This window comes from Cetorhinus maximus, chromosome 6, assembly GCF_964194155.1.
Source record: "Cetorhinus maximus chromosome 6, sCetMax3.hap1.1, whole genome shotgun sequence".
NCBI lineage: Eukaryota > Metazoa > Chordata > Chondrichthyes > Lamniformes > Cetorhinidae > Cetorhinus > Cetorhinus maximus.
The window spans coordinates 50,840,247-50,963,201 of record NC_135884.1 but is presented as its reverse complement, the minus strand read 5'-3'; the positions used below and the strand labels follow the sequence as shown (position 1 = coordinate 50,963,201).

The window sequence follows — 122,955 nt, the reverse complement described above, 5'->3', positions numbered from 1 at the left end:
CCCCCCCCCCCCCCCCCCACCCCCCCCCCCCCCCCCCCACCCCACCCCCCCCCCACCCCCCCCCCCCACCCCCCCCCCACCCCCCCCCCCCCACCCTCCCTCCTCCTCCTCCCCCCCTCCCTCCCTCCTCCTCCTCCCCCCCTCCCTCCCTCCCTCCTCCTCCTTCCTCCTCCCTCCTCCTCCTCCTCCTCCCCCTCCCCTCCTCCCCCCTCCCTCCCTCCTCCTCCTCCTCCCCTCCCCTCCCCCCTCCCTCCTCCCCTCCCCCCTCCCTCCTCCCCGCCCTCCCTCCCTCCTCCCCTCCCTCCCTCCTCCTCCCCCCCTCCCTCCCTCCCTCCTCCTCCCCCCCTCCCTTCCTCCTCCCCCCCCTCCCTCCCTCCTCCTCTCCTCCTCCCTCCCTCCTCCTCTCTCTCTCCCTCCCTCCTCCTCTCTCTCTCCCTCCCTCCTCCTCTCTCTCTCCCTCCCTCCTCCCTCTCTCTCCCTCCCTCCTCCTCTCTCTCCCTCCCTCCTCCTCTCTCTCTCCCTCCCTCCTCCTCTCTCTCTCCCTCCTCCTCCTCTCTCTCTCCCTCCCTCCTCCTCCTCTCTCTCCCCCTCCTCCTCTCTCTCCCCCCTCCTCCTCTCTCTCCCCCCTCCCTCCTCCTCCTCTCTCTCCCTCCCCTCCCTCCTCCTCCTCTCTCCCTCCCTCCTCCTCCCTCTCTCTCCCTCCCTCCTCCCTCTCCCTCCCTCCTCCCTCTCCCTCCCTCCTCCCTCTCCCTCCCTCCTCCTCCTCCTCTCTCTCCCTCCCTCCTCCTCTCTCTCCCTCCCTCCCTCCTCCTCTCTCTCCCTCCCTCCCTCCTCCTCTCTCTCCCTCCCTCCTCCTCTCTCTCCCTCCCTCCTCCTCTCTCTCTCTCTCTCCCTCCCTCCTCCTCCTCCTCTCTCTCTCTCCCTCCCTCCTCCTCCTCCTCTCTCTCTCTCCCTCCCTCCTCCTCCTCTCTCTCTCTCCCTCCCTCCTCCTCTCTCTCTCTCTACCTCCCTCCCTCCTCCTCTCTCTCTCTCTACCTCCCTCCCTCCTCTCTCTCTACCTCCCTCCCTCCTCCTCTCTCTCTACCTCCCTCCCTCCTCCTCTCTCTCTACCTCCCTCCCTCCTCCTCTCTCTACCTCCTTCCTCCCTCTCTACCTCCCTCCTCCTCTCCCCTCTCTCTCCCTCCTCCCTCTCTCTCCCGCACTCACTCTTTCTGTCCCTCACAGTCTGTCCGTCTCTCTGTATCTCTGGTAATTTAAATTCCTGCTCGGCTGATTGGCGGTTGCTGGGTCACGTGCTCTCGCTCTCGCGTCTGGTGCTCGAGCCACAGAGGACGCGGCTTAAGCTTCGCCGGGCTCCGGAATCCGGATCGGCTCCGGCTTCACCACCACCACCACCCCCTCCCCCCCCCCCCCAGCCCGAATCGAGAGTCGCTGCATCGGGGCTCCGTCTCTCGCTCCCCTCCCTCGTCTATCGACTCCCAGGCGGCATGGGGGACAAAAAGAGCCCGAACAGGTGAGAGCTCGGCGGCTGAGGAAGGAGAGGGAAGACCTTTAAAATGGTGGCGGTGGCGGCAGCAGCGGCGGCGCCGGGATTGTCTGCTCCGGCCGAGTGTCGGTGGCCTGTGCCGGCCGGGCTGACTGTGCGCCCGGGGCGATGGCGGCTGGAGCTGTGTGTGTGTGTGTACACACAGGGAGGGGGGGAAGGCAGCAGCGGCGCCGGCTGGCTGGCTGGCTGGCTGGAAGAAAAGACGACGAAAGAAAACAGCCGATTTTTTTTTTAATGCCGCGGCGATGGGAGGCGAGCGGCGCTCGTGTGTCTGGGGCTGTAATGTCGGAGTCTGTCTGTGTGTATATACACACACACACACACACACGCACAGATCTAATGCTGTTCCTCCTTCCTTTTGTTTTTATTGCAGCTTTTCAAGGCCAAAGAGGCAAGCCAAACCTGGCTCGGAGGACGGCTTCTGGGACTGTAGTGTCTGCACCTTCAGGAACAGTGCGGAAGCTTTCAAATGCAGCATTTGTGATGTACGGAAAGGGACGTCCACACGGTGAGCGACCAGTTTTTTTGTTGCCCTTTTTGATTTGTGTGTCTTGTTTTTTTTGAGGAGGAGGGGGGCAGTGGAGATGTGTGTGTGTGTGTGTGTGTGTAAATCATTAAATACTGGTTGAATCCAGACTTGTTGATTTTGATGTCACCCTGGCTGTGCTGGATCCGTTTCCATTTTCTTGCTTTGTAACAGAATTGTTATATAATGCAACCCCTCCTGTTGTGTATGTTTGGACGATCGTTTAAAATAAATGCTCGGATTGAGGGCTGCCGTGGCATTCTGTTGTAAATGGCAGGCACACTGGAGATGGACATGATCATGGCTGAGGGGGAAGGTAACTGAGAATGGAGATGAGGGGCGGCGGGGGGGGTGGTGCGGATAGGGTAGCTTCTGGGGAATGTGTTGTTAACAGGATTTTTGCCAGGGGCTGAAGAGTTATCGCCCTCCTGGTTTCTCAAAAAATTTTACGTCGAGGTGAGTACGCGCTTGCTCTTGGACAGGTTTAAAACTGAATATGCCATTGCAGGTGGTGTGCAGAGGTTGGTGCTTTTGTTGGTGTATTCTTTTTGTGTAGGAACACACCGTGCATGGTGAAGTAGTGTGAGGATTTATTTCTCTTTGTGTATCTTTCCAGTTTTATCAGACGTGACAGAGCTTAAAGTAAATCATTCACCAATGGTTTGGGTAAATCCACTTTCTTCAGTTCAGTGGTTGACACTGCACCTCTGAACTTAGTGATGAGAACATGGAAGGGTTTCAGGAACTGCTTTTATAAACTTCGATGATTGTCGTCATTTATGAAAATATTTTTCTCTTCTTTTTAAAATGACGGCATTTCTGTACTTGCATCCAGCTGTGAGTAATAATTGACTTTCTGCAGAAATCCCTGTGTGGGCTGTTTATTGTGATGTGGCCGAGTTCTGACTTTATCTGACGCAGTGATTGAAACTCATTGTGGGGAAACACTTTCAGAAAGTTTTGTGCCTGTTTTCTGCGGAAACTACTGATGCATGAAAAAATAGCCACAATACTGTGAGAACCGTGCATCTAATCCTGGTCGCAAACAAGTGCGCTTTCCTGTCTCTTTAAATTGCACTGACGTGTTGGATGACTTGCTTTCACAACTTCGGACAGTTTAGCCAATCTACTTAATTTTTGTTTGATAGAATTTTATTGCTACATTTTTCTAAGTGATGAATATCGGGGCAAAAGACTTTCTGATGGAGGGCCACGCTTCCAGATTCAGTCAATGAACTGGCGTAGTTTCTATCCCGTGGGGCTACGAGGATAGAGTATGTTATGTGTAGGAGCGTCACGGTGGAATACATCTTTCCGCGTGTTCATTCAGCACAGCGATGCTACTACACTGGTCACAAAAATTAACTGTCTATCTCCCGGAATTAAATGAACATGCAGAATGTGAGCGAAAGCAGAATTGACACTGCTATGTCCACAGTTCTATTGATTAGTGGGGTTAAGCCCTGCATTACCAACCGTTTTTAACAGTTGCATTCCAAATTATTTTGAGACCAAAGCAGCATTTAGGAAAATGTGCTGACACACTTTAAATAGGAAAACCATTGCTGTTAATTTGCATTTGCCCTGTTAACATTTAACAAAATGAAACGCCCCAAGGGGCTTCACAGGAGCATTGTAAAAAGAAATGTGACAAAAAGATGTTGGGTCAGATGAGCAAATGTTTGGTCAGAGGTGGGTTTTGAGGGCTGTCATAAAGGAGGAAAGTGAGGCAAATTGGTGTAGGGAGGATATCCCAGAGCTTGGGGTTGTGGTAACTGAAGGCATGGTTGCCAAATTGGGGATGCACTAGAGGCCAGAATTAGGAGTGCAGATATCTTGGAGAGTTGTGGGGTTGGAGGAGGTTACTGAGGTAGGAAAGGGTGAGAGCATGGAGGGATTCGAAAACTAGGATTAGAATTTTACAATCAAGATGTTGCTAGACCAGGAGCCACTGTATGTCAGCGAGCATGGACGTAGGGGAATGGGCCTTGATGTGAGTTAAGACACGGACAGCAGAGTTTTGGATGACCTCCAGTTTAAACAAAATATGAATTTGTGATGGGAATAAAGAAGCATTTGTGTTTTGGAATTGTTGGATCAGTTAGGCTTTTCTGGTCCACCTTAACTTCATGGCTAGGGGGTGGACAATCCAAATGTTAACTTTCAAAATGACTGACCATAACAAAATTACTATCATGTTAGTGGGGCATGTAATGTAAATTTGCTGTTCTCTGTTTTGCAATTATGGAATTTTTATTATATACTATATTCAGTTATAAGACATTTTCCACCATCTTGATGCTTTAAAGCAAATTAACTGTTGTAACGTGGGAAACATGGTAGCCAATTTGTGCCCAGCAAGCTCCCACAAACAGAAATGTGGTAATGACCATATAATCTGTTTCTGTATCGTTGATTTGGGTATAAATATTGACCAGGAATCTGGGACTGACTTCCCTGCTCTTCTTTGATATGGTGTCATGGGATCTTTTGCATTCACCTGAGACAGTATTAGGGGCCTTGTATCTCATCCAGAAGATTGCACCTCTGTCAGTGCCACACTCCTTTAGTACTGCACTGTAGTATCAGTCTAGGTTTCGGAGCTCCAGTTTTCTGGAGTGGGACTTGAACCCACAACCAGGTGATTCAGAGGCAGGAGTGCTATCAACTAAGCCATGGCTGATGAGTACATATCTAGATTGGAAATGCCAGGATTGAACCCAGGACCTCATGCTTACAAATCAAGTGCTCTATGGCTGAGCTATGTTTCCAGTCACAAAGGACAATAAGGAATGACTGACTTGTTAAATGAGCACTTTATCAGTTCACAGCAGAGGAAGGTGATAAAATACCAGCATCAGAAAGGAAATTAAAACAGCTGAGTGAATTTAATGTTTTCAGCAAAAAATAATGGGACCAAAGATAGACAGATGCCCAGAACCTAATGGTTTCTATCAGAGTCTTAAAAGAAGCAGTTGAATTTTCCAAAATACTTGAGAACAAGGTATTGTACATTTTGGGTTGGAAAATTGCTTATGATAGACCCATTATTTGAGGAGGGAGACATTTGTTAAAGGGAAGTTACTGGAATCTAACTTTGGAGATGGTGCCTAGGGTACTTGAACGTGTAGGAGCTGTTCAATATTCAGTATTGATTGCCAAGAGGATTGAAGTTGTTTTCAGCCCCAACCATAAACTCTGCTCCCTTATGGGTGACTTCTTTCCTTCCCTCCTTGGCCACTTGCTCAGGTTGAACCAGACCATTGCTAAACTTCGATGTCCTGTTCAGAGCACAGCAGAACTTCAAAGCCCATTGTTGCTTTACAGTTCTCTAAAGCTCAATTTCCTTGGTATGTGCGATTGTGGCCATGAAACGCTTCAACCTGCCCATTAAGATCTGATGTGGGAGGCACCTCATTTCTCCACTCAGCATCAGAGGAAGCGATCAAATGGAGGCTAAACTGGGCATTCTATTATATGGCTTTTCTGTCATATGAAAGTAGTAATGGCTTGAGATGTTTCCTAGGTTAAATGTGCTATATGGCTGTTAAGTTCAATCTCCTGCTGAGCTAGATGATCTTGGCTGAAGCTGCTGCATTTGGCCTTGGTGCCCTTCAGTTATAGAGGAGGAAATTGGTCAGAAATTACTGTTCTTCTTCTTCCCTCTTCAATGACCCCATCTTAAAATGCATAAGAGTATTGACTAAGAGTAAGATTGAGTTGAGCTGCCATTTCCCCCTTGTCTTGGTTGAGTATCCTGTCAGCATTCATTTGGCTCACATGGATACGTATACCACTTGGTGACTTATCAGAAGGTGCAGCCCTTACGCATCGATGCCCCAATATGAATCGGTGCTTTCGGGGGAGGAGTGGAGAAATTTGATTTGCTGTTTTTGTAGAATAAGGACAACGGCAAGCACTTTCGTAGGCAGGGCTTTGAGGGACAGTGTAGCTAAATGTCTGTTTTCATTCCTCTGGTTTGATATCCATATGTTCAAATTAATACTGAGAACGATGAAGAGACTTGACTCCTTGAATCCTAATAGTTCAGGATAGCGTTTTAATGTGCTTGGTATTTTCTTTATGGAAATTAGTTCTCAAGCTTTATTATTTTGGATAATGGCTGGAAATTGGAGAGTGGTTGAGATGTGTTTTATTCCCATTTTTGTATTTCTAACTTGGATCTAAAAATTGACTAGATCAACACAATTTCCCAAATTCTTGAGTTGCTGGAACAAGTGCTTAGTAAGCTGTTGGACATGGTTGACACCTAACGTTTAAGTTGGTAGCACTTTTGCCTCTTGAGTCTAAAGTTTGTGGGCTCAAGACGCACTGCAGGACCTGAGCGCAAAAGTCTAGGCTGGCATTCTAGTACAGTCCTAGCCGGTGCCATCTTTCAGATGAGACAAAGGTCCTGTCTAACCCCTCAGATGAACGTACAAGATCTCATGACACTATTTTGAAGAAGACCAGGAGAGATACCCAGGTGCCCTGACCAATACTTATCCCTAGATCAGCAACACAGAAACAGATTATCTGGTCATTATCACATTGCTGTTTGTGGGAGGTTGCTGTGTGCAAATTGACTACCCTGTTTCCTGCTTTACAATGGTGACTACACTTCAAAAAGTATTTTGGCAGTAAAGCATTTTGGGACATCCTGAGGTCATGAAAGATGCTATATAAATGCAAATCTTTAAATGTACTTTCTTAGATGCTGTGGAATGTGCTCAATTTGTTTCCAAAGTGGTGTTGAATTTAGTGCAAATGCTGGTTTATCTTGGAGCCATTCTAAAAATTAACTTCACTTAATATTATTAAATAAGTGAAATACTTTGCCATTAATGGAGAGCAAAGCAATACACCTCCTTTTATTGGTTTACTTCTATTTTCTTTTGTTCTCTCTCTTCTAGCCTGGGAAATTCTGTTTGCATTGTTAAGAGCTTGTGTTCTGCTTTTCTGAAAATATTTAAGTGAATCACTGAAATTCTTTTTTGACTGTCAATGTGGAAAACGTGATCGGGTAACAGAGAAAGTTGAGGCTGCAAACTTTACTGCAAAACTAGAATAGTGTGGTTGATGTGTCAAAGTGAGATTTCGGATATCTGCATTGAGTGCACACACCTTTTCAATGCATTCACCCTCCAAGGATGCTTTATCTTTTGATAAGTTTTTTATTTGTACTTCGTGACTTCAAATTTTTATTACTTTGCTTGATTGTTCCAGCAAACAGCTCTGTGCACTTAGAAAACTTGTATCGTGGCTAACATGTCATCACATTGGTTTATAACTTCAAAATGAGCATTTGAGGAAAACAAAATGATTGGGGAGATTATTCATCTGTCTGCTATAAAAAAATCAATTAAGGGCATAAGAGGTGTAAGAGGTGTCCTTTTTGTCCTTTTTGTGACATCTTTTGGTTATCTCCACCTATCACTGGCCCTCTATCCAGCTCTACTTGTCCCACCCCCCCCCCTTAAATCAGCTTATATTTCACCTCTCCTCTATTTTTACTTAGTTCTGTTGAAGGATCATTCGGACTCGAAGCGTTAACTGTGCTCCTCTCCGCAGATACTGCCAGACCTGCTGAGTTTTTCCAGGTATTTTTGTTTTTGTTTTGGATTTCCAGCATCCGCAGTTTTTTGCTTTTATCAAGGAAAATTATTCCCTGCTGAGTCAAGTGTGCTCACTATCTCCTGTATGTTTTAATGTTATGCTCCTTCTACCCAAAGCCCTTTACATCTTTGAGATATTCTTGTACCTTGCTCTGTAATTTCATTACTATTCTAAAACTTTTTCTGATTAAAATTGAAATGATTTTTGCACGTTGCATTGCGTTTCTCTTCCTCTCCATACAGCACAAATGACCTTTCAGTTGATAATTAAAATTTGTTTTGGAGTTAATTATGTATCTTGTGCATCAAATAAGACTCATTTGAATCAAAGTTAGTCAACTAATAATCAGCTAACTTTACTATGCAAGATAATGTTACTTCAGATTTTCATTTTTATCTCTTGTTAGAAATGAACGCGTTTTTTTGTCAGCAAGCCTGGAAACCAGAAAGTGAGAATTTTTTTAAACATGTACTCCCTTTACTTATAAGAAAATATAACTGGATTGACCTTTTTAATTATGTTAAAGTTCTGATTGTGTCAATCACGAGTGATGCTTAGCTAGTTAACATGGCCATTGAATGCTGTTATCATTAGAACTTGCACTGCTAACTTACTTTCATTAATTGTTTAATTTTTGTGGTTCAGCGCCATTTGAGTATATTCTGTTCTTTTGTGTGTGTTTTCATTGTGGGAGACTAGGATAGCTTTGTACAGTATTTGTAAATATTTCCTTCTAGCTACACCTTAAAAGTTTGACATGATCTGTACAACTGGATGCTAAAATTACTGCGCTGTCACAATATTGCCACAGCTACCAAACCTGTAACCTATTGTCAGCACTGCACAATAATCACCTTTTTTCATAGGAATGTCCTTTGAAATAAACAAATTGGTCAGTGGGCATAACTGGCAACTGTTAGAATTTAATTTCTTCTCCCAATGGAGAAGATTGAAGCATAAATGTATGAGGTGAGCTTATGGTTTCTGAGAGTTGCAGTTACAGGTGGTTTTATTTACTGCTAGTCTCTGAAGAGGTTGTGCGCATGAAGAAAGCAACTAATCTAGCTTTTCACTCTTGCTTGCATGCTTGAGGTTCCTTTGTTCATGTGGTGTAACTGTTCTAAGTGTACTAATAAGGAGGGACATCAGTAATCAATATTATGAATATAATTGCCTCCCTCAGACTGGAGGCAGCCAGGTGCAAATGATTGCACAAGATTCAGGCTCCCATGTTTGTTCTTGGGAGCCGTATTTTCTTTTCTGACTTTTTAATTGCATTATGTAATTCTTTATTTCCAGCAGAAGGAACTAGATGTTTGCTTGACATTTTTCAGTGCATTATTTCAATGGGAAGATTTTACAGCCATTTATTTTAACTTATGAAGTTGTTGAAGTCTATATAATTTTTTCTATTTTTGTACTTCAGTTATTTCTAACCTTTCCAGGGGAGAACCTACTTATGACCTCAAAGGCAGAATTATACTCTGATAGAAAATGCACAAAATCAGTTGTAAGAAATCAAAACCTTCTGAAGAAGACATGTTCACAGAAAATAAAACTGACTTTCAGCACTTATTCTTCTGTAATAAGTTCAAGCAGTTTTTCTGGGACTTGTTCACCATTGTTATTTTTCTAAGCATATGTGCTTTTTTTTGCCATAAAAGGAACATAAAAGGCTTATTGTATTGTCTGTGTAGACTTTGAGTGCAGTTACACTACACCTGTAGCTTTTGTGCAAAGCAACTTTGCACTGATTCCACAATTCCAGTGTAAATGCAGTCTGACACTTGAGCCAAGCAAATTGAGATTCCCTGGATTTCAGAAAGTTAATTCCAAATGCTTGATACTCTCATATACTTGAATGAAAGTGCATCTGAATATTGAAGAGTTTAGACTTGGATATAATTCTACCAATTTACTCTATTATCAATGCATTAAAGGACCTAATGACAAACTTCTAAGATGTTCATTGTTAGGATAAGTGTTTTCTTGTGCGGGGAGGGGAAATGAGGTAGCAGTAGTATTGAAATGATGCGTTTTCAAGAATAGGCTTCAAATAAAACAAGCTGTACAAATTTCAAGTTCTAGTTTGGTGGGAACTACAAAGTTGTGAAAGGATGAAATCTACAGATTTGTTCTTTGGTCAACCTCCCCCACTGCCCTGAGTTTAGTGGTACCAACAGAGGAAAGAGCCCAATAGTGGCACCATGATGCATGATATGCTGTACAAAAAGGGGTGATGTGATGTGCTAGTTTAGATATAATAATTTTGTTCAATTTTCTAATGTGAAGAAAATATCTTGCATGCTAAATTTAGAAATGGTATAAAATGTTTTGGTCTTGTCAGCAGTCTTGTAAACAGATATTGTAAGAGCATTATTATGGCACTGGCCCACTTCCACAGGATAATTTTGAAGAAGCTGAGACAATTTGTACTATATTTTCAAATGTTAATTCTTGAAAATAATGAGCTCTTTTTCTAGTTAATTTTATTGTATATAAGCTGTGATATATTCCTGTCTCAGCTAAAATTCCAGTATTTCATGCAGCACAGAAGTGGAAGCTTACTTTATCATATATCTGCTAGTAAACTGAGTGAATAAAGTAATTCACAGATAATGCATAATATGCACAAACAAAATAGTGTTGATGCTGGAAGTATGAAATGAGACCAGAAGATATTGGGAATGCTCACCAGGACAGGCAGCATCAGGAGAGAGAAACAAAGTTAACGTTTCAGATTGATGGACCATGTGGTGAGAACTGAACAAAAAAGAGATGCAACAGGTTTGAAGCAAGTACAGATGCAGGGAAAAGGGAGAGGAAGAAAGACCAACAGGGAAGGTCTGTCATAGGGTGGAAGGCCGGAGAAATTAAATGACAAAAGGCATGATAGTGCAAGGCACAAGGGATGGCCGTGAGACAGTGATGTAAATGACAATAGCAAAATCATTATCAACAGCTGCTTTGTGAAAAAATGGGGGCAGTGGTTATAACTGGAAGCTCAGGGTCGATTGTGGATTGAATGGAGGCGTTGCACAAAGTGATCGCCCGCTCTGCATTTGGTGTGCCCTAATTAGTGGAAACTGCATCATGAGCAGTGAATTTAGCATAGTAAATTTAAAATACAAGTAGATTGTTTAATCAGGGAAGAGTGTACAGTTGGACTTTAGGATACTGTTATACATGTCACTTTATTGGCAACATGATAGGCTGTTCAAAGTTTATTGCAGCTGTTTGCCATTAACTCAACCCCTCTGCTAGGCTTGTTTTAAAATTCTGAATCTGAAACATGGGACAAGATAATTTACAATGGATTCATGTTTGGATTAATACAGAATGTACAAATATATTCACTAACAGCCCTTGTGCCCATCTAAGCAGATTGAGTAGCCACTTTTGAATTAAGAAAGAGAACTAGCTTGGATTTAAGTTGCATCTTTCATGACCTCAGGATGTCACAAAGTGCTTTGTGGCAATTAAGTAGTTTTTGAAGTATAGTCACTGTTGCAATGTAGGGAAACAAGGATGCCCATTTGTACATTGATCACACTGATGTTTGTGGAGCTTATGACTGGGTCATGTGTTTTCTGCCGAAGTTCTGCCGAAGGGTCATGAGGACTCGAAACGTTAACTGATTTCTCCTCCACCGATGCTGCCAGACCTGCTGAGTTTTTCCAGGTAATTCTGTTTTTGTCATGTGTTTTCATGTTGTTTGTGGAATAAGTATTGGACAGGGCACTAGAATAACTACCCAACTGTTATTCTAAGAGTCAGTGGGAAGGGAGATGACCTATCTGTCAGTGTGGGTCATCTTTTCTGTCCATACTTGGTTCACTTTGGTGCCTGTAAGGCTGAAGTGGCTGGCTGGCTTAGTGAACTGACATAATCATTTCTTGGTCAAGCAACATCTTTCAGAAAAATTATCTCCTAGCATTATCTCATGCATTTCATAAGGCTTTATATTTTCTCTCTCTCTCAATTTCTATACATATTGCATTTTTTTTGAATTTTAATAAATTTATTGCTCATTTCCAAAAACTTAGAAGTGATAATGAACGAAGTAAATAGAATGCTCAGTTTATTGACGGGTTGGGTGAATTCAAAACTCCAAAAGTCATGCTGATGCTATCCAGTCCTCTGATCAGCCCTCACTTGGAGCGCTGCATATAAAATTGAACATGGGGCAGATGGGCATCATGCAAGCCCTACGGGCAGTCCACATGAGAGCTACAAGGATGGTCCCCAGCATTATAGGAATTAGCTATGTTGCATGACTTGATAAGGCGAGGTTCCTCAGTTTCAGAAAGAGATATCTCAGAAAAAGTTAATTGTCTATACTGTTAAGTAAAGCTTTCAAAGTTGATGAACAGTCCTCTAATTAAAACTCTTTTTTAACATTCTTGAATTGATGCTCCGCTTTTCACCTCGCATCAGAAATACAATGTGAATTGCTCGTTGGACTGCATTATGATCCATGTAACCCATCAAATGTACCTTTCTTGTTACACTTTTTTTTCTTCTCCCCAGCCCCCCACCTTCATTTAGCCTTAATAGCCTTATTAGATCTGTAAGAAATTGTTTATCGTCCCCTTCCTTCAAATCTAATGTTATTCTAAATTTTAGTTACTTTAACTAATTTGAGCTGAATTAGTTAGACATTTGCATCTTGGTTACTAAGTGTCTCTTAGCTAGTTCAACTGTGTGATAGTGCTGCTCTGCTCCTTTTCCTCTGCCTCATGTTTGCACCGCTCAGTCTGAAGCTTATGGTATGCTTTCTTGTTCTGGTACTGTTGTTCCTTTTCTTTAGACTTCTCCGTGCCATTCTTTTCTGCCCTCCAGGAACTTTTAATTGGCATGCATGAAACTCCCTTTTTGTGCTCCAGTGCCAAACTGTTCATGTTTTGTTTTTTGCTGCTAAGCAAGGTGATTTCTATCTTGACATATTGTGCTCACAAGTAAGTTCTGTTTGCTTCTCTCTAAGTCTTGCAGATTGTGTGTATCCCATTTTAGTTATCACCAGTTACAAGGGTTTGCTTTTGCCCTTGTACAAGTGTATGTGTTAGTTGGGCCAGGTTTTATAATTAATCCTGAATTCTGGTTTATAGTTCCTGTAAATAATATTGGGTCTTGTCGCATTCTGCTGCCTCTCTTGAAAGGTGGAAAATACTACATTGGCAGAAGAAATATTTATAGACTAAGACTAATGTGATTTATTTGTAGATAAATTATACATAAAAACCTATTGCATAAGATATTGAACCAGCACAATAATTTGCTACCTTTCGGGGAGTTGTTGCAGACCTGCAGGAGATGATCGGGAGCTGAGGAGCACTGCTGTGAGCCAGTGACTGTGACATCACAGGAACCGAGTAAGTTGATTGGCCGGTAAGTGGTGGGTGTATGGGACTGTCTAAATAACCAACGTGGGATGCGGGAGGTAAGATAGATCTACAAATGAAAAGAATTAAACTTTAAAATTCGGAGGAGGAGGAGAGAGAGGGCGCCCATCAAGCCGTGGGAGTTCAGAGAGAGAGAGTGCCCGTAAGGCCGTGGGAGTTCAGAGAGAAGGTGCCCATAAAGCTGCGAGAGTTCAGAGAGGGAGGGTGCCCATCAAGCCGCAGAAGTTGAGAGAGAGCGCGCGCGCCCACAAAGCCGTGGGAGTTCAGAGAGAGAGAGAGAGAGAGAGGGCGCCTGTAAGGCCGCGGGAGTTCAGAGAGAGGGTGCCCATCAAGCCGCAGAAGTTCAGAGAGAGTGATAGCGCCCATAAAGCCGTGGGAAGTCAGAGACAGGGCGTCTGTTAAGCCACGGGAGGTTAGAGAGAAGGTGCCCATAAAGCTGCGAGAGTTCAGAGAGGGAGAGAGCCCGTGAAGCTGTGGGAGGTCAGAGACAGAGGGCGCCTATAAAGCTGCGGGAATACAGAGTGAGAGGTGGGGGGAGCCCATAAAGCTGCGGGAGTTTAGAGAGTGAGAGGGTGCCGGTAACGCTGTGGGAGATTAGAGAGGGTGCCCATCACTCCACGGCAGTTCAGATAGGGAAGGCACCCGTCAGGCTGCCTGAGTTCAGAGCGAGAGAGCGCCCGTCAAGCTGTGGGAGGCTAGAGAGAGAGGGTGCCAGTAAAACCACGGGAGTTCAGAGACCGGGCGTGGTACCCATAAAGCTGCGGGAGTTACGAGAGACAAAAGGCGCCTGTAATGCCGCGGGAGTTGAGAGAGGATGCCCATCACTCCACGGGAGTTCAGAGAGGAGGGTGCCTATAAAGCCGTGGGAGGTCCGAGCGACAGAGGGCGCCCATCAAACTGCAGGAGTACAGAGTAAAGGCAGCAGTCAGGCCGCTGGAGTTGAGAGAGGGAGGGTGCCCATCACACTGCGAGAGTTCAGAAAGGTGGGGGCGCCAGTGAAGCTGCAGGAGGTCAGAGAGAGACGGTGCCCGTAAAGCCGCGGCAGTTCAGAGAGAGAGGGCACCTATAAGGCTGCAAGAGGGGGGAGGGAGAGGGGGCACCAGCAAAGCGGCGGGAGTTGAGAGAGAGGGTGCCCGTATCGCCATGGGAGTTCAGAGAGAGAGAGAGCTCATTAAGCAGCAGAGATAGAGAGCCGGGAGTTTACCAATAAAATCTAAATGTGACGTCATGGGAGCCTCGTAAGTTAATTGATTGGTTAGTATAGGCCTTTCCGGACTCGGCACAGAGGAGACGATTGGTGAGTGACAGCCAGATGAACTAGTGATGATCTTCCAGTTTTCCTTAGACACGAATGGTGCCAGAGGATAAGAGAATTGCGAATGTTACACCCTTCTTCAAAAAGGGGTGCAAGGATAAAGCTGGCAACTACAGATCAGTCAGTTTACCTTCAGTGGTAGGGAAACTTCTGGAAACTATAGTTCCAGACAAAATCAGTAGACACTTAGACAAATGCAGGATAATTAAGGAAAGCCAGCATGGATTCGCTTAATGGAAAATCATATTTGACTAACTTGATGGAGTTTTTTGAGGAGGTAACAGAGAAGGATGATGGGGTAATGCTGTTGATGTGTGTATGGATTTTCAAAAGGCATTTGATACAGTGCCACACACGACAGACTTGTGAGCAAAATTTTAGGCCATGGAATAAAAGGGAAAGTAGGCACTTGGATAAGAAATTGACTGAATGATAGGGAACAGTAGTGATAAATGGTTGTTTTTCAGTTTGGAGGAAGGTCTATAGTGGAGTTCCCCAGAGGTCAGTTTGGGACCCTTGCTCTTCCGGATATATATTTGTGACCTTGACTGTGGTGTTCAGGGCATGATTTCAAAATTTGCAGATGAAACAAAGATTGGAAACATTGTCAGCTGTGATGAGGATAGTCTTGAACTTCAAAAGGGCATAAGACGTGTTGGTGGATTGGACAGACAAGTGGCAGATGAAGTTCAGTGCAGAGAAGTGTGAGGTGATTCATCTTGGCAGGAAGAATATGGAGAGACAGTATAAAATAAAGGAAGAAACTCTAAAGGAGGTGCAAGAACGGGATCCTCTCTGTACATGTGCATAAGTCATTGAAGATGGCAGGGCATGTTGAGAGGGCAGTTAATAAAGCGCATAGTATTTTAGACTTTATTAATAGGGAGAGTACAAGAGTAAGGAGGTCATGTTGAACTTGTATAAGACACTAGTTAGGCCTCATCTGGAGTACTGCGTTCAGTTCTGGGTACCATACTTGAGGAAGAATGTGAAGGCATTGGAGAGAGTACAGAGGAAATTCACAAGATTCCCGGGATGAAGAACTGTAGCTATGAGGATAGATTGGAGAGGTTGGGACTGTTTTCCTTGGAGGAAAGAAGGCTGAGAGAAGACTTGATTCAAGATCCTGAGGGATATGGGCAGGTTAAATAGTGAAAAACTGTTCCCAATCAAGAGACCATCAGGAATTAGAGGGCATAGATTTAAAATAATTGGCAGAAGGAGTAAAAATGATGAGGAAAATTTTTTTTACTCCAGATTGGAGTCTGGAACGAACTTCCTGAGAAGATGGTGGGGGCAGGTTTGATCGAGGTATTCAAAAGGGAATTGGATTGCTATCTGAAAAGAGAGAATGTGCAAGGTTATGGGGATAAGGCAGAGGAGTGGGGCTCAGTCGAATGCTCTTTCAGAGAGCCAGTGCAGACGCGATGGGCCAAATGGCGGCCTCCTGTACTGTAAAGATTCTGTGATTTGGATAAATACAGAAGTTAGAACTCAGTTTTAGAGTATGCTTCTTGGGTTCAGTTCTTGGTAAACTTTCAGCCATGGCATCGTATGTAGGCAATAGAATTTCAGTTGCTCTGCAGAGTTCATGTAGATTTGGTGCCTTAACTGTTGTTTTTCTTTGTCTTTAGTCTGTAAATAAAAGTAATAGTCATGACATGCATTCTGAAGTTCGAGTTTTTTATTTAGTATTTCTTGGTATTGCCACCTATTTAGCTTATATTCCAGATAAAATTCTGTTGAGTCAACATTTTGCTTGACATTCTGCCATCTGAATGGAAGGTTTGCTGCTTGACTTTCCCATGGCTCTAAAGTTACTGTGTTCTAAATTGATATTTCCACATTTATATAGGAAATTTCCTATATAACTTATCATGCTGTAATTGTACCCTTCCTGCCAATAATGGGATTGTATTGTAACAAGTTATGGTAGGCAGTTTTGGTTATAAATGTGGATATTGGAACTTATGAAAATATTGGCTAAGTGTATGACTTTGAAATGGGACTGAATTACATGTGTGAGCCCTGGTCAAAAATCTTTTGGTCTTGACTCTCCATGTGCTAAACTGTGCGTGATCATCTGTGTATTTGTAATGCTGTTGGTAAACAAAAGTTTACAAATTGACAAACACTGGTTATTATATGATGCTACTCTTCACAGCTGATTATATTCCGGGCTATTTATATTTGCTGTATAATTTTCAATTTTAATAACTTCTAGGTTATGTGTGTAACAATGCAATGATATGACATTGGCTGCATTGTTTTCTGAATTGCACAGTGCCAGATATTATCATATTAATTTAATTTGAATAACCCGTTTCAGACCCAACTTGAAGGTGGCTGGACACGTAGATAAGGTGGGCAAAAAGGTATACAGGATACTTGCCTTTATTAGTCGAGGTATAGAATGAATGCTGGGGTGGGGGGGGGGTTACACTGAGATTGTATAAAACACTGGTTAAGCCACAGCTTGAGTACTGCATGCAGTTCTGGTCACCACAGGATAGAAAAGGTGTAATTGCACTGGAGAAGTTACAGAGGAGATTTATGAGGATATTGCCTGGAGTGAAGAATTTTACTTGAGGAAAGATTGGATAGGTTATGGTTATTTCCTTTAGAACGGAGGCGACTGAGGGGAGACCTATTTGGCGTGTATGAAATTGAGTGCTCTGGGTAAAGTGGATAGGAAAGCCCTATTCTCCTTGGTTGAAGAATATATAACCAAGAGGCATGGATAGGAGGTTTAGAGACGGTTCAAGGGGAAATCTTTTCACCTCGAGGCTGGTGGGAACCTGGAACTCACTGCCTGAAAGGATGGTAGAGGCAGAAACCTTCGTACTTGGACATTCACGAAGTGCCTGCCATTTAAAAAGCTACAGACCAAGAGCTGGAAAGTAGGATTAGACTGGATGGCTGCTTGTCAGCCGATGTGGACATGATGGGCTGAATGGCTGTCTCCTGTGCTGTAACTTCCTGTGATTCAGTGATGGGGATTTTTCCACCTGATTTCCTGTTACCCTTGGACATTTTGTTTTTTGATTGAAATTGCCTTTAGGGTTTGAATGAATCAGTAACTGCATCCAAGAATTCAGCATTGTTCCCACACGTGCTAGCCAAATCTCCGAACTAATATGCATTAATTTTTTGCTTGAGTGAAGATAAGAAAAATTAATGTACTGGTTTCCCAAAGTTTAATAGGTATAAGATGAAGTGCTGTTGAATTGTAATAAATGTATGCCAAGTTTACTCTTAGTTCAGTCCCTTAAAAAAGCAACATTGTGATCCTTGTACCTTTTTTCCAGTTTTAATCACTACCTGTATGAGTCTAAATTAGAATGCTTCATTCTACATGCTAATCTTTTACAATAAACTGTTAATGAAAGAAGACTTAGATATTGGATTGACAGGATTCCATAGCCAAAAAAACTTGAATAATTCCGATTTTTTGGTAAACTTCAACTTTTCTAGAGCAAATTAAATGATTTTGTTTAGTAAGTGTGTGCGGCAGTTTTGTACCCTCAAAAATACAGGCCATGCTTTTGGAGATAGGCGGTATGCAATGTTGTTTCATAATGACAAACCGCCCCCTTTTTGATTCTTCCTAAATGGGTGTATAAGCCACGCTCGCCAGCCCACCCCCAACCCCAGCAGCACCCCTGGGCAATCTTTTCCTGAAGACGGACCGGCAAAATCTAATGTTGGTGAGAGCTGTAGCCTAGATCTTCCCCAATTGCATCCTGTCAAGACTACATATTTGATTTCCCACCACAAATATTGCTCGACCCTGACCTTCCCTCAACTCATTTGCTGCTGAAACCCTCATCTGTGCCTTTGATCACCCCAGGCTTGACAATTCAATGCTGTCCTGACCAGCCTCCCATCTCCCACCGAACATCAACTTGTGCTCATCCAAAACTCTGCTGCTCATATCTTAATTCACTCCAAATCCCATTCATCCATCACTCCTGTGCTTGCTGACTGTAACTGGCTCACCTCCTGACAGCATTTATTCATTCATGGGATGAGTGTGTTGCTGGCTAGACCAGCATTTATTGCCCATCCCTAATTGCCCTTGAGAAGGTAGTGGTGGTAAGCTGCCTTCTTGAATTGCTGCGGTCCATGTGATGTAGGTACACCCACAGTGCTGTTAGTGGGGGATGCTCCAAGATTTTGACCCAGTGACAGTGAAGGAACATCAATATATTTCCAAGTCAGGATGATGTGTGGCTTGGAGGGGGAACTTCCAGGTGGTGGTGCTCCCATGCATCTGCTGTCCTTGTCCTTCTAGATGGTCGTGGGTTTGAAAGGTGCTGTCTAAGGAACCTTGGTGAATTCTTGTTGTGCACCTTGTAGATGGTACATGCTGTTGCCACTGTGTGTCATTGGTGGAGGGAGTGAATGTTTGTGGATGGGGTGCCAATCAAGCAGGTCACTTTGTCCTGGATGGTTTCAAGCTTCTTGAGTATTGTTGGAGCTGCACTCATCCAGGCAAATGGAACGTATTCCATCACACTCCTGACTTGTGCATTTTAGATGGTGGACAGGCTTTGAAGAGTCAAGAGGTGAGTTACTTGCTGCAGGATTCCTAGCTCCTGACCTGTTCGTGTAGCCACAGTATTTATATGGCTAGCCCAGTTCAGTTGCTGGTCAGCGATAACCCCCAGGATGTTGATGGGAAATTCAGTGATAGTAATGCCATTGAATGTCAAGGGGCGATGATTTAGTTTCTCTCTTGTTGGAGATGGTCATTGTCCGGCACATGTGTGGGGAGAATGTTATTTGCCATTTGTCTGCCCAAAGATGGATATTGTCCAGGTATTGCTGCATTTGAACATGGACTGCTTCAGTATCTGAGAAGTCACTAATGGTGCTGAACATTGTGTAAACATCCCCACTTCTGACCTTGTGGTGGAAGGATGGTCATTGATGAAGCAGCTCAAGATGGTTAAACCTAGGGCACTACCCTGAGGAACTCCTGCAGTGATGTCCTGGAGCTGAGTTGATTGACCTTCAACAATCACAACTATCTTTCTTTGTGCTAGGTATGACTCTAACCAGCAGAGACTTTTCCCCCTGATTCCCATTGACTCTAGTTTTGCTAGGGCTTCTTGATCCTACACTCAGTCAAATGCTGCCTTGATGTCAAGGGCAGTCACTCTCGCCTTGTCTGTTCCTATCTGCTTAGCCTCCTCCAGTTCTATAAGCCTTCAAGATTTCGGCACTCCTCCAATTCTGGGCTACTGCGTGCTCTGATTTTGGTCACTCAATCGTTGGTGGCTGTACCTTTCAGTTGCCTTGGTCGTAAGCCCTGGCATCCCCTTTTTAAAACTTTGCATGCCGTTACCCCTCAATTTTTTAAGATGTTCTTAAAAACCGAAGTCTTTGATCAAGCTTTGGGTTATCACCTAATTTTCAAATGTTTTCTTTGATTAATATTGCTCGAGTGCCTTAAATGCACTGCGTAAATAAGTTCCTGTTTTAAATAACTCTGATAAAGGAACCTAATTTCATATAGTGTCAGTGTCCTAATTTGAACTTTGGAGAACATTCGTTCCATTTTTTCTTCATTTCCTCCCTTCAAAACACACATGGTACTGTATTGACAATTACACTCACCAACTGTCCTGTTGGAAATTGCACATTTTCGGTTACTACAATGCATTAGTTAGACTCATGGAGAACAGGTATAAATTTTAATTAGAAAGGGCTGGTAAAGCATGGGTTCATTTGATATTTCAAAACTGGTTCCTTTGGACTTTTGAGGGGTTAATAAGGCCATTAGATTTCTATACTTTGCTGTAATTGAGTTATTTACACATTTTTGTTGCTGTACACTTACATTGCAGTGACATCCTGTTTTTATTTGAGGGAAAACTCTCAACCTCCTAGAGTACTGGTCTTTGAGATTGTGAATACTTGCAAGGGTACCTATACAGAACTGTTCAAAAAGCATTGATCTAGTTGGCTTTTGTCATTCATGTTTTGTCACTCAAAATACAGGGCGTTGATGAGTTACGTGCAGTATGATGATGTAACATTATAGCTTAGAATCTGGAGCACAGATTCATGTGTTTAGATTTGGCAAGGAAAAGGTGGTATAAATGAGATGCAGTATTGAGAAGAACCTTGCCATTATTCATGTGACATTAAAATGAAGAACTGCTTTTGAAAATGGCTTTGTAAATGTTGTGTTGCTCTCCTGTTGGCAAAAGGGTTGGACTGTTTAACTAGCAGGACAGATAGTGGCCAAAAATGGCATATCTCAGCTCGCCTCCTGCCCCCTGCAGCCCTGGCTTTTTGATCTGTACCACAATGAAAGTGCCCATTAGAGCATTAAATGGTGTCATTCTTCCTCAATTAGAAGGAAACTGATACAGTATTACTAAACATGCATGGAACATAAGATACAGTTCACTTTAAAAACGTTGTGCTCTTAAAGGAAAACATTTTCAGTATCAGTACAAATAGGAGTGAACAGCTTGAGTTGTGCATTTTGTTTTTTGGTTCCTACATATCCTGGCAAACTTCATGGGAAAGCAGAGACTAAGTTATATCATGCCACTGCTAGTTGCAAACACGCCAAAATGTTGGGATCTGTAAGGGTTTGTTTGAATCGTTAATAATGGCGTAACATTGTTTCTTCAACTTTTTGCTGCTCCTAAACGTTCAACTGAGCTGAACATGTTGCATTGCAAGCAAAGCACTGATAGTTTTAAGGTACATTTGGAGGCATTCTAATGTGAATCATAAAATCATAGAAGTTTACAACACAGGTGGTTATTTGCCATTCAGCTTGTGCCAGAAGTGATCGACTTTGAGAGAATGGCATGATACACCTAATTTTCCTGGGTTTTGGTGGTTATGTGTCTTCCACTTAATAATCTCAGGTAGCCAGATCGTTGCCCTCTTGTACAAGAACTGCAGATTTCTGACTTTTAAAGATCCTTCATTTTGAGCTGCAGGAGTAGCTGAAATATGGAGATTATGTAGATTGCAGGTTTCCCTGAGAGTGTCATTGCCTCCATGATGTCTTATGAAAATTTCCAGTGTATTTATTACACACCTTCCTTTAACTGGGTGATTTGATCAATTCCAAATAAGATTTTCCTGTTTCACTCCATATCCCATTTTGTGTTCTAACTTTAGTTAATACCATTTCCTTCTCGAGACAAGAGAGCATGATTTTTTTCACTCATACTGTAGAATCTGAGTTTTGGAACTTGTAGACAGCATTTCTTGGGAATGCTAACCATACACAATTTGAGATGGCACCCTCTTTGCAAGCAAGGGACCAATATTTATCTGAGCTTAGATGGCGAACATTGACAAATTATTTGACTACTGGCATATAGGGTCCTAATTTGAGCCTGACCTAGCCTTTGTGCAGTGTTAGATTGTTCTTTTAACGTAGCAGGGATATGTATTAATAGGATTCACTTGGCATGATGTAACCTTCTGTTGGTTTTAAACCCTTAATTATTTTCAATGATAAATTGACGGACTTAACGTGGTAAACTGGGTTCTGACCTTCATTCGACCCTAAAGCCGAACTTATCTGTCTGAGCAAACAGTATGCCTATTATGGGAACACATTAGCCCTCCTAATAACTATTTTCAAGGTTTCCCCTATATGCTTAGACAAGTTTAAACATTGGTCTGAAAATCTTCAACTGCGTTAAAAGTAAGTCTTTTACCATTTGTATTACAAAGCTGAGGGCAATCCTTCTTGTTTGTATGATTTAGTCACTTAATTGAAAGCAATTTTACATTTTCATGGATGTACAGTTTTGAAGTTCAGATGAGGGAGCTGACTCTAGTAACATTAATGTGTGGAGCAGCACACAGGTACTTGGTTCTAAGTTGAGTGCCAAATGGTTTCCTAAATGCACGTTTGGAAAGTAAAATAGCAGTCAGGTGCCATGAAATGTCACCTTTCACACCCAGATATCTCTAGGTGCTTTTTACAATTGTGAAATGGCCATCGTACAGGTCATCATACAGTAAAGCTAACTGGAAATGTTGAAAGGCTAAGCTGCTTTAACATTGTGCTTGGTATTGTACTCGGGGGGTGCAGTTAGCTTAGATGGCTAGCATGTGGTCCAGAATTAAGCCTGCAGCGAGGGGTTCGATCCCTGTTCTGGCTGAGGTAAACTTGGGGTCTGACTCCTCGCCGTGACCCATAGTAAAATCACAGCATAAGCTATGGTTCAAATAATCACAAATACTTCCTGGAGAAGTATTGCAATTGCAATATTTAATCTCAACCAATGGTAGCACCAAATAAAACTTCAAAATGAAAAAGTAAAACTGCAAATGTTGAAAATCTATCGCACAGTTGAAACATCATGACTGTCTTCCTTACAGATAGTGACTGACCTGCTATGTGTACACAGCATTCTTTTTTTCTCTCTCTCAACAAGGTAAAGTTGCCAGATTTAAGGCTAGCTGATTGGAAAACTCTTCTCCACTCTGGAATATCAGCACGTTTTTTCCCCCTCAGCACTTCAGTTGTAAGCTCATTGTACAGTATTAGTTAGGATGTTGTAGCTATTTGTTTGCGAACAACGTTTGTGTTTGCTCGGGAAACAACTTTGCAAGGATTTAGACTATAATAAAAACATTGTATAAAAATTAAATATTTGTGGGATAAGAGAGCACACTAGACTATTGCTGAGTGTTCAGTGTAACAAGTCACGTTCTGTAGCATAGAATACTGCTTTCAATGAATCCCCGCCTACAGTGTACATATTTGCTCTAGATTGTAGCAAGGCAAATAAGGCACATGTAGGACAAATAAATTGCCTGGTTACAATTAAGTTCGTACCTTTTTGGGATGTTGGTCTCCTTTTCCAACTGCTCACTGAGCACAAATGTTGATTTGGGGTCAAAATGACGACGTCCATGATTTTCACCTTTTTATTAAGGAATATTTCAACAGTAGTGATGGTGCTTTGATCCGCTTTTTTGAATTTACAGGCATTCAGTGTTGGGGGGGGAGATGGAAGTAGTAGCTACTTGGTTTGGCTACTCATCTTGACGAAAAGCTAGAACTGTATTCTGTCAAGAAGGTTATAGAATTGCTGGCCCATTTGGGGAGAAGGTATTGTTAGAAAATTATATTTGTGGTTAACTTAGAAAACCGCTGCAGAGACAGGCCTGTAATGGGTGTGTAGCATTTAGCAGGATAGTTGTTTGGTAGCACAGAGCTTGAGTATTGCAGAAAAAAGAAATGTCGAAGCTTTTTGTCTTGCACTCATCAGGACACTCAAGAATACCAATATAAGGGGAAAACAACAACTTATACTGTATGTGAAGAGAGTGCAGATTGGTTGGCAAGTGGACTCTAGCAGTGGCATTGCCACGGAGAGTGCATTAGTGATGGTGACTGACAGTTAACTGCCAAGCATTGTTTGAATTTAAGCTGAGCAGCTTGACCTTGATTGGTCAAGGCAATGCCCTGAGGAATGAGTCACCCAATGATGTCACTTATTTTGTTTAGCTGAAATAGGTGCAATGTGTGTACATGTTCTTTCTGCCTGCAAAGAACAGGAGCCTGTATATTAACATATGTAGCTTTCAGTACACACAGATGCGCCACACTGAGCCCAACTGACTATCTTAAATTGGTTGTCAGCGTAATTCCTAGCACACTTAGCAAATGTTTTCCAATCACGTAATCATATCTAATGTTGGACACTGTTTTGAGTTTTGCAAGCATGGGCTGATTGGGTTTGGTCTGTACCTTGCCCGTTGCGAACAGTGGCTGGGAAATGCCGTTTGATGCGATCCCCCGGTCTTTGGGACGTACAGCCTATATACCTAGCATCACACTGGCACTGATTCATATATCACATTATTCCTTTGTGTGATGGAATGTCTTTTTGGCTTGACAGCAGCATGCTGTTAGTGGCAAATACCACTCATTGCTACTACATAGTAGCAGCATGAAACATCCAGCTTCATTTGTGTCTCAGATTTTTGTGATACCTTGCCCTTCCAGGATAATCTGAGTTAGACTGGGCACTTTTCAGGGTCGAAAGTGACAGCCTTAGGGCCGTTCATGAGCTTGCGTGATGTGCAGTGCGAAATGATCTGATTAGCCATTATCCTGCAGGATGTCTTTGATGCGCCCTATTTCAGCATCAAGCTTGCGTGGTGAGCATATCGCTCAGGCCCTAATTACAAGGTTGCCAATAAGATCAACTTTAGAGCATGTGGTGCTGTAGGAATTCCAATGTGTATATTGACCAGTGAAGGTAGTAGAGAACCCCCTGGCAGATTTCTCACCTGGTATGCCAAGGAAGGGGAGTTCATTTGACTGCTCCATTTCAAAGGTAAATTTGAGCGCAGGATGGAGATCGTTAAAACATGTAAGGAAACTATTACATGCGGATTTAATTAAATATAGCAAAGATATCATCCACTTTGGAAATTTGAGGGGGCTAGGTGTCATTCGATGGAAATATGATGGGGGTAGGAGTGTAGGTGTCATTCGATCGAAGACATGTTTCTCATGGAACCTAACAAAGATGTTTGGGATAGCTGGGCCTAGAGGGGATTCTGTGAGGATCCCATGGCAACACCATCTGTTTGGGCATACATGGTGTCATCAAAACTGAAGTCAACTGCACATGTTGCCAAGTTTATAATGGTGGCAGGTCTAGACCGCCATGATATGGTGCTGCAGCACAACTATCTATGGCCTCCTTAAGTGGAACATTGGTGGATAGGCTAGCAATGTCAAATATGCACATGGACATAGCATTGCTATCGATATGCAAGTCCTGTATGGCCTTCACAAGTGTGAAGGAGTCCTTCACTGTGTATGTGGAAAACTTGGTCAAACCTCGTCATAACAATTTGCCCAACTATTTGGCCAATTCATGTTGTGCAGCACAGGTCATAGATAAGAGGGGACGTAAAGGCACATGACTTTTGTGTGTCTTGGGCAGTCCATACATATGTGGACATAGCGAACCGTGAGGACGGACCCTGTCATATATATCACACAGCAGCTCATCACTCCTACACAAGTCCAGCAAGCATTTTTTTTTAGCTCACTTTTGAACAAGGCTCTCCAGTCATGTTGAGTGGCAATGAACACTAGTTTGGACCTGTCATTGAGAATGGTGTGGATTTTGTTGATATAGTCACGCTTGTTAACGATGGCTACTTCTGTCCCTTTGTCAGATTTACTGATCTGTATGTCGAGGTTGGTCTTAAGGGCTCACAATGCTGTAAGACATTCTTGTTGCATGTGAAAGTCAGACAGGTCATTCGGAATCCCGCAATATGCGTGTGCGAGATCAGCTGGGTGTGCTTTCAAGGATCCTGCGTTTTCAGTGAAATGCTGGTTTGTGGTGCGATAGTTGGGATTAGAGGAGTTTGGACTCGGCAAATACCTCTTCCTGTTTGTTTTGGGATGAAGGCACACCTAAATTAAAACCATGCACAAGAACAAACTTCTTGCTTTCTGAGAGTACATGGTCAGAGAGATGTGTTATGTATTTAGTGGCATTATTATTTGTGTTGCCAAACTACTTACGCTTAAGTTTGTGGTGCGGTTGTGTTTCAAACGGGTACTGTTTATGGTGTGGTCATCTATTGGAGCAATATAGCGGCATCAATGGATCAAATTGAAAATGGAAGAAATTTGCGCATCTCAGACCAAGTGCAGTGTAGGGCACAGCTTAAGTTAGTAACCCTATTACCAATCTGTTCAATCTCATCTCACATAAACGCTCACTCGATCAAGGGACTGCCTCACTTTAACGTTTTCAATACATTTGGAAATGAAAACTGGCACACCTTGGGTTTAGTACACACTTGGAGAAATTCAATAGATAGCTTACCTGTTCTTAACTTACCTGTAAGTCAAACAATGTTGTTGATATCCCGAATTTGGTCTTTGTTGTACCCCTGTCTCGGGTATACAAATAGTTGTTTGGTAGCACAGAACTTGAGTATCGCTGGAAAAAGCGACATGTCAAAGCTTTTCATCCTGCACTATTCCAGACAGTTTAGGAATAACAATATAAGGGGAAAACAACAATTTACCCCTCGCATATTTTCCGAGCTTAGGATGATACTTTTTGCTATATTTAAATCTGCAGCTGCATGTAATAATTTCCTTACATGTGTTAATGGACTCCATCCTGCACTCAAATTCACCTTTGAAATGGAGCAGTCAAAAGGAACTCTTCTTTGACATTTTAGTTGAGAAATCTGCCAGGGTGTTCTCTACCACGGTCTACTGCAAGCCTACCTTCACTGGTTAATATATGCGTTGGGATTCTTATAGCTCCACATGCTCTAAGATTGGTCCTACTGGCAACCTTGTAAATAGGGCCCGAATCATTTGCTCACCATGCAAGCTTGATGCTGAAATAGTACACATCAAAGGCATCCTACAGGATAATGGCTACCCTGATCAGGTTATTTCTTGCTACATATCATGCAAACTCATGAACCTGCCTAGGGCCGTCATTTTTGGCCCTGAAAAGTGCCCAGTCTACCTCCAATTACCCTGGAAGGGCAAAGCATCTCAAAAATTTGAACAGCAGGTAAAGCTAGATGTTTCACACTGCTACTATGCAGTAGCAACACATAGTATTTTCCACTAACAGGATGCTGCTGTCAAGCCAAAAAGACGTGCTATCACACAAAAGAGTAATGTGGTATATGAATTTCAGTGCCAGTCTGATGCTAGGTATGTAGGCCGTATGTCCCAAAGACTGGCGGATCATATCAAACAATACGTCCCAGCCACTGTTCGCAATGGACAAGGTACAGACCGTACCCAACCAGCCATGCTTGCAAAACTCAAGTGTCCAACATTAGATATGATGCCGAGATTGGGCAATGTTTGCTAACTAATCTTCAGTGTGCAAAGAATTACGCTGACAACCAATTTAAGATTGCCAGTTGGGCTAGCAGTGTTGTGCATTTGTATGTACTGGAAGCTACATATATTAATATTAATAACAGGGCCCTGTTCTTTGCAGACAGAAAGAACATGTACATACAATGCACCAGTTTCAGTTAAACAAAATAAGTGACAGCTGTTTGCTGATTCATTCCTCAGGGCAATGCCTTGACCAATCAGAGTCAAGCTGCCTGGTTTAAATTTCAAACAGTGCTTGGCAGTTAACTATCAGTCACCAACACTGGTGCATTCTCTGGCAGCGCCTCTACAAATCAGAGTCCATTTGCCAACCCATCTACACTCTTTTCACATAGCGTATAAATTGTTGTTTTCCCCTCATATTGGAATTCTTGCAAAGTGTCCTGATGAGTGCAAGATGAAAATCTTCGACATCTCTTTTTTTCCACAATATTTAGCAGGATGCACTTGTGTTCATATGAAAGTTATGTGATATCCTGTAGTAGTAATCTTTCTACTATTGGTCACCTCAGATCTCCTAATCCATGTTTTTCTTCAATATGGAAACTAATTTCCCAAAGTTGATAGCTCTACCTCCTGGTACTTTATAAGTGCCAGTGTCTCAGATTCATAACCTCAATAACTAGATTAATTAATCCATCAGGAGGACATAAATGGCTCCCTTCATTTACACACCAAAATAATGAGCTGCTTTATTAATAATTGCTCCAGTGGAATTTTTGTGTCCAGATAGCAGCATCCTGATCCTCTGACATAGGGTTGCTAAGAGGCCAATGGCTCTGGAAGCTGTACAGAGGAAGAAACTATTTTCTTGGTTTTGGAGAGGAATCTCAAAATATTTTCTCCATTTTTGGATTGCTGGTCCTAGTGGCTTCATTAGTGCCCATTCAGCAATGGAATCGCTTTCAATCTGAGCTTCACAGCGGTCCTTCTCTAGACTGTCAATTTTTCTAGACTCTTTGTTAGAGCCCTGATTGAGCTCCTTGGGCTTTTGCATCAGCATGGAGAAGCGAATATTTTCCATTATCGCCTGTTAGGTGCTTGCAGTCTGCAGTGCTTCCCTTCAATGTTCTCTCTGGATGATTATCTTTTAGGACACATGAACTTGAGTTTCCCCTGCTTTGCTGCCCTTTGTGCAGGAAACCCTGGATCATGTTTTGCTGTTGCTGAATGGGTCTATGGATAGACTGCTTCTAAGGGCCTGCATATACTGCTGTTTTCCTGCTCAGGAGGAGGTAGGAGGTACCCAACAACAGGCCGGGAAAGAAAAGAAACAGAACTAAAACCTCTGGAGCTAACAATCACTTGGGGGACTGGTGCCAGGAATTGAATGACTACTTAAGGGACAGTGTAAAGTATACTTGTGCAGTGGTTTTTTTCAGCCGTTAAAAGTAAAAGGGGAAAATCCTGTTCTGCAGTTTAAGATAGAAGTTGCTTACACAAATTATGTGGTCAAGTTTGACTTTAAGTTACTGATCTCTATAGGGATCGTAACATTTGTGAAGTGAGGAGAATTTTGTACCCATAAACGTAAAGTTTGCTTTAGTTAATTTTTTCATTGTTAAGGATATGTTACACTAAGCATTCATGGAATTTCACAGAATAGACAGTGCAGAAACAGGCCATTTGGCTGAACCAGTTTATGCTGGAGTTTATGCTCCACTTGCTCCTCCTCCCAGACTGCCTTATCTAACTCTGCCAGCACACCCCTCTCTTTCTTCTCATATACTTAACTAGCTTCCCTTTAAATGCATCTATACTATCACCTCTCTCACTCCCTGTGCTAGCAAGTCCCATATTCTCACCACTCTTTAGGTAAAAAAATTTTTGTCTGAATTCTGCAATCGATTTACACAAGAACATAAGAAATAGGTGCAGGAGTAGGTCATTCAGTCCTTCAAGCGCACTGCACCATTCAATGAGATCATAGCTGACCATCTACTTCAACACCATTTTCCTGCATTATCCCTGTACCTTTGTTTTTGATATGTAGAAATTTATCGAGCTCAGTCTTGAACACACTTAACGACTGAGCCTCCACAGCCCTCTGAGGCAGAGAGTTCCAAAGATTCACCACCCTCTGAGTGAAGAAATTCCTCCATCAATTCCTCCTACACCAAAGCTCCATATAATTGCAGTAAGACATCTTTCCTCCTATACTCAAATCCTCATGTAATAAAGACCAACATATCATTTGCCTTCTTAATTGCTTGCTATACTTGTAAGTTAACTTTCGGTGACTCTTGAACAGGGACACCCAAGTCATTTTGAAGTTCAACACTTCCCCACCCCTGTCCATTTAACAAATACTTTTTCAGTTTTTCTGATCTCATATTTCTCCACCCTGTATTCCATCTGCAAAATTTCTGTCCACTCACAGCCTCTCCAAATCCCCTTGAAGCATCTTTGCAACTTCCTCACAACTTGTCACATCCACCTAGTTTTGTGTAATCTGCAAATTTGGAAATATTACTTTTGGTCCCCACATCCAAATCATTGATATAGATTGTGAATAGCTGGAGACCAAGCACTGATTCTTGTGGTACAGTCACAGCCTGCCAATCTGAAAATGATACATTCATTCCTACTGCCTGTTAACCAGTTCTCAGTCCATGCCAGTATATCGCCCCCAATCCCATGCATCCTAATGTTGTTTAATAACACCTTGTGTTTGATCTTATCAAAAGTTTTCTGAAAATCTAAATATACTACATCCACCAGTTTCCCCTTATCTATTCTGCTAGTTACATCCTCAAAATAAACTCCAACAGGTTTGTTAAACATGATTTTCCTTTCATAAATCCATGTTGACTCTGCCATTATTTTCAAAGTGTCGTGTAATCATATCCTCCATAATAGATTCTCACATTTTCCCTACGACTGATGTTAGGATAACAGGTCTGTGGTTCCCCGTTTTCTCTCTTCCCTCCTTTCTTAAACAGTGAGGTTACATTTGCTACCTTGCAATCTGCAGGAACCATGCCAGAGTTCATAGGATTTTGAAAGATGACCACCGATGCATCTCCTATCTCCACAGCCACTTCTTTCAACACTCTGAGATGTCAATCATCGAATTCAGGGGATTTATCTACTTTAAGCCCCATTAATTTCTCTAGTACTTTTTTTGTTTGAACTAATATTCATATCTTGTAGTTCTTTGTTTACACTGGTCCCTTGACCCCCCATTATTTTGGGAAAGCTGTAGTATTTTCCTCCATGAAGACAGACACACAGTATTTGTTTAGTTTCTCTGCAATTTTCTTATTCCCCGTTATAAATTCTCCCAACTCCCCTTGTAATGGACCCACATTTGTTTTTGCTAATCTTTTCATCTTTACATACCTATAGATGCTTTTAAGTCCCTTCCTTAATCTTTTCCTTGGACCTCCTTTGCAGAATTGTAAAATGCTCCCAATCCTCAGGCTTACTTTTCTTTGGCAACTTTATACGCCTCTTCCCACAATCTAATACAATCCTTGATTTGTTTTGTTAGCCGCAGCTGGAACTTTTTTTTTCCTTGCTGGATTTTTGTGCATCAAAGGAATGTATTTTGTTGTAAACTATGTATTAGTTCTTTAAATGTTAGCCATTACCTGTCTACCATCATATCTTTTAACATAGATTCCTAATCACCATAATTTTCCACTCATACCTTCATAGTTTCCTTTGTTTAGATTTAAGACCCTAGTCTCTGAACTACATCACTTTCAAACTTAATGTAAAATTCTATCATATTATGGTCACTCTTTCCTAAAGGCTGCTTTATGACAAGATTATTAATTAGCTATTTTTTATTGCGCAGTACTAAATCCAAATTAGCCCGTTCCCTAGTTGGCTCCTCAACCAATAGCTCTAGAAAACTATCTTGCATGTATTCCAAGAATTCGTCCTCCACAATATTAGTACTAATTAGGTTTACCCAGTCTATATGTAGATTAAAATCCCCCATGATTACTGTAGTACCCTTGTTACACACACCTTTAATTTCTTGATTTATACTGAGATTTACATTTCAATTGCTTTTGCTAACCTATAGATAACTCCCACCAATGGTTTCTGCCCCTTGCTGTTTCTTAGTTCCACCTGAGCTGATCTTTAGAACTAAGGTCATCTCTCACTACAGTACTCTTCAATTAACAGAGGTACCCTGCCACCTTTTGCCAACTGCAAAAGGACTACCCTGTCCTTCCTGAATGTCATGCACCCTTGGATTTTCAGGTCCCAGTTTTGGTTTCATTGTAGCCACGCCTCTTTTAATGGCTATCAAGTCATTCATATGAATTTCTATTTGAGCTGACAATTCATCTGTCTGATTATGAATGCTCCGGGCATTCAGATACAGCTTTTTAATTCAGTTTTTTACTGTTTTTGTAAACTCCACTATTTGCTGGCACACTCATAAGTTTGCAATCACTGTCCCTTCCTGTCAAACTCTGATTATCATTACCTTTATTGCTACCTTGATCTATTGTCTTGCCATTTTCCTTTAATTTACTCTCTCTTCATCATGAACCTCCCCCCCCAACCTTTATTTTAAGCCCTCTCTAAATCCTTAGTTGTGACTCGCTAGAACACTGGTCCCAGCACGGTTCAGGTGAAGTCCATCTCAGTGGTACAACCCTCACTTTCCCCACTGATGCCAGTGCCCCACGAACTGGAACCCACTTCTCCCACACCCAGCATTTGAGCTAAGTATTCATCTCTCTGATCCTATTTACCCTATGCCAATTTGCACATGGATCAGGTAATAATCCGAGATTATTGCCTTTGAGGTTCTGCTTTTTAATTTAGTTACTAACTCCTCATACTCCCTATGCAGAACCTCTTTTCTAGTATTACCTGTGTTGCTGGTACCTACATGGGCCATGACTACTATACCCTCTTCCCTCCTGCCCCACTGCAAGTTCCTTTCCAGCCCTCAACAGGTATTGCAAACCCTAGGCACTGGGCAGGCAGACAACGCAGCCTTCTCACTCTCGACTGCAGAGAACAGTGTCTATCCCCCTGACTAATTGCCCCACACTACTACTACATTCCTTTTAACTCCACACCCCCTGCCCCAGTTGAATGGATTCCTGTACTATGGTGCAATGTGCTCAGCCACACTACATTCCTTGCTCTTATCCATCTAAGCTGCAAGAACCTTGAACTTGTTGCTAAATTGCAAGGGTTGACGCTCCTCCACTCCCATCTTCTCACCTTCTTGGTGATTTGTCTTATATTGATGGCACCTTCTTCTGGTAGCACCCTCGATTATTTGAGGGTCGTCGAACCATAACTTGTCATAATTTTACAAAGGGGCAGGGGCGAGGAGGCAAGCCCTAAGTCCCAGTTGGAACCAGGATCAAACTCCGTGCTGTTGGGTGTTTTCCTGAAACACATGCTAGCTGCCTAGACAACTAAGCTAAGCAGCTCTCCCAATGGCCTTTAGTTTTGCTTTTTCCCCACAAGTCTAAACACCTGTGCCGACTCCATCAAAACTACGAAGACCTTTGAAGTCATCCCTCAGCCTTTTTCTCAGAGAGGAAAGCCCAAGCCTGTTTACCCTTTCCTGATGGGTATAACCTTGCAGTTCTGATATCATACTTGTAAATCTTTTTTTGTACCCTCTCCAGTGCCTGTATATCCTTTTCATAATATGGTGAACAGAACTGTACAGAGTACTCCAAGTGTGGTTTAACAAAGTTTAGCATAGCTTTCTCACTTTTCACTTCTATCTCACTAGAAATAAGCCCTAGTACTGAGCTTTCTAATGGCCTTATTACCCGTCTCTCTACTTTTCATGATTTGTGTATTAGTACTCCAAGATCCTTTTGCTTGTAGCCTATTTAGATTTTTATTTTCCAAGTATTGTGACCACCTCATTTTTTTCTTAACTAAACTGTAACACTTCACACTTATAACCTTTCACAACAAGCATATTATTAGTGTCTAGTAATTTGTTGTAACCCTTGGTATTGACTATTACCCCCCCTCCCTTCCAATTTAGTATCACTTGCAAATTTAGAAATTGTGTTTTTGATTCCAAAGTAGTTGATAATATAAATTATGAACAGCAGTGGCTCCAGCACTGATCCTTGTGGGACCCCACTCTCCATCTGCCACTTTGAATGACTGCCCTTTACCCTCGACTCTCTAATTTCTGTCTTTCAGCCAGCATGCTACCCATTCTAATGCTTGCCTCTGACTCCTCATGTTCTAACCTTCGTTAGTCTCTAATGTGGCATCTGATCAAAGATGGCTGGAAATCTAGATAAACTATATCTACTGCATTATCTTCGTCCACTCTATTACCAATTTTCCCTGTTACTACTTCAAAGATTTCAATGAGCTTGGTCGAGCAGGAATTTCCCTTTTGAAATCTTTGCTGACTTCATTTATATTTTTCACTCCTCTATTTTTGTACTTCCTAATTTTAGTAGGGATTATTCCTACCATCAATGTTAATGTGACTGGTCGATAATTCCCTGGACATATTCTATCACCTTTTTTAAATACAGATATCATGTTAGCTCCCCATCATTCCTCTGGTACAGCACCTTTTTCTAACAAATTATTAAATGTGTGACAGGTGCCTGTGTTATCTCTAGATTATTTTAAAATGTGCTGAAGGTTCAAGTCAGAGGAATCTTTCGTTCCATTAGTCTGGACTGGATGCAGCCTCTGTAACCATTTTCTAAGATGTCTAACTGTCATTGGGCGACCCCTAGACGTGTAGAGCTTTTGTTCACTTATTCTGCAGACTACCATAGTGAAGCGAACCATGCGAAAGTCTGTGATCAACAGTCGAAACTATGTTCTTGTTATGATGATCATTTTGGGACCTAAATACCTTTTTGATTGGTGTTATGTTTCTTTGCAAACAAGTTAATACTGATTTTCTACCCTTTGTAAACAGTACAATTTTTTTAGTGGGGTTCAAGTTTTTGTAAAATGATCATTTGTTTTTGAACTATAGACCACATGGAAGCTGAAATGATTAGAGTTAATCATTTCTATCGACATTATGTTGAATTTTGCCCTTAAGGCTGCGGCTTTTGAGGTAATTTTGTTTCTCTTAGATTTATTTTTTCTTTTTCCTCAGTTTATCTGATGTCCTCCCCCACCAAATGATGGACAGGCTATCTGTTTCATGCTTATTATTTATTTATTCAGTCACAGGAGGTTGGTGTTGCTGACTAAGCCAGCATTTATTATCCATCCCTAATTGCCCTTGAGAAGTTAGTGCTGTGCTGCCTTCTTGAACCACTGCAGTCCATGTGCTGTTGGTACACCCACAGTGCTGTTACGGAGGGAGCTGTAGGATTTTGACCCAGAGTCGGTGAAGGAGCGGTGATATATTTCCAAGTCAGGATGGTGAGTGGCTTGGAGGAGAGCTTCCAGGTGGTGGTGTTGCCATGCATCTGCTGCCCTTGGTGGTCGAGGTCACAGGTTTAGAATGTGCTTTTGCAGGAGCTTTGATGAGTTCCTGCAGTGCATCTTGTACAATGGTATACACTGCTCCAACTGTGCATTGGAGGTGTGGGGAGTGAATATTTAAGTTGGTGGATGGAGTGCCAATCAAATGGGCTGCTTTGTTGTGGATGGTGTCAAGCTCCTTGAGAGTTGTTGGAGCTGCACTCAACCAGGCAAGTGCAGATTATTCCATCACACTCCTGACTTGTACCTTGTAGATGGTGGACAGGCTTTGGGGAGGTCAGTTACTCACTGCTGAATTCCCAGCCTCTGAGCTGGCCTTGTAGCCTTGTAGTATTTATATGGCTAGTCCAGTTCAGTTTCTGGTTAATTGTAACCTCCAGGATGTTGATAGTGGAGATTCAGTGATGGTAATGCCATTGTTTATCAAAGGAATTATTAATACTGTGTTTAAGTCCACTTAATAGCACTTTTATAGAATGAGCATAGGTTACAGCAGTTGCACTGACGAGCATGAATAAATACCCGAGGTATACATTTGTTTCTTCATCTGCAGTGAGATAATTATATACTATGCCAGTGTTGATAATGAATCGCTGCAATATTGACTGTTTCTAATCGGCCTTGCAACGGCAGTGCTTCACTTTTTAAATTCATACAACTGGCACATACGTGGACTTGTTAATTCACAGAACTTTTCCTTATTCCCATTTCAATTGTCAATAACTAGCCAATTAAAAAAAAATGTACAAAGCTGATTATAGGATTCTCCATAGTTTGGTGTGGCACATGGATATTGTGTGTATGCTTCCTGTAGTCTAGTGAACTGTTACGTTTCTGTATATGGTTCTTCAGGGTACCTTTTTCAGATGTGACAGTTCAGTTTGATATAGCCAACTCCTTGTGCACTTCTAGTGAGCTGTCAGTTCACGTTGGTGCCATTTGCCTTAAATGTTCAGTCATTAATTCTTGAATTCTAAATGCCCAATAAGACAAGTGTGCATATGCAGAAAACAGTATTTTGAGTAAAGCTGAGATGTCGTCTTGGGGAGCATAATTTGTACAAACTTGGGAATAACGCTCACCTCTTCCATTTCAACACTTCTATCTGCCTGATAATGTTACAATCAAAAGTTATTCACATGCAGATCAATTTTAAAATATATTGCTTTAAATATGGCAAAGACAAAGATCTCACATTGCCTAAAATCTAATATTTACATTCAGCTTTTTAAAAATAAATTACTTTAAATATCGGCATGCATTTAACTTGTAGCCTATTACATGAAATGTGACCCTCAAGAATGTGTTTCCTTTTCTAACAGATTTTTTTTTAGCCAAAAGCTGCTTTTCTTTGTGTTCTCTGCCTGAAGCAGGTTCTTGGTGGTTATTCACCGAACCACTGCAAAATGCTGTAGTTTTTTTCACTAAGCTAGGGTGTGGAGGCAGGCCTGAGTCTGCCTCAGTTGGAAAGTGGATCGAACCCTGTGCTGTTGGCATTAACCTGATCCACACGCTAGCTTGTCTAACCAACTGGCCTCCAGGCAAAAACTAGCATGTGAGAAATAAAAGCAAGCCAGCTGATAAGCTATAAGCAAAATCAATCCTTCCTCCTTTGTATCTGGAGTTAGCAGCTCCTTCAACTGTTGTCCTGACTCCTTCTATAAATGCCATTAAAAACAGTTGAACAATTTCACCTCTGTTTCTGTATGTGTTATGTTTCTGGACATTTGACTTTCATTAGGTGACCAAAGAGGGATTCTGCAGGAAGAAATGGGGATGGGTTCACTGGGATATAAAGAGCATGCAGCTATGTGTTAGAAGGACAATGAAAGGTGGGAAATGTACCCAGAAGTATCTTAAATCAAAAATTGCCTTGTGGGGAGAAAAAGGATGCAACCAACTTTCCTCTCCCACCCCCTCACCCCACTACCCTCGACCACACCAAAACCAGGAAATGCATCAGAAATCATTTTGCCCATCAAAAATTTCTAAATCTACCATTGCAAAGATTACACTTCTGTGTACTTCAGTTCTTTCCCCATGCTTTGTTATACAGCTAATGGAATATTGGGCGTGGCTGCCCCCAAGTCCCCACAAAATAATGTTCAGCTACAATCTAATTGTAACAGTTTTCTGTGTATAGTGAAGCCATGCATTCCAGTTTTCACAGAAAAGTGAACTGAAACGCATGGTGTGATCCTGAAACACAGTCTGAAATACAATATAATAAAAAGACTTTGAAGCAGTGGTTTTGAGCATACCTTTTTTAAAGTTGTTAGTATTTCCATGTTTATTGGTAAGTATTAGCCTGATCAGTGAAACTGCCTAGCAGGAGACTTCAGTGGTGCGAATGCAGCAGAAAACACTGTGACGTTTTTATTTCATCTGGGAAATCTTTGCCGTTCCAAAGAAGTCACCGCATGGACTGCAGCGGTTCAAGAAGGCAACCTACCACCACCTTCTCAAGGGCAACTAGGGATGGGCAGTAAATGCTGACCCAGCCAGCAAAGCCCACATCTGTGAATGAATTTGAAAAAAATTAGACTCTAACGTTGACTCTTTCTCCCTCCATAGATACTGCCAGACCTGTTGAGTTTTTCCAGCACTTTTTGTTTTTATTGCACATCTTCAAAGACTGTATTGAACATGTCAGTGAAACAGCAGTTAGTCAGTAAGAATGCTTTATACTACTGGCTCATAGTTTGTTCAGAAATGATATAATTTTTTTCAATGTATGCACCGTTACAGTGCACATGAGTCATGTAGATCAAGTAGCAGCTGGGTAGGAAAGAAGTAAATGATGTGGGGTCCCTGTAACGTTACTGGGAGGGCATGGGGCTAATTAGATGACTGTACAGAGTAAAATTGAAGCTTTTGGGCAGGGGCTGGTGGCCATGGGAGAAAGACCATTTACAAGGCGACACTGGCTGAAATGAAAGAAAAGACCAGCAAAGTGAGTAAAGTAAACAGGAAAATTAATGTGCTGGCAGGGTTGGTTTCTGAAGCAGCAGCTGAAAAAAGGAAAGTGACAAAATTGAGTTGGGTGCAATGCAATTGGAGTCCAGTGGTGTGAGCAAATGGGCTAGAACTGAGAGTTATCAAAACGGGCTCATGCCAGAGCCAACAAAAATAAAAAGAAAAGTTTCACAGATGCTGGAAACCTGAAATAAAACCAGAAAACGTTGGATAATTTTTGTTTTTTAAAAAAACCTGTGAACACTAGGGCACTTTAAATAGTATATTAGTGGGAAGGTGAATGGGATATATGTCTCATCTGTGTTTAGATACGGTGCCACTAGTCTGGGATGCTAGATGTGGATTGTAATGTTGAGGGCTTTTATGGAAGTGATTCTAATGTTTGAAATCAAAACATATTTGATTTTTTTGACTAAAATATACTAATCAAACATAAGTATGTAAAATAAACTACAAAGTATGTAATGTAAAATTCAGCAATTTACAGAAGTGCATATGTTATGATCCCAGCTGATAATACTGGACAAGTCAGATTCCAGAGTGAAACCTGGCTTGGTAACTTTATTTTTTAGGTCAGGTACTCAACACATTCACAAGAGTCTGCCAATATACTGTTAACACACAACGTTTATTAAACAAGAAAAAAATTTAACTATATTACACTAGACAAAAAGGTTGGAAAGATTTCAATACAGATACCAGAAAATGATTCAGGTTCACACTATTCCTTTTATCTCAGCAACCCCTAAAAACACACAACCCCAGTGAAGATTTACCACTGTCTCAACACCAAGGTTTCTTGCTTGGGTTAGCTCAGTTTCAAGCAGTTTTCTTCTGGCGGACTTCTGAGCATTCACTAAATGCTTTTCTTCAGCTGGTATCTCTCCCTAAAACACCCCAAAAACCGCAGCCTAAACTCTATTACTTCAACTTCAACTTCAGAGCAAATTCAAGTTCCCTAAACATAGTTCCCAGCAGACTTGCAGGATTTCTTATTAGAGAGATGAGACCTTCTGCCTGCACTCTCTGGCGTGCACACGCTAACTGATTGCCCTTCTGTGTTTCCCTGTCTGTGTGTTTCTGGACCTCTGTCGCTAGGTAACAGCGCAGTTTTTTCTGCTTTGCTTTATAACTTCTCTAAACTGCTAAACCCTTGGTAACCCATCTTTTCACTTCGAGTTGTAAAACCTATTAAAAATCCATGTATACAAACAGCGCCCCAGACTACCCAGCTCACAAAAACCTCTAAATGAAACTGAAACTAGGTTTCATAGGAACAGGAGAAGGCCATTCAGCCTGTCAAGCCTGCTCTGCCATTTAAATTGATCATGGTTGATCCAACACCAATGCCTTTTACCCACACTATCCCCGTAACCCTTTACGTTATTGTTAATCAGAAATCTATCAGTCTCTACCTTAAACATACTCAATAACAACTTCCACGGCTCTCTGGGGTAGAAAATTCCAAAGTTTCACAACCCTCTGAGTAAAGAAATTTCTCCTAAGTGGCTTCCCCCTTATTTCCCCCTTATTTTGAAATTATGTCCCCTGGTTCTAGACTCTCCAACCAGCATCTTTTACCTGCATCTACCTTGCCTATCCCTTTAAGTATTTTGTAGGTTTCAGTGAGATCACCTCTCATTCTTCGAATCTTGAGAGAATACGGGCCCATTTTCCCCAATCTCTCTTCATGAGTCAGCTCTGCCATCCCCAGAACAAGTCTGGTGAACGCTTGTTGCACTCCCTCTATGGCAATAATATCCTTTGAGGCAAGGGGACCAAAACTGCACATAGTACTCCAGGTGCGGTCTAACCAAGCTTCGATACAATTGAACCAAGACCTCACTTTTCCTGTACTCAAATCCTCTTGCAATAAAGGCTAACATCCCATTAGCCTTCCTAATTGCCTGTTGCACCTTCATGTTCGCTTTCAGTGACTTCTGGACAAGGACATCTAGGTCCCTTTTGTGCACCTACACTTTCTAATCTCTTGCCATTTAGGAAATACTCTGCACATCTGTTCCTCCTACCAAAGTGATTAACGTCACATTTTTCCCACATTATATTCCATCTGCCATGTTCTTGCCCACTCACTAAGCCTAACCAAATCCTCCATTAGTCGCTTTACGTCTTCCTCACAACACACATTCCCGCCTAGCTTTGTATCATCCGCAAACTTGGAAATATTACTTTTGGTCCACACATCCAAATCATTGGTATATGTTGTGACCAGCTGGAGCCCAAGTACTGTTCCCTGCAGTATCCCACTAGTCACAGCCTGCCAACGTGAGAATGACCCGTTTATTCCTACTCTTTGTTTTCTGCCTGTTAGCCAATCCTTAATCCATGCCGGTATATTGCCTTCTATCCCAGGTGCTTTTATTTTGCTAATCAACCTCCTGTGGGGGACTTTATCAAAAGCCTTCAGAAAATCCAAGTATACTACGTTCCTCGACTCTCCATTATCAATTTTGATAGTAATATCCTCAAGAAGAACTCCCAAGTTCGTCAAACACGATTTCCCATTCACAAATCCATGCTGACTATGCCCAATCAGATCATGACTATCCAAGTATTTTTTGCATAGAGGAATTTGGGAGTCCTTGTGCTTGAAAACCAAAAAGCTACCATGCAAGTTCAGTGGGTAATAAGCAAGGCAAATGGAATGTTGGCCTTTATTTCAAAGGGAATAGTGTATCAAAATAGGGAAGTCTTGCTAAAACTATACAAGGTACTAGTTAGACCACACCTAGAATACTGTGAACAGCTTTGTTCTTATCTAGGGAAAGATATAGCATTGGAGGCAGTCCAGAGAAGGTTGACCAGGTTGATCCTGGGGATGGAGGGATTTTCTTGGGAGGCTGAGTAGGTTGAGCCTGTACTCCAATATTGGAGTTTAGAAGAATGAAGGATGACCTTATTGAAACATAAAATTCTTGGGAGCTTGACAGGATAGATGCTGTGAGGTTGTTTCTCCATGTTGGAGATCTAGGACCGGAGGGCATAACCTCAGAGTAAGGGGTCACCCAAATAAAACACGCCACTTTTACAGCTTGCCCAGAGATGTTCAGGCCTGCTCAACTTGGCCTATGCCTAGGTCGGATGGGATGTGTGGTGAGGACCAGTGAGGGGGAGCTTTTAGTTATGGTGTTAAACATTGCATCACCTGCAAAAATACATATTCTTGCCATCTACAATCATGTTTCCGACCAGTTGCTTGTACGGTGAGCTGCATTAGCAATAGGTAAAAAAAAATAAGAAAAACTTATGTTTACTGGCATATTTATGGACAAGAGGATCAATAGTCCGGATAAGATGGCCGTAATCATCCCATGATACCTGGTAAATTTATTTCTGCAGCTGACTGTAATTGTACTTTTGCAAACTTTAGTGAGATGCATGTGTTGAATTTCTGGTTTATTTATCCATCACTGTTTGATTGATTCTGTGGCCTTTTTTTCATGGTAGGATCCGGATATAATGGACTAATTCTCTTTCTGTTGGCAGGTTTGTGATGAGGTGGTCCTAACGCTTCCCACCATGAAAATGCTATTTACCTGATATGATTTTCTCCCACAGTACTCATTAACCAAGCAGGGCAGTTGGGAATCTAGAAAACCACCCTGCATTGGCTTACTCCTGCTCAGATGAACGGAGATAGTGTTTTGGAGCAGTTTTGTTAGTAAGACTGGTGTTAGTTAAGTGGAAAGTTCACTTTTCAACAAAGTGGAAGAGGAAACAGCAGTCAGGGATGTCAGCAGTTGGAAGGGCCCCTGATTTTTTGATTCTTCTGTGGAGGTGCTGCAACTAAAGCACAAATACCGATAGAAGGGAGAGAGAGAGAAAGTTCCTTGTTGGAAAATGAAGAAACATCTGCCCTCAGCTGAAGAGCTAAAGGACCCAGACCTCAGAGGCCTATTCTTCAAAAGAATGTTTTAGGAGAATTGATCTCGTGTGTAGCCATTGAAGGTGATTTTGAAATAAATGATTGTGATAGTGAACGAGTGGGAAGAATCCACTACCTGCATCACCAGCACACTCTAGGAAGTTAAAAGCTGTAGAACACCCAAGACCTAACAATACCTCGCCTAATGACTTGATCCATCTTCAGGCATGTGAAAGAAGTGCACAATAACCTTGTGAAACAGAGATCTGGTCAAGATTACAAGAGAGTTTCATTGGTACACTCCCAAGTCCCAGTATCATGCTATGAGATACAAGGCAGTGGGGAGTCAACTTCTGTAAAAATGGAGATAACTACTGTTTAAGGGAGCCATTGAAGCCATCAGTCTCAAATAATATACTAAGAGGGGTAGATGAAGTGAGAGATCTTGGCGTACAAGTACACAGGTCCCTGAAGGCAGCAGTTCAAGTAGACAAGGTTGTAAAGAAGGCATATGGAATGCTCTCCTTCATTGGCAGAGGTATGGAATATAAAAGTAAGGATATAATGTTGGAATTGTATCAAACACTGGTGAGGCCACAACTGGAGTATTGTGTGCAGTTCTGGCCACCACATTACAGGAAGGACATAATAGCTCTGGAGAGAGTGCAGAGGAGGATTACAAGAATGTTGCCAGGGTTAGAAAAGTGTAGCTACGAGGAGAGATTGGATAGGTTGGGATTATTTTCCTTAGAACAAAGAAGGCTGAGAAGTGACTTGATTGAGGTGTACAAAATTATGAGGGAAATAGACAGAGTGGACAGGATAAAATTGTTTCCCTCGATGGAGAATTCTAGAACCGGGGACATAGATTCAAGATAAGTGGCAGAAGGTGTAGGGGGGACATGAGGAAGAACTTTTTTACGCAGAGGGTAGTGGGTGTCTGGAATTCGCTGCCCAAGTTGGTGGTAGAGGCAAAAACTGTAAACTCTTTTAAAAAAAATACCTGGATCTGCACCTAAAGTGCTGTAAGCTGCAGGGCTATGGGCTGGGTGTAAGAAGGTGGGATTAGAAAAGGCACCTGGGTGTCCTCGGGCTGGCATGGACAAGATGGGCCGAATGGCCGCCTCCTGTGCTGTATGGTTCTTAGGTGAGGAATTTTTCTCCAAGGGTAGTGAATCTGCGGAATTCTTTACCGTAGTGGCTGGGTCCTTAAGTATATTCAAGGCTGAGATAGACAGATTTTTAATTAGTAAGAGAATCAAGGGTTATGCAGAAAAGGCAGGAAAGTGGAGTTGAGGATTATCAGATGAGCCATGATCTCATTGGCGGAGCAGACTTGATGGGCCGAATGGCCTACTTCTGCCCCTATGTCTTATGGTCTTATCACATCTTTTATAATAGATTCTAGCATTTTCCCTACTACAGATAAGGCCAACAGGCCTGTAGTTCCCTGTTTTCTCTCTCTCTCCCTCCCTTAAATTTCGGGGCGACATTTGCTACCTTCCAATCATCAGGAACCATTCCAGAATCTATAGAATTTAGGAAAATGATCACCAATGCACCCTATAGCAACCTCTTTCAACACTCTGGGATGCAGAATATCAGGTCCCAGGGACTTACCAAGGTTCTAATACAGCCTCCTTACTTATACTAATTTCCTTCAACTCCCTCATTCTCCCTATTCCCTTAGATCGCTAAATCTGGGAGATTTCCTGTATCTTCCTCAGTGAAAACAGACACAAAGTAATAATTTAGCTTCTCTGCCATTTCTCTATTCCCCATTATAAATTCTCCTAACTCTGCCTGTAATGGACCCACATTTGTCTTAGCCAAACATTTCCTTTTTACATACCAATAGAAACCTTTACAGCCCGTTTTTGTTTTTTGCTAGATTGCATTCATATTCTATTCTCCCTTTACCAGTTTCTTGGTCTTCCTTTGCTGTATTCCTAAAAACCTCCCAATCCTCAGGTTTACTACTACTTCTGGCAACTTTATAAGCCCTTTCCTTTAATCTTATACAATCCGTAACTTCATTTGTCAGCCACGGTTGACTGACTTTTTTTTGGGGGGTTTTTGCACTTGAAGGAATGTATAGGTGCTGTAAGCTATGTAATAGTTCTTTAAAGACTACCCATTGCCTATGTACAAGCATACCTTTTAATATATTTTCCCTATCCACCTCAGCCAATTTGTCCCTCATGCCTTCATAATTTCCTTTATTCGACTTTAACGGCCTTTGTTCAGAGTGAACTACCTCACTTTCAAGCATAATGTAAAATTCTAACATTGTTTGACTATGAATCACCTTTGTTAACACCCAAATATAAAATATAAATTAAGTTTAAAGGTGTAAATTGTTTCTAACATGTGCAGCTCATGATTTAATCATCTGTCCCAAGGTCTGTTTTATATACATCAAGCTCTACTAGGCTTCACTCGCCTTGATCATCCTGAGGACAAAGATAGCCTCAGGCTCTTTTTTTTCCTCTCCTTCCCCTATCACTTACCTCCTTAAACCCCTCTCCCCTTTCCTTTCCTCAAACTCAAGAGTGACTAGGTGACTTTTTTTTTTGCAACCAAGATCGGTTCAGCTACCTTTTATTGCTTCCCCTTGCTCGTGAAGCCACCGCATCTCCCAGTCCAACGCTCATTCGAGCCCTGAATTGCTTTCTCTCTTTAGTGGCATACATCTCTCCAACATGGCTTCGCCAAGTTCTTCTCGTCTGAGACCCCTTGACTCCATTCCCAGCTAACTTTTTCGCTTGCCGCTCCTATATTGATATTGTAAATACCTCTTTCATTTCGCACACTGTTCTTCTCCCTTTCAGTATAAACTATCAACCCACCCCTCCCATAAAACACCCTTCCTCAACAAAAAAGACCCTTACTGTTCTGTTTTCACCATTTCATGCCGCAATATCTCTTCCTCCTTATTAACCTGTAATATGAACTCTGCTTCTCTCTCAATGCTCCCTGGCTGGAGTGTTTTCAGCATTTGCTGCTTTTATTTTTTACCTTTGTTTTTTGAATAGAAGGCATTACTCCCCTAATAGGAAATGCTCCATCGCCTGTCTCCCACTTGAAAATTAATCCTAAGATGCCAGTTTGGCCAACCTCTTTATGGACAATACTTCCTGCAGTTGTAGCATTTTAACACCAGGTCTGATCTGCTATAATGTGCTCAGTATACACTACAATGTTTGAGGTCAGGTTTCTACAAGTGACAGTACTGTTAGGAAAGGAATTCCTGGATTTAGACCCAGTGTCAGGAATGGTGATTATAGTTCCAAGTCAGGATGGTGTGTGGCTTGGAGGGGAACTTGCAGGTCTGGCGTTCCCATGCATCCTCTGTCCTTGCTCTTCTAGGTGGCAGAGCTTGTGGGTTTGGAAGGTGCTATGGAAGGAGCCTTGGTGGGTTGGTTTGGTGCACCTTACACAGTGGCAACAGTGTGCACCAATTACATCAGTGGTGGATGGAGTGAATGTGTAAGGTAGTGGATGGGCGCTGATTGTGTCCCAGATGGTGTTGAGGTTCTTGTGTTGTTGGAGCTGCACTCATCCAGGCAAGTGGAGAGTATTCCATTGCACTCCTAACTTGTGTCTTGTAGATGGTGGACATGCTTTGGGGAGTTGAGAGGTGAGCTGCTTGCTGCAGAATTCCCAGCTTCTGAGCCACAGTCTTTATATGGATAATCCAGTTCATTTTCTGCTCAATGGTGAACCCCAGCATGTTGATAAGGAGAGTCAGCGATGGCAATGCTATTCAATGTCAAGGGAGGTGGTTATAGTGGATGGTCATTGCCTGGCATTGTGTTGTGTGAATGTTACCTGCCACTTATAAGCACAAGCCTGGATGTTGTTCAGGTCTTGCTGCATACGGACGCGGACTGCTTCAGTACCTGAGGAGTTACGAATAGTACTGAACACAGTAAAATGATCAGCGAACATTCCCACATCTGACCTTATGAAAGAGGGAAGGCCATTGAAGCAGCTGAATATAATTGGGCCCAGGGCATTACCCTGAGGAACTCAGTTGTATTGATTAATGAATCTTCATAGTTATGTAAATGACTATGGGTAATGTTATAATAGCATGTTTATATAGCAAGGCACATAACTCTGTGGAAACAAAAGCTGTTATCCAGTTCTGCATTAATCCTCTAAATTTGGGTCCTTTCCCAGGGATGCACATGTATGCAAGATGAAATTTAATTCTTTTGTTCTATTATTGAATCAAATAATTTTTTGTTTTATGCCAATTCTCTTGATTTTCCAGAAATAACTTATTTATATGGACTAGTCATTTTTTTCCCCTTTTATATAAACTACGTCTCAAGCTTAATTTCTTTGAACTGCCATGAGTGCATTTTAAGTTTTTTCTGTTAGTGGCAGTTTTTTTCGCCAGTTAGTTCCCAAAGTCAATGTGGGAGGAAGAGACTGGTTCTGTACAAATGACAGATTTTTTTTTTTCTTCTTTCATTTGCATTTAGGGAGGGCCAAAACACCCCTAGTACAAATTGGGAACCTTTATGTTGGGAGAAACGGGAAGGTTCAATTCATCTATAATTTTTTCCGACTTACTTTACATTTTAAAAGCACAAAGTGTTATATTCCATTGTGCTGCTATGCCAGTTTTATTGATTTTAAATAACTGATTAAAGTATGATTATTGTCTTTGCAAAAGGAATAAACTACAGCAAATGCTGTACTGTGATTTCAATGGTCGCCACTAGATTGCAACCATTAAATTGCAGCTTATTGCAATTAATAAATGATTAACTACTGACCTTTCTGGCAATAATTTGCACTTATTGATTAAAATTGCTATCCATATTTGTTGTGTATTGCAACTTTAAAAAAATCATTCAGGGGATGTGAGCTTTGCTGGCTGGGCCAGCATTTATTGCCCATCCCTAGTTGCCCTTGCAAAGGCAGCCATGAGCTGCCTTCTTGAGCTACTGCAGTCCATGTGGTGTAGGTACACCCACAATGCTGTTAGGGAGGGAGTTCTAGGATTTTGACCCAGCGAAAGTGAAGGAATGGCGATGAATTTCCAAGTCGGGATAGTGAGAGTTTGGGTATGCAGGGCTCCATTGACTATACTGTGTATTTTTTCAGATTTACAAAGGACACTAAAGTCAGTTACTACTTCTACTTAGGGTGCACTGCTGCTTATGGCAATAATATTATCTACAGGGGTGTCGATAAACACCTTTTAACCTCTTAAGACAGCAGTGCCCATAACTGCAAATGTCAATGCTGCCAGTGCACTTGCCTAAATCTTTGCCATTTCTGATTTACTGGCCTCCAAGTACCACATTCAATGACCAGATCAGCAGCCATAAATTAGTTCAAAATAACTTGCATTTGGCTCTAGTGCTGTGGAATTCATCTCAAAATATAAAACAAGCAAATTACATAGCATGGACAACCTTTGATATGTTGCAAAATTGGCCAGTGATATTGAACTAATTGGAAGTGTTTCTTCTAAGGAGGTTTCTTGTCATATGATTGTATTTTGGACAACTACAGATTTTGAGTAGCGGTGAGTCAGGCTAGGCTTTTTTTAAATCTGGGAAATACTGCTCAGCAGTGCCAGATGTATTCTATTAATTGCAGGAAATGGGAGTTGGCAAAGTGACAGAATGGTGCCCCAGACACGCATTTTCCATGTCTTTGGCAGCAGGGTGTACCTTTTTTATTTGACTTTCTATATTTCCTGCTGTAGATGCATTATAGATAAAAAGTTAAACGTATGCAACTAAGTGTTTGTTTATATTCTGTGCTCTGTTGGACATGAAGTCCAGTCCTTGCTGAATTTCTAGCATTCGGACATGTCCAATTACTCCACATTCAAGCCTGCTTTGTCGCTTTTTCTCAAAAAAATACAAATGTCGAATGGATTGTTGTGTAGGATTTTTTTTCATCATATATTTGGACACGTTAGCAGCTAGTTTGGTGGTGCATATATCTAAAAAATGCAATAAAAGATGTATATTCTAAATCAAATCAGCAAACCTCAAATATTTTATAAAAATAGGCCTGAAAATATAATTACCCGTTTTCCTTCTCATGGACTGCAATGTTTAAAGATTTATTATAACAGTGGTTCTGAAACAGGGTCAGAAGAGACTTTCCAGGGGTCTGTGAAATAATGTGTAATGCGAGCTGAGGGGTGGGAATGGAATGTCGTCACCACATGTACAGCACAGAGTGGGCTAGCCGTCTCCCCTAGGAAGGGAGTTAGCAAGGATAGAAATGCTGCAGGGAGAAGTAGGCATACTGCTCAGTGATAACCAACTAAATACTTATTTATTAATACACTCGTACATGCAACACTTGCATATCATGAGTGTGATATAGTATTGTAATTTGTATGGGTTTGTGATTACTAATCCATTTGAAAAGGGGTCCTTCAACCCAAAATGTTTGAGAGCAACTGTATTACAATACTAAAATGAAGGGACAAAAGGATCTGGAGTATGACCTCAACGGAGTGCTGGGAGTTTGGTGAGATTAAGGAACCTTGGATCGCTTTCTAAACACCTAGTTTTGTTTGTATTTAGCATTTAACTGCAAGTACTGTTAAAATTCTAAATCTCATCCAGGAGCCCAAGCAGGCAGATAGTAGCTATATACTGGGGAGCATAGTAGATAGTTAATTAAGGAAACTAGCTTGAGCTGGTTTTTCTGAACCCGGGCACAGCTAGTGCCTTTATTTTCAGAGCATATAAATTCAGACATTTCTATGTGACCTTAACGGAGTGCTGGGAGTTTGAGTTGAGGGAATTCAGTGAGGAGGGGAGGGAGGTGCTTCTTTGCTTTTTCTAACTTTTTCACCCTGTAGGAACTAATTCTTGCTCTAAAACAAGGGAGAAGGCTAGCTGGTGAGTATATAGTGAATGGTCAAGGTCTATTTTATTCCTATGGTTTAAAATAGTACAGGAATTTCTGGTAAAATTAATAGAATGCATAAGTAATTGAATAAAATAATTAATTAGTTAATTAAAACATAGGAACGGCAGAACAGGTGATGTCACAGCTGCGCCATGTCGGAGCTCCTGGATACCAGTGTTATCCAGGACAAACACATTTGCATTAAGTGTCTGCAGCTGGAGGAGCTTTGGCTCAGGGTCATTGAGCTGGAGACCAAGCTGCAGATACTGTGGACACATCAGGGAGGGGGAAAGTTACCTGGATGTTTGTACTAACAGGCGGTCACACCCCTTTAGGATAGGGTCTACTGATTTGGAAGGTGGTCAGGAGCAGGAGGGTGTGACTATATGGCAGGTAAGGGGACCCAGAGGACAGGCAAGTCAGCCTCTGCAATTGTCCAACAGGTTTGGCAACTGGAGCCAATGGGAATCAGGCTGGAAAACTCTCCCTGCTGGTTGGAGTCATACCTAGCACAAAAAGATGGTTGTGGTTGTTGGATGTCAGTCATCTCAGCTCCAGGACATCACTGCAGGAGTTCCTCAGGGTAGTATCCTTGGCCCAACCATCTTCAGCTGGCTTCATCAATGAGCTTCCTTCCGTCATAAGGTCTGAAGTGAGGATGTTCGCTGATGATTGCACGATGTTCACCATTCTGAAGCAGTCCATGTCCAAATGCAGCAAGACAATATCCAGGCTTGGACTGACAAGTGGCAAGTAACATTCATGCCACACAAGTGTCAAGCAATGACCATCTCCAACAAGAGAGAATCCAGCCATTGCCCCTCGATATTCAATGGCATTACCATCACTGAATCCCTCACTCTCAACATCCTGGGGGTTACCATTGACCAGAAACTGAACTGGACTAGCCATATAAATACTGTGGCTACAAAAGCTGTTCAGAGGCTAGGAATCCTGCGACGAGTAACTCACCACCTGACTCCCCAAAGCCTGTCCACCATCTACAAGGCACAAGTCAGGAGTGTGATGGAATACTCCCCACTTGTCTGGATGAGTGCAGCTCCCACAACTCTCAAAATTCTCGACACCTTCCAGGATAAAGCAACTGGTTTGATTGGCACCACACCTGCAAACATTCATTTCCTCCACTACCGACGCACAGTAGCAGCAGCGTGTACCATCTAGAAGATGCACTGCAGGAATTCACCAAGGCTCCTTCGACAGCACCTTCCAAGCCTGCTAAGACAAATAAAATTAGACAAATGAATGCGTGGTGTAAAAACTAGTACGGGAGAAGTGGGCCCCGTTTCATGAGCACTGGCATCAGTACTGGAGAAACTGGGGGGCTGTACCATTGGGGCGCTCTACACCTGAACCATGGTGGGACCAGTGTTCTAATGAGCTGCAGAACTAGGGAAATAGAGTTTTAAACTAAGTGGGGAGGGGTGAGGGCATGAGGAATCAAGCTTGGATAGATGTAGCAAATCAACGGGTACAGTCATAGCAAGACAGCATGGGAGACGAGGGTCAGAGAATGGCAGGAAGGGACAAAGAAAAAGAATGCATCAACAGTCAAGACTAGATGTTACAAAGATAACAAGACAAAACTAAAGGCTGTGTACCTGCACGTAGCATTCATAAAGCAAATTGAAGGAAACATTGAATGTAAAGCACACATTGAAGGAAATAAATATGATCTGATAGTATTACGGTGATGTGGCTGCAGGATGATTAGGAGTGGGTCCTGAATATTGAGTGGTATATGACATTGAAGAAGATTAGGAAGCTAGGTAAAGGTGGAGGGATAGCGTTGTTGACCACGGATGGCATTGGTGCAATAATTAGAGGTGACCTTGGTTCAGGAGATCACGATGTAGAATTGGTTTGGGTGGAGATGACGAGTAGCAGGGGAAAGAAGTCACTAGTGGGAGTGGTCTGCAGGTCCTCTAACAGTAACCACAGTTTAGGACAAAGTATACAAGAATAAATATTTGGTGCTTGTGATAAAGGGACATCAATAATCATGGGTGATTTTGATCCATATATAAATAAGAAAAATATGTAGCAGTAGTAGTCTGGATGAGGAGTTCATAGAATGCTTTCGAGACAGTTTCTTAGAGCAGCACGTTCTGGAACCAACCAGAGAGCAAGTTATATTAAATCGCAATCATAGAATTTTAGTGGCTCGGAAGGAGGCCATTCGGCCCATCGTGCCTGCACTGGCTCTCCAAATGAGCATTATGACTTAGTGCCATTGCCCTGCATTTTCCCTGTACCCTTGCACATTGTTTCTATTCAAACAATCATCTAATGCCCTATTGAATGCCTCGTTATACATTGCATTGCAACTCAATCGGTTATCTTGCTGGATAACCTTGCATTACTCAAGCGTATTCTTTATTTCATCTAAAAAAATGAGATTCAGATAAAGGAATGTAGCTAAGGATATAGGCTATGCATTTTCTAAAGTAGCGTGAGGAGTGCGTCCAGGTGTAATATTTCTCTTTTCTCTCTTCTAATTGATCTCTGCTGGTACCCAGTGACTACAGAATTTTAATTCTGTAATGTTATCAAAGTGTGTTTCCAAATAATGATTGTGTTCATGAAGACTCGTACATTACATCATATTTTGTACCTGCCATGGATAGGTACAAAAATAATCAAAAAAGGCTAATGGAATGCTGGCCTTTATATCTAAAGGACTGGGATACAAGGGGGTAGGAGTCATGCTTCAGTTATACAAAGCCCTTGACACACACCAGTAGTACTGTTCAGCCCTGACCATCACACTTTATGAAGGATAAACTTTATTGGGCCTTGGAAGGAGTGCAATCCAGATTTATGAGAATGATGCCTGGACTCCAAGGGTTATGTTATGAGGAAAGATTGCATAAAATGGGGTTGTTGTCCTTGAAATGTAGAAGGTTTGGGGTAATTTGATCAAGGTTTCCCGTTAATCTTGAAAACTAATAAGGTGGATAGAAACTATTTCTGCTGCTTGGGAAATCTCGGTGTCTGGGACTTGCCCAAAAATTAGAGCCAGACATCTCCAGAATCAAGTTACACACACAGGGTGATAGAAGTTTGGAACTCTTCCACAAATGGCAGTTGATGCTGGGCCATCAATTAATTTTATATCTGAAATTGATCAAATTTTGTTAACCTAAGATATGAAGGGATATGGAGGGGCATCGCAGATCAACCATAATCTCATTGAATGTTGGAATAAGCTCGAGGGGCTAAATGGCCTACCCTTGCTCTCCATGCTCCTATTTTTGGGCTTTTGGTCAATCTTTTTAGTACAGGGCCAGGCTTTGTGTAAAGGTGCTGTGGTCAGTGACTTGGGCTTTCTGTGGTTAACGTTGATCTCTCTGAATGCTTTGACATTGATCCAATGCAAGAGATTCAGAACAATACCAATGATGTAATTAGGCGCAATAAATCTTGACCGTCTTCCTTCGCCTCTTACCCAGCTAACCAGTATATTTTGAGTAACTGTTGGATATTCATTTTAGCTTAAGTGTGCCGCAGTATCAAATAACTAGCTACGTGTGCTGCAAATGAATGTTTGGTCAGAGCTGAAGGAATCAGGAAGAAGTACTGCTACCATCACAATGCACTACTGGCTTTGGGTAAGAAAACAAACCAGATGGTCTTGCAGAGTGAGAGAATGGCTGAGATTTATAAAACTGAGCTGCTGCTGCTGCAGATGGATGGAGAAGTAAAATCTAGAATTCTGGTGAACCTTTGGAAATATTTGAACTAGAATTTCACATTTATTACCTAGTAGCTTTATTTGTTTTGACCAGAAAACTAGAACGTGCACAGGCATACTAAATCTAAACTTGTGGTTTGTTGGTATGTTTTTTTCTGGTTTTCAGCTTTGGAAGTTTAGCCATAGTGGGATTAAAACACAACCAGTAGCTCTTATTTTGTCTGTGCCCTTGAGCTTTGCTTAGAATTTATTGACAGCAATGCTGTACACCAGGAAATACACTTTTAATCTCTGCAAAGATGGTCTATTTCGTCAAAAGTTATTTGCCTATTCTCCAAATGTATATATGATTTAATGACTCATGAACCAGTCAGCATACTATGTATTACGATCTCGAAGGAGACCATTAACTTTAAAAGAAGAAATTCAAGTTCCCACTTATTTCCTGCAAGAACCACTCCACAAGGCTTCAGGTTTTAAACAAAAACATTTTGCTCCACAAGAATTAAACAAAGCAAGTACTAATCTACCACTTTTGCAAACTCTTATTCTTCAAACTTGAAAACTTTAACGGACCACTCCCCATTCTGTTTTTAATTCCACCTAAGAGTTCCTCTATACTTTGCAGGAACTTGAGGATTATTTCACTTCTCCCAGGACCAAACCAAGGTGTGCCACAGCTCTCAAGAATTCACTGGCTTTCCTCAGTTTCCCAGTCTGGCACGAGCTCTCTGGGCAAGGATTCCACTGCCGATCTGTTCCACTAACTTTACCAAGCTGATCTGACAATTTTAATTTCTCGTGAATTTGGACTTTTCATTCCGAGCATGGGCCCCACTTGAAATTCCTGCTTTATGACTCCAACTAAGGGGTACCCCTGGCCCCGAATGGCCCCTGTGCTCCTTGTTCTGGCTGTTGGCAGATCCACCACTGCCCCCATGACCTTCTAAGCTGACTGTTGTGTCTTTGAGAAAAACACAGATAAACCCAAAACAAAAGATTGCCTCCCTGCAGCAATGTGGCACACCTGGGATGTCCCAGATAGAGATTTCAACATCGAGTTAATGTTTTAAGTTGCCTCATTTAGCGCCATTTCCCTTTAGTGTCACAGATGTAATGGGGCTGCTATGCGCACTTAGTGTCAGGACTTTCGCTTTAGTATTGTTTTGTGTTGAGGCCGATGGAGTGTGCGTGACACAGTTGACATCATTTTGGATGTGCCTCTGCTGCTCGCCACCTCCCTCCCAACCTGCTCACTTGTCGCGTTGGTCACTGATCTGTTGATTTGTCACGACCCTGCTGCACATCGCAGGTTCGGGAGGGGAAGCGGCAAGTGGGAGAGAGCCAGTGGGAGGTAAGTAGAAAGAGTTGGTGTATTTCATAACTTTTAAAATACAAGTATAAAAATATATTCCATTTATGAATAAAGGAATTTAGGGATGTACACTATTTCAACTTAAAGTATAATGTTTTAATTTTATTTGGTGGGTAAGGTCCCACAGAAAGTAACTACTTTTACATTGGTTGTAATGGGAAAATCTGATTGTTTTTTCACTTGAAGTTGCACTACAACATTAAACAAGGACTTATTGTAATTAACTTCCGTTCCCAAGCTTGCCCTTTGATTTGAAAGGATGGATACTTTAAGATCTCCCCTTGTTTACCCTTTGCTTTTAAACCTTTCTTTGATCTGGAACCCAAATGAATCATTTAAACCCCTTATGAAGACAACTGGAGACGTCTTGTCTGTACCAAGACTTAGAAAGGGGCCACCTATTGTTTACTGTTTTCAAACCTCTGATTCTATTCCCTTTGAACTTCAGTTACTCTAGGCTTTATTTCAGTTTCTCAACCCCAGGTTTTTTTGACTTGCATTTAAAAATTCAATTCCCAAAACTAAATGTTGTATTCCTAAAACATATGAATCATGAAATGACATTCATAACAATATCCTAGAACAAAGCATTAACTCCAATAATGTGGGACCCAAATAACTTGAGTTAGGGAGGATCTGACTTTAGGACACTTGTGGTGTTTAGAATTCTTCATATTGAAGTATTCTCACAGCAATCCGGGCAGTTTAAAGCATTGACTCCCTTTACTTTGAAATACATTTTAATGGTTAGATGTTTTTTTTAAGTGTGGAATTTACCATGGAGAATTTGACATTCCAAAAATACAAAATTAGCTTTTCAGGGCCAGTGAGGGTATTCAGCAGTAATTATCAAATTAGTATGCTGTTAAAAACACCTCCAAGTGTAATTTTCTCTTAAAGGTTTATACGGCAAAACTGAGAGTTTGAGTAGAAGTTCCTATTTGCTCAAATATTTCCTACTGAATACAGTCTGGGGGCATCCCAGGTGCATACCCTTTGGAAAAGAGTGGAATCACAGACAGAAACTTTTGAAGTTCCACATTATTCTGCAAATGTGCAGACTCCTGAAGCTGTTGTCGGTTTCAGTGAAGTAAATATGGTGAATTCTGACAGTTTTGCTATAATTAGCATTGCAAAGTCATGTAATGTTCCTTGACTGCCATTTTGACCCACAATTGATAGACGCTGTTTTTATGCAAAGGCTAAATGAATAAGAATGTTTGGATACTTGAAGTAGGTGTGGTTTTCCTTTTTATATAAAATATTTTAACCTTCAAATGCAGAATTAGTTCTTTTCTGAATTTTTTGTCCATATGACAGTTCTGATGGAGTCATACGGACTCAAAACGTTAACAGTATTCCTCTCCGCAGATGCTATCAGAACTGTTGAGTTTTTCCAGCTATTTTTGTTTTTTGCTCCTCTTAATTGTTTTGTTACATGCTACAGATCACTTGTTTGTTTTACAGCAGGATGTCTCTGATTTGGAGTGGAATCCATATTGCTGATGGTTTAAAAATTGCCTTGTGGAGAAAATAATGTTTCACAGATGACTTCTAGGCTGCAGATTGACGCGGGACTATTTGGCCAAAGTCAATACTACTTACTTGCAGGACTATTTAATGTACTTGTGCTGAGATGAAAGCTGTGATCAGTTTGTTGAATCTGGCAGTACTTTGTTTGATAGATGAATTCTGGGAAACCCACTTGTGTAGCTTTGAATCCTATAGTTGTCCTTGTATCATGTGAAGGCTTTCTTGCAGTACTTCTGATGACATTGAGACCAGTTGACATAGCTTGTTAAAGATGCGTTACGTATGTTCACCCCTTAATACAATGAATAAAGTTATAGAAATGTTGCATCTTTCATGTACATTGAGCAGTCAAAGTGGTTATTCTGTACTGAAAAACGTGTATTTTTGTTACACTTTTAAAGTACAAAATGTACCATGCCACTTCATAAATAAGGGTAAGGAAAACCAACATTGTGACAGGACAGAGATTAAGAGATTGTCTGAAGGTTTTTAATTGTGGAGAGGTGAGAGATTTTACAGAGGGAGTTCCAAAGAGCAGGACCAGAGCAACTGAAAACTTTTGCCATTAAAAAAGGTATAGGGTCAAAATTTTGAATTGTAGCAATTGAGTAGAAATGCTCTGTAGAGTTGTTTCTTGTTTCTTGAGGACAAGGATTTAGAATTTAATGCATCAGTCCAGGGATGAAGTACTAAAGTTTAGACAAGTTGAAATTTATGCAAAGCAGAAGATGGGAGACTAGTAAAGAAAGCATTCGAATCTGGAGGCAGCACAGGCCTCCATCCCAGCCCAGCCTCTGTTACTGAATCCCCCTCATGCAAGTAATGTTCCAGAGATACATGGAACAGTTTTGATGATGGAGGGGATGTAGGATTTGAAGCTTGTCTCAGTTAGAGAAGATGCCAACATTAGTAATGGTCTGTTTCAGCCCGAGTGGGAAGCCGGGGAGAGGAATTGTATCACTGACAAGAAACTAATGGCTGCTGACTGCACCTTTTGTTCCTCTTGATGCCGAGCTGAAGAAGTTGTGACTCATCTGAGACTTGATGTCAGACAGACCCACCTTACAAGGAAGAGGCAATCAAAACCAAGATATGTTGCGGGGAGAAAGTGAGCTAGGCAAGTCAGTATAAAGTTGAATTGCTGTTTCTGGCCTTACAGTGTTACTCTTTCACTACCAAAAGATGAATACATGAGAACGCTAATTTCAGTTAATGTGAGCTAATGCCACTAAGTTCTGTTTGACCCTTGCATAATGGTACATTGTCAAATAGTGTGTTTATGAAGTTACAATTTGGTTTGAAGCATAGGAGAACATGCTTACAGTTCTGATGAAAGGTCATCAACTTGAAACATTAATTGTTTCTCTCTCCACAGACACTGCCTGACCTGCTGAGTGTTCCCTGCATTTTCTTTTCTTGCAGAAATGACGATCAGTTGCTTTTAAAATACTCAAATTGTATCTCACCTAGTGACCTTGCCTGGAAAACTAAGTTGTCTGAACTTGGCTTTTCTGCTAATTTTTTAGGCTTGATTAGTGAAACATTGAAATAGATGAAAGCCTTAGTCTTGTATATGTAACAACAGAGCTTGGTTGAAGACTTAGGAAATTACCAAGAGCTGCAGCTCCCTCAGTGCTACCATCTGGATCTCCATACCTGCCTCACTTGTAGTCTTATCTGTCATGATAATAGTTGATTGAGTTGATTGTGGTAGTGGACTCCAGTAGTAGATACTATACGGTACTCTGTCTAGATATGGGGTTAGCTGACCTGGGGGTTGAAGGTCAGATAGCACATGTTGGAGTCTGTCTTAATAGAATTCAGTTGCTGCAGACACATATTCATGTTAAGAAAATGTGTTATCAGTAAAGTTAGCTCAGCTACAATGTCGACAGCCTGTGTGCATCATTGAAACAAAAAACAAGACATGGTGTCAGAAGTAAACTAAACGTAACAATGGAGGTTCTGAAACCACTGACAGAGCTCACTGACAGGGAAATGTCACCGAAAACTGGAGGTGGTTCTGGCAATGATTTGAGCTGTACCTCACAGCGACAGGCAGTAATAAAAAAGATCCTCAGGTACAGTCTTCCATCTATCTTCACATAACAGGGGAAGAAGCCCTCGAAGTCTTTAACATATTTACGTTTGAAGGTGATGAGAAGCAAAATGACTTGAAAGAAATAATGGAAAAATTCGAAGCCTATTGCAGCCCTAAGAAAAACATCAAATATGAAAGATACCAATTTTTTACGTGCACACAAGGCAGTGACAACATTAGTCAATACATAGCTGAGAAATCAAGCTAAATTGTGTGAATTTGGAGAGCTTGAAGAATCACTCATCCGAGATAGAATAATTTGCGGGATCGCAAATGACTGAGAGAATGGCTTTTGAGAGAAGTTGATCTCACACTGGAGATCACTGGAGAAAGCAATAAATATCTGCAGAGCGGCAGACACAACGAAATGCCAGATTAAACAGATGACAAGAAGATGATAAGCTGTACACTGTCAAGTAGTTAGATGCAGTTAAACAGAAACAGCCCCAGGAAAGGACAAATAGACAGTCTGAACATAAAAAGAACAAAAATTGCTATTAAAACATTTAAATGCAGCCGCTGCGGAACAGAGCATTTACCATGTAGTTGTCCAGCCTACGGAAAGCAGTGTAACAACTGTGATAATGTAAATCACTTTTTTGCTAAGGTGTCTAAATCTAAGAGAGTGCATACGATTGACCGACACACTGAAACTGAACTTTTTGTTGGTGCAGTAACAACAAATTACAAAGAAAACGTATGGAAGGTTGATTTAAAAGTTGTCAACATGGTGAATTTCAAGCTCGATACAGGTACACAAGCAAATGTCATTCCCATAAGCCTGTATCGTAAGATAAGCAAAGAAAAATGGCTAACTAAATCAAAAATGAAGCTGTATACTTATACAAGTGAAAAAATTGCAGTAGAAAGGCAATGCACACTTAAAGTGAACTACAAAAACAATCTCGAGCACTTCCATTCATAGTGGTGAAAACTGATGCAAAACCTGTTCTTGGAATCAAAGTTTGTGAAAATCTGAAGCCAATCAAGAGAATAATGACTGTCACCACTGATGACACCCTGAGTGCATATAAAGATGTGTTCCAGGGGATTGGCTGCTTAAAAGAAGAGCACCCCATTAAGATTGGTGAAACTGTGACACCCAGAATACACACGCCCAGGAAAATACCAGTAATGCTGAGAGACCAACTTTCAGTTGGTAGAGTTGGACAGAATAGAGAAACTTCACGTCATCAAGAAAATTGAAGAACCGACAAAGTGGGCTAATCCAATTGTAATTGTAGAAAAATCAGATGGGAATCTGCGAGTCTGTCTGGATTCCAGAGACCTAATTCAGACAGTACAAAGACAGCATTACCAACTGCCCACAGCAGAAGAGATCACGTGTAAGCTAGCTGGTGCTAAATACTATTCAGCCTTGAATGTGAGATCTGGCTCCTGGCAGGTCAAGCTGGATGAACACAGCTCCTATCTCTCTACTTTTAACAGACCATACGGGCAATACAGGTTTTTACGCTTTCCTTTTGGTATTAATTCAGCTCTGGAGGTGTTCCACAGAACAGAGAAGCAGCTGTTTTAAGGGTTAGAGGGTGTGGAAACCTATATTAACAAGGTGCGGTTCTAGGGACCCTCACGAGAAGAACATGACCACAGACTGAGGCAGGTGTTGGCCAGAGCTAGTGAAAGGAACCTCCAAGTTGAAGAAGGAAAAGTGCAAAATAGGTCTTCGTGAAATCAAGTACTTGGGACGTTTGCTGACAAGCGAGGGACTGAAACCGGACCCGAGTAAAATCGAAGCAGTCGTGAACATGCCACCCCCAGAATGTAAGAAAGACTTGGAGGGGTTTTTGGGAATGGTTACCTATGTTGGGAAATTGATTCCAAACATGTCAGACCTGACAGCACCCCTCAGAGAACTTCTATAAAATGATGTGGATTGGCACTGGGAACAAAGTCACCAGGAAGCTTTGACCAGTCTGAAAAGAGTGCTGATCTAGGCACCAGCATTAAAATATTACGATGTCAGTCAGCCAGTCAAGATCTCAGTGGATGCTTTAAAGACTGGCCTGGGAGCTGTCCTCTTGCAAAATGAGGCACCAGTGGCATACGCTTCAAAGCAATGACTGAAACACGGTAACGATAGAGAATAGAGAAAGAAATGCTAGTGATTGTGTTTGGTCTAGAACGCTTCCACTAGTTTGTTTATGGCAAAGACGTGGAGGTAGAGCCTGATCATAAACCATTGGAAGCTATAATTAAAAAGCCCCTGAACTGTGCACCAAGACCTTGTTCACACTTGACAACAGTGAGTACCTACTAGCAGTAGATTATTTCTCGAAGTTTTTTTTTGAGTCTGTACTGCTGAGAAATAATAGTAAGAGCATCACTAATAAATCATTAAAATTCAATTTTTGCTCGCCAAGGTGTACATGAAGTGCTTATCTCCGATACCAAGAATCCAAAGTTTCCTATGCACCTGCAGGAGTACCAGATAAGTGTTTAAAAACAGACTAGGCAAGGAAATGTACATCATAGACACTCTGTCACATGCATACCTACCCATCACAGAGGAAGAGGATGGAGAAATGGAAACACAGGTTCACATGCTGACAAAGAACTTGCCTGTGCCTTTAACCAAACTGGATGATATCAGGGAAGCGACCAAGAACGACACCACCCTGAGAAAACTGCAGCAGTTTGTGTGGGCCAGCCAGTTTGCACATCGAAGTGGAACCCCTTCCGCCGTACAAGAGTACTGGAACTTTTGTGTGGAACTTCATGCAGCAGAAGGAATACTTTTCGAGGGAGAAAAGATTGTAATTCCTGCAACCTTGGGGAAGAAATGCTGCAGCGCGTACATGAAACCCACCTCGGCGTAGAAACATGCAGGAGAGTTGTAATGTACTTTGCTGGAATGGGGGCAAGAATCGGGGAATGAGTGTGCAGTGTGCCAAAAGTACAGTAAAGTGGCAACAAAAACAACCACTTCAACCACAGTGTTCCAGAGAGGCTCTGGCAGAAAATTGGAGTGGACTTGTTCACATTTGACAACGGTGAGTACCTACTAGCAGTAGATTATTTCTCGAAGTTTTTTTTGAGCCTGTGCTGCTGAGAAATAATAGTAAGAGCATCACTGTAATAAATCATTTAAAATCAATTTTTGCTTGCCACGGCGTACCTGAAGTGCTTATCTCAGATAACAGCCCACAATTCTCAGGCACTGAGTTTCGCAAATTTGCACAGGGCTGAGAGTTTTGCCACACTACGTCAAGTCCCAAATATCCACAATCCAACGGAATGGTAGAATGAACCAGACAGACCTTAAAACACCTGTTGAAGGCAAAGGCTTCAACCCCTACCTAGCTCTGCTGGATTTCAGGAATAATCCATGAGAGGGCATTGGATCATCTCCAGCACAGCTCCTAATGGGGAGAAGACCAAGAAATAAGCTTCATTGACATTTGCAAGTTTCATGTCTTTTAAAATGTGTTCTGCTTTTTATTCTTACTTCTCACTTCCCCACATTCTACCCCACCTGCCACCTTGTTACCCCATTAACCTAATCTCTCTATATCTCTTTGCAGCCTCTGTTCTCTTCATTGCCTACTATCTCACCTAGCTTAGTATCATCAGAAAACTTTGATACATAGCTCTGTTTCTTCTAAGTCATTAAAATAGATTGTAAATAGCTGTAACCTTAGCACTGATACTTAAGGCACTCCACTAGTCACAGCCTGCTAACTTGAAAATGCTCGGTCTCTCGCTCTCTCTACTCCCTGTCCATTAATCAATCCTCTACCTGTACTAGTAACTCCATGAACCTTTGTGTGGCAACCTAACAAATGCCTTTTGGAAATCCAAGTATGCTACATCTACTGGTCCCCTTTTATCTACCCTACTAGTTACATCCTTAAACTCTAATAAATTTGTCAAACGCAATTTCCTGTTTGCAAAGCCTTGTGACTCTGATCATACTTTGATTTTTTTTTTAAAGTGCATTGTTAATAATTCCTTAAGATTCCAGCATTTACCAGCAATGACGGATGGCAGGCTAACTGGTTTGGCATTCCCTGTTTTCTCTTTTCCTCTTGAATAGTGGTGTTATATTTACTAACTTTCAATCCACGAGGACTATTCTATAATCTAGGGAATTTTGGAAAATCATAACCAGTGCATCCTGTAGCTCTGCAGCTATCTATTTTAGAACACTAGGATGTAGGCTGCCCGGTCTTGGGGAATTTGATGGATTTTAGCCCTTAAATTTCTCCAATACATTTTCTCTGCTGATTTTATTGATCTTGTGTTCCAGAATGAATCGATAAACGGGGACTATTGGTTTGATATTTTCCCAGTTACATTGGAGCATGGATTTAGTTTGTTTTCTAGTTCTGTCCAGTAGAATTCCCTTTGATTAGTTTTTCTTTCAGTAATGTCCAGATATTTAGATATCTGCTTCAAAAATGGGATGTGGTAATGAATTGCTTCTTGGATAAAATAGACTGTTCTGCTTATAGATCTGTGTTCCAAATGAAATTTGATGCATTTGCCATGTGGTTCAAGAGCTATTTACAGGACCCATAACTAGCATTTAGGCTATAGTTGCTGTGTGCCTCCTGAACTCAGTCTGCTGTTTGTGAAAGGCAGTTCTCAGTATGTACAGCAATGTACATTGCTACGAGTTGCATTAAGGTCTGTTTCCAAGAAGGCCTGGCAAGTGTTGAGGTCAGTCTTGGACGTGCACCAGACTGCCATTGTACTGCTTCTGCATGATCCCCTCGGGAGGTTGTCTCCTAAGTTATACTACCAGTTTCATGTAGAGGCATATTTGAAACCGTACTGTCTCAATGTTAAAATGTGGGTATAACTACACCCTTTTAGCTCATGAACATTTTAAAATTGTGATTAAATAGGACGCACTTTAAAGAAACACTTCCAAAGCATTAACCTATCTTAAAATTATATTAATAAAATATCATTGCCCCTAATTGCTGTACAATACTTTGTCTCTGGAGTACTTTGGTATCATTTAGCAGCAGCATCTATTAAACATTTGGGGCACCAAATGAAAGACTAGTTTAAAAGTAAATTCTTCAGATGTTAGCCTTCCAAAGACTTGCCGTTATGACTGGAATCTGTAAGCAGAACATTTGGAGTTTACTTCTGTATCTTGTATGCAGTGGGGGGACATGCAACTCAGCATTTTGTTTAGTGCATTCTCCACACACCATAGGAGTATAACTCAACTTGATAGACTCAAGGGAAACCTTTTATTGAACATTCATCATGTTGTCATGTCTTTGACGATAGATGGTGCTGCATCTGATCCGATCCTACTTCATTTTGAGAACTGTGCCTTTACATTAGTTAGTGCACTTGAGCTTAACAAATTCATCCGGCCTTAGTTTTTGTCGGCTTTTCTAAGGGAAGTTTTAACTCATTTTAAATGAACAGGCTATGGTGTCAACTGAAATAGTGACTAGAAAAGTGTTATGTAAGCATTAAATCATCTGCAATTATCAACAGTAATTTTTAGCCTATAGAAAGCTAAATCAAACTTGCGATACAAAGGGACTAAAGTAAAATTGGAATTGAACTTGATGTTGAGTATTTTATCCTAGTTAGGCAATACTAATCCATGTAATACATCAACATCTTCATATCTCCATAATTGGGTTAGCATGTCTGCAAAAATAACATCAGACAAAGACTTGAAATACTGTGTACAAGGCATTATTCCATTTATTGATGTTCATAGTTGCAGAAAATGCTTGTCACTAAAACATGCTGCAATACTGCAACTCGCCGAATTGGCCTCAAGTTTTTTTGGAAGCAGTGTAAGAAACATCGTAACTGATTTACATTGCTCAAAATAAAATGATAAATATTATAAGCCCAAGACGTGCAACCACAACCAAGTTGGACATTGCTGACTGTACATTGGAACCTGATCAGAGCAGATATTTGATGTTGTGCGCAGTCCCCTACTTGGAAAGTTCTTTTTCATTCCCTCTGTGCCAAGAGTTTGTTGGCAACTCTCACCACTGAAATTCCTGGCATTGGTAACTGACGTTAAATTCAGATATTGGTCCCAATCCACCTGAAGAGAAAGCCTATCTAGTAATCTTGTATCTATGACACCTTGTCATGGACCACTGAACAGCTAAAAACACTATCTCTATTTACCTGTCCCTTTCATGATTCCCACACCATTATATTGCCCCACATTCTGCATTCTTCTAAGTCCAAATTCTCAAGTCTTTTTGTGTATTTGTATTTCCTCAACAGGCAGCACCCTGGAAGATCTTATTGTATCCTGTCTAAAACATCAATGTGCTTTCTATGGAGCTCAGTAATGCACAGAAGTAATCAAGTTTTTGGGGGGAAAAAATCTTAATGGGTTTTTCATTTTGACTGTCTTAACATTTCACTATCCATGGCATTTCACTATCTATGTCACCAGCCCTTCCCTAAAAGTGCTTTGACCAGTAATTTTTAGTGCTTGTGATTCTAAGAGTTTTCCCAATCGCTGGTTTAAGATCATTAATACCTTAAGACCCCATTCTAAGTTGCCTCATTCAATGTCATTCCACTTTAGCATTGCGGATGTAATGGGACCGGCATGCATTGGGATTTCTGCTTTCGTGTTGTTTCATGCTGAGGCCAACACTGCATCGTGTGACCCATTTGGTGCCATTTTGGAGCTGCCTTTCCTGCTTGCTGCTCCCTCCCCTACCCTGCTGCTGGCTGCTTCCATTCCTGACCTTGTTGCTTGCTGCTCGCCTTCCAAATTTCTCGCCTTCCAAATTTCTCGCCTTCCAAATTTCTCGCCTTCCAAATTTCTCGCCTTCCAAATTTCTCGCCTTCCAAATTTCTCGCCTTCCAAATTTCTCGCCTTCCAAATTTCTCGCCTTCCAAATTTCTCGCCTTCCAAATTTCTCGCCTTCCAAATTTCTCGCCTTCCAAATTTCTCGCCTTCCAAATTTCTCGCCTTCCAAATTTCTCGCCTTCCAAATTTCTCGCCTTCCAAATTTCTCGCCTTCCAAATTTCTCGCCTTCAAACTAAATGTGAAATTTATCATGATATGATCACTCTTACCTAGAGGATCCTTAATTATGAAGTCAGTAATTAACCTGTCTCATTACATATTACCTGGTCCAAAATAGCCTGGCCCCTGGTAGGTTCCAGAAAGTATTGTTCTAAGAAATTGTCTTGAATACACTCTATGAACTCATCCTCCAAGCTGCTTTTATCAATTTGATTTGTCCAATCTATATGAGGATTAAAATATCCCATGATTATTGCAGTACCTTTCTTACAGGCCCCCATTATTTCTTGATTTGTTGTCTGTCCTACAGTGTAGCTGCTGTCAGGTGGCCTATAAACCACTCTTGTAACTTATTTGCTATTTTTTGTCTCCACCCAAATTGATTCTACAGTTTGATCCTCTGAATCAAGATCATTTATTGCTACTGTACTGATCTCACCCTTTACAGGGCTGCCCCAATTCTTTATCCTTTCTTCATGTCCTTCCTAAATGTCAAATACCCTTAAATATTTTCATGTTCCAGTTGTAGCCACTTTGCAACCGTGTCTCCATATTGGCTATCATATACTCAATTATTTCTACTGGTGCTATCAATTTATCCATCCCTTGCATGCCATCAGATAAGAGCCTTTAATTCTGGCTTTTGTACCAATTTTCCCAATCTCACCTTATTTTCTGTTTGTAAACTCTGTCCCTTCCTGTCACGCTGATTATTGCTACCCTGCGTTATTGCTTTGTCCCTTCACTAAATTTACAAATCTCCCCTCACATGAACACCCGTGCCCACTATTTAGTTTAAAGCCCTCTCAACAGCCCTAGTTACACAACTGGCCAGTACACTGGTTCCAGTGTGGTTTAGGTGAAGGCTGTCACAACAATACAGCTCGCTCTTTTCCCTTTACTGGTGCCAGTGCACCATGAATCAAAACCTATTTCTCCAACACCCAGTCTTTGAACCACGTGTTCACTTTTTATTTATCCTGTGCCTATTTGCTCATTCCTCAGGTAGAAATCCAGCAATGATTACTTTTGTGGTTCTGTTTTTTAATTTATACCGTAACTGCTCATACTCCTTCAGCATAGTGCCTCTTTCTTCGTCCTACTTATGTCATTGGTACCCGTACGAACCATGATAGCTGGATCCTTTGCCTTCCATTCAAGTTCCCCTCTAGCCCCGAGGGGAGTCTCAGTGAGTTGAGACTTCGGCCTGAGTAAGACAGAGACCAAGTGAGTATATTTGGGTATTTGGTTCAAAGTGGGAATTCAATGCATAGGGGTAAGAGGAGCTTTAGGTAAGATTTACTGCAAGAAGTTTGACTGAGAATAGTGCTGGGAGTTGGGTAATTAAGGGAGCTAGGGAAGGAAGGGAAAGAGATCCTCTTTTGCTTTTTAACTTACTCAGCCTTCAGCAAGTGGTCGTACTCTGCTACAGGAGAAGAAGCTACTTATTTGGTGAGTGTCTGGTAAGTGACTAAGGCTAATTCTATTCCTAAGGTTCAAAATAGTCTAGCAACTGGGGGTAAGGTTAGTAAAATATATAAAAACTAAAGTAAAATATATAATTGAATAAAATAATTAAACAGTTAATTAGAACACATTAAGGATTTCAGGACAGGTGATGTGTCACAGCTGCAGTATGTGGGAACTCCTGGATGCCAGTTTGACCCAAGGCAAACACGTCTGTAGTAAGTGTTTGAAGTTGAGCAGCTTCAGCTCAGAGTTTGAGCTGGAGGCTCAACTACAGACACTGCAACGCATCAGGGAGGGGGAAAGTTACCTGGATTCTTTGTACCAGGAGGCAGTCACACCTCTTAGGATAGGATATTTTGATTTGGTCAGTGGTCAGGGACAAGAGAATGGGACTGGGAGGGCAGGAGTGCAGGAGCCTCGGCCCTTGCAATTGTCTAAGGTTTGAGATTTTTTCAACTTGTTTGGATGAGAGTGGGGGCTGCAAGGTGGATGAGCTGACTGGCCCTGGCACCGTGGTACAGGAAGCCATTCAAGTGGGGGGAGCCAAAAGGAATGTAGTGGTAGTAGGGGATAGTATAGTCAGAGGGATTGACACCGTTCTCTACACAAAGAGAGTGAGTCCAGATGGCGGTCTTGCCTGCCCGGTGCCAGAGTTCGGGATTTCTGTTCGGAGCTGGAGAGGAACTTGCAGTGGGAGGGGAAGGACCCAGTCATCGGGTCCATGTAGGTACTAACAACATAGGCAGGATACAGATGAGGTCCTGCATAGTCAGTCATAGGACCTAGGCACCAAATTGAGAAGCAGAACCTCAAAGGCCATAATCTCTGGATTATTGCCTGAGCCATGTGCAAATTGGCATAGGACAAATTAGATCACTGAATCACAGTGCAGAAGAGGCCCTTCGGCCCATCGAGTCTGCACTGACACGTGAGAAACTCCTGACCTACCTACCTAATCCCATTTACCAGCACTTGGCCTATAGCCTTGAATGTTATGACATGCCAAGTGCTCATCCAGGTACTTTTTAAAGGATGTGAGGCAACCCGCCTCCACCACCCTCCCAGGCAGTGCATTCCAGACTGTCACCACCCTCTGGGTAAAAAAGTTTTTCCTCTCATCCCCCCCTAAACCTCCTGCCCCTCACCTTGAACTTGTGTCCCCTCGTGACTGACCCTTCAACTAAGGGGAACAGCTGCTCCCTTTCCACCCTACCCATGCCCCTCATAATCTTGTACACCTCGATCAGGTCGCCCCTCCGTCTTCCCTGCTGCAACGAAAACAACCCAAGTCTATCCAACCTCTCTTCATAACTTAAATGTTTCATCCCAGGCAACATCCTGGTGAATCTCCTCTGCACCCCCTCCAGTGCAATCACATCCTTCCTATAATGTGGCGACCAGAACTGCACACAGTACTCCAGCTGTGACCTCATCAAGGTTCTATACAACTCCAACATGACCTCCCTACTTTTGTAATGTATGCCTCGATTGATAAAGGCAAGCATTCTACATGCCTTTTTCACCACCCCACTAACATGCCCCTCTGCCTTCAGAGATTGATGGACACACACGCCGAGGTCCCTTTGTTCCTCAGAACTTCCTAGTACCATGTCGTTCATTGAATACTTCCTTGTCAAATTACTCCTTCCAAAGTGTATCACCTCACACTTTTCAGGGTTAAATTCCATCTGCCACTTATCTGCCCATTTGAGCATCTTGTCTATGTCTTCCTGTAGCCCAAGACACACAACCTCGCTGTTAACCACCCGGCCAATCTTTGTGTCATCCGCAAACTTACTAATCCTCCTCCTCCTCTCCCCCCCCACCCCCCAACACATAGTCATCTAAGTCGTTTATATAAGTGACACATAACAGGGGACCCAGCACAGATCCCTGTGGTACGCCACTGGACACTGGCTTCCAGTCACTAAAGCATTCTTCTGTCATCACCCTCTGCTTCCTACAACTAAGCCAATTTTGAATCCACCTTATCAAATGACCCTGTATTCCATGTGCCTTTGCCTTCTTTATAAGTCTCCCATGTGGGACCTTGTCAAAGGCTTTGCTGAAATCCATATAAACTACATCAACTGCACTACCCTCATCTACACACCTGGTCACCTCCTCAAAAAATTCAATCAAATTTGTTAGGCATGACCTCCCTCTGACAAAGCCATGCTGACTATCCCTGATCAAACCTTGCCTCTCCAAGTGGAGATAGATACTCTCCTTCAGAAATTTCTCCAATAGTCTCCCTACCACTGATATGAGACTCACTGGCATGTAGTTCCCTCACTTATCTCTACAACCCTTCTTAAATAACGGAACCACATTAGCTGTTCTCCAGTCCTCTGGCACCTCCCCCCTGGCCAGAGAGGAATTAAAAATTTGGGTCAGAGCCCCTGCCATCTCCCCCCTTGCCTCCTTCAGTAGTCTGGGACACACATCATCTGGACCTGGAGATTTGTCCACTTTTAAGCCTGCTAACACCTCCAATACCTTGTCACTCCCTATATCAATTTGCTTAAGAACCTCGCAGTCTCTCTTCCCAAGTTCGATACCTTCATCCTCGTTCTCTTGGGTGAAGACTGACGTGAAGTATTCATTCAACACTCTGGCGATGCCCTCTGGCTCCACCCATAGATTGCCCCCTTGGTCCCTTATAGGCCTTACTCTTTCCCTGGTTATCGTCTTCCCATTTATATACTTCTAGAATATCTTGGGATTTTCCCTACTCTTACCAGCCAGAGCTTTCTCATATCCCCTCTTTGCTCTCCTAATTGCTTTCTTAAGCTCCACCCTGCACTGTCTGTACTCCACTAATGCCTCTGCTGATTTGCTTCCCTTGTACCTGCTAAAAGCCTCTCTTTTGCTTCTCATCGTAACCTGAATATCTCTAGTCATCCATGATTCTCTGGGCTTGTAACTCCTTCCTATCACCCTAGAGGGAACATGTTGAGCCTGTACCCTCCCCATTTCCTTTTTGAACACCCCCACTGTTCCTCTGTAAACTTCCCCACAAGTAACTGTTCCCAGTCTACCTTGGCCAGATCCTGCCTTATTTTACTAAAATCCACTCTCCCCCAATCCAAAACATTTTTTTGCAACTTTGACCATAACAGACTTAAACTGTACCATGTTGTGGTCGCTATCGTTAAAATGCTCGCCCACCACCACCTCAGCCACCTGCCCGGCTTCATTCCCCAGAATTAGGTCCAGCAATGCACCATCCCTTGTTGGACCCTCTACATATTGACCTAAAAAGTTCTCCTGTACACATTTCAAGAAATCCACTCCATCCAATCCCTTAACACTACGTCTATCCCAACTAATGTTGGGAAAGTTGAAATCACCTAATATAATTACCCTATTGTTATTGTTTTTACACACCTCCACAAATTGTGCACATATTTGCTCCTCAATTTCCCACTAATTATCTGGGGGTCTATAATAAACACATAATAATGTGGTTGTCCCTTTTTTATTCCTAAACTCTACCCACAAAGCTTCATTCGATACCCCCTCCAAGATGTCATCTCTCCTTACTGCAGTAACGGACTCCTTAACTAATAATGCAACACCACCTCCTCTTTTACCCCTCCCCTGTCTCGCCTGAAGATTCTATATCCCGGAATGTTGAGCTGCCAATCCTGTCCTTCCCTCAACCACGTGTCAGTGATGGCTACGATATCACAATTCCACATGTCAATCCTCACCCTTAACTCATCCGTTTTACCTGTAATACTCTTGGCATTAAAGTAGAGGCCATCCAGCCTTGCCTTACTCCCTTGAAGCTTATTGCAGCTGTACTCCCTCTGACTTGACTATTTTACTGTATTATGATGTGTCCCTATTCTGCTAACATTCTGTGTCCCCTCCCCCTGCCGAATTATTTTAAACTCCTCCCAACAGCACTAGCAAACCTGCCCGCAAAGATGTTAGTCCCGCTCTGGTTCAGACGTAGACCGTCCCGCTTGTACAGGTCCCACCTTCCCCAGAAACGGTCCCAGTGATCCAGGAATCTAAAACCCTCCCTACTGCACTAACTCCTAAGCCACGTATTCATCTGTGTTATTCTCCTATTTCTGAGCTCGCTAGCACGTGGCACTGGGAGTAATCCAGAGATTACAACCCGAGAGGCCTTGCTTTTTAGTCTACTGCCTAACTCCCTGAATTCTTGATGCAAGACCTCGTCCCTCTTTCTACCTATGTCATTGGTACCAACATGTACCATGACCTCTGCCTTATTACCCTCCCCCTTCAGGATGAATCGTTAGATTAGGGATATGAATGTGTGGCTCAAAGACTGTGTAGGAGAAGTGGGTTCCAGTTTATGGGGCACTGGCACCAGTACTAGGGAAAGTGGGATCTGTATCTTTGGGGCGTCTACACCCAAACCGTGCTGGGACCAGTGTTCTTGCGAGCTGCATAACTAGGGAAGTAGAGGGGGTTTTAAACTAAATAGTTGGGGCAAGGGATCAAATTAAATCCAAGAGCAGAGACAAGGCAAAAGAGAAAGGTATTATTACGGGAAATGTACAACAGATGTGACAGGAAGGGATAGAGAGTACAAATCTAACAGTAAATCAACAGATGGAACTAGAGATTATAAAAAGGATAAAACTAAAAAATGCATGAATGCATTTGAAGCAAAACAGATGAACTGAGAGCACAAATAGAAATAAATAGTTACGATTGATGGCCATTACAGAGACATGGCTGCAGGAGGACATGGATATTGAAGTGAATATTGAAGAAAGACAGGAAGCGAGGAAAAGGTGGAGAGGTGACTCTGTTAGTTAATTATGGTATTAGCACAATAGTGAGAGATGACCCAGGTTTAGGAAACCAGGGTGTGGAAATGGATTGGGTAGAGATGAGAAATGGTAAAGGCAAGAAGTACCTTGTGGGAGTTGTGTACAGGTCCCTCCAACAGTAACCACATGGTAGGGTGGAGCATAAAGGATTAAATAATTGGAGCTCATCAGAAAGGCACGGCGATAATCATGGGAGGTTTTAATTTACATATAGACTGGAAAAGTCAGATGGGCAAAGATAGCATAGATGAAGAGTACATTGAATGTTTTCAGGATGATCCCTTTGAACAGCATGTTCTGGAGCTAACCAGAGAGCAGGCTATATTGGGCCTGCTATTGTGCAATGAGATGGGAGTAATTAGTGATCTCATAGTCAAGCTGTCCCTAGGTAGCAGCGACCACAATATGATTGAATTTTACATTCAGTGTGAGGGAGAATAGTGGGTCCAAGACTGTTTGTAAACTTATTATGAGGGTATGAAAGCTGAGCTAGCTGAAGTGAATTGACAAATTAGGTTAATAGAGACACAGTGGCAAACATTTAAGGGGATATTTCAAAATGCACAGAATATATACTTTCCGATGAGTAAGAAAAAGTCCAAGGGATGGACACACCATCTGTGGTTAACTAGAAAGGTTAAAGATACTATCAAACTTAAAGAAAAAGCATATAATTGCAAAGACAGATGGCAGGCTAGATGATTGAACAGAATATGAGGAACAGCAAAGAATGACTAAAAGACTAATAAGGAGGGAAAAATTAGAGTATGAGAAAAAGCTAGCCAGAAATATAGAAACAGATATTAAGAGTTTTTATAAATATTTTTTTTAAAAACGAGTTAACAAAGCGAGCGTTGGTCCTATAGAAAGTGAGTCTGGAGAATTGATAATGGAAAACAAGGAGACGGCAGAGGAATTGAACAGGTATTTTTCATCAGTTTTCGCTATAGATGCAAGAAGCAGCTATAAACCAGGAAATGGAAGTGGGGGGAGGAAGTCAGGAAAATTACAGTCACCAGAGAAATGGTAATGAGTAAATTGTTGGAGCTGTGGGCTGACAAGAGCCCGGGTCCTGATGGACATCACCCTTGTGTCTTAAAAGAAGTGTCTGGTGAGATCGTTGATGCATTGGTTTTAATTTTCCAAAACTCCCTAGATTCAGGGTTGGTCCCATTAGATTGGAAGATAGCACATGTAACTCCATTATTCAAAAAGGGAGGGAGATAAAGCTGGAAACTACAGGCCAGTTAGCTTAATAGCGGTCGTAGGGAAAATGTTAGCCATTATTACAGAAGTTACAGCAGGGTACTTGGATAAGCTCAGGGTCATCAGGCAGAGTCAACATGGTTTTGTGAAAGGGAAATCATATTTAACCAACTTATTGGAGTTCTTTGAGGAAGTAACATGTGCTGTGGATAAAGGGGATCCAGTGGTTGTATTGCACTTAGAATTCCAGAAGGCATTTGATAAAGTGCCACATCAAAAGTTATTGTGGAAAATAAAAGCTCATGGTATAGGGGGTAGCATATTGGCATGGATAGAAGATTGGCTGGCTAATAGGAAGCAGAGAGTAGGCATAAATGGGTCTTTTTCAAGTTGGCAAGATATAATGAGTGGCATGTCACAGGGATCAGTGCTGGGACCTCAACTGTTTACAATTTATATAAATGACTTGGATGAAGGGATGGTTGCCAAATTTGCTGCTGATACAAAGACAGGTAGGAAAGTGAGTTGTGAAGAGGACATAAGGAGGCTGCAAAAATACATAGGTTAAGTGATTGGGCAAGGATCTGGCAAATGGGGTATAATGCGGGAAAATGTGAAATTGTCCATTTTGGCAGGACGAATAAAAGTAAGCTTATTATCTAAATGGTGAGAGATTGCAGAGCTCTGAGGCGCAGAGGGATCTGGGTGTCCTAGTCCATAAATCACAAAAGGCTAGTATGCAGGTACAACAAGTAATTAGGAGCTAATAGAATGTTATTGTTTATTGTAAGAGGAATTGAATACAAAAATAGTGAGGTTATGCTTCAGTTGTACAAGGCACTAGTGAGACCACATTTGGAGTACATTGTACAGTATTGGTCGCCTTATTTAAGGAAGGATGTAAATGCGTTGGAAGCAATTTAGAGAAGATTTACCAGACTAATACCTGGAATGGGTGGGTTGTCTTATGAGGAAAGGTTGGACAGACTAGGCTTGTATCTGCTGGAGTTTAGAAGAGTAAGAGGTGACTTGATTGAAGCTTATAAGTTCCAGAGGGGTCTTGACAGGGTGGATGTGAAGAGGATGTTTCCTCTTGTGGAATAATCTAGAACTAGAAGTCACTGTTTAAAAATAAGGGGCCGTCCATTTAAAAGAGATGAGGCAAATTTTTTTTTCTGAGGGTCATGAATCTTTGGAACTCTTCCTGAAAAGGTGGCGGAAGCAGAGCCTTTGAATATTTTTAAGGCAGAGGTGGATAGATTCTTGCTAAGTAAGGGAGTGATAGGTTATCAGGGTAGTGGGGATGCAGATTTGAGGTTATGCTAAGATCAGCCGTGATCTTATTAAATGGCGGAGCAGGCTCAAGAGGCTGAATGGCCTACCCCTGCTCCTTCATATGTTCATACAAGATGTCTATCCTGTGTGCTCCTTACTGCTTACATTCCCACCTAGCTTTGTATTATCAGCAAACTTGGTGTATTTTTGTATTCCTTACATTTTCTTTCTGGCTCCTCAAAAATGGAGCTGCGTAATGGTCCGAGGCTCACTGCATATGGCATGAGCCTGTCCAATTCGACTTGATATACCAACTGAGGCAAAATTCATCTCATTTGTTGGGTGGGCCCCAAAGGTGAAATGATGTCTTATCCCACTGGATTCTTTGCATTGATATTTGGGAATGTATTGATTGTAAATATTGCTTTGTCCTTCTTGAATTGGATCTTGTTTTGATGCTGTGGTATTAGAATTTGGGCTATTATTGTTCCATTGCAAATCAATTTTCAGGTGCCAGTCATGTCAGAAAGTGGGTGTGTTTGTTTTTGGGAGAGAGCAAACCAACAATCCTGTTGTGGAAAAACAGGTGCAGAGTATAGCACAGGAACTCATTAAAGTTGGACCTTTTAAACTATGATTAACGTTCTTATTTTTTAATGTTTTTAATTTTTCCAATAACAATTCCTGCTTATCTTAATCAGGAATGCCAGACTCTCACTTGATGTAAAGAGGATCGCACAGTACCTCTGAAATCAAAAATACATTTCAATATTCAAATGCCCTTAAGAAAGAGTTTGGTGAATATCTCCAGATTTAGTGCTTGTACAACATTGTAGTGCATTATACTCCTGTAGGTATGTTTACCTTGTGGACAACATAGCAGATGGAGCTTGCCCACTTCATTCTATCTGGCATCTCTCCATTCTTTTTTGATTAGGGCATAATTGAAGGTTTTGATTCTTTTGTCAAGCTTTTGGAGCTAGTTTTTAGGTTTAGATCTTTAAACCTAACTGTGATTGAACAACTGACCTTGTATATGCGATGAATTACACACAGTAATATAGTTTTAATTAATATTCCCTATTAATCATTAAATTGTTCTGATGAATTTTTCTCACTATAGATATTTTTTCTGTAAAACTTTCATGAAGAGTAAAGTACTTGAGATTTTTTTTCCTCAAACTTTGTTTTCAACCAAATGATTGGCTCTTGATTCTGCCAGGTCACGAGGTATACATTCCACCTAAAATTATTTTGTATAACTGACTGTTGTGAAAACTGCCCATGTTCCTAGACTATTAAAGTGATCACAAAAGAAAAGTTTTAGGTACAATTGGGCATTTCATTACAAGGAATAAAAAGAATCCGAAAATTAAATATTTGAATTATGGCTGGCTTGAAAAATAATGGTTAAAAGTATTGGTTGCAATCCAAAATAACGGCATTAGTTAAATTGATTCCTGGAAGCAGCACAAACTTCCATAATATTTGTGTAACCAAACATCTATGTACTGTAGTTTACAAAAGCCCCATGATGCTTTTCAGATACACAAGAGTTACAAATTTGATGTTTGATGCCTCTCGCATGTTGCTTAAGAGTAAGCTGTATTTCACATTCTGAACTTATAAATTCCTGCTGTAAACTGAGAGTATGAGACATTAAGATCAAGCACTGCAACATCAAATTTTATGCTGCTTGGACTAAAGCCAAGTTTAAGGAGCTTTTTTTTAGTGAGGAATCGCAAGAAGAATGAAAATGCTGCAGACTTGAATAAGTTTGAAATGACCAAGCACCTGCATTAGTATTGAGAATTATACCTGCAAATACTCTTTTGCCGCCTGACTGATTATATTTGAGAAGTTTTCAGTTTCAACTCCTATTGTTGATTAGATCATTTCAGCTGGTGTGGCATTCTGTAAATGGATTTAGGGTTTTAGTTGGACAGGGTTTTGGTGAGACTACACCTTGAGTGTGCAGTTTTGGTCTCCACATTTAGGAAAGGATATTCTTGCGTTGGAGGCAGCGCAGCTGCCCTGGTCCCTGGGATGCAGAGGTTGTCTTATGGTGGGTTGAGTAAATTTGGCTTATGTTCTCTGGAATTTAGAAGAATGAGAGACAATCTCATTGTGACATACAAGATTCGGAAGGGGCTTGACAGGGTAGACACAGATTGTGTTTCCATTGGCTGAGGAATCTAAAACACAGGGCACACTCTCGGGATAAGGGCTGATCATTTAGAACTGAGATTAGGAGAAATTTATTCAAAGGATTGGTAATCTTTGGAATTCTCTACCCAGGTTGTAGATGCTTCATCATTGAATATGTTTAAGGCTGGGATAGATAGGTTTTAGTTTCTCGGGGGAATTGAGGGATATAGGGAGTGGTTGGGAAAATGGAGTTGAAGCCCAAGGTCAGCCGTGATCATGTTGAATGGCGGCGCAGGCTCGATGGGCGACGTGGTCTACTCCTCCTATTTCTTATTCTTATTAACATCCCAAGCCATGAACAGTTGGTTTAAGGCTGTGATACTGAAAATACTCCAGGATGTTTTACCCTCTCCTCAATTCACACTTTGCTAGATGTAGATGTTTGTTAAATGGAGATTCATAATTATTATGATGGGCAATGATTTTGTTACATTTTGCCTGCATTTAATTGCTTTTAGCTCTACAAGTGTTGATCTGGTTTTAAAGTCAATATTGAATCTTATAAGAAACCTAACTGTAATACCCACAATTGAATTTGCTCCACGTGATATCAAGAAACAGCTGAAGGCATTGGATACTGCAAAGACTGGGCCCTGACAATATTCCGGCAATAGTACTGAAGACTTGTGCTCCTTTTTGCGCCCCTAGCCAAGCTGTTACAGTACAGCTACAACATTGACATCCACCCAGCATTATGGAAAATTGTCCAGGCATGTCCTGCACACACATACAGGACAAACCCAACCCGGCCAATTACAGCCCTATCAGCCTACTCTGGATCATCAGCAGTGTGATGGAAGTGGTCATCAATATTGCTATCAAGTGGCACACGCTTAGCAATAACCTGCTCACTGACGCTTAGTTTGGGTTCCACCAGGGTCAGTCAGCTCCTGACCTCATTGCAACCTTCATTCAAACATGGACAAAAGAGCTGAACTCTTGAGGTGAGAGTGACTGCCCTTGATATCAAGGCAGTATTTGTACCAAGTGTGGCATCAAGAAACCCTAGCAAAACTGGAGTCAATGGGAATAGGGGAAAACTCTACACTGGTTGGTGTCATACCTAGCACAAAGGAAGATGGTTGTGATTGTTGGAGGTCAATCATCTCCGTTCCAGGACATCGTTGTAGGAGTTCCTAGGCCCAACCATCTTCAGCTGCTTCATCAATGACCTTCCTTCCATCATAAGGTCAGAAGTGGGGATGTTCACTGATGATTGCACGATGTTCAGCACCATTCGCAACTCCTCAGATACTGAAGCAGTACATACAAATGCAGCAAGAACTGGACAATATCCCGGCTTGGGCTGAGAAGTGGCAAATAACATTTGTGCCACACAAGTGCCAGGCAATGACCACCTCCAACAAGAGAGAATCTGACCGTCACCCCATGATATTCAATAGCATTACCGTTGTTGAGTCCCTCACTATCAACATCTTGGGGGTTACCATTGGCCAGAAACTGAACTGGACTAGCCATATAAATACTGTGGCTACAAGAGCTGTTCAGAGGCTAAGAATCCTGCAATGAGTAACTCACCACCTGACTCCCCAAAGCCTGTCCACAACCTACAAGGCACAAGTCAAGAGTGTGATGGAATACTCTCCACTTGACTGGATGAGTGCAGCTCCCACAACACTCAAGAAGCTTGACATCATCCAGGACAAAACCGCCTGCTTGATTGGCACCCCATCCACAAACATTCAGTTCCTCCACCACTGATGCACAGTGGCAGCAGTGTGTACCATTTACAAGATGCATTGCAGAAACTCACCAAAGCTCCTTCAGACCTTCCAAACCTACGACCACCACCATTTAGAAGGACAAGGGCAGCAGATGCAAGAGAAACACCACCACCTGGAAGTTTCCCTCCAAGTTTCCCTTTTAGTTCTTAGATGATTGTCTTTCAAAATTGATTCCCCTATTATGAAGTTCAATGTTTCTTTGGAGTACTAATGGTTGCTACATTATAGTTGGGTTTTAAAACCCTACTAGTTTTAGATCTTAAACTAATCTTTGCAAGACAAAGAGCAGCTCATATGCTGATTCATTTCAGTCGAAGTCCAATATCTAAAATGGGCTATTACCCTACTGAAAGCCATAGTTCTTACCTTGTCCACTTAAATGATTTAATAGAAAAGTTTACAGTTTTAATTTCTGCCCATTGAGAAGGAAATGATTTGATAGTCTCCCAATGAGCATCTTTTTTTAAAATGGCGCTGACTTAGATGAAAGCTTCCCAGAAATTTCTTGCAATCTCTTGGGGAGGGTTGTTTCCCCTTTTTCCTGATGGCACACTCAATCTAAAGCCAAGTCACATGGACCTTGATCTGCCCAGCCCTGAGTGGACCTGGGCTCGCCCACCCTTGAGTAGAATTTTCAGACAGCAACCTAAGATAAAAGCTAAAGTATCAAACAATGGAAAAAGAATTAAAATGTAGAATTCCTTAAAATGGAGAAATTTGATAGTTCACAATTGTAAATTTGTTTTTGAGGACTAGTGAGGGTGTTTAGCAGTAATTTTGAAGTTACTATGCTGTTAAAAGTCTAGTTACACCTCATTCAACAAGGTGTAAATTTTTCAGTGTTTTTTCAGCGAGGCTAACATAGAAGTAGAATTTTTCATCAGTTCACTGATGAATTGATTAGGGATTGGATTCTGGAAGTACCCACAGGCTGAGTGTATACTTATTGACAGCAACTGTTTAATTTCTGCGTTATTCTGCACTTATAGGCACACAAAGTTGCTGTCAGTTTCAGTGGAATAACGATGTTGAATGCTGATGGATTTTGCTGTCATTACCACAGCAAAATCCAAGTCGTAGTGGTCATTCATTACTTTGTTGTATTTGTCAGTTTAAGTCTTTACATGCGTAAAGGAACTTATTTCAGAAGTTTAGAGCCTGAATGCATTGATCTGACTTTATTTTAAGCCTTTAGAGAGATTGTGGACTGTGGGCAAGCCACATATTTGCAATAAACAATACATTGCAATTTGCTAATTATTAAGCCAAGACACATTAACTACAGCGCAGCATAAATACAGACACAGGTTTTGGATTATAAGAGACTTTTTTGCTTATGGAAACTGCTAGCCATGAAATATAACAATCATATACTTTTATGGTGCTTTATAATGTGTTAGAACATCCCATGGCATTTCACAAGTACATAATTAGACAAAAATTAACACCAAGTCAGAGAAGGAAACATTGGAATGGTGACTAAAAGCTTGGCGAAAAAGATAGGTTTTGATTTTAAAGTTTTTAAATGAAGAGAAAGGTAGGGAAGTAATTCGAATTTAAGGCTGAAATGACTGAGAGCTCAGCATAGGTGGGAAAAGGAAATAGGGTGCACAACAGACAAGAATTATAGGAACACTGAATTCTCAAAGGGTACAGGGCTGAAGGAAGTTATGGTGATAGGGAGGAGCGAGACCGTGTTGTGATTTGAATGAGAGAACTAGTGTTGGGAAAGAGCTTGGCACATGATGGTTTGCTTGTTCCAATGGATGCCTGACATAAGCAATTTAATGCTACACACATTGGATTTCAGAATCCAATGGTACAGGTGGCTTTATAATTTTAAGATGAAATTGGTTACCATTTCATGTAATGTACCTGGAAACACACTCCACAAGAGTGGGGGAAAGATATAATTGCTATTTATATGGGGCCTTTGGCTACAGGCATGACTTATTGTATGCTTGAGGTGACTTTTGCAATACTGTAAAGAGTTTAGAGTATTGGGTTTGTTCAGATTATTCCTTTGCTGGAGATCGTTTCTAAAGTTGGTAAAAAGTTTAGTGCATGGTAGGAGCAGCAGCATAGATTCAATTACACAAAACATAAACACATGAGAAAGCTGTTGAACTGTGAATATCTTTAGATTACAATTTCTAGCTTCTAAGAGCTTTATGTTTTTATAGCATAATTTGAAAAGTTTAGTACTTAAGTTTTGACTTTGTCCTAGTGATTTGATTTTAGCAGAAATTTTTCTCAGCTTGAGTGATATTTGAATGTAAATTCTGAGAAGGGTTCCATTAGCAAAAGTCTTGAGCAGTAGAATACTATTTAACAAATTGTATTGAAAACTTTATGACCCCATTCCTCAGCTAAGCAATGGTGTAGGTGAAACTTTTGTGAAACCAGTGACTTTTTTTTAAAAATGGCACAGGAGGAATTTTTTTAAAGTGGCTATTTTAGAATCAATTTTAAGCATTTATATTGGAACAGAATCAAACAGAGTTGTGAAGAAAATGGATGCTGATTATGCAGGTTTAGCACTCGTCAGTGCTTGGTCCGGCGCACGCCTTTCTAACCCACATCAGGAGGTGTTTAATCTCCATGTCATTTTCTTTTGCTCCCATGTCCTGTTGATCCAGCTGCAGGGATATAGAACCCACCACATAATTAGATTAAGAGGAGTGAATGACAGAGCTAATTTTATTCTGTGCTTCACAGATTATCTTATTAAGAGGGCATTGGTAATGCCATTAAAGCTGCAAGTTAGATGCTTTTGAAAGTTACCAATCAATATAACCCAAACACTAAGATAAAAGCAAAAAAACTGTGGATGCGGGAATCCAAAACAAAATTAAAAATACCTGGAAAAACTCAGCAGGTCTGGCAGCATCTGCAGAGAGGAACACAGTTAACATTTCGAGTCCGTATGACTCTTCAATAGAACTAAGTAAAAATAGAAAAGAGGTGAAATATAAGCTGGTTTAAGTGGGCGGGGGGGGGGGGGGTGGGGGGGGTTGTTGGGGGGAACAGGTAGAGCTGGATAGAGGGCCAGTGATAGGTGGAGATAGACAAAAGGACAAAGAGGTGTTGAAGGTGGTGATATTATCTAAGGAATGTGCCAATAAGTGACATTAAGGGTAGAAAGCAGGATGAGCAAGGTACAGATAGCCCTAGTGGGGGTGGGGTGGGGGGAAGGGATCGAAATAGGCTAAAAGGTAGGGGTAAAACAATGGATGGAAATACATTTTAAAAATAATGGAAATAGGTGGGAAAATAAAATCTATATAAATTATTGGGGGGGAAAGGGGGGGGGGATCGGAAAGGGGGTGGGGATGGAGGAGAGTCCTTGGCCTGCTGCATTGTTTCAGTGAAGCTCAACGCAAACTGGAGGAACAGCACCTCATCTTCCGACTAAGCACTTTATAGCCTTCCGGACTGAATATTGAGTTCAACAATTTTAGAACATGAACTCTCTCCTCCATCATCCCCACCCCCTTTCCGATCAACCCCCCCCCCCCCCCCCCCTTTTACCCCCCAATAATTTATATAGATTTTTCTTTTCCCACCTATTTCCATTATTTTAAAATGTATTTCCATCATTGTTTTATCCCTACCTTTTAGCCTATTTTGATCCCTTCCCCCCACCCCACCCCCACTAGGGCTATCTGTACCTTGCTTGTCCTGCTTTCTACCCTTAATGTCACTTATTAACACATTCCTTAGATAATTTCAACACCTCTTTGTCCTTTTGTCTATGACATCTTTTGGCTATTTCCACTTATCACTGGCCCTCTATCCAGCTCTACCTGTCCCACACCCCCCCTCCCCCCCTTAAACCAGCTTATATTTCACCTCTTTTCTATTTTTACTTAGTTCTGTTGAAGAGTCATACAGACTCGAAACGTTAACTGTGTTCCCTTCCGCAGATGCTGCCAGACCTGCTGAGTTTTTCCAGGTATTTTTATTTTTGTTAACCCAAACACTAGGTGGGTTTAAAATACTGTAGGTTGCTGTATAGACTTCAAACTTATGTACTGATCTTTCAGGTTGCTTCTATTGATCTCATAATTCTAAAATTGTTAGCTTACCTTTCTCCTCCCTCTTCTGCTGCAGTGAGAATAATGCTGAAATGCAGTGCTGTAGTATGTTGCCTAAGCGGTGTGAAGCTGGATAGTATGCACCAGTTTGCAAATAAGACGTATTTTTCAATTGGAAAATTTGGGTCAAAACCAAAATTGAGAAGTGTAGCAGGGCAGAGTAGATGTTGCATATATGAAGGCATATTTTGTTGATGAGACTACAATGGTAATGGTTACATGATACCACACAAGGCTCAAAGTCTCTTAAAGGAAGGGAAAACTGCAAAAGGTGTGACAAAATGAAGTACTCTTTGTGTGATGAATGGTCTGTTGATTTCTTAGTTGCTATATTACAATCAGGATTAACAGTAAATGCTGAGAGTTGAATCATCAATCTGCAGACAAATGTATGTTATGGTATGGCCTGCAGAAAGTATTAATAATTTGTCTTGTTGCTGTGGAACAAAGTGGCTAAATGTACTAATATCTGAAGAATCTTAGCTCTACCCAAAGCATTGTTTCAGATTGTTGGTTTGACAAGGAGTTATTTTCTGCAGACCAAATTGAATAAAATGCTTGGAGCAAATCAGTGGGTCAAGCCATTTCATTCAAGTGATCGGCATTCTGAGAATTTTCTTCAAGGCATTGCATTTGGCAGCTCTAATGTTTTTTGAGACGTGAGTCGGGCAGAACCATGATTCTTTACAGTTGTTTCGATGGACAGTTTGTAGGCAGAACTTATACCTTGTAAGCTTATATTGCATCAGCACACAATATATACAATAAGCCAGAATGCAGTAAGTAAAGCTCTCCTAGAATCACTGGCCTCGCTTCTATGCTGTGTCCATTCATGCAGCCCATCATTCTTCTGCTGGCTGGCCGGTTGTGCTATCAGTTAGTTCTGTAATTATTTGCCCTAGGAAGTATTTGACCAATTCTTTCTTGAATGCTACTGCTGAATTCGTTCCCGCTACCCTTTGAAGCACTGCGTTCCAGATCAGAACAATTGCTGTGTATTTTTTTAAAAGATCTTTGTATCTCTTATTCTTTTGAAGTAGAACAATCCCATCATCTCTAGTTTTTCCACGTAACTGAAGTCCTGGTACCATACTCCTCTATCCTTCCCAAGTGTAGTGCCCAGAATTGGAGAGGTGGGCTCTAAACAGTGATTTATAAAGGTTAATCATATCTTCCTTTCATTTGTACTCCATATCTTATTTATATAAAGCCAAGGATGCCATATGCACCTTTAACAGTCTTCTCATTTTTCCTGCCATGTTGAACGATTTGTCTACGTACATGCTTGTGCCTCTCTGTTCCTGCACCCCCATCAAAATTGTACCATTTAGTTCATATTGCTTCTCCTCATTCTTCCTACAAAATATCACTTCATACTTCTCGGCACCAAATTTCATCTGCCATGTCTGTCCATTTTGCAAGCCTGTCTATGACCTCCTGAAGTCTGTTACTATTCTCCCCCGCATTACTGTATTTTCGAGTTTTGTGTCACCTGCAAACTTTGAAATTATGCACTGTATAGCCATTAACATTTATCAACCAGAGAGGTGATCCTAATAATACCTGAGGAACCCAGCTTCTGGATTTTGCTACCCTTTCCTAAATATTAGCAGCAAAAGCATATTCTGTTACGTGGGTTGGGAGGCCTGTACAAAACCCCCAAAAAACAATGGTGGCTGAGAAGATTGAGTGCTAGGTTGAGTTTGGATTTAGTATTGTTAAATGATGGCCAGAAGCCCAACAGCTACTTGAGTTTAATTTTGGAATTATGTAAATCAATCTTTGCTTCAAGGTCCAAATACATCTTCAGCTTTCAATTCTGAGGAATAAAAACTATTCTGGAAAACATTAAACCCTAAATGTTTCCAAAATTATTAGGAGATGAAGATTGGCTTATTTGGTAAGGGTGGGTAATCAGATTCCTTCGAAGCTTCTGTGTTTTGAGGCTCTAAAAATTGTGTAATCACAAAGTGAAGAATTGATCCTAATGAGTTAGGCCAGTGCATTTAACCCCCTCCCTGCTCCACTGATTTGTCTGGCTGTTAGCCCCTACTGTTAAAATCACTGCTCCATTACAGCCATTAATTTTGGCTAGCAAGGCTTGCCGCCTTTGGAACTTTTAGTGTATTAATTCACTGTCATGCTGGCAGTGAAGATCTGTATAACTCTGAGAGCTACCTACGGTTACTGGTTGAAAATGTGGCTCTTGAAAAGGCTTGACCAATCAGGGTTCCTGCTTTCACTCCCAATATCCAGGAAGGATGCATCTCAAAGACTTAGGAAGAAATTCACTCACTTTGATGTCACAACTATAATCTGTTGATGTGGCATTACAGTCATCCTCCATCTTCAAATATTTTGGATGGTGGTCTTCCACCTTGTGCACAAATGGTTTGTGTTGTAGCTACTTTAGTTTATAACTAGCTTTTAGCAAAATATCTGATCAGTGAATACTCTGTGTTGCCCATATGATCAAAAAGGTTCTTAAAGCAAGATGTTTATTTGACCCCATGAAAGTTGAATTTCATTTTGACCAAACTAAAATGGTTTGGACACTTGAGTTTGTTACAAATTTTCTGTATCTTAGACTCTTGCATATGGCAATTGTGTACACTTCCTATGTATTGTCACCAGTGGTAAATCAGTAAGCAACTGTAATTTTCTATCATAAAATATGATTCACTATGTGCTTGCCAGTCTGTAATAGTAATATTGGGTATTTCCATGGATTAAATGGGCTCTAGATGAAGCTTTCACATGTCCACCTTTTCAAAAATACCAGCGACAGTGCTGTTAAATTTGACTTGTTGTGCTGTGTTCACGAAATTTGAAATTTCAGCTATGTCTCCTGCAAGAGCCTGCATCAGAAGGAGGCCTTTTATGCAAATGGTGATTAAGCTCATGTGATCAAAATGGTTATGGAATAATATAATGTATTATTCTCTCTGCGTGGAAATGAATCGGAGGGGCTGCACAACCAGTCATCGGTTGTTTCTCTGCCGTGCTTGTTGCTGATAGGCTCACTAATGAGATGCAATTGAGCTTTTCAGCAACAAGTGGGAGAAAACCAAGCCTGTGATTGGAGGAGTAGGGGGAAAGTGAGTGGTAGCGCATGAGCCTGAACAATGGAGTGAAGGCGGGGGGTGGGGAGGGACCCGCAAGGAGGTGGAGGGGTAGGGAGAACTGTTTTAACCCTGTAAACAAAAGAATACTAAGCTAACTGGGAGCCAGGAAAACTTGAAGTCTGAGATAATGAATTCCTTGCAAATGAATGTGTGGAGTCTCTGGCTTAAGGCTGCCTAAATTCAGGAGCTACTGTATGAGCGAAAAAATGTAGCGGGTGCTGTTGTAATGAACATTGTTAATTGGATAACTTACTACTGAACAATGTTATTGCATTTGTGTTATCACGTCTCAAAGCATTTCCCATACTGTGAATTACTTGAGGTGCAGTGATTGTGTTCAGACAAATATGCAGCCATTTTGCATATACTAAGACCCCAAACAGGAGTGAACCACATATTTTTATAGTGCTTTTTATGACCTTGGGTCATCCAGTGGTTTACAGTCAATGAAACATTTTAGAAGTGTGCTCCTGGTTGTAATGAAGAAAATGTGAGCTAAAATGATCTATTAATTTAGGGGAGTCTAGGATTAGGGGCATAATCTAAAAATCAGAACCAGATCTTTCAAAAGTAAAGTTAAGTGGTAGAAGTTTGTATCCCTCTCCTGTAAACAGCAATTGATGCTCAATCAATATCAACACTAGGTCAGTTGTTAAATTTAAATCTGTGATTGAGATCATAAGGGTAGTAACTGCCTGGTTAAAATCTTCCATCTTTGTGCATATCCAATGTAAACACAAACTGTGACCCTACCAGTCTGCGGAAGACACGTTTAGGGCAAAGGCTTTTTGTGTGTGGAAGTGTGTATCAGTTATCCTGGAAAAACCTCTGCTGCTAGTTTATGCCTGTTGTTTTCTTGTGACCAGAAGATATAGGAGCAGAAGTAGGCCATTCGGCCATCAAGTCTGCTCTGCCATTTAACGAGATCATGGCTGATCTGATAATCCTCCCTTTCCCCAAAACCCTTGATTCTCTAACTGATTAAAAATCGGTCTATCTCAGCCTTGAATATACTTAACAACCCAGCCTCTACAGCCTTCTGTGATAAAGAATTCCACACATTGACTATCCTCTGAGAGAAGAAATTCCTCATCATCTCTGTTTTAAGTGGGCGACCCCTTACTCTGAGATTATGCCCTCTGGTTCTAGACTCTCCCACAAGGGGAAACAACCTCTCGGCATCTACCCTGTCAAGCCCCCTAAGAATCTTATGTTTCAATAAGGTCACCTATCATTCTTCTAAACTCCAATAAGTACAGGCCCAATTGACCCAACCCTTTCCTCATAAGAAAAATCCCTCTATCCCTGGGATCAACCTAGTGAACCTTCTCTGGACTGCCTCTAATGCCAGTATATCTTCGCTTTAAATAAGGGGACCAAAACTGTTCACAGTATTCTAGTTGTGGTCTAACTAGTGCCTTGTATAGTTTTAGCAAGGCTTCCATATTTTTATGCTCCATTCCCTTTGAAATATAGGCCAACATTCCATTTGCCTTACCTATTACCTGCTGAACTTGTATGCTAGCCTTTTGGGATTCATGCATGAGGATCCCAAATCTCTCTGTGCTGCAGCTTTCTTCAGTCTTTCTCCATTTAAATAATATTCAGCTCCTCTTCTTCCTGCCAAAGTGCATAACCTCACACTTTCCCACATTATATTCCATCTGCCACGTTTTTGCCCACTCACTTAACCTGTCTATATCCCTCTGTAGACTCCTTGTGTCATCCTCACCACTTGCCTTCCCACCTATTTTTGTCATCCGCAAACTTGGCAATAGTACATTCATTTCCCTCATCCAAGTCATTAATGTATATTGTAATTAATTGTGGCCCCAGCACTGTGGCACTCCACCAGTTACAGGTTAACTCCCTGAAAATGCCCCCCACCCCCAGTGTCCCAACTCTGTTTTCTATTAGTTAGCCAATCCTCTATCCATGCTAATATACTACCCCCAACACCATGGGCCCTTATCTTATTAAGTAGCCTAATGTGTGGTACCTTATTGAACGCCTTTTGGAAATCCAAATATATTACATCTACTGGTTCCCTTTATCCTGCTTGTTACCTCCTCAATGCCAGTTTAAATACTGTGGTGTCTGGGAAATTAATGCTTTCCTCGTTGTGGCTTTAAATTTAATGGAGAGGTGGTGATTATTGAGGAAATTGATTAATTCTTCTAATTCTGCTTCTACGTGAGTCCAAATATCCCATATGTCAACACAAATACTGAAAGTAGTATTACTATGTGACTGCATCACCCGAAAAAGGAAATGGCGAGAATGAAAATTCAAAAAGTAACCCTCGCAAATCTCACCAAGAACCCTCAAACTTATTTTGACCCCTGCTTTCATCATCTCCAGACTCGATTAAACCGAAACTTTCTGGCTGATCTTCCATCAGCCACCTCCTGTAAGCTTGGCTCATCCAAACTCCTGGCCATACCCTGTTGCTATTGCCCATCATTCTTGAGATCACAGACCTCCCAGTCGCCCAGCGCCTCAAATTTAAAATTCTCTCCATATAATGTTCTCTAGCTCCAGTCACATTCTTCCCATCCTTTAATTCAAGTTTGTATATTGACCTCTCTTTCTCATGGTAACAGTGTCTTCAGACATCTAGGCTTCATGCTGTAGAGTTTCCTCCTTCAATCCTTCCACGTTCTTCCTTTAAGATCACCCTTAAAACATATCTCTATGACCAAGCTATTGGTCACTGTTCCTAATCTTTCACTGGGTCCACATTTTCTTTCCTAACAGCTCTTTGAAGCACCTTGGGTTGTTGCATAATTGTACTATAATAATATTTCACAAAAATATTGGGAATATTTTTGTAGCAATTTAAATTTAAAGTGAAATATTAAAGTTAAATATTAATTTTGCCTCTCAGAACATCCGTTGGCAAATAAGCTTTTTGTTTTGTACCAGCATATTTTTGCTCACAGATAACTGGATAGTAACCTGAAAATTAAGAGCAGAAACTGCATTTGGACTTGTGGCTGTATGTCCTCCTATTCACTTAAGGCATGTTTTAATTGCTTCCTGTTTTAAACTCTTAAGTTGCTGCATTATGTGTACTTGTGTTTTTAGGAATGTGCATACAGACAGTAAAGAGAATGCATCACATTTTAATTGCAGAAAACCAAGAATAAACTCCCAGCTGGTTGCACAACAAGTAGCACAGCAGTATGCAACACCTCCACCTCCAAAAAAAGAGAAGAAGGAAAAAGTTGAAAAAGATAAGCCTGACAAAGAAAAAGAAGTAAGCTCAAATGCAAGCAAAAAGAACAGCAACAAAAAGATAAAGTAAGTGGAATTTTTGAACAATTTGTGTAGGTTCTGAAATTTTTTGGCAGTGAGCTTCCTTGTAAGTAAATAGGCGAACTGAACGCTTCATTCACAGTTTTGATTTGGAGATTTTTTGGGGATAATATCAATACACCCAATAGAGGTTACGATATCAGTATGGTTTTAAATATTCCCTCTATACTTAGTGATAATTCAGAAGAATTGCATAATAAGTGGGGTGGTGCAGTTTTCTCCAGAACCACTGGAACTTGCTTAAATACATAAGGACATGCAAAATAGGAGCAAGTAGACCATATGGCCCCTTGAGCCTGCTCTGCCATTCAGCAAGATCATGGTGGAATTTTTTACATCAACTTCACCTTGTCCTTCTATCCCTATATCCCTCAATTCCCATAAGAGTCCGGAAATCTATCAGTCTCACTCTTGAATATGCTCATTGAGCATCTAGAGCCCACTGGGGTAGAGAATTCCAAAGATTTAACAGTCCCTTGAGTGAAGAGATTGCTCCTTATCTCAGTTCTGACTGATTGCTCCCTTATCCTGACACTGTCCTTCAGTTATAAACTCTAACCTGGAAATTGTTACAGTGCAAAAGGGGGTCTTTTGGCCCATCATGTCTGCACTGACTCTACGAATGAGTATTCACCTAGTGCCAGCCTCCTGCCTTCTCCCTGTACCCTGCACATTCATCATCTTCAGACCAGTCTAATTCCTTTCTGAATGCTTCAATGAACCTGCCTCCACCACACACTCAAAAGTGCATTCCAGACTTGCTGTGTGAAAAACTTTTTTCTCCTATTGCTTCATAACATTTTTGCTTCTTTTGCCAAAATTGGTTAAAGTGTGGAATGTACTGCCAGAGTGTGTGTGGAGGCAGGTTCAATCAAAGCATTCAAAGGGGAATTAGACTGTTAGCTGAAAAGGAAGAATGCGCAGGGTAATGGGACGAAGGCGGGAGAATGGCACGAAGAGAATTGCTCATTTATAATTCCAGAGGGCATAGGCCCATTCTATACAACCTTTCCTCATAAAACAGCCCCCTAATCCCAAGAATCAATCTGGTGAAAATTTGTTGCACTCCCTCTAAGGCAAATACATCCTTCGATAAAAGCAACATATTGCGGATGCTGGAAATATGAAGTAAAAACAGATAATGCTGGAAAAACTCAGCAGGTCTGGCAACATCTTTCCTTGGTTAAAGAGACCAAAACTGCGCACAGTGCTGCAGGTGTGTTCGTGCCCTACATAATTACAGCAAGACCTCCTTGCTCTTATACTCTGACCCCCTTGAAATAAAGGCTAACACACCACTTGTCATCTTTATTGCTTGCTGTACCTGCATGTTAACTTGCTGATTCATGTGCAAGGACACCCAAATCTTTCTGAATACCAACCTTTATTTGTGTCTCATCTTTAGAAAAGAAATTCCGCTTTTCCATTCTTCCTACCAAAGAGAATAATTTCACACTTCCCAACATTATACTCTATATCCCTTTGCAGTCTCTTTGAATCCTCTTCACAGCTGCAGCTGGTGCCACTTCTGTTTAGGGTTCTTCAGTGGCAGGCTGAGTTTACGGTTTAAACGGGACAAATTCAACAAAAATCGCATGCTGGCATTCCACTGAAAGCAATTTTGTTTGTCAATGATGAAAAGTCTTTAGAAAATAAAATTTTAAAGAATTTTGGTCATCATCTTTTGGTACAAATCTATTTTAAGAGTGCGATTAATACTATTTGATTTGGCTTATTACTTTTTAGGGTATATGTTTACTATTCATGGATTTCAACCATAAAATAATTAAAATCACATTTTAGATGTTTTCCTGCTTAGTAAGTCAGAAAATGTTTCTAGATTTTGAATAATCTGACAACAATAACATTTCTGTGGTAGAATAGTATAGGTATATATGGTGGAATTCAACGAAGACAGTAGTGTGGCTTTATTTTCAGGCCGAAGATGGAACTTGAAAAAGGACCTCCTAGTGAAATCAACAGTATACAGTCTGGGAAAGCTGCAACAAAAACTGACAGCTTACACACTTCAAGGTAAGTTGTTCTAATTGCCTGCTAAAATGTAGTCGCAGCATGAAATATTTTGTTTTTTGATCTTAAGTCGAAAGCTGGTATTCTTAGTAACTGTGCATTTAGTGTGGCTTAGGGTTTGCATAATGGATCTGCAAAGGATGGAACACAACCTTATTTAATGATATGTTGATGAACAGCATATCTTTTGAGCACTTCAAATTAGTGGAAAGTGAAAGCCCACAGAACCAATCCTGCTTACTTAAGATTGCTTCTTTGACTAATGTACTGTTTTGATGCAAGAGTTGTTATGGAGGAAGAAAGACTTTTTTCAAATATTGCCCTAATGTCTATATTGAAGAAAGTAACATATTTTCATTGCTTTTTCTTTGCTATTGTGGATCTTCTGTCCAGGGGCACTCCACTAATGTCACTGACAGGAAGAAACCACAAGTTTCCTGGTGTAGCTGTATTTGAATTGGGGTTGTAATTTTTGTCTAATCTGGGAGGTGATACAAAGCTACCAGAAACCAAAAAAAGCACATTACCAACAAAATATACAGTAACCCCAGGCTGTGGCATGTGTTGAAGAAGTCTGGTGACTAATTAAAGTAAATAATCTTTATATTAAAAACAGAATGCTGAAAATTCTTAGCAGGTCAGGCAGCATTTGTGAAGAGAAACAGAGTTAAACATTTCAGGTCATTGATCACCTGAAATGCTTGCTCTGTTTCTATTCACAGATGCTGCATGACATGCTGAGCATTTCCAGCATTTTCTGTTTTCATTTCAGATTTTCAGCATCTGCAGTAATTTTTTGTTATCTTGATGACTTTTTTTCATATAGACAAGGTGATGTACTTCAACAATAAAACCTTTTTTCCCTCCTTCCCTGCGCACCCCCCCCCCCTTTTAAGTAGGGCGTCTGAATGAAAAGCAGAACAGTAAATAATGTGTGAAGTTTTTAACTTTCTGTTTGATCTCAAGGTTGGACCTATGAAATAGATCATTGTGCAGAAGATGACTGTTCTAAAAGGGTGTCCTCATAAGTCGAACTTATTGTGCGCTCTCTGCTACGAATCTGAATGTTGAAATATGTGATCTGAATTGTAATTTTATGCAGCATGACAACTTGCTGTATAAAATTAGCATTTTGCACTTTGCTTCCCAGTTGCTGGTCAAGGGTATAAAACTCAAAACTGGGTGCAGCGTCAAGGTACTTTTTGTAATTCCTGGTTGCCAACGTTGTTTTAACATTTGGGTAAAAGTTGGGTGGGAAGTATTGACCTTCAAAGTCTGACAAGGATCAAGAGTGAAGCAAAAACATTGAACAGTGTTTAAACAGTCAGTGATGTCCCTGGGGTTTTTCTGAGTGAAGTTACCGATAGTGTTAAAATGCAGGCAGTTCTGTGAAGTGAGTATGTAGGTACTTCACTAAGTGATATGCCACCAAGCTATACAAACAAGGGAAATCTTAGTTTTTACTCCTGTTCTGCATTGGCTTCCATCCATTGCCTGAAAATCGCCTTAGTTTGTGCTCCTGATTTCTGTAATTTTAATGTATGAATTAGCTGCCTATTGTATAGCACACTCTTGGAAAGGAAAAATGGGCAACTAATTCTATATTTTTCCATTTAATGCCATCACTTATAATTAAAGTTATCTCAATGACTACTGGAAGTGTGGATAGGTGAGAATGCAGGTACAGTGTTCTTCTCAAAATAGATGACACCAATGGCACTTGGTATCCAGTATTAGATGAAGAATGGCAATTTGGGCAATGTACAGGAGAGATGCTGATGCCTGTGGAAATATACCCCAGATTGAGTACTCCCCTGCAGCAAATGAGGGGATATAGGAGAAAAAGATCAGCTGATATGCATTTTTGAGAATATTTCATCTTTAAATTTGCTGAATTTTGAACAGTTGCTTGTAATTTTTCATTGATTCTTAAAATAGCTTTAATGGTTAATTTCTCATTTTTCGATGAATATAGAAAGATGTTGGTAGTTTCCATTCTATTGTTTTTTGATGAGCTGCCACATACACTTTGTGTGTCCATATGTTTATGTATTTTTCTCTCCCTGGTATTTTTCACTAAGCCCAGAAAATGTATAAATCTTTATTTCACTAAAGAAATAAACTGAGGCCCTGTCTGCCTATTCAGGTAGATTTAAAAGATCCTGTGCAACTTTTTTGGAGAAGATTATGATGTTCTCTTTGGCTCTGAACAACATTTAATTAAACAAATCAACTGGTTGTCTCTCACTGTTCGAGATCTTGTGTGTAGATTGACTGCACATTTGGCAATGAAGAATTTTGGAATATTCCAGGAATCTGCGAGGTGCTGTATAAATTCAAGTTCTCTTTCCATGTACCCTGATGTCAAGAGTTGAATTCACAAACCACATTTTGTTTTTATTTAAAAGCTAAATTAGTGTCAATACCTTCAAGGGTATTCGGATGATTCATTCATTTCGTAACTTAAGCATTCATTCATGGTGAGAAAAAGAACTATTAGCAGATTTCCCCACTTTTTTCACAACAGGGAGAGGAATTAGAACAATTAGTGGTCAGGTGCTTCATATCTGGCTGCTGGGGAGAGTGAAAGCAGCCGAGAGTGATCTCCTTCCTTCCATTTTTTTCATTGCGCGAAAGGGCCAAAGTTCCACTTGTTACCTCCCTCTGGTGGCCTAGCTGCAGGCTGAGATATTTCACGTTGTTGAAATCCTTGAGCACTTTATTTTCATTAGTTCACAAATAGAACTGTTGTTGTTTTGCATCTGCTGGTCCTCTTGTTTAAAAAAATCCTTACTGAATTTTGTACAGCTAAATTCATGGAATTGTGGCTTAAAATTTGTAAAGAGAATTATCATTCATCCTTGTCCCGTGAGCAAAAGCTAGGCTTCTGAAGAGTTGATCATAAAGTTCTGTGTGGTTGAAAGTGACTGTTTTGGGGGACAACACTTGAAAGCAAGCTTACAACTTATTTAAAATAATACAAACAAACTTAAACAAGAGATTTTCTGACCAACCTTTTTCAATTTTGTGTGTTTTATTTGTCATGGAATGTGAGCCTCATTGGCTAGGCTAACATTTATTGCCCATCCTTAAATGTCCTTGAGAAGGTGGTGGTGCGCTGCCTTCTTGAACTATTGCAGTCTGTGTGTTTTAGGTACACCCACCATGCTATTTCTTGGAAAACTGGGGAAAGGTCCATGGATGAAAAGTCATTACATTCATTGTTTGGATATATAAATTGTAAAAGATATCACAGTGGCTTAATACTTTGGAGAACACCCTTGTTTGCACTAATGCCTGGTTATAAAGTAGGTGTCTAAACAGATCACAGGATATGTTGACATATTTTAATATTAGTGATTTAGTTGGTCGAGTCATGAGTTAAAATTTTGTAGGATTGAGTCCAACACTCGTGTATCTGCTTAATCTAGTCGTAATTTTTCAGTAAGAGAATGCGGCCTTTAGGATGACACTTTAAACTGAGGTCCCAGATGTCTTTGGGTTGAAGCATTAAGCTGAGGCCCTAGATGCAACACCTGTCCTTTTACCTCCTGCTTACCTACCACCTAGGGCCAGAAGCATTCCTTCCAAATGAAATGGGGATTTATTGTGACCTTCTCTACAGTGAGGTAGATTGAGTAATCATTTTGTTGAACACCTCTGCTCAGTGCGGAAAAATAACCCTCAACTTTGTTGTTTCTCACTTAAATTCTCTGTGCCGCTCCCACTTTGATTTCACTGTTCTTGGCCTCCTGCTCTGCTTCAGTGAAGCTCAGCACAAGCTCAAACAGCACCTCCATGTAGCACCTTATGTTTTCTTTAGAAACTTCACAGCCTTCAGACCTCAATATTGAGTTCAACTGTAAGTCATATCCACTGCTCCCATTTTCTTGGACAGCAAGTGTTCCTGGGCTCACAGCTCCATAAGGAGCTCCTATGTGTGCAACTTTATCCTTGGCCATCTGTTACTATCTTTTTCCCTTTATCTCCCAGTATTTTCTCTTTCACTGTGTAAGTTTTTCTGGTGCTGATAGTGGGTGCATTTTAGTCCTAACAACAAGATAACTGTTAGTTTAAAGTTACCCAAGCCAAATGCCCAATGCCTATCCCACAGCCATCCCTGCTGTTAACTTTCCTCAGTGAGCACTCAATCTTCCCTCAAATTTGGCTTCCAAATTCCTGGACATCAAGACTACACTTCTCCACTGGACTATACTGTAAGATTCAGCTGTTGTGTCCCTGATGCACTATTCAGTTGCTTAAATTTTGAAGTAACTTTATCTGATCTACAGCCCAGCCCCACCACTGCTTTCACCTTCTGAGTTTGACTATCCTACTGGTTTTTTAGCTCCAGTCAGATTGTTTGCCAGAAATTTACTGCCCTGGTGTAAAGTTCATTTGTCTCCTGCCTCTGGATCTTATGGTGACCTCCAATTTTGTGAGGCAGAAAAATAATGACTATCAATTCTGCCCACTATCTTGCAGACCTTTCCCACAGAAATATTTCCAACAGTGTGTCCACCAGTGCTCTGCCCTTCAAATAGCTTTTGGACTCACTAGCCCTCCACACCTCTTCAAGCCTAGTTATCAGTTTGTCAATGTTCTAAGCTAACTCCACCATATCTACGTGGACTTTACCCCACCGTAGGACTTCTGACTTCAACTTTGGAGCCTCTCTTGTTTTCTTCTCTTTCCTGTTTATTATCGGGCTCTAGCAATGCTGTTCTTGTGATATAACCAGGCCTCTGTAATTTGAGTTCCCACCTCCATTTGTGTGCCCATTCTGCAGACTCGAGCCCATCACTCCGATTTCCCCCTTTTCACCCCCCTTTATTTCCCTTTACCACTTCTGGATCCCACCTTCCTCTCATGTTGTCTTGTCTCCTCTCGTTTCTCTCCTCTTAGGTACTTTGCGGTCCCAAATCCCTACCCCAACCCTTCAGTGCTCCTCAACCTTCCTACTCTTTTGCTGCTGTTCTAGGCTTGACTCTTTTTTTTCTATTCTTCTATGAGATGTGAGGGTGGCTGGCAAAGCCAGCATTTGTTACAAATTTCTAATTGCCTTAGAAGCCTACAGCTTGTTTCTGTGTGTGTCTCGGTATCCTCCAGAAGGCCCATCAAGGGATTTGTCACTACTGGCTTATAATTAGCAACTTAATTGTCTTTCCTCCTTCCCGTTCAACTCAAAACCCCCCCCTCCAAAGTGCTGAACTTGTGGACTCTGCTACTGAATCAATTGTTGTAGTCTCTCTCCGCATGCTCCGACAGAATGTCCATTCGCTTGTGAATAAGGCCCCTGACATTCCTAAGCTTGGCTATACCTTCAAACACTTAACCCCACCCAAACCTCTGTGGTATGGCCCTTAGCAAATCAAGTTTGTCCAACTTCTCCTCCTTTGAGCATCTCACTTTATTTTGCCCTTCTCATCTTCCATTTAAAATCTTGTTCTCTGCTGCCCACCCAGCTGCAACACTATTTTTTTCCCATTTTTCACCAAGATAACTTCACTGCTTTCCTCCCTCAGCCTCTGCGCCTAGCGGCATCTCTTCCTTGATGATTTCAACCCCCATCTTTTCTCTAAGTTCACTAGCCTCTTGTATTTCCTTAATCTCTCCCTCCAGATAAACTTCCCTACACATTTTCATGACAACCTCTTGATCTTTTCATCTCATGTGGCCTCACTACTCCCATCATGTCAAACACAGATGAGGCCATCTCTTGTTACTTGTATCGATCTCCACTTAGAACCCTCTCCCTAATCCACTTCCTGCTCTCGAATTCTCAACCACCTAGTCAGTCACTACAATATCTCTGCACATCCTCGCCTACTCCTTTAATGTCCTAGTCCTCATTAAAATGTTACTCTTGCTCATCTGGTTGTTGTCCTGGTACAGCCCTCATACCCCTTCCCTAAATCAAAGGAATGCAGACTTGAATGTTTATGGTGGACGGCCAGTTTAATAATTAGTCACCGTCTATGGCTGGACCACAAAGCGCTGTCAGGTCCTGGTCTTTGGCAGTACTGCTCACTATTTCAGGATCATTTTTTGGAAGATCATCCCGAACTTCCTTTCTCCACAACAAACCATGTTCTTAAACCCTCTCTCTGCCTCCTCCAGCCTCACCTTCAAGTGCAAGGAGCTTGCGGACTTCTTTGTCACTAAGATTGCGACCATACGTTCAGCTACCTCTGCTTCCTTTCCTTAGCTCAGTGAGCCAGACTTCCTCTAAGGGCCCCCTGTGCCCTAGCCCTGGCCTTGCATCTTTCTGTTGGCTACTTGCTATCACACCCCATGTCCTCTCTGAGTTAAGCTTGTCCATGAGACCTACCTCCTGTTCTCTTGACCCTATTTTCTACCAAACTGCCCTTCTCCACTCCCATGTTAGCTGACATTAGCTGTTCTTTATCCTTGAGTCCATGTTGGTAGGGCAAGCAAAGATCAGGACAGCGGAGAAAAAGATACAAAACGGAGTAGAGGTTAAGACATAGCCCTGTTTTACCCCATTCTTGATCTCAGAACTGTCAGGTGAAACCATCAAATGGAATGGTGATACCATGCATGTTATCATGAGAAGGACCATATGAGACTCCAAAGTTTGGAAGGACAGCCATTTTTGTTTTTTTTAAAGCACCAAGATGTTCACCTAAAAGGCCTGCATCCTCAGCACATTGTTGTCTGGCAGCAAAGCAAAAAATGTTAAATAAATAAAAGTTATTGGTCATGCTTCTGTTATAACTGTTTACAGGCTTTCTGGACCCATTTATTACTTGTCATTTAATCTCCCCTGCCTTCCATCCCATCACAGACTTTTCTCTTTTTTCCCTGGCTCTGCACTAACTGCTAAAGCTATACTTCCAGTTTTAATGGAAGGTCTGGTGAAATGTTGAAGTTTTTTTTCACCGCCGGTGCTGAGTGTTTCCAGTATTTTCTGTCTTTTACTTAGATTTCTAGCACCTGAAATATTTTGCTTTTGCACTGCCTGCCTTTTAAGGTGAAAAGTAAGTGATCCTATGGCATTTCTTTTGAAGAGTATCAGGTTACCCAGTTTTGTGTCTAACATTCATAACGTACTTTTGGCAATGTTGGCTGAGATAACTGGCCATTATTTCAATATTGTTTGTGGGACCAACCTGTGCATAAGTTGCCTCCCATATTTGCTTATAAAATGAGCAATGATTACCCTTAAATATCCTTTTGTAAAGCACTTTGGGGCATCTAGAGGACAAGAAAGGCACTATATTAATCAAGTTCACTCTTATCGGTGTTTTACATGCTATCACTCTTCGTTGTAGCTACAATGCCAACTTTTCTGTATGCTCACACAAATAAAATAACACTTTCCAGTATTAAAGCTGCACTATTCTCAGGGTTTAATGAGGAATTCACTGAATTTCCTGCTCTTCCAGCAGTAATGAACTTTCAGCCAAACTTGAGTTATGTAATGGAATTTTTTGCAATGAGATTCAATTGCAGCCTTCTGAAATGCTTAGTGTTCATTTCTTGCAGATTTTGCACAAAAAGTGATTTAATGAAAATATACTAACATGGAGTAAAACTATTTTATAATAATACCATGTAAAATTTGCTCTGAAAAAGCAGTTTCTGCCTTTTGAGTTCTTTGGAATAAATGGTAGGCCTCGATGTTTCATGCAGCGTACTCTGTCCGTCCTCTGGAGGAATGTCGGAACAGGTGAAAGAGGTTATGTATAGTGGCGGACAGGGATATAGGTAGGATCATGCTGATTGGTCATGCTATTATGTTTGTAATAGGTCGATACATGTTAACATTCTTACTGCTTATTGCCATCCATTCTGTACAGTTGACCAATGTGTTCCTTGAGTAAGGGTAGCCAGATGTCACTGATGAGAAGACCATCACCATGAGGGACGGTGTGATGTCAGTAGGTCTCCATAGCTTCCCTGACTTGTCTTGTATACCAATGTGCAATGGATGAGAGGTCTAGAATTGGACCATTTAATGTGGTGGTTATTAAGTTGAACATATTTTACGATAGCTGACTTGCTCCATTCACCATATTTGAAGCAGGTTTAATGTTTCTTGCCTAATGTATAGGCTGTGGCCTGTTTTCCCAATGTAGGTGAGTCCGCAATCACATGATATGCTGTGAACTCCTGGTTTCCTATGAGATGGTTTCTTGTCTTTGCGGGAATGAAGGATGGATTGAAGCTTCTTAAGTGAAGTGTGTCAGACCCCTATGTCCACTGACTTGTGTATACGTTGTTGTCTGTGAGGTGGAACCCATGTATGGGAGGCTGACTCTTAATGGAACTAGTTGTTATTGAGCTAGTAACAGGTGAGCTTGTGTTAATCTTATGCAAAGGGAATCCATTAAGTTGAAGTGTAGATTTAATATGGCATGTTCTTGTTTAGATGTTTCTTTCGCTGATGGACTAGGCTTTTCTAATGAGGCTCAAAATGTGGTCAAAATCATTTTACTCAATGTTACTGCTCTCACCATGAAAACCTTCAAACAACTTTGAGGCTAACATTGTTTCCTTCCTTAAATTGAATTAAGAATAAAAAGGTAACTTTTCATGTGTAGATTGATAAATTCCTTTTTATGAGCTTAGGGAAGCAGTTGTCAGTCTCTTAAGCCATAACTTTCACAAAATGTTTTATGTTACTATGCAAGAAGTTGCTTTTTGTAAAACTATTAATATATCCTGTGCAATAAGTTGATGTTTGAAATTATCTTCATCCTATATTTATGTAACATGTTTCTGTTGCAGGCCCAAGCTGAAAAACGTAGACCGAAGTACTGCACAACAGCTTGCAGTGACAGTGGGTAATGTTACAGTAATTATAACAGACTTTAAAGAAAAAATACGTTCCTCTTCCACATCATCATCAACAGTCACATCCAGTGCTGGATCTGAGCAACAGAACCAAAGTAGCTCTGGATCAGAGAGCACAGACAAGGGTTCATCGCGTTCCTCTACGCCAAAAGGTGAAATGTCAGCAGTAAATGATGAATCGTTCTGAGCTTTGCCAGGCTCCAGACATGCACATGCAATGTGAAAAGTATGAATGAATACTTTTGACATTTTTTATGTATTCCCTTGGTTTTATATTTTCCTAACAATCATTTATAATGGATGTGCTCCTGAATCTACTTTTTTATAAATCTGCTGTGCACAATTTCCATGTACATTATGTATTTTGTTACATTTGACTTTTATTTATTACATTTGCAAATTCCACCCTTTTCAACATATACTTTTTTGTAAGTTTTGTTGCCAGCAACTATGCTGATTATTAGCGATTTTAGAGATGTTAAATGTCTAACTGGTTTAAACAGAATAAAAGGTTGTTAGAAACCAACACACAAAACACTGGTGCTTAATACACTGTGAAATAAAAGCAGCATTCAACAGATAAGATTAGGGCAGTGCATTCCAGCAGAGATGATCAAGTTCTGCAAACTATTGTAATGAAAGCTGTCTTGTCCTCAGGATTGTTAACTCTTCAGAAACAGAAAAAGCTGAGGAGAAGTACACTTGAGGCAACTGAACAATAGCTGGATTAGTTCAGTGTCTATTAAGCAATAGATGTGGGTTCCTCCTTACACTTACCTGAAAGCTGTGTCATTGTGTGCTATAAATGTAATTATTCTTAATGCTGTAGTTCCCAGCCACCTAACTAATCTAAAGATGCGGTGCCTCATAACTGGCAGCATGATTTAACTTGTTTCACGTTGACATATAAACTAAAGCAGCTTACCTGTGGGGAAAGAAAAACATTTAACAGTCCAAGCTCGGTGGCAATCAAATGAAGAACCCCTTAGCTCCTGTGCATGCTGCATACTGTTATTAGTACTTATTTTTAACCAAGGAAGTAGACATCAGTGTATATGTGTTCAAAAGCAGCATTGATTATTACTGAAAAATGCATTAAGTTTCTGAAGATGGGATCATTTTGAAACTGTATTTTCACCTTCAAATAAACTGCTTTAGTTGTGCTTCTACAATAAAAACATGATTGGTCATTGCAACTTTAAAATTTGACACATTTAATATCCACCTTCAGTTTTTGCACTTGCCAGCAATATTTGATTGTTACTTAACTACTCTTTCTACATCTGTACAGTTAAAGCCAAATCTGTATTAATTCAAACAGTAATGGGAGAAAAAGTAAGAGCTTGATTCAGAAAGTTATGCTGAATCTCTTTGCCATTCCTTTTGTTACAGATGTAAATAACAGAAAATTTCTAATCATATACGAAAGCAAAATTGTAGCTGCGTGTTCCTCTTGAATCTACATTTCATGGTCATAAAAGATCATTAAATCATGGAGAATTTAAGTGGAACATAACTGAGTAGATTTGCTGTTTACAGTCTTCATGTCTTTTTTTTGTGCACTCCTCCTTCGGTCATTTTTTATGTTTGGCTTTGGTGCTCTACTTTTCAAATCTGTTTAAGAAAAAAGTCTTGAACTACTTCGGTTTGAAACATCTTGTTTCTGTTTTCTTCCTTACCCTCAATTGTAAAAGGTACATGTTACTCTGTTATTAAACAACTAGCTTTAGTAATGGATATGGTGTTCCCTTCTTGATGACATAATATGTTCGCTGAGAAAGAAATACCACCTCCTGATTTTTGAATTGTAAGTCTGGTATGAGGTGCAAGTTGTGTGACCAGTTGCGTTTATAAATACTGGAGAGCATATTTCTACAGAGGCCTTATACCTAGCAATCACCTACCATCGATACATAACACTGCAGAGGTTGCCTACTAAGTATTATGAAATATTGCTTCCACATCAATCTTAAAGTTCATGGGGAAAAATAAATTGGTGTTACCAATTGAGTTTCATGGGAGGAATTTATTCCAAATTTCAATTAACAAATATGAACCAATTATTTAACACTATGTTGGCATTTGTCTTTTGGACTTGGCATAACCAGTAAATCGTACAAAATACATTACATAATGTATTGAATTTTAAATCTTCAAGTTTTATGTTAAAGTTACACTTAATCATCAAGTTTTTATTTGATATTGTCACTAACAGGAATAGATTCCCATTTTTCTTTAATAGTGTCAGAGTGGAGAGGCTCTGAGTGAAGGATGAGGATTAATATGTGCAAAGTGCAAGATCCATGTAACAATTAGTCAATATTCCCTTATATTAAGACTTGCATAAATCCATACTGTGATTTATCTTTGTATAAAATGATGCACTTGGGTTTCGCAGACTTCGATATTTTTCTTCTTTGTAAATTGTACCTCTGGAATTTAATACTTCTCTCTGCAGTATTAACATTTAAATTGTTTGAAATTAAGTTTATTCAAACTCAGTTTAAGAATGTTTAATGCTTCATTTAATATTGTGATCTAGGAAGGTGGTAAACTTGTACTTAAGGATGAATTTTATTTAAGATATGATGGCCTTCACATAGGCGTATGAACACTAGCTGTACAGATAATTTAACATCAGAGTGGAACATAAAGGTTAATAAGTACCACACTGATGCTGGGACAGGCATAAACTGAATGCAATTTTCATGTAATGTAATGAACCCGCAGTCTGTTGAACTATTTTCATTTGGTTAGGTGCTGTCCTTTAGGGTAATAGCCAGCTTCCTCTGTGCTGCTTAGCCTAGTTTTTTTTTACTTAGGACCTGACAGCTTTTCTGCAGTGCCTCCTGAACTGAAACTACACAGCCAAATAGGCATGTTGTTGATGACTTGGAAACAAGTCACTATTTTAATGTTATATTCTGTAGACTGAATTGGTGCACAGACTTTTTTAACAGTCTTTAAAGCAACAGTAATTCTGCAAGTTGAAATTGGTAAAGTGTTTAAACATAATGAGCCACTTTCAAAGTTGATACAACTTGTATAAAAACATTTCTAACTATTTCTGGAAACTCATTATTGGAAAGAGTGGCACTTCATCTGCCTTACCAAAAATATTTCAGTCTACTTTTATAAACTATTGTAACTTAAATTATTGAAAAATTGTAATGTTTGCTGGAAATATTAAAATGCTTGTAAGTAACTTGAAAGGGTTCAAGAGCCAACCTTTAGAAAATGACAACGAACTGAACAGTTTTTTAATGCGCAAGCAGTTCTGTTCTTGTGTATGACTTGTAACCTTTATTTACTGTGTAAAGATGGTTACATTGTTATTTCTTAGCTTTGTTCATTGGATACCCATATAGAATGCTTGTTTAAAGTGGCATAACATAATCTTGTGAATTTTGTTATTGTATTATACAAGGTATATTTTCATTTGCCCAGAAAGATGTCCTGTATAATGCTTTGGAAGTTTTTTGCTCTGTAAATTAAATAGGGCTGACAGCGTGCTAGATTTGTTTTCTTTAATCTTCATGCTGCTGTGTTCATGGTGGTTTTGTGAGCTGGTAAAATTATTTCCAGGTCTTAAATGTTTTGGGGACTTTATAATCTACACTGCTTTTTGTCTAGCAAATAAAAGATGTTAATATATTCCTGTTACTGGCATGTGCACGAATATGTTATTAGAAGCCACTTTATTATTTCCTTCTTAACTGCTTCAAATAGAAATGTCTATTTATGAATTCTGCTTGTAGTTTTTCACAAATAAAATAGTTTAAAAAAATTAATTGTTTACTTTTTTCAAAATATTCCAAGCTGCTGTTTAGATGAAATGTAACTAAACCCAACCAGGGGCACTTGAAAGAAGGCACCTTGGTTGTTGGTGCTCTTTTGTTTCTTCATGTGAGCTACTGCATCAGATATGCTAACTTCTAGTTCTGCATGCTTGTCAGAAAATCCATACTACTTTGTTGGCCCATAATGTATACAGAGTTGCCACTTCCTCCACATTACCCCTTCACATATGCATTGATGCAGTTGCCCATCTTCTGACCACTTGCTCCAGGCTATAATTAAACTCCAACCTTGTATAGTACCTACTTCAGACAATTTAGGTGGTGGTGAGATGCTTTTGGAAATGCAACATAAGTAGAACTTGCTGTGGCTGAAAAGTTTTTTTGCGTAACTGACTCTGTCAAACACATCCTCACATCTGAAGAAATTGAGCGAAGCACTGTGATTAAACACCAGAGAAGGAAAATTACTTGCGGGTGTTTTGTGAAAAAAAAATAATATGTGATAAATTGACATTTCTTATGGTTAATATTGGATCAGCTCTTCAGGTCAGCACATAACATTCCAAATGTGTGTTTATGAATGTCATTTTATGGGAAAAACTAAGGAGTTATAGCTTTGGTATTCTGTAAAATAGCTTAGGCATGGGTCTTTTTCAATGTCAATGCTATTCTGAATTGGTTAAGCTATCAGGTTTCTATATCCTAGAAGGTTATATTTCCATTAATTTTAGAAAATAAAACTTTATATTTGGATGAGTTCTAATTTTGCTCACAAAATTTAGTCCTAGAGGTATAATTTTTGCATGTAAAAGTTTTTTCCATAGCCTGTAGTGAAATATTTAAGCATTTAATGGATTTTCTACAAGTTGGATACTATAGATCGTGGTGTCTAAGGCAACCCCTAATTTCTTGGGCCCCCAAAAGTGTGTTTTTGTATATACTTGATGTATAAAGTACAACATGCTATGCTTGCATTAGTAATCAGCCTCAATTTTTCAACCCACAAATGAATGTTTTACTTTCTGGTACCTTATAACTGGGTGCAAGGGATCAAGCAGGTGATATGGGCTGTATTGCAAAAATGTGTGGGAATTTAAAATACGCTCACACAGAGCAGATCCTGCATGGCAAATGGCATAGATGGCCATTGCCCGCACCCATGCCAGCAGACCGGTTAGTTTAATATCACTGGTGGGTAAGGTTTTGAAATCTACAATTGGGGGGAAAAAAGCAAAAGACACTTGGAGAGGCTTGAGTTAATTGAGGAGAGTCAGCACAGATTTGTAAAAGGTAGATTGTGCTTTATGAATCTAATTGATTTTTATTTTTGAAGTAACAATGTCGATAAAGGGAATGTTGTCTATGTGGACTTTAAGAAGGTGTTTGACAAAGTATCACACAAAAGACTGGTTAACAAAATTCAGGCTTATGGAATTGCAGAATCAGTATCCAATTGGATAAACTTGCTTAGGGACAGAAAGCGAGTCGTGGTACGTGGTTGTTTTTTGTACTGAAGGGTGGCAGGCAGTGGCGTTCCCTGGGTCAGTGATGGCATTATTTTTTAAGCTATGTATAAATGACTTGGATCTTGGCAAATTTTGAAATTTTAATCCACATTTTGTGACACCAAACTTGGAGTAACAAACAGTACGGATATAAATCGCCTGCAAGAGGACATGAGCTAGCAGAATGGGTGGACAAGTGGCAAATGGAAAACAAAAACAGAATTACCTGGAAAAACTCAGCAGGTCTGGCAGCATCGGCAGAGAAGAAATCAGTTAACGTTTCGAGCCTTCATGGCCCTTCGGCAGAACTGAAGCATAGTTAGGAGAAGGGAGAAATATAAACTGGTTTAAGGGGGTGGGGGGGGGGAAGAGAGAAGTTGAGGGTGTGGTGATTATGGAGATAAGCAGTGATAGGAGCAGATAATCAAAAGATGTCACAGACAAAAGGGTCAAAGAGGTGTTGAAGGTGGTGATATCTGTCTAAGAAAAGTGCTAATTAAGAATGGAAGACAGGATACTCAAAGTACAGCTCTAGTGGGGGTGGGGTGGACAGACTAACAAGGTTTTAGTTTTAGATTTAAAAATAATGGAAATAGATGGGGAAAGAAGAATCTATATAAATTATTGAAAAAAAAGGGGGGGGGAGAGAGAAACGGGGTGGGGATGGGGGGAGGGGGAGTTTAAGATCTAAAGTTGTTGAATTTAATATTCAGCCCGGAAGGCTGTAAAGTGCCTAGTCGGAAGATGAGGTGCTGTTCCTCCAGTTTGCGTTGGGCTTCTGCATTGTTCCAGTGAAGCCCAACGCAAACTGGAGGAACAGCACCTCATCTTCCGACTAGGCACTTTACAGCCTTCCGGGCTGAATATTGAATTCAACAACTTTAGATCTTAAACTCCCCCTCCCCCCATCCCCACCCCGTTTCTCTCTTCTCCCCACCCCCCCCCCTTTTTTTTCAATAATTTATATAGATTCTTCTTTCCCCACCTATTTTCATTATTTTTAAATCTAAAACTAAAACCTTGTTAGTCTGTCCACCCCACCCCCACTAGAGCTGTACTTTGAGTATCCTGTCTTCCATTCTTAATTAGCACTTTTCTTAGACAAATATCGCCACCTTCAACACCTCTTTGACCCTTTTGTCTGTGACATCTTTTGATTATCTGCTCCTATCACTGCTTATCTCCACAATCACCACACCCTCAACTTCTCTCTTTCTACACCCCCCCCAACCTTAAACCAGTTTATATTTCTCCCTTCTCCTAACTATGCTTCAGTTCTGCCGAAGGGCCATGAAGGCTCGAAACGTTAACTGATTTCTTCTCCGCCGATGCTGCCAGACCTGCTGAGTTTTTCCAGGTAATTCTGTTTTTGTTTTGGATTTCCAGCATCCGCAGTAGCTTCCAGCTTTTTGTTTTTATCTCAGTGGCAAATGGAGTCCAATATAGAGAAGTATGAGGTGATAGATTTTAACAGAAGCAATAGGGAGAGGCAATATTGACATATTCCCACAATTCTAAGGAATGTGCAGGAACAGAGGAACCTGGGGAGCATATGCATTGATCTTTGAAGATGCAGGACATATTGAGAGACTGATTAGCAAAGCATATGGGATCCTGAGATTCATAAATAGAAGCATTGAATACAAACGCAGGGAAGTTTTTCTGTACCTATATAAAGCTCTGGTTAGGCTCCAACTCCAGCATTGTATCCAGTTCTGGTCACCACACTTTGTGAAGATCCTGGAGAGAGTGCAGAATGGTTCCAGGGATGGGATTTCATTACAAGGTTAAATTATTATAACAGCTGGGGTTGTTCACCTTGAAGCATAGGAGATTATGGGGAGATGGGCGCAGTGGTATTGTCGCTAGACTAGTAATCCAGAGACCCAGAGCAATGCTCTGGGGACCTGGGTTCGATTCCTGCCACAGCAGATGGTGAAATTTGAATTCAATAAAAATCTGGAATTAGAAGTCTAATGATGGCCATGAAACCATTGTCAATTGTGTAAAAACCCATCTGGCTCACTAATGTAGAGAAGGAAATCTATCATCCTCACCTGGTCTGGCCTACATGTGATTCCAGACCTACAGCAATGTGATTGACTCTTAAATGCCCTCTGGAATGCCTAGTAAGCCACTCAGTTGTATCAAATTACTACAAAGTCACAAAAAAAGGAATGAAACCAGATGGATCACCTGGCATAGACCTAGGCACCAGATACGACAATGACAATCTCAGCCCTGTCGACCCCTCAAAGTCCTCCTTACAAACATCTGGGGGCTAGTGCCAAAATTGGGAGAGCTGTCTCTCAAACTAGCCAAGCATAGGCATCTGCACGGAATCATATCTTACAGATAATGTCCCAGACACCACCATTACCATCCCTGGGTATGTCCTGTCTCACTGGCAGGACAGACCCAGCAGAGGTGGCAGCACAGTGGTATACAGTTGGGAGGGAGTTGCCCTGGGATGACTCAGCATTGTTTCCGGACCCCATGAAGTTTCATGGCATCAGGTCAAACATGGGCAAGGAAACGTCCTGCTGATTACCACGTACCGCCCTCCCTCAGCTGATGGCTCAGTGCTCCTCCATGTTGAACACCACTTGGAGGAAGGACCGAGGGTGGCAAGGGTGCAGAATGTACTCTGGGTAGGGGACTTCAATGACCATCACCAAGGGTCGCTCAGTAGCACCCCTACTGACCAAGCTGGCCGAGTCCTAAAGGACATAGCTGCTGGACTGGGTCTGTGGCAGGCGGTGAGGGAACCACCAAGAGGGAAAAACATACTTGACCTCATCCTCACCAACCTGTCTGCCACAGATGCATCTGTCCATTAGTAGGAGTGACCACTGCACAATCATTGTGGAGACGAAGCCACGCCTTCACATTGAGGATGCCCTCCATCATGTGTGGCACTACCGCTGTGCTAAATGAGAGATTTTGAACAGATCTAGCGACTCAAGACTGGGCATCCATGAGGTGCTGTGAGATAGCAGCAGCAGAATTGTACTTGAACACAATCTGTAACCTCATGGCCTGGAATATCCCCTACTCTACCATTACCATCAAGCCAGGGGATCAACCATGCTTTCAATGAAGAGTGCAGGAGGGCATGCTAGGAGCAGCACCAGGGGTACTTAAAAATGGGGTGGCAACCTTGTAAAGCTACAACAGAGGACTACTTGCATGCCAAACAGCATAAGCAGCAAGTGATAGAGCTAAGCGATCCCACAACCAACGGATCAAATCTGAGCTCTGCAGTCCTGTCACATCCAATGGTGAATGGTGGTGGACAATTAAACAACTGACTGGAGGAAGAGGCTTAACAAATAACCCCATCTTCAATGACACAGTAGCTCAGCACATCAGTGCAAAAGATAAGGCTGAAGCATTTGCTACAATCTTCAGCCAGAAGTGCTGAGTGGGTGATCTATCTCGGCCTCCTCCAGAGGTCCCCTGCATCACAGATGCCAGTCTTCAGCCAATTCAATTCACTCTATGTGATACTGAGAAGCAGCTAAAGGCATTGGATACTGCAAAGGCTATGGGCCCTGACAATATTCCGGCAATAGTACTAGAGATTTGTGCTCCAGAACTTGCCGCACCCCTAGCCAAGCTGCTCCAGTACAGCTACAACACTGGCATCTACCTGTCTATGTGGAAAATTGCCCAGGTATGTCCAGTACACAAAATGCAGCATAAATCCAACCCGGCCAATTACCGCCCCATCCGTCTACTCTTGATCATCAGTAAAGTAATGGAAGGGGTCATCAACAGTGCTATCAAGCAGCACTTGCTTAGCAATAACCTGCTCACTGATGCCCAGTTTGGGTTTCACCAGGGCCACTCTGCTCCTGCCCTTATTACAGCCTACGTTCAAACATGGACAAAAGAGCTGAAATCCCTAGGTGAGGTGAGAGTGACTTCCCTTGACATCAAGGCCTCATTTGACCAAATGTAGCATCAAGGAACCCGAGCAAAACAGGAGTCAATGGGAATCGGGAAAAACTCTCTGCTGGTTGGAGTCATACCCAGCACAAAGGAAGATGGCTGTGGTTGCTGCAGGTCAGTCATCTCAGCTCCAGGACACCGCTGCAGGAGTTCCTCAGGGTAGTGTCTTCTGCCCAACCATCTTCAGCTGCTTCATCAATGATCTTCCTTCCATCATAAGGTCAGAAGTGGGGATGTTCACTGATGATTGCACAATGTTCAGCACCATTCACGACTCCCCAGACATTGAAGCTGTCCATGCCCAAATGTAGCAAGGGCTGGACAATATCCAGGCTTGGGCTGATAAATGGCAAGTAACATTTGTGCCACACAAGTGTCAGGCAATGACCATCTCCAACAAGAGAGAATCCAACCATCACCCCTTGATGTTCAATGGCATTACCATCACTGAATCCCCCACTATCAACATCCTGGGGGTTACCATTGACCAGCAACTGAACTGCTAGCCATATAAATACTGTGGCTACAAGAGCTGTTCAGAGGCTAGGAATCCTGCGATGAGTAACTCACCTCCTGACTCCCCAAAGCCTGTCCACCATCTACAAAGCACAAGTCAGGAGTGTGATGGAATACTCCCCACTTGCTTTGGTGAGTGCAGCTCCCACAACACTCAAGAAGCTTGACACCGTCCAGGACAAAGCAACCTGCTTGATTGGCACCACATCCATAAATATTCACTCCCTCTACCACCAATGCACAGTAACAGCAGCGTGTTCCATCTGCAAGATGTACTGCAGGAATTCACCAAGGCTGCTTCGACAGCACCTTCCAAACCCACAACCGCTACCATCTAGAAGGACAAGGGCAGCAGATTCATGGTAGCACCACCACCTGGAAGTTCCCCTCCAATTCACTCAACATCCTGACTTGGAAATATATCACCATTCCTTCACTGTCACTGGGTCTAAATCCTGCCATTCCCTTCCTAACAGCACTGTGGATGTACCTACTCCACATGGACTGCAGTGCTCAAGAAGGCAGCTCACCACCACCTTCTCAAAGGCAATAAGGGATGGGCAATAAATGCTGGTCCAGCCAGTGGAGCCCACATCCCGTGAATAAAAAAAAAAGATTTGATAGAATCTTTAGAATGATCGACCTAAACGGAGTTGGTGTATTCGGTGACCGCTTTGGTGCCTCCAGAGACGGTGTGTTTGGCCAATTCCCTGGGCAGCATGAGGCGGACAACATTCTGGATTTCTCTGGCCAAGATAATGTGGCACTTGTTGTAGTGAATGACGTGCGAAGCCTCAGAGGCGATGCGGTCCAGGTGGAATGGTGTACCTGGGTCAGCACCCTGTACACATAAGTGGAATAGCTCTGCTTGCAAGGTTTCCTCCACTTCTTGGGCGCCTTCTTGGCGACTTTAGTCAGTGACTGCTTCGATGCCTTGCGGGATGCATCGCCCTTAGCCATAGCCGCCGGCTCAGGCATTCCACTCGACTTGAATCAACTCAAGTCAGAGGTGTATAAGATTATAACAGGCTTAGGAAAGATAGACAAAGAAAAAAAACACTCCCATTAGTTGATTGATACTAAAGGACACGGATTTAAGATTTTGCGAAAGAGATGCAGGGAGAATTTGAGGAAGAACGCTTTTGTGCAATGAATGGTAATGACCTGGAACACTCTGCCCACAAGAGTGGTGAAAGCGGAAACAATTATTTCAAAAGGAAATTGGATGGGCACTTGCAATAAACTTGCATTACTACAGGGATCCAGTGGAGGAATGGGATTGACTGGATTGCTCCATGGGAAACCAGCATGGCCTAAAGGGGCAAATGGCCTCCTCAATAATCATAAATGACTGACTAGTCAAAATCAATGGTCCTTATAAATGGTGCAATAATAATTGCATTTATATTGCATCTTTCACGTCAATGGCTAAAAGCATCATACGGTATTCTTTCTGCATTCGTATGTTATTTGAATTGATTTTTTTTAAAAAGTGCAGTAGCTGTTGCAAATGCAAACAATCTAAAAGTCAGTCCAAATTTTATTGCCGTTTGTCCTTAAGAATTCCCATTTCGTACTTTACTGGAAAAAATTGCGCCAGTAATTTTATTCAGTTTTCCAGTATCTGGTAAGCATTGTAAATTCATATGTAAGTTTTAAATTTTGAAGCAGGTTGGATTTTTATTGCTCTACACCATAAATGAAGGTAAGTTTGCCCAGTTCTCACAAACTAAAACTAGTGCAAAGGTTGATGACTTTCATAGTTTGATTAACTTAAGAACACAAAGAATATCACACATCCCTTTTAAAGCTTGTAGGGATTTCATAGAGGATTAAACTTAGTTTTTCGTGTAACACAATATCAGTAAAATATGAACTGGATTAAGCTCTTGAAGTGTTTGTGGATGTTTTCCAGATTACTATGTGGTTTGTCTTTTACGTGCTAAACCTAAGAAACTTCAGCTATGAGCAGTGATCAACAGAATTTATTACCATATAGCCTAACATCTAATTCAAAAATAAGGAGGGAATCCATTGTTGGAAAGCTGAAATTGTACTCATTCAGTAAATTACAGATTTTGCATTGACTGTTTCTAACTCAAGAACCCCAAACATGGTAAGGGAAATTTGCTTACCTTTATGAAAGATAAAAAGTAAAATTTGTACAATTTAAGTCTGATAGAAGGATGCACAGACCCATATTCAGTGTCTGAAATTGATACATCTGAACAGAAAAGACAGATTTTTCCTTGTGGCATGACTTTTGTGTTCAGTAAACAGATTATGCTGCAGGGTATTGAAGCTTGTCAAGGCCCAGCTGCTCAGTACATAGCCTGCCCGATGATGTATTTAAACGTAGATTTTTATTGCTAAGTATGCTTGGCTTGTAGCACAGAGGCATATGCTTTACTTGTGTCACTTTTAAAGAAGTGTTGCTGTGCCTGCCAGCATACACATTTGGGAATAAACTGGGCACTGATCATTTAGTCTGTCAAGTACTGGAGAGACTTTTTACTTTGGGGATGCAATGCAGGTTGGCAAAAATCACTAAGCACATAACTTTGTGAAGCTCCCATCTCTTCCAATGGAATTGTTGACTTCAGAGTTGCTTTACAAAGATTAATAAACTGTGTTAGGTTGATAGATTTTCCGCTTGTTCAAGCACAATAAAAACTGATCTTGTGAAGCAGCACAATTGTTTCACAGCTCCAATTTTCTCAGAATGCAGATGTTGGTAATAGTTCTGCTGTAACCATTTACACCTTCCCTGGACCTATCTTTTGTCTCTTTTATTCTTTCTGCCTTGCATTATCATCACTTTTGTTATTTAATCAGACCCGCCTTTCATCCTATCACAGTTCTCTTCTCTTTCCTACCCAGCACCTCCTTTTCCCTGGCTCTTTACATACAAACTGTGAAATTATGAACTTCCAGCTCTGATGAAAGGTCATCAACCTGAAATGTGTATTTTGTTTCTCTCTCCACAGATGCTGTATGGCCTGAATGGTTTAACCTTTTCTGTTTTTATTTCTGATTACCAGCATTCACAGTATTTTGCTTTATAGAATTCCTTTTTAGAAAATGGAATTGTTTGTTTGAATGTGTTCTAAAATGGGTATACTGAACATTGTTATGTGAAATAAAAATTTATTCCACACACACCTGAGATTATCTGACCAGAATGACATAACAGGAGCTTCTCCACTTTACAGATTAGTGTTTTAATTAATGTTGCATCCTTTATGCATCTGCACCTTTTACATAATTTTTATTACACAATGACTCTTTCCATCATGTGAATGTGCAAGAAGCACTTTTGTCAGATTGAATAATTCATGTGTTGAGCAACTGTGTTGATGGAGATTGGCAAGGACAGAGAGAAACTCCCTGGTGCATAATTGACATGATGGCACTTGAACTTGGCCTTCAGGTCATATTTGAATTGGAGTAATAAAACTTTAGCGTTTGAAGATGTACACAAACTAGCAATTGAAATCCAAATTGTGCAATGGTGCTAGAAACTAGTCAATGCAAAATAATAGATAACTAATCATCAATTACAAAGCTATAACATTCTCTAATTTTGGGAGACATTTTAAAATTCATTCATGATATGTGGGTGACATTGGCTAGGCCAGCATTTATTGCCCATCCCTAATTTCCCTTCAGAAGGTGGTTGTGAGCTGCCTTCTTGAACCGCTGCAATCCATGTAGTGTAGGTACACTGACACTGCTGTCAGGGAGGGAGTTCCAGGATTTTGACCCAGCAACAGCGAAGGAACAGTGATATATTTCCAAGTCAGGATGATGAGTGGCTTGGAGGGAAACCTCCAGGTGGTGGCGTTCCCACGTGCCTGCTGCCCTTGTCCTTCTAGATGGTAGCAGTCATGGGTTTGGAAGGTGCTGTCCAAGGAGTCTTGGTGAGTTCTTGCAGTGTATCTTGTAGATGGTACACACTGCTACCACTGTACGTCAGTGGTGGACGAAGTGAATGTTTGTGGATGGGGTGCCAATCAAGCGGGTTGCTTTGTTCTCGATGGTGTTGAGCTTCTTGAGTGTTATTTGAGCTGCGCTCATTCAGGCAAGTGGGGAGTATTCCATCACACTCTTGACTTGTGTCTTGTCGATAGTGGACAGGCTATGAGGAGTCAGGAGGTGAGTTACTTGTCACATGATTCCTAACCTCTGACCTGCTCTTGTAGCCACAGTATTTATATGGCTAGTCCAGTTTAGTTTCTGGTCAATGGTAACCCCAGGATGTTGATAGTGGGGGATTCAGCTATATTAATGCCATTGAATTTGCAGAGGCGATGGTTAGATTGTCTCTTGTTGGAGATGGTCATTGCCTGACACTTGTGTGGCGCGAATGTTACTTGCCACTTGTCAGCCCAAGCCTGGATATTGTCCTGGTCTTGCTGCATTTGGACATGGATTGCTTCAGTATCTGAGGAGTCGCGAATGGTGCTGAACATCGTGCAATCATCAGCGAACCTCCCAGCTTCTGGCCTTATGTTGCAAGGAAGGTCATTGAAGCAGCTGAAGATGGTTGAACCTAGGACACTACCCTGAGGAACTCCTGCAGTGATGCTCTGGAATTGAGATGATTGACTTCTAACAGCCACAACCATCTTCCTTTGTGCTAGGTATGATTCCAACCAGCAGAGAGTCTTTCCCCCTGATTCCCATTGACTCCAGTTTTTCTAGGGCTCCTTAATGCTGCACTTGGTCAAATGCTGTTTGATGTCAAGGCCAGTCACTCTCACTTCACCTCTTGAGTTCAGCTCTTTGGTCTACGTTTGTACGAAGGCTGTAATGAGGTCAGGAGCTGAGTGGGTTCCGCCAGGGACAAACCGCAGATTTTTGCCAAGCAAGTACCGCTTCACAGCACTTTTGATGACCACTTCCATCACTTTACTGGTGATGGGGTGTAGACTGCTGGGGCAGTAATTAGCTGGGTTGGATTTGTCCTGTTTTTTTTTGTGTACAGGACATACCTGGGCAATTTTCCACATTGCTAGGTAGATGCCAGTGTTGTAGCTGTACTGGAACAGCTTGGCTAGGAATGTGGCAAGTTCTGGAGCAGAAGTCTTCAGTACTATTGCTGGAATATTGTCAGGGCCCTTAGTCTTTGCAGTATCCAGTGCCTTCTGTTGTTTCTAGATATCACGTGGAGTGAATCAAATTGGCTGATGACTGGCATCTGTGATGCTGGGAACTCCCACAGGAGGCCGAGATGGATCATCGATTTGACACTTCTAGCTGAAGATTGTTGCAAACTCTTCAGCCTTATCTTTTGCACTGATGTGCTGGGCTCCTCCATCATTGAGGATGGGGATATTTGTGAGCCTCCTTCTCCAGTGAGCTGTTTAATTGTCCACCATCATTCACGTCTGGATGTGGCAGGACTGCAGAACTTAAATCTGATCCGTTGGTTGTGGAATTGCTTAGCTCTGTCTATCAGTTGCTGCTTATTGTGTTTGGCATACAAGTAGTCCTGTGTTATAGCTACACCGGGTTGACACCTCTTTTTTTAATGTACGCCATGTGCTGCTCTGGACAAGCCCTCCTGCACTCTTCATTGAACCAGGTTGATCCCCTGGCTTGGTGGTAATGGTAGAATGGGTGATACACTGGGCCGTGAGGTTACAGATTGTGTTTGAGTACAATTCTGCTGCTGTTAATGGCCCACAGCGCCTCATGGATCCCCAGTCTTGAGTTGCTAGATCTGTTCAAAATCTATCCCATTTAGCATGGTGCCACATAACCTGATGGGTATCTGCAATTGAAGATGGGACTTTGACTCCACAATGACTGTGCGGTGGTCACTCCTACCGATACTGCCATGGACAGATGCATCTGCGGTAGGCTGGTTGATGAGGATGAGGTCATGCATGCTTTTCCCTCTTGGCTCCCTCACCACCTGCTGCAGATCCAGTTTAGCAGCTATGTCCTTTAGGACTCGGCCAGCTTGGCCTGTACTGGTCTACCGAACCACAGTTGGTGACGGACATTGAAGTCCCCCACCCAGCTTGGTACATTCTGCGCCCTTTCCACCCTCAATGCTTCCTCCAAGTGGTGTTCAACATGGAGGAGCACTGATTCATCAGCTGAGGAGGGGGGGGCGGGGAGTGGGGGGTGGCGGTATGTGGTAATCAGTAGGCAGTTTCCTTGCTCATGTCTGACCTGATGCCAAGAGACTTTATGGGGTCCAGAGTCGATGTTGAGGACTCCCAGGGCAACTCCCCCCTGACTGTATAGCACTGTGCCGCCACCTCTGCTGGGTCTGTCCTGCCAGTAATGCCATTGAATGTCCAGGGGTAGGACAGGCCATATGCGGGGATGGTGGTGGTGCTGCCTGGGACAGTATCTGTAAGGTATGATTCCGTGAGTATGACTATGTCAAGCTGTTGCTTGACTAATCTGTGTGACAGCTCTCCCAATTTTGGCACAAGCCCCCAAATGTTAGTAAGGAGGACTTTGCAGGGTCAACAGGTCTGAGTTTGCCGTTGTCATTTTCAGTGCCTAGGTTGATGCCAGATGATGTGTCAGGTTTCATTCCTTATTGACTTTCTAGCAGTTTGATACAACTGAGTGGCTTGCTGGGCCACCTCAGAGGGTATTTAAGAGTCAACCACATTTCTGTGGATCTGGAGTCACATGTAGGCCAGAACAGGTGAGGAAGGTCGATATCCTTCCCTAAAGGGCATTCGTGAACCAGATGGGTTTTTATGACAATCAATTCATGGTTATCATTCCAGATTTTTTGTTGAATTCAAATTTCACCATCTGCTGTGGTGGGATTCTAACCCGGATCCCCAGAGCATTACCCTGGGTCTCTGGATTACTAGTCCAGTGACAATACCGCTATGCCACCAACTCCTTAATTGGAGATGTACAGAAGAAATGTTCTCTCAGGGAATTGTACAAAAATATAGTTATATTGTATTTCTGCAGAGTTGGGATGTGAGCGTTGCTGGCAAGGCCAGCAATTGTTGCCACTTTCTTGGAGTGCGCCAGTCCATATAGTGCAGAATTTTGATCCAGTGACAGTGAAGGAATGCCAATATATTTCCAGGGTAGGATGGGATGTGACTTGGAGGGGAACTTGCAAGTGCTGCTGTTCCCATGCACTGCTGCCCTTATTCTTCTCGGTCATCGAGGTTGTGGATATGAGAGGTACTGTCGAAGGAACCTTGGCTGGTTGCTGTAATGCATCTCATACATGGTACACATGGCAGTCACGGTGTACCGGTTATGGAGGGAGTGAATGTTTGTGGCGGATTGGGTGCAAATCAAGTGTGCTGCTTTGTCCTAGATGCTGTCAAGCTTGACTGTTGTTGGAGCTGTACTCATCGAGAAAGTGGAGAATATTCCATTACACTGCTGACATGTGCCTTGTAGATGGTGGAAAGACATTGGGAAGTTGAGAGCTGAATTACTCAACGCAGAATACTCAGCCTCTGACCTGCCCTTGTAGCCACAATATTTATGTGGCTCATCTATTAAGTTCCTGATTAATGGTAACCCCTGTGGATGCTGCTGATGGTGGAGACTTCAGTGGTGGCAATCCATTGAGTGTCAAGAAGAGGTGCCTAGACAGTCTCTTATTGGAGGTGTCTATTGAGATTTACTTTGCACAATTGTAAATATGGCCATGACAAATATCTCCATTTTATAATCCAAATTTCAGGCCAGTTTTACAGCTGCCAAGAAACCAAAGGGTTTAGTTGAAGAGTATAAAATACTCTGAATCCATTAAAAATTCTCTCCTGTTCACGATACTGTTGATAACCTGGTTTGTTTGCATGTTTTACAAGAGTGCATTTATGACCGAACAGTGATTTCATTCATCTTCTGATGTTTTAAAAAATCAAGCTTTTCAAAACTTATTTACCCTTGACCATACCAGCTATTCAACTGACAGATCTGTACTTGTATTGAAGAATATCGTTTTTCTGGAGGTTAGTGCATGTTCAGTGTTTGGCCCATAATGTCAATATGACAACATGGGCCATTGTAATTCACCTGAAGTGAAAGTAATCAAACATCAATTGAAATATCATGAAAGAGCAACTTGAGCAATTTAACAGTGGACTGAGTTTTGTTTCAAAACAAAAATCTTGGGTTTTAACAGTGTGACTATCGAAGCATGGTAGTCCGAAAAACAAGGCCCTGCAATTTTCATGTCACAGTTGTGTTCTATTATCAGATGTGCTTCTAATAAAATAGCCTTGTTTAAAAAAAGCAAATAGCAGATGTAATACCACAAAATAAACATTTACATTGAGCATGGCACATGGTGCCAAAGATAGTGGAATAACTTTGCCCCTTCACTCTGCTACAACACTGAAATAGTCCCAAAGTCAAGACCAGGTGCTGTGCCACAGAAATGGAGAGAAAATCCAAGAGATCATATTACTAAACCGTACTTCTATTTTATTGTGGTTGACCCAAATGTAGTATGGCAGACAACCTTAGAACTGCTTTGCCTACCTGCTTGGGAAAGGATCGAATAAGGCAATTGATTTTTTTTTTAAAACCTGATTCAGGAAATGATAGCGGAATTTTTAGAGACAAAGCTAAGTCTTTTTGAATCAATAATCCAAGACAAGTTTGACTCTTGGAAAAACATGTGCTAATAAGAGAGAGCCAGCAATGATTTGTTAATGACAACTTGTGTTTGACTAACTAGATTGAGTTCTTTGTCAAAATAATGGAGACAATTGAAGGTAGATCATTTGATATTATGTACATCAACTTTCAAAGATGTTTGATAAAATACCATATAATAAAGTTGTGAGCAAAATTGAAGCCCATGGGCTTAAAGGGGAAGCAGTAGCGTGGATACAAAATTGGCTAAGGGACAAAAAGCAGAAGTAATGGTGAATGGATATTTTTCAGCCTGGAAATGGTGGACTCCCCAGAGTCTGTATTAGGACCACTACTCTTTTTGATATGGAGTACATTAATTACCTGAACTTGGGTATACCGGACATAATTTCAAACTTTACAGATTACACTTGGAAATGTAGTAACCGATTTCAGGAGGTATAGACAGGTGAAATGACCAGACATATAGCAGATGAGATTTTACGCAGAGAAGTGTGAGGTGAGTCATTATGGTAGGAAGAATGAGAAGAGGCAATATAAACTAAATGACACAATTTTAAAGGGCTTGCAGGAGCAGAGATACCTTGGATGTACACATTCAAATCCTAGAAGGTGGTAAGACAAGTTGAGAAGGCTGTTTTTTAAAAATAAAAGTATATGGGATTCTTGGCTTTATATTTAAAGACATTGAGTAAAAAAGCAAGGAAGTTATGATTCACCTATCAATCACAGGTGAAACTCCAGCTGGAGTTCTGTTCTCAATTCTGGGCACTACATTTAAAAAGGATGTCACATTCTTGGGAGGGTACAGAGGAGATTTACTAAATAATACTAGGGAATTCAAGGATTTGGAGAGAACAGAGAAGGTGGGATTGTTCTATTTGGGGCAGAGAAGGTTGAGAGGAGACTCGATAGATGTGTTCAAAATCATGAAGGGTTTGATACAGAAAATAATCAGAAGCTGTTTCTAGTGGCAGAAGGCTTGGTAACCAAAGTACACTGATGTTAGGCGATTGGTAAAAGAACCAAAAGTGACTTGATTTTTTTTCTGACATAGCAAGTTGTTGTGACCTGGAAGTGATAGTGAATTTTTTTTTTTGCCACAATTTATGTAGATTGCATTGCCTGAAAAGATGTTGGAAGTAGATTCAATGTAACCTTCAAATGGAATTAGATAATCTTGAAGGAAAAAAATTGCTGCAAGATTGTGGGGAAAGAAAAGAAGAGTGGGACTAATTTGATAGATCTTTCAAAGAGCTGGCACAGGTAGGATGAGCTGTACCGTTTCATTCGATTCTATAATTTAGGTGATATTGGTATAAGAATTGGATGTGAACTGCATCTTCACTTGCTGATCAGAAACCTGAATGGTAAATGAATATCACATTTCAATTCTGTGTGAGTATTATTTTGATGTAATCTAAAATCTAACTGCCTGCTTTGTTGCAATTATTGGAAGTTAACACACTTAATTATGGCAAATCATTGACTCAAAGACTCATACAGCACAGAAGGAGGCCATTTGGCCCATTGTGTCCGTGCCGGTTAACAAAGATCTGACTACACTAATCTCATTTTCCAGCACTTGGCCCATAGCCCTGGAGGGTATGACAACGCAAGTGAATATCTAAATACTTCTTAAATGTTACGATAGTTTCTGACTCAGCCACCCTTTCAGGCAGTGAGTTCCAGATTCCCACCACCCCCTGGGTGAAAAGATTTCTCCTCAACTCTCCTCTTAGCCTTCTACCTCTTACCCCCTGGTTATTGAGCCCTCTACTAGTAGAAAAAGGACCTTCCTATCCACCTCATAATCTTATACACCTCTTTCAGGTCCGTTCCCAACCTTCGCTGCTCCAAGGAAAACAACCCCAGCCTATCCAACCTTTCCTCATAGGTCAGACCCTCCAGCCCAGGCAGCATCCTGGTAAATCTTCTCTGCACCCTCTCCAGTGAAATCACATCCTTCCTATAATGTGGTGACCAGAACAGCATGCAGTACTCCAGCTGTGGCCTAACCAGTGTTTTATACAGTTCCAGCATAACCTCCCTGCTCTTGTATTCTATACCCCTGCTACCTTCAGGGATCTGTGGATATGCACACCAAGGTCCCTCTGATCTTCAGTACTTTCCAGGATCCTACCATTCATAGTGTAATCCCTTGCCTTGTTAGCCCTCCCCATATGCATTACCTCACACTTTTCTGGGTTGAATTCTATTTGCCACTGTTCTGCGCACTTCACCAGTCCTTTGATATCCTCCTGCAGTTTATGGCTCTCCTCCTCACTATTTATCACCCTACCAATTTCCGTGTCATCCGTGAACTTCTTGATCATACCCCCTTTAAGTCCAAATAATTTATGTACACCACAAACAGCAGGGGCCCCAGCACCGAGCCCTGCGGAACCCCACTGGAAACGGACTTCCAGTCACAGGAACATCCTTCTACCAACACCCTTTGCTTCCTGCCTCTCAACCAATTTTGGATCCAATGTGCCACTTTGCCTTGGATCCCATGGGCACTTAATTTCTTGACCAGTCAGCCATGAGGGACCTTATCAAAAGTCTTGCTAAAGACCATGTAGATCATATCAAATGCATTACCCTCATCAACACTCCTGGTTACCTCCTCAAAAAATTCGATCAAATTTGTCAAACACAGCCTTCCCTTAACAAATTCATGCTGACTATACCTGATTAATCCATTGCTCTCCAAGTGCAGATATATTCTGTCCCTCAGAATTCTTTCTAGTAACATCCTCACCACCAAGGTTAGACTGACTGGCCTGTAATTTCCTGGTCTATCCCTTCCTCCCTTTTTTAATAATGGGACAACGTTAGCAGGCCTCCCGTCCCCTGGTACCTCACCTGTGGCCAGAGAGGATTTAAAAATTACTGCCAGGACCCCTGATATCTCTTCCCTTGCCTCCCTCAGCAGCCTGGGATACATCTCATCCGGGCCTGCGGATTTATCCAATTTTAAGGCCACTAAATCCGCTAGCACTTCCTCTCCCTCAATGTTAATTTCCTCTAATATTTCACCGTCCTCCACCCTGATGTCTATACCTGCGTCATCCTTTTCCATTGTAAAGACTGACGCAAAGTATTCACTGAGGACTGTACCCACATTTTCTGGGTCCACACACAGATTACCTCTGTGGCCCCTAATTGGCTGTGTAGAGTTAGCTGATCTAAATGACAACAGCATGTTGGGACACTCAAATTGACTTCACTGCCTGTAGGTTAGAGAGGGGCCAGATGGTGGTGGACTTTGGGTGAGGACAGTATTGGGCTTCCCTTTGTTGCCTCGCTTGGTCACTTGCTGCCTAGTTCACAGAAGAAGAATGAGCTTGTGGTACAGTACTGGAGTGTGGCTGGCTTATATCCAAGTGAGAGTCAACTCTTAGAAAGGAAAAGAGAAAATTGCAGGAAAAGCTAGAAAATTGTCTGCATTGAAGAAATGGTTTGATATTTTAACACTGAAAATAGAACATACAACATGCTACGTTCACAAGGGAATTGTAAAATTTAAAGAGAGTTCACCAAAGAAAAAAGGGAAGAAGTGACAAATTATAGCACAAAAGAAGGCTCATTAGCCAATCAGGCCCAGGCCAATGCAAACTCTTCAGTTCGAGAAACATAGAAACTAGGAGCAGGAGTAGGCCATTTAGCCCTTCAAGCCTGCTCCGCCATTCAGTATGATCATGGTTGATCCTCTATCTCAATGCAATATTCCCGCTTTCTCTCCATACCCCTTGATGCCCCTAATATCCAAAAAATTATCAATTTCTTTCTTGAATATACTCAGCGACCCGGCCTCCACAGTCTTCTGTGGAAGAGAATTTCACAGGTTGACCACCCTCTGAGTGAAGAAATCTTTCCTCATCTCAGTCCTAAAAGGCCTGCACCGTATCCTGAGACTGTGGCCCCTGGTTCTAGCCTCCCCAACCAGGGGAAATATCCTCCCTGCATCCAGTCTGTCTAGCCCTGTTAGAATTTTATATGTTTCAATCAAATCCCCTCTCATTCTTCTAAACTCTAGTGAATACAGGCCCAGTCAAACCTATCTCTCCTCATACGACAGTCCTGCCAGCCCCAGTATCATCCTAGTGAACCTTTGATGCACTCCCTCTATGGCAAGTATATCCTTTCTTGGGTAGGGAGACCAAAACTGCACAAAATACTCCAGGTGTGGTCTCACCAAGGCCTTGTATAACTGCAGTAAGACATCCCTACTTCTGAACTCAAATCCTCTTGCAATGAAGGGCAATATACCATTTGCCTTCCAAATTTCTTGCTGCGCCTGCCTGTTTACTTTCATTGACTGATGTTCAAAGACACCCAGATCCCTTTGTACATCCAAATTTCCCAATATATCACCATTTAGATAATATGCTGCCTTTCTGTTTTTCACACCGAAGCGTATAACTTCATATTTATCCACGTTCTATTGCATCTGCCATGTGTTTGCCCACATACACAGCTTGTCTAAATCACCCTGAAGCCTCCTTGCATGCTCTTCACAACTGACAACCCCGCCCAGTTTTGTGTCATCAGCAAACTTGGAAATATTGCATTTGGCTTCTTCATCCAAGTCATTTATATATATCGTGAATAGCTGGGGCCCAAACATTGATCCCTGCGGTACACCACTAGTCACCACCTGCCACCCAGAAAAAGACCCAATTATTCCCACTCTCTGTTTCCAGTCTGTCAACCAATTCTCAATCGATGCCAGTGTATTACCCCTGATCGCATGTGCTTTAATTTTGCCCACTACCCTCTTATGTGGTACCTTATCAAAAGCCTTCTTGAACTCCAATTATACCACATCCACTGGTTCTCCCTTATCTATTCTACTAGTTACATCCTCAAAAGACTCCAGTAGATTAGTTAAGCACGATTTCCCTTTCATAAGCCCATTCTGACTTTGTCTAATCCTGTTAATGCTTTCCAAGTGTTCTGTTACCACATCTTTTATAATAGACACTAGCATTTTCCCCACTAGAGCTATCTATTCCTAATTTAATTTCTCTTCCCTTTTCCTTTATTGTACACATCCAATTTTCTTAAGTGATGATACATTCTGTGCCTGAATAGCTACCAACGTGAAAATTATCTTTTAAATTCTCCTTTCATTTATTTGGAGAGAATCCAAACATTTTAGTCCCCTTGCTTTTCCTACTGTCATTAATGAACCTTTCAAAACCTCGCTCTTCTTTTCTTTATTGAAACCCCATTTTTTCAAGTTTTTCTTCCGAAGTATAACCCCTCATTCCTCTATGACTTCTGGTTATTGGCCCACTTGCCAGGGGAACTATTTTTCTCTATCTACTCTATCAAATCCTATCATCATCTTGCAAAGCTCTATGAGGTCTCCTCTTAACAGTCCTAAGTTTTTCAACCTACCCTCATAACTCATGTCCTTTATCCTGGGTAAACTTCCTTTGTATCCTTTCTAAAGCCTTTGCATCTTTCCTGAAGTGTGGTGCCTGCAATTGTCCATGATACTCCTAACCAATGATTTATGAAGTTATAGCATGATTTCTCGGTTTTTATATTGTTATGATTAGATTAGGGACCAGTAACTTTTTGTTTAAAGCAGACAAAGATGGAAAATCCAGTTACCTGCTAGGAGAATAAAGACACAAGATTGCATGAGTTCAAATAAACAAAATAAACTTTACTATACAAAATCAGAAAAGTGAAACAATTTATACTCTAACATTCAGAATTAATGCAGTAAATAAGAATTAACTGGCAAACTGTGGTTGAACACACCACACTGCACATTAAATGGCAGATGCGACCAATTTCTCAGCAGCCGACCCAGACATCTGTGACTGCTGAGAGTCACAAAATCTCATTAACTCTGTCTCCCTCACAAAGGATTTTCAACTCTTCATTTTCGAAAATCTATCCTCTGAATTCCCTCAAAAGCCGCTTTGATTCTGATTCCCTCAACAACTGCTAGCCTCCCGGCTATTCAGTCTACTCCTGGGACTGGGTTCCGCAGGATTCACAAAGCTGCACTCCTGTATTATGATATGGCAGGTGGGATTTGCCGGGCTGACCAAATCCCAAAGGGAAACTTGGTCAGGCTAGCTCAACAGTTTTGCAATTTGTATTTATTGCAAGGAGGTATGTGTACTGAAGTCAGAAGTAAAGATTCCACTACCAAGTTTGGAGATTTTAAATATTAAATTAAAACATTTATTAACAAAAAAGAGA

The 122,955-nt window shown here is 41.3% G+C and overlaps 1 protein-coding gene across 2 annotated transcripts; it reads left to right on the top strand.

Annotated features, from left to right (window-relative positions):
- The first annotated feature begins 1,308 nt into the window (after positions 1–1,308).
- On the top strand, positions 1,309–99,939 carry rybpb (RING1 and YY1 binding protein b). Of its 2 annotated transcripts, XM_078543722.1 has the most exons (6): positions 1,309–1,513; positions 1,920–2,054; positions 87,306–87,473; positions 89,427–89,522; positions 98,274–98,491; positions 99,732–99,939. In XM_078543722.1, the coding sequence occupies exons 1-6, from the start codon at positions 1,488–1,490 to the stop codon at positions 99,794–99,796; spliced, it is 708 nt and encodes a 235-aa protein (XP_078399848.1). In that variant the 5' UTR covers positions 1,309–1,487; the 3' UTR covers positions 99,797–99,939. The 2 variants fall into 2 exon arrangements, with proteins under 2 accessions (XP_078399848.1, XP_078399847.1); XM_078543721.1 differs by lacking the exon at positions 99,732–99,939 and having other exon boundaries at positions 1,310–1,513; positions 98,274–98,863.
- The last annotated feature ends 23,016 nt before the right edge of the window (positions 99,940–122,955 follow it).

Bases quoted from the DNA above. Each gene is read 5' to 3' on its own strand.
- rybpb (XM_078543722.1), top strand. From the start codon at position 1,488: ATGGGGGACAAAAAGAGCCCGAACAG. The intron at 1,514-1,919 runs GTGAGAGCTCGG...TTTTTATTGCAG, and splicing joins GACAAAAAGAGCCCGAACAG to CTTTTCAAGGCCAAAGAGGC. The intron at 98,492-99,731 runs GTGAAATGTCAG...CTTTTGTTACAG, and splicing joins GCGTTCCTCTACGCCAAAAG to ATGTAAATAACAGAAAATTT.